General features: G+C 38.4%; 5 protein-coding genes, 1 long non-coding RNA gene and 1 pseudogene across 8 annotated transcripts in view; 3 read left to right on the top strand and 4 right to left on the bottom strand.

The window, feature by feature from the left end:
- Positions 1–4,935, bottom strand: part of LOC120296263 — a 5,084-nt gene extending 149 nt beyond the window's left edge. Inside the window, exons 1-8 of the long non-coding RNA XR_005553145.1 lie at positions 4,876–4,935; positions 3,527–3,574; positions 2,155–2,243; positions 1,866–2,080; positions 1,362–1,476; positions 1,153–1,240; positions 920–1,079; positions 1–160 (exon numbers count right to left, since the gene is read on the bottom strand). The exon at positions 1–160 is cut by the window's left edge and continues 149 nt beyond it. This is a non-coding gene — a long non-coding RNA (uncharacterized LOC120296263). The remainder of the gene's footprint in view (positions 161–919; positions 1,080–1,152; positions 1,241–1,361; positions 1,477–1,865; positions 2,081–2,154; positions 2,244–3,526; positions 3,575–4,875) is intronic.
- A 23,741-nt stretch (positions 4,936–28,676) lies between these two features.
- LOC108956260 lies at positions 28,677–31,908 on the top strand (annotated as a pseudogene).
- On the bottom strand, positions 31,783–36,376 carry LOC104431776 (hypersensitive-induced reaction 1 protein-like). 2 transcript variants are annotated; one of them, XM_010044336.3, is made up of 8 exons: positions 36,045–36,376; positions 34,358–34,405; positions 34,014–34,130; positions 32,903–33,137; positions 32,687–32,807; positions 32,529–32,614; positions 32,336–32,432; positions 31,783–32,221 (listed from the first exon to the last, which is right to left on the bottom strand). In XM_010044336.3, the coding sequence occupies exons 4-8, from the start codon at positions 33,092–33,094 to the stop codon at positions 32,064–32,066; spliced, it is 654 nt and encodes a 217-aa protein (XP_010042638.2). In that variant the 5' UTR covers positions 33,095–33,137; positions 34,014–34,130; positions 34,358–34,405; positions 36,045–36,376; the 3' UTR covers positions 31,783–32,063. The 2 variants fall into 2 exon arrangements, with proteins under 2 accessions (XP_010042638.2, XP_010042639.2); XM_010044337.3 differs by having other exon boundaries at positions 32,903–33,122.
- Positions 36,377–52,460: 16,084 nt separating this feature from the next.
- Positions 52,461–59,604, bottom strand: LOC120295363. Of its 2 annotated transcripts, XR_005552717.1 has the most exons (3): positions 58,666–59,604; positions 52,862–54,011; positions 52,461–52,769 (listed from the first exon to the last, which is right to left on the bottom strand). XR_005552717.1 is itself a non-coding variant. In XM_039316415.1 (2 exons), exons 1-2 carry the CDS (start codon positions 52,991–52,993, stop codon positions 52,539–52,541), a joined length of 363 nt encoding a protein of 120 aa, XP_039172349.1. In that variant the 5' UTR covers positions 52,994–54,107; the 3' UTR covers positions 52,461–52,538. The 2 variants fall into 2 exon arrangements, 1 of the variants encoding a protein (XP_039172349.1); XM_039316415.1 differs by lacking the exon at positions 58,666–59,604 and having other exon boundaries at positions 52,862–54,107.
- Positions 59,605–63,056: 3,452 nt separating this feature from the next.
- LOC104454698 (hypersensitive-induced reaction 1 protein) lies at positions 63,057–66,045 on the top strand. Its single transcript, XM_039316697.1, has 6 exons — positions 63,057–63,175; positions 64,216–64,422; positions 64,858–64,978; positions 65,136–65,227; positions 65,298–65,394; positions 65,636–66,045. Exons 2-6 carry the CDS (start codon positions 64,237–64,239, stop codon positions 65,911–65,913), a joined length of 774 nt encoding a protein of 257 aa, XP_039172631.1. The 5' UTR covers positions 63,057–63,175; positions 64,216–64,236; the 3' UTR covers positions 65,914–66,045.
- An 11,442-nt stretch (positions 66,046–77,487) lies between these two features.
- LOC120296260 lies at positions 77,488–84,729 on the bottom strand. The gene is made up of 5 exons (XM_039318005.1): positions 83,985–84,729; positions 82,972–83,543; positions 82,452–82,731; positions 78,823–78,878; positions 77,488–77,748 (listed from the first exon to the last, which is right to left on the bottom strand). The coding sequence occupies exons 1-5, from the start codon at positions 84,727–84,729 to the stop codon at positions 77,488–77,490; spliced, it is 1,914 nt and encodes a 637-aa protein (XP_039173939.1).
- Positions 84,730–93,470: 8,741 nt separating this feature from the next.
- Positions 93,471–103,753, top strand: LOC104454693 (citrate synthase, mitochondrial-like). The gene is made up of 13 exons (XM_039318004.1): positions 93,471–93,674; positions 97,180–97,245; positions 97,399–97,464; positions 97,617–97,730; positions 98,985–99,048; positions 99,623–99,800; positions 100,745–100,748; positions 101,457–101,564; positions 101,674–101,724; positions 102,955–103,028; positions 103,156–103,207; positions 103,288–103,333; positions 103,734–103,753. The coding sequence occupies exons 1-13, from the start codon at positions 93,471–93,473 to the stop codon at positions 103,751–103,753; spliced, it is 1,047 nt and encodes a 348-aa protein (XP_039173938.1).
- Positions 103,754–144,179: the final 40,426 nt, after the last annotated feature.

The following is a 144,179-nucleotide window of genomic DNA, read 5'->3' as shown; positions in this document are numbered from 1 at the left end:
TTCCAAACCTTAATAGCTCCATCCCTACTGCTTGAAATCAAGAGTCTCTGGTTCAACTTGACTGAGGCTAAAGAGATAATAGAGTCAGGATGACAACCAGCAGAATCGGTGGCCGCAGCAGCAAGGACAGCTTAGTTGTTAAAGGTCGTCTCCTACTCTCCTGTTCACCATGAACAAAGGCCGAAATATCAGCTTACTAACCAGTCTGACAGAGTAATAGTCCAATTTTTTCTTTGGAAGTCTTTCTACCAAAAGTTCCCCTTGGTTTCAGATAACTACAAACAAACCCTAGCATGCCCAGGAGAAAAAGAGCAGAATTGTTTAACAAATGTCATTTTTAGGATGTATAGTCCAAGAGAAAACTGAATGGGGGCAAGTCGCAGAGAAGTTTGGTTTCCCTAGATGAGGTGACAACAAAAAGGTAGTGACAAGTTCCAATGCCATAGAATATAAAGCTATAGAAAAGTGATATAACACAAGCTATGGAGTGCATTAGCCAATAGTTTCTGCTTCGAATAGTAGTTTCCAGCTAGAACTGATAGGTATGGTCAAATTGCCAGCATCGAGAGCAAACAAGTTTAAGGATAGGAAATTAATCTTCATTATCACCCGTAACTCAATCATGGTTCGAGTAAGCATAAAAGATTTTTAAATGCAGAAGAATAAATATCATGGTACATGAATTCTAAGTATCTTGAAAAAATTGTCAAAAGAAAAGAAAGTAAAGGCGATGGAAATCCATACTAAAGTTTTCTCTGATATATCAAGAGCAGTAATGCCAGTGAAGGCAAGAAAACTTTCTGTCGAAGTTTGTAATGTTAGGGTTCACAGAAGATTGCCTTGGGTTCAAGAAGTGCCCATATGCTCTACTTCTTTATATAAGAAAGAAGCATGTGGCCTAGTAAATCAGAACACCTACCTGAACATTTGCACCCCAAAAGATGATCTGCATTCATAGAAGTCGGTCATTTCCTATGCCTACCAGCATTGATTTCCATCATAGGATTCTCAAGAAGCGTATCCCATTTTATGTCCACAATTACGGCTTCCACAATAGCATATCCAGAGTCATCCAAAAGCTGCAAAGTTTAGAAATCTCCACTTGAGTCTATCATTCATAATAATATCAAGAATAAAGTTTGTGTAGACAACCTCTTTGACTCTCGTATGACACATGCGGAAATTTGTTCTAGGTCACTAAGTTCATCCAAGTTGCATCTTTCAATGTAACATCCAATCGCTGTGATGATTAAAACAACAAAAATCAGGGAATGCAATATTTGTTGCTTAACTTGCACATCTAAAAGTACAAATTTGTTCCAATACTATATTTGTACCGATATAATTTATTTGGCACATACCATGCTTCGTGCAATCCCGAATTAGCTCCCTCGGATTATCATAAGTGTAAAAGGCCTCATAGACCCTGTCAACTTTATATCGCACTGATGCAATAACATCTACATTTTCATTGTCCTGTGAAAAAAATCATGTGAGGTCATTACTTATTCAAGCATTTATATGCCAATTGGCAACAAGTGACAAGTTGTCACATCACAGAACTGAAACGAGAAAAGGAAATTGAGAAATTCATCAACATTCAACTCAAAATTCACAAATTATTTGAATATACATCGATAGACCCACACTAATACTTCTCGAAAAACTCACAAAAGCTAGGGTAATTGCAACATTTTACTTCTCATGACGATTTGAAAACAAAATATTCAAAGAGCAATGTTAATTTTGTTTCCCACTAAGATGATCACCAGCATTTGTGTACTATAATAAAATCCTCTAGGATGAAATCTAAATCGGAGTTTGCACAAAGAAAAAAAAGATAAAATCCACGTGATTAAACAAACCTTGGTCTTCGAACTGCATTTCACATCATCCAACTGCTGGATTCTGAGTGATAGCTCACCAACAACTTCATATCCGCAAATCCAAGGAGAACAATGGCGTCCAACATACAGATTTTTGTGATGCCTGCCAAATTTTTGCTGGATTGCTACTGTTGATTTAGGAACTTCAACACTGCAGCACAGGTTACCCATCTTCTCTCTATTTCAACTAGATTCTGCAGAAAGCATGCTAGCAGTGAACACCCAAATTGTACACAAATGAAGAATGAAAGAAAAAAAGAGAAAGTACCTTGACTAAGGAAGGCTGACTGCAAGAGGAGACGTACAGTCTGCTAAGCTGAGGGAACGAAGCGAGTGACTAGGGTTTTCTTCTTCTTTCTGCGTGAGGAAAGAGGAGATTACAAAAAGTGACATGCGAGTTCAACTACAGAAGGGCAAAGCAATGAAGGAAGTAGAGCAAAGTGAGCAAAGGTGTGAGCAAGAAGAGAAAACGCTGAGGGAACGAGCAGGCGACTAGGGTTCTTCTTTCTAAGAGGGGATATTATGAAAAGTGATAGGAGAGTTCAACAACAGAAGGGCAAAGCAATGAAGGAAGTAGAGCAAAGTGAGCAAAGGTGTGAGCAAGAAGAGAAAAACGCTGAGGAACGAGCAGGCGACTAGGTTCTTCTTCTTTCTAAGAGGGAAGATTATGAAAAGTGATAGGAGAGTTCAACAACAGAAGTGATTCCCACCTGGTACTTACACACGTATACCCTGCAACAAATAAACTCAACATCTGACATAACAGAAACTAGAGGGCATATTATAATAAAAGGAGAGACGTGTCTACGTAAACTACATTGCAGCTGAAGTAAAGAGGGCCACCGATTTTTCAATAAAAGGAGAGAAGTGTTTGTGATGGGAAAACAGCTCTGAGAATTCTTGTTTCCCACTAATACTCTATGAACTTAAATAAATAAACAAATAATAGTCCAACAGCCTTATAACAACCAACCAATGCCATATGCACTGGAAGATCATATTCTTGGTAAGTCCACTACCCAGCTTTGACTTTCGAATCAACAATCTTTTAGCATAAAAATCCAGTCAAAAGAACTAGTGAGAATGCTTTTGGCTCAAATCAGCTTTTAAGTTAACATCAAACTGCAGAGTCAATATTATTCCATAAAGTAAACTTTGGAAGCTTGACAACAAAGAGCAGGATTAGAAATAGGAATGCTATGCTCAGGATGAGTCATGAGCTTCGCCAGAACTTCTTTACATAATATATGAAGCCAAAAAGAAGATTCCGCAGGAATATTACATGCACTAATTTATCAGGAAGAAGCTGCTCGTTGGTACATATCATGCTCTCTCCAGAAATGATAAAGCACAATTTTTGGCAAAAGGAACATAATCACCAATTCCAATATTAGTATTTTCATGTGCTATTCAGAATCAAAATGAGCAGGCATTCTCCTATATGACAGAATGCCTATCCCCCTCCTTTACGAGACACTTTTTTTTTTAATCATAGCCTAACTATTTCCCATTTCATAGATGGATATCTAGGGACTCAAGTCTATATAAAATTGACTGTACACAATTGTAATTTGTACCAGACATATTTTACTCGACTAATTATCAAAATTGAATCCAACAAGAAGATAGTTGGTAAGTACCAGCTCGTTAGCAAAAATCAGGACAACGGCCCCTTTTAATTCTTCTTCCTGCCAAAACACTAGAACTGTTAGAAGAGATGGAAGAAGTTGGTAAGATCCTAAAGATCAGTACTTGAGGAGTCATCCATTTCAGCAATATGAACAAAAATAAAATGGCCTTCGATAACTAAGATTCACAGTTGTGATGTCTAGGTCTAAGCTAATAGCTTTCCATTGACTTAGAGGTAATGATTCTAAAACGTAGAAAACAACATGCAACCAAGTATAATCACAAAGAAAACACACAAGCAACCTAACATTGGTCTCTAAAAATGAAAAGATAATTCAAAACAAAGAACCCATCATAAAGCCCTAAGGGCTTGTCCAATTCTTTTTTTAAAATAAATCAATTTTTTTTCTGGCCTTTTATGGTTCTGTCCTGTAACATGACGAAAATAATATAACAAAAAGAAGAGGCTCGTTCTTAACATCAAAATCTTATGGGGAATTATCTTCAACTCATTATTATAATAATTAAAGTGTTTGCAATATTATTGTTTCCACAAGAAACCCATCTTCAATCTTGAATCTTGCAACTGTTTCCTATTTTACTAATCTTAACCTGACTCGAATTAGGAAAGAAACTCTTAACTTCTCACAAACTCTCACTCCTCAGCACGCTCTCAAAGCCATCTCATTTCCAACAGTGAACTATATATTTCCTCTGTCTTTCTATTCTCTCTCCAACGTTGTCTTTCTCCTGTCTTTCGCTCTCTCTGAATTTCTCCGCACCCTGTTGCCCTTTGTTGTTCTCGCGGGGTGTTTTTCTGATTCTTCAACCGAAAACCCATGAAGCTCATCAATTTCTTGGGCCCCAAATCGCCTCCCATCGGCAACATCCCGAGAGGTGAGGACTCTTTGTCGCCGTGCTCGTGCCTTTCTTATCTGTACGATCAAGAGAAGAAGGGCGGTGAAGGGGCCAGAGGTATTTCGTCTGCAGGAGAGGCAGTGGCTCGCAACTTCTTCCCCTCACGCCTGATCAGAACACGAAGGAAGTCGGCGGCCCTCATCAAGAAATTGTTCCGCCCCAACTTAAAGAGAAAATCCATGGCCTCACTCACGAATGCTGAATTCTTAATTGCGGAGAATAAGGCGAAGTACAACCGAGCGCAAAAAGGAAAGAAACAGGCCTCAGGATGTGATGCCGAGGAAGTTTCCACAGAGAAATTTTCACAATCAACATGCCAGCTTCACCCAAAACAAAGGTGCGGACATAAAACCCTAATAAATAAATAAATCGAACGATTGTCGTCGCAGATCTAGGGCTTCTCGGTAGAGACGGCTTTGAGCATAGCGGAGAGAGCGCGAACCTCGTCGGACGCGATTCGGGAAGAAAGAGGTCGGGAGGAAGAGGCCGTGGAGTACAGAGAGAGGCCGTTGTCAGGAGGGAGCGTCGCCGTTGTCGGAGAGCGAAGAGGCCGTCGTCGGGAGGAACGTCGCCGTCTCGGAGAGAGCACGGCCGTCGTCGGGAGGGAGCGTGGCCGTCGTCCGAGACCGAGCGTTATTTGGAGAGAGCAGTCGGGAAACAGGGGATAGAGTGAGAAGAAAGGAGAAAAGAAGAAGCGCTTAGTTGAGGAGTAGAAGTGAGGACTGAGGAGAGAAGAGAAAGCAGAAGTGGCGATTGGGATGGATTTTCGAGTGAATTTGTAATTACTTGAAAATTTTGCAGTGGATCAGCATATGGCTTTTCCTTCTTCTTTTTTTCGTCAGACAAAATATTGCAATACCCTAACAATTCAATTCTAGAAAATCCCAAATTTTAACTCTAGTTTCAATTCTAACCCAATTTTTTATTTTCCTTGAAAATCCTAAATTTAGTTATTGTCCCAATTCTATCTCGATTTTTTTTTTTTTTGTTAAGAAAAACCATAATATATTTTGTATTCACCAATAAAACCTATGAAAGAAGAAAGTATCTCGAGTTTTTTTTTTTTTTTGCCCTTTATTCGTCGAAGGGTGATCATCTTCTTCTTTTGGAGGGGTTGTACAAAGTTTACACAAGCAATCTATATCCCAATAACAGTGTCCTATAACTGGAACTTTAAAGTGATAGCAAGATTATCACTTGCATTAAATAAATAAATCGGAAAACCTATCTAGACTATAAGTATATGATCAAGTCTACCTTCTCCATCTTCTTGGAGGTTTCAAACAAATTGGACCATAAGAAGAATGGACATTTATCTAAGATTGACATGGTCATTTCATGTCTTTATTTGAAACTATGTTCGTTTTAGTTTATCTTTTGAAAAAAGTAAGACATTTCACATTTTTTTTAAAAATATTTCCCCTCAAAATCTCCACCGGCAATGAAGATTAAGGGGGAGAAAAGAGAGAAATAAAGATTAAAGCTGGACATGAAAATTGAAGGACCACATCGCAAATCTTAGTTAGACCCACATACTTGATGATCCTGGTTCCACATCTCAAATATTCTGTTGTCTAATTTTAAAGAAACGACACATACTTTTCTGAAAAAAGAATGAGGAATAAACCCACTTGTAATCTTTTATTCGAGCCATGTGACAACTGTGATCTTATGAGGATCTATGAATATTATGTAAACTAGACTCCAAGGGTTTAATTTTCAAAAAAAAAAATATATATATATAAAATATTTTCTTAAAAATGATCACATTAAAAATAAACGAATGAAAATTATTCTTATCATGCGTGATAATATTTAGACATAAATTGTTATTAATGAAACAATTTCCATTAACTAATTATTTTATGTGATATAAACAATAATTTTTAAGATAATATTTTTCAAATAATATATTTTTTTTCGTGAAACAAATAGAACTAAGTAAAATAAGTATATGTCATTGCGTAAAATTCATTTTCCTTAATAGTTGAAATCAATGTGTTAAAAGATAGATCACGCCCTTATTATTTACGACTAACGAGACATATAATTAATTAATTATTACTTTTAGCGGATGCGGTTACTCCGTGAATTCAGAACCGTTGATGGTTGATGCGCCTCTGCTTTGTTTCTGGACCATTTCGAAGACAAAAACAAAAACAAAAAAAATTTCCCCTTTCCACTCAGTTTCTCTCGCATTCCCACCTCCTCAACTTCAAGCACAAAAAGAGGGAAACCTCGCCCTCGCATCCCTCTCCCCCCGCCACCCCTCTCGCAGCCTCGCATGCAAATATTATTTTTATGTTTGATTAAGGCGAGAATTTGGTGCTACAAGTACAAGCCACTCCTTTTTACATCGCTGTCACCTTACCTTATTTACAGGACCAAGGCAAATGTAGGGGGTATTCTCATCTTCATAGCGGATGTGATCCATTACAGTACTTAAAGCAATCTGTCTCAGCTTAAAGAAAGGCCACTGTGCTAGAAGTGGGTTCCAACGCATCATGTAGACAACTTCAGAGCATTTCTTGAGTCCAGCCCCAGGGGTAAGGACAGTACAGATCTTCCTGAGGAAAATAGTAAGAAGTCACTGTTCTCCATTTTTTTCTTATGCTTGCACGCAATATAAATCAAAAGCTAGAGATTTTGCTGTGCCATCATGAAATAATACCTAAGCACATAGATCTCTAGTTCGGTCCCTTTCAATCTGATTGTAAGGTTGCACATACAGCTCCTTCCGAAGGGACAAAACAAGGGGACTCAATGGAGCCACAAATCTCTTGCTATACAAGTAAGACATAGGCAAATACACCATCCGACGGTGACACCACATGCCTCCTGTTGAAGAATACGTCATCCTTGATTTTACATATTTGAAGCACCTCCTTTTGGAGGATAAAGCTAGGTATTATTCGAAAATCTCGTTATATAAGATTCAATTCATGGAGCAGGAGACCGTCAAAATTTCACTAGCTTTGAAATCAATCTCATTAATGGAATAAGCATATTTGAATTGGCAATATGGAGAGCTCATCAGCGCAACCCCAACTGTGATGAATCTATCACGGGAACTAGGAACCGCTACTTATAAGCAATATGCTTACATACATAAGAAATTAAACTCAAACAGGACAGAAATCTGCAGTTTTTTTTTGGGGGGGTGGGTGTGCGATAGGTTGAATTTTCGTAGGGGCGTAAGCTAAAAGTCGCACCGATGGAGTGGATTGTGGGTGGAAAAAAAGCGGTTTGTTGGCAGTGGAAAATTACTTGGCGTCCTTTTTTATAGCTGCTACGGCACCCTAAAACGTAGTAAACAAATTCTTAAAAGCTAACAAACTAAATCTGAAAAAATAAAATCTGGAAAGTTTGAAAATCTAGAAGATTAGGAAGATCTGGAAAATCTGTAAACAAAATAACCAGAAAATCTGATTCTGATTTTCAACACTCTCCAATGTTTCTGCATACATATTGTAGCCCTTCGCAGAGAAATGAAGTCTTTTCTGGTCAAATATGTCTGGATTTGCCTCTGGATGAGTCTTGCAGCGTTAGCCAAAACTTCAGTTCTCCGTGCATCTAACTCGGCCATCTGTCCAGCCCTAAGAAACACCTTCGTTTTCCCAATCTGAATATAGCATTGAGGGGAAAGAGTAAATACATAAAGAAATTAAAAAAAAAAAAAAAACGCTTCATGTAAAACTGTGTGAAATGAAGGATGTAGACTTCATTCCATATATGGAGTCCCTAATAATCCTTTACGCACATCTTGTCACGAGATAGCTATACGCAGCTTTCGATGGATCGCGCACGGGAAGCATCATGGTTGTTAATGTGAGAATCAAGTGTTGCTGAGCATGCGGGCCGGTGAGCTAGTACATATATGATTTAAGCTGCTTGAAATCGTGCTTAACACATTGGGACTAGCTATGTTTTTGGATCTGGTATTTCAAGGATCAACATCAAGTAAGATAACAACAAATTCTTCACAATTACTTCTTTTCATGTAATGTGAGATGTGAGAAGCTTACCCGTCCGAAAGGTCGGGAAGAAGCAATCCGAAACGGTCCAGAAACTCATCGAATGTCTTTTTGTGGGATACCCTACACAACTTATCTAAATGGCCTTTAGAACGCCTTGAAAATTCATGTCAAAAGAAATATCTCCATCCTTAGGATAAACTGAGCTTGAATGACAAAGCCTATTTAGTGAGATACAGGCATACCATAACCTACCCCGCATCTCAATTGATTTAAGACATTGAGATTCTCAAAGATTCCTGGCTTCAAAACCGTATTTGGTTTTACACATCTAATATAATGAGGTTCTGTTGTATTCAAGGTCTCCATCAAAGCTTGTAATTGTTGCTGGAAGTAGTCCGAAAGTAAAGTTTGCAGAGTTGTTGAAGTCAGTAATATGCATCTATTATGTGGCCAGTCCATTTACCTTACCTTGAAACGAGTACCGATGGAGGAGAACTTGGAATGCTTCAATGCCTCCTCGTGCAAAGGAGGAAAGAGATTCAAAACAAACGAACACTTGGAAGCATTTAGTAAAGCTTGGTGTTCACCTGCCACATAGTCCTTGTTTTTATCAAGGAATTGATTTGCTTGATACGTAACCTATTGAAAACAAACATAAGTGAAAATTTTAGCTTTTAGAGAGAGAGAGAGAGAGAGTTGGAAGAAATAAAAATAAAAATAAAAATAAAAATAGGAGCTTGCTCACATCTCCAGCGTAATGATTTATATTGAAGTCTGTTCGAACAAGTTTAGGCTTGCTGAAACGCTTGTTGCCTTCATAAGTCTGATACATCTTCTCTGCAAATGTCTCGTGGGTCGATTTGGGAACATACTACAAAATGACTTGAAACTCAATTCCAGGTTATGCATAGACAGCATTTTTGTTGTATTCACATGGCATGGCCGGTAGCTGATGTGGACGAAATGATGATAATTACATTTTCTTTTTCCTTTTTCTTTATTTTTCCTATTCTACTTGGCAATGGTTGGCAGCACCAAGACACTCACTTGTCCTCAACTTCACAAAGGCCTCGACAACTTACGATGGAAGAAGATGATAGCAAAATAGGAAAAAAAATGAAAGAAAAAGAAATCAGAAAATTAAAAAATTAAAATTGCACAACATTGTTTAATCCATGCCAGCCACCAAGTGTGTTGCATAGGACACTCGATGTTGACTAAATTATCACGTCAGTGATCTCCGACCTAAAAATTGGCTAATCAGACTACATTAGCCATTATTAAAAGGTTTAGGACTATGTCGGCTAATTTTAAAGCATAGTATCGATAGCCTTATAATTGATATACACTTATACAATTCTTTAAATTAATATTAACAGCTTTGTAATAATAACCAAAAGACGTTCTTTTAAGCTTTAATATTAAAGGGTTAATGTTGCCACTTGACACACATAGCCTCCTTACTACAAAAAGAAGTCCCAACAATCAACTCAATATGGATTTGTTGTCACTATCATAAAACCAAGAATTCTCATGAATTGCCTCAAACTTAAATGGAGAAATTTCTTGACAATCAACTTGATATGGACAAATTTAAATAGTTGTTAGAATATTTAAAATTGATCCAGATTTTTAATAAGAGCTATTTTAGGTATGCATAAGCTAGAAATGAGAACCCGTTATTACATATATTGAATTTACCTTATTGTATTGTCATCCGATTCACAATTATGCACGTGGAAATTACCTAATTAATAGTTGATCTTGATTCGATAATTTCACAAGATTTTGAGCGGAAATGCAATTGATGTAATTTTGAAAATTGAATATAAAATATTGAAAGAGGAGTTCCTCAACGGTCAACCTTCCCCATGGGGAGAGCACAGAGAGCGGAAGACGACTGCACGTGGGCTTCTTTTCACCAACCACACCTTCTTTCTTTTCTTTTTTTCGGTCGTAGCAACTACACCTTCTTAATTTTGTCGTTATTCGCCTACTCGACATATACTCATTTTATTATGCTATCGCTTCTCTTTATCGAATATTTCCACACAATTTTTCTCTTCTTTATCTATTTAATACGTGATTTAGCATACTTATGACTAGATCAATCTTGATTACTTTTTTTTATACTTTAACGATTATTTTTTTATTAATCCTAAGTGATTTCTTACTTTTTATTGTTTTAATACATGCATAATATATAGAGTTACATGTTTCATGTCAATCCAACTCATTTGCAATTTAGTATAGATAGTTACCCTAATAATCTATAAATATGAGAAATGATTTTAGGAGATACATGAGATTGATGTATATTTCCATAATGTCATATTTTTATTGGTTATATATTTTTCTTATCTTTAATGCATATATTTTAAGCTTATTTGATTGCAAAATTCCTATGGGAAAATAAGTAGTGATGAAATATTCATGACTTTTGCATATGAACGGTATGGCACATCAATATGTACAATGTAAGCCTTAAGCACATTGCTATAACCATTATTTATAGGAACAATATCTCAATCTTTCAAAAATATATTTTGCAAAGGTCTTAAAGAATATACAGAACTTCACCGTTTCGATCTTTTGATGATCATTTCTCTTATCACTCATCTTAAAGGTGCATGGATATTCCAACTGATCAAGAATATTTTCGTCAAAAGACAATTTTGATTTTAAATTATTTTCTTTTTTTTTTTCCGTTTTTCCGACAAGCGTTGGCAAGGGCTTAGTGGATCTCAATCTAGCGAGGGCCAACCTCGCCTATGGTCAACAAGGGTGGCCCTCACCAAATGGGGCGAGGGTGACCCTCGCCCTATTTGGGCATCAACCCCCGCCACTAGCGAAGAAGAAAGAGAAAATTAGAATAAAAGGAAAAAAGAAAAAGAAAAGGAAAATAAGATAAATGATGAAAATGCCCTTAACCATCTAAAAAGTCAGGCCATTCTTTAAAAAAAATATAATCACTTTATGCTCTTATTTGGAATGAGACCCACTTTAAGTCCTTATCTGAGAGAATGCGAGCATTTTAGGTTATCATTTGGAATTTTCTCTTGATCTTTTTTATGATTATGAAAAACTTTTTTTCTCCCATTATTCATCTTAAAGGAGCGAGGATATTCCACTTTATATAAAATTCGAATAATTTTTTATCTTCTGATTTTTTTTTTAAATCTACATGAGTACTATACATATTAATTACGACATACAAATAATAAGGTAGATAGTTTTAACTTGGTTTCATGTAAATTTATACTAAGAGAAAAATAATTTTATTCTTATTTTTTTTTTGGTAAGGGTAATTAAATAAAAGGAAAGAGAAAGGACAGGTACAAAAGATCGGGTCCATAACCTACACTCTCAAAGAGCTAAGAGTGGAGGGGAACCGATGTAAAAGAAGAAACAACTGAAAGCCCAAAAGGCACAAAGATAAGAAAAACAACCAAATAGGCCAACGGCAACATCCGCTCTACCAACACTGGCTAAGAACGGAGTACCGGAAGAAATAGGAAAAGGCGGAGACTACAAGATCATCAAGCAAAGAAGACCGCTGGATCGAATCCCTAAGCCCTTTGAAGTCTATCATTTCTCGGAGAAGGGTGGACATTGGTGAAGGAATTGGCCTTGTCCCTAACCACCTTAAGGAGGTGATTTTTGAGAGCCGGAATCGCCACTGACTCACCATGGAAGATAATTGCATTCCTCTTCTTCCAAATCAAATGACACAAGGCTCCAAAAGAGAACCGAACAATCCTGTGATAGAAATCATTTCCCATAAGGAACTTCATAGCCCAGGCGATCATATCTTTCCAGCATCTATTCCTCCAAGGAATGTTACACCTGGCGGCCCAAAAACAGGCCAGAGGAGCCAGGATACGACACCCGAAGAATAGATGATCAATAGAGTCGGGAACATCACTGCAAAAGGCACAAACATTGAAATCTATTCTGCCGTAAGATAGAAGCAGCACCTGTGTAGAAATGCAATTCCTCGATATAAGCCACAAAATAAATTGATACCGAGGGGCCAGTGCATTGTCCCAAACCAGAGAAGCCCACTTGACAGGAGTTCTTTTAACTCTGATGGATTCCCAGGCCGAGGCAACCGAGAAGGAACCGGATGACTCGCAACACCAAATAAACTTCTCCTGCATCGAGGATAAAGATGGAAGAGTAATTACCCATCTCTCTAAGAAATTTATGAGCGTGTCTCCCAGCGGGGAAAACAGGTCGACCACCCTTGCACAATCAGGGAGGTGTACGCCTTCCCTGAATGAAAGAGGAACAAATCCATCTAAAGGGCCACAAGGAAGCCAAGAATCATGCCAAAGAGAGACAGAGAAACCATTGCCTATCACCCACCTGAAGGATGAACGAAAATAGGGTCTAATTTGAAGAATTTTCTTCCACGACCAGGAACAAGTCCTAGGCTGAGAGGAGATCCAGAAATTCCTTTTCTTTAGGAAAATTGAATGCACCCAACGGCACCACAAGGATTCTTTGTCCGAGAATAGGATACAGATGAATTTTACCATGGAGGCTCTATTACTATCCCTGAGATTTCGAATACCAAGACTCCCTTCAGCTTTCGGGAGACATACTTCGTCCCATGCAACTTTTGCACCACCACGACCTAAGGATGCACCTTTCCATAAGAATTGCCTCATTATCCTATCGATATCGGCCAAAACCGAAAAGGGAAAGGTGAATACACTCGTCCAAAACGCTTGGATAGAGTGGAGAACCGATTTTATGAGCTGTAGCCTACCTGCAAAAGATAGAAAACAATGTGTCCAGGATTGGATTCTAGCGGTAATCCGCTCAGTCAAAGCAACGCAGTCTGCCCTGGTTAATCTGGAAGAGATAATCGGAACACCTAAGTAGCGAATCGGGAGCTTCCCCTCCTGAAAGCCGAACGCCCATAAGATTCTGTTCCTAATGGACGTATCACCACCAGCCATGAAAATCTCACTTTTGTTCTTATTGGGAACTAAACCACTCCAAGAGGAGAAAATATCGAGCCCTCTTTTCAATATAACAACCGAATGCCAATCAGCTTGACAATACAGAAAAACATCATCAGCAAAAAACAAATGGGAGAGATGGACCGGCTTACATCTCCAATAGTACTTAAAGTCTGGATTTGCAGTGCGAGATAGCAAGATCCCCGAAAACACTTCAATTACCAATGTAAAAAGGTAATGAGACATCGGATCCCCTTGCCTAAGACCCCTCCCCCTCGGGAAAAAGCCATGAAGATCACCATTGATAGATATAGAATATCTAGGTGTCCAAACACATGCCATAATTAGATTAATGAAATCGCGAGGAAACCGGAAAGCTTCCAGAGTAAGCTCAAGAAACTCCCAATCAACGGTATCATAAGCCTTGTAGAAGTCGACTTTAATGGCACATTTCGGCAAATACGGTTGAAGATGAAACCCTGCAAATAATTCCTGGGCCAAAAGGATATTGTCTCTAATTCTTCTTCCCTTTACAAACGCATTTTGGGACCGGCTAATCAAATCACCAAGAACCGTTGCTATTCGATTAGCTAAAATTTTCGTGATCACCTTAAATAGTGTTGCAACATGCTATAGGTCTAAAATTAACAACCGCACTAGCATTAGGCACTTTAGGAATGAGAGTTAAGATGGTGGCGTTTACCTCTTTTAGAAGCCAGCATTTATGAAGAAATCATGTACCGATTGCAGCACTGAAGGGCCAACAATATCCCAACTGGATTTATAGAATTCCACCGAAAAACCATCCGGCCCGGGAGCTCTACCCTTAGCCAGCGAAAAGAGAGTGTTCTTAATTTCCGAATCCGTAACCGGCACACACAAGGAGCATATTTGATCCTGGGATAGAGGCTGGCGGACAAACCGATTCACCTCATCCAGGGACGGCTTGACCAGTCCCTGCTCCGGAGATAGGAGATCTGAGAAGAACCTGACGAACACTTGAGGAACCAAAACCGGATCAGTAATAATAGAACCCGTAGGATCTTTAACGGAGAGGATGTGATTAGATAACTGCCTTCTCTTCACCGATTGATGAAAAAATTTGGTATTTTTATCGCCTTCCTTTAACCATTTGATTCTAGACTTTTGACTAAAGAAGGATTCCTCTTGGTTTCTGAGCTCAACGAAGACTCGGCGCTGATCTCTTTCCGCTTGAATAAGAACAGAGCTTGTCAGGTCAGATTGGAGGTCTAGTTGGGTGATCCTCAGAGCCTCTCTAGCCTCGGCAACTCTGACTGAAATATCGGAGAAGGCCTCACGGTTAAGAGACCTTAGCCGAGCTTTCAACATCTTCAGCTTCGAGACTAATTGGAACATCGGTACGCCTATCACCGGACTAGTCCAAACCTGCTGAACAATGGCCTTGAAATCTGGGTGGTGAGTCCAGAGATCAAAAAACTTAAAGGGCTTCCCCTTATGAGCCAGCTGCGTAATCCTGACTATCATAGGTGAATGATCCGATATCCCCGGATTAAGAAACGATGCCTTAGAGTAGGAGAATTGGAGATTCCATTCTCCAATTACAAGGACACGGTCTATTTTCCTCATCTTCCTCGCTTCACCTGCTGAGGTAGACCAGGTAAAACGGCATCCAATGTACCTGAGATCCATCAGCTCAGCCTGAGCTAAGCACTGAGCAAACTCATCAAAGCAGGGAATCCAGTTGGTAGAACCACCCATACGATCAGAAGGCCCTTTTATTGCGTTAAAATCACCAGCAACCAACCAAGGAGAATTTTGAAAGATGTTACTGTAATGAATGAGATCCTCCCACAAAGGCCGACGTCGAGAGAATGAGTGTTCCCCATATACAGCCGAGACACAGCAATTCAGACCAGAAAGATTAAACTTAAGAGAACCATGCACAGCTTGATCACTGACAGAGATAGATGAATAGGAAACCAGATTTGGGTTCCATCCAACCCAGATCCTCCCCCGGGGTGAAAACTCATAGTTAGAAATCCAATTCCAACCCCTGATAAGGGTGGAAGAGATTGAAACAAAAAGATCCTCAGGCACTTTAGTTTCAAAAAGACCAATAAAACACAAAGCTTATTTACAGCGGCAAACCGCCTGACTTCAGCCCGCCTAAGAGGATTGAGCATGCCTCTGATATTCCAAAAACCAATACTCATAAAAAAACCAGAGCAAGGATCAGAATTACCTCTTCCTAAAGGTCATCTTTCCTGCTGCAGGCGTAGGAACCACAGAAGGAGGAGGTTCAGGACAAAGACGCAGTAGCTGGTCCTGAGGTATAGAAGGTTTTCCTTTCGGCACAGGTTTCCCGACCGATTGCACCTCATCCTCACTAGCGTCGTCATGGATACTCGAGTTAGAGATCTCATCAGAGCTTTCTGACAAGGCCAGAGGAACATCAGCTGAAGGGGCGATCGGGGCAGGCAAGTTCGATCTTTCACGGACAGGCTTAGAATTCTCGCAAGGCTCCTCCAAATCAATGTCCTTCCGTTTTAGGACGCCCTCATGAGTAGGAGGGAATAAGTCCAAAGAAACAGCAGCAGCTGCAGCTGCAGCAGCCTGCTTTGCCGCCTTCTTCTTCTGCCTCTTAATTCTTCGCTTAACCTGTTTCCATTCCATATCTCCCGAAGCAGATTCAGATTCAGCAAGGGTGGAACAGTTAGCAGGATGGAACGACAATTGTTCCTGAGCGTTGAGTGAGTTTCCTGCCGGCGAACTAGACTCTCCAAAATGGGTGGACCTGTTACGAGGCTGAGGATCCTCAGCAGCAACAGTAGAAATTTCCCTACCGTAAGCAGATGGAAAAGCCACCTCCAAAAGGCGTCGACTTCCGACCAAGAACCATCCCGTCCCACTTGAAATTCTAGGTCCATGCTTATGTGCACATTGGGATAAGTGTATTTGAAATCCATAATCTTATCACAAAAGTATAATTGGATCTTGAAACTTACATATTGTGCAATGAAGATGACCCAATTGTATTTTCATGATAAGTTACAAGAGTAAATTTTACTTTTTAAAAGTTTAGGACCCGATTAAACTTTTGTGAAAAGCCATGCAAGTAATACTCTTATCCCATGCGCATTTCCATTAACTTAAACCGTACATCAACATGAGCAAACTTGAAGATCAGATTCAAATATTACGTTATTGAGGAGCTTATTCACCATCTGGTGAAGCTGCTGAGGGCCAACGTCCTAAGGAAGGTACATGGAGGACCCAAGGTTGTTCTTTCAGCTGGGGCTATATTCACTCTTTTTAGTTTATTGTCGGCTGATTTGACTACTCTATTCTTGATATAAGCATTTCATAGTATTTCTCATGCTAGACGAATATGTTGGGGAAATACGTTATTTGATAAAATCAAGCGTGCCTTATTTTATTATTGAATGTATTTTGTCAATAAACTTTTCTTTAAAAGAAACTAATTTTGCAGTTTCTCTTCTGTGTCTAGGTGCATACCTTAATGAGGGACTCTTTCTCTGTATCTTGGGCTTTTTAGTTAGATTATGTTGTGTCAGCTGTGGAGTTTTGCTTTGAAGAGGGGAACCACTTGACGAATCTGTTGTCTTTTCAACAATTTCACTGGCATGCTGGATCCTTGTGTCGTTCATGGAAGACTATATCCAGTTTAGTCTGCATTAATAACTTTTCACCAGAGATGCATGTGGTATTCTGACCTCTATTATTTTTCACCACAGGGTATGGGGATGTGACAGACATCTATAACTGGTAATGTCTCACCTTTGGCTTTTACTCAACATTTACAACATGAAGTATCTCTATACGTTGAGAAAGTATATTTGTTTCCATTTCTAGTTGGGTAGGTACTTAACGAAGCAACTTGTCTTTCTTTCTTTTCCCTGTTGTGCCTTTTTTGGATGAGTCTAGGATACTTGTATAATGCTGAGCATGAAAAGTATCTTAGGCTTGTTGCACTGACTATGATGACAGGCTTTAGATTGACTTGTTAATTGCATAACATGCCGTCTGCTAGGTGCATTCTGGCGATGATTTTTTACTAGAACCTCAGATATTTACATCACAATGCTTGGGAAACACGCAGTCTGCGGATACCCTTTAGTTTCTATTGAAAATGTTCTGTTTTCTGGATGGTGTCTGGTGACATTGCATCATTCTTTATGTAGTGATACATTCAATGAGAACTCCTCGCCTCCAAATACTACAACATACATCTCAATGCTTGGTGCTGCAGTCTATAGAGCTATGTCACAGGGTGACAGAGATGCAGTGTGGTTAATGCAGGTATGGTCCTCAATCTCTCACCTGATCCATCCTTCGGTATTTCGACGTCCAATTGTATTTTCCCTCGAAAGTCATGTTAACATAGCTAAGCTATTATTGGCGTGACTGATAGTTCTCTCAGGACAACTTGTTAAGATGTTCATAAGTTTTTATCAGAACTCATAATGTACTTCTTCTCCTCTCCATAAACAAACGCTCGAGAAACCCAATTCGTGTTCCGTTCTTTAACTATGTCCCAGCCCAACATGGAGATTTCAGCGCTGATGCTGCTTCTTAGTGTGGTAACAATGACTTCGTCAGCATCGTCGCCGGATGTCATTGAGTCTCTGCTCACCCGACTGGAGTCCAAGGATGTCATTGAGTCTCTGCTCACCCGACTGGAGTCCAAGAGGGCATCTCCATCGGTTCATTGCAAATCAAGATCGTACCCGAGGTCTCCTTTTTCATTGCGCACGATGCTTGTCCATTTTATTGTCTCAAATCCTCAGGAATGAAGTAGAAGCTGAGCATGTGGCTCTCTCGAGTCACTGTGGAGCCACAGCTAATGAACTCAGGAAATGTGAAAAAGTCCAGTCTTTTGTGTGACCCTTATCGAATGACTGCACTTTTCTCATTTCCAATTTAGCGATGGTTAAACCTTTAAGAGAAATAGTAAATTAGCTGGACCCAGTTTACAGTGTCTTGACAATAGGATGTGGTTTTAGGTGTTGATGAAAGGAATTTGTTCCCTTCAGTGATGGCGTCAAAATTCTCATGTATCCCTTAGAGTACAACTCGCTCAAGTGTATTGATGGTCTCCGTAAAATTTACTCACTTAAGATATTGGCATTGAACTGTCTTTAGCTTTTTCAGTTTAAGGTTATATCTCTACCTTTCGTAGCCAAAAAAAAGTAGTTCGAGTAATTGCTTTGATAAGCTATCTATTAGCAGTAACAATTCGTTGAACAGTGAACATGCATGCTTTGTGCTCACCTGAAGGACATAGCATATGATCAGGTTAAGAAACTGTTCCTTGGCAAACTATTTTACTCAACGTCTTTCTGATACGCCGTGGTCATGAGGGTAACTATCAGTGGCTTGTGCTCACTTTCTTTCAGCTTTGCCTATCGGGATGTTTGTGGTGGAAAGTGAGAGAGCTAGTATGAACACCTAGAGGGGGTGAATAGGTGTTTAAGATAAATCTTGGCAAATATATGCGGAATAAAATAAACTTCAAACAAAGGAGTTAGGGAAGAGAATAAGAACACATAAATTATAGTGGTTCGGCTTAATCCAAGCCTACGTCCACTCTCCCACACTAACAGCCTTCTTGGTTGGATTCCACTATGCAATCAACAAGAGATTACAACTTTGAGTGCAAACACTTAGTAGATCACACTATCTCACTAAGTCACTCTTTTGGTATTTCTTTCACGATCACAAACGTTTAAGCTCTCAAGAGACAAGTGTATGATCAAAGGTCGCTCAGACTTTGGAATTATAAATTCTACGCTCTATCTCTTACTTGCTCATCGATCCTTCATCTCCTTAAATACTCCTCCACTTCCAAACTAGCCGTTGAACAGCATCCCGGAGAATCGTCTTCCAATATACCCATTGGACAGCTCTGTATCTAGAAGATCTGGTAGCCGTTGAGTGACAAAGGTGGAATCCTAAATTGATTCCGATCGCCCATACAAATGGAATCTTGGTTTCCATAAGTAAAGCTTCTTCGTATAGAAAGTTCTTGTCTTCAAGATCCAATCGTCAATCAATTAGATTGAATCAATCAAATCAATCTTGATGTGGAATCCAAACCAGATCACTAGCCGTTATATGATTGGGCTTGAGTTATGTTTCATCGAATCTGGATTTAAAGTCTGAGAGCAATAGACTTTACAATCTGAGTCTGTAGACTTTACAATCTGGGTCTGAACATATCTGCTTCTGAACAAATTTAGCTTTAAGGTCTGTACCCAGTTCAGCTTCAGCATATAATCTGTCTTCTGGTTCATCATTCACGTTCAGTCTGGAATTTGTCAGAGTGAGCAGACTTATGATGTAGAACAGACTTTGACACTAAAGTCTGGCAGTCTTCAGACTTTGACACGGCAGTCTTCAGACTTTGACACAGAAGTCTAGAAATCTTCATAATATACTTTGGACATATGTTACGTTCAGTCTTCTGGTCGTCTTCACACTTTGATAATATCATTTACATGTTCTATCATCTGCATGGTCTATTACTTAACCATTAAACATGTTAGTAACCTTTGATTTATTTTGTCATATTCAAAACATCATAAGGGATTTCCCTAACAATCTCCCCTTTTTTGATGATGACAAAACAATCTCTGAATATGCAGATTTGTAAACATACTTTTAAAGATATTTTTAAATCAAAGGATATAAAAAGATAGCAAATAGATTGAGCATAACAATATATAGAAAAATAATCATAACTCAATATTATGCCATAGATAATATCAATCAATCAACATATATGCATATTCATATCTTCTCCCCCCTTTTGTCATAATCAAAAAGCAATAATAATGGATTCACGTAGAGAATGATAACAAATATCTTGCATGAATCACAATTTCCAAAAATCAGCTTTTATCGAATATTAAAGATATGCAATATAGCTCACTTCGATTATATCAGCAAATATCCAATAAAAATCACGGATGCATCATAAAATTTACGTACCATTTTTGTCATAATAAAATGATAATATCAATAAGAGATTTGTTAATGACAAAATGTAATAAAAGATGCACTAACAGAATTTTGTAGATCTTAACAATTCTGACACATTTACCTTCCTTCTTTTCATAACAAGATCACGATCAATCAAAAAAGATTTTTCCATAATTGATCAAAGCTCCCCCTCAATTTGTTGCTTTTTTTAGATTATCACGATTCTTTTCCTTTTCTTTTGGATTTGCTTTCTCCCCCTGTGATCATGACAATATTTGCGAATAGAATTGTTGCTTGTGTACGTTGAACAGAATATATTTCCAGTATTTCCTTTGTAGCAACAACATCCGCAACGATCACTTGCATTTTGAAATTCGAGGCAAAAATTTTATTTTCTTCAATCAAGCTCATCTCGAATTCAACCTGCATCAACTTAACAAACTTTTTCCACAAATAATATCCACGTAATATATAATGCCCTTTCTTCAAATAAATAAATTGAATAGCATATATAAAATCATCAAATATTAAAATTCAGAACTATTCAACCTTTTGTACTAAGGGATTTCCTCAATAAGCAAAAATTTTGCACAAGGAATAGAATTTTTGAACTTCCAAAAGATAATATAGAATCTCCATGATTTTCTGATTGAGTTTTCCAAAAATTCATATGGAAGATTCTTTTGTGACCTGCAAATTCTTATATAACAGATAATAATCTTTGCAAAAATGTCACGTAATATCTTCCTTTGATTTGTGGATCAAACTTGCTAGATATAATATATCTTCTAAGAATATAGCAAGAATATCCATGAATATGTAGTAATATCTTTTGAGATCAAAGCGATTTCCTTGAGCATAAATTTCAGATATGCATTTTGCAAAAGGAAAATAGATATTTCTGTCACGTGCCAAAATTGCAATGCCTTATATTTATAACAAAAGATATTCGCAATATAATAAACAATCATCCAAAATCATCATAAATGCACGTAGAAATTTGCAAGGTAGGAAAAAAAATTTCCTCTTGCCAAGGTATATGTTTCAAATATACCATTGAAAAAATAAAATAAAATCATTACCAATCTTCGCCTGAGATTCTCTTCTTATTGCACCAAAATCTGCATAGATTTGCGATCATTCTTGCCTTATTGAATTTCTTGCAATCAACTCATTTCCTTTTTGGTATCCATTAATTTGGATCCTTCAATGACGTTAGAGCAAAATATATAATCTCCAAATATTATTTCTTAATTCATCATAACAGAGTACTCAAAGAAAGAATATTATGCATAATGATATTTTGAAAAATAAATTCTCACTTGGTCATAGTACGATAAAAACAGAGAGAATAAAATTCCTTGAGTATCTAAAAATATCTTGCATCATCACATAAAACAGATTTTCACTTTGCAAAATATGATTAAATTTGAAGTATAAAATTAGACAAAATAATTTGAATTATCTCAAATAATCACACGTATCAAATCTCAACTCACAAATCACAAAAACAAATCATACGATTCTTTCTTCCATAAAGCAAAATATGATCATTATAAAATCTCAATCAACCAAGGATATATCGAATATGAGAATTATTGCCCATATCAAATTGAGAATAAAAATATATACATTTCTTACCAAACTCTCTTTCTTCTTTCTTCTTTATATCTAGCAAAAAATGACTCATCTTTTCTTTGGTACCCATTTTTTCTTGGGTCCATGAGAGTTAAAAGAATATGTTGTTTTTACCCAATCTTTCTTGATAGGTCTCCAGACTTTAGGACAATCTTTCTCAAAGTGTTTTGAATCTCCACAATTTGAACATTTGACGTCATTTCCACCAACAGGTTTTACAAACACTTTTTGAAAATGATTTTTGTAAAATGCCTTTGAAGGTTTTTGTCTAAGTCTCTCTTTTACTTTAGGAAAATCAATTAAAGAATTATTTTCCTTATTGAAACCAAGTCCTGACTTATTACAAGTAAGGAACTTGTTTAGAAAGAATATGCTCTAATGTTTTTGATCCATTTGAAAATCTTGTCGAAATATTTGAAAATTCTTTCTTCAAAGAATCATTTTCTTTAACAAGCAAATCTCAATTTTCTTTTATTTGTAGAAAATCTTTTGCAAAATTTCAAAATTTTCTTTTTGAGAAAGATCTTGTTGCCTAAGTCGAGAATTCTCCTTTTTAAGTTCGAAAATCATTTTAAGAGAAGATTTGAGATTTGAACAAAGCTCATTTATATACTTTGAAACTTTGAAAGGAATTGCTGAATGACTTACCTTGATTTCCTCATCGGATTCTGAGTACGTATCGAGTTAGACTCGATTCCGAGTCCGTGTCGAGTCGACTCAAATTCTGAATGTGCCATCAAGCATAAATTTCCTTGCTCATCATCTTCTTTCATTGTTCTTTTCTGGCCATTCTGCTTGTATTGTCTTCTTTCACTAAACATCCTTCCTTTTCTACTCAACTTTTTGAATTTCTCGATCATAAAAGCAAGTTCTTCGTCGTCCATGTCATTTTCTGAGTCTGTTTCATCAAAAACAGCATTAGATATTAAAGTGATGGACTTCTTACCTTCGGGATCTTCATCGTTGAGTTGTTCCACTTCGTAGGATTGAAGAGTGCCAATCAATTCATCAACGAAGAGTGGCATAATCCTCTGAGTCTCCCGGATTGAGGTCTTGACATGGTTCCAATCTTTTGAGAGACCTCGCAAGAGTTTGTTGACCTTCATCGGGGTAGAAATTTGCTGACCTTGATATGCTAAACCATTTACAATTTCTGTAAAACGGCTAAACATATCTCCAATCGATAATCCTTGCTTCATCTTGAAGGATTCATATTTGCCAAGCAAGAAGTTTACTTTTGTCTCTCTTACACGATCGGCCCCTTCATATGTAACATGAAGTTTATCCCAAACTTCTTTTGCTGTTTCACATGAAGAGATTATGTTATATTCAACAGGAGACAAGGCGCAATATAAAGAATAAATAGCTTTTGCATCAAGCGCTTCTCTTTTGGACAACTCGTCCGAGACATAGGAGCGGGGAGTTTGGTTTCTTTGCCTTTGCCATTCTTATTTGATGTGGACACAGCAATGGGGTTGATTCCTCTTTCCACAACATCCCATTGCAAGGGATCTATGGATCTTAGGAATGCTTTCATTTTTTTCTTCCACACGTCGTATTCCTTTCCATCAAAATATGGTGGCCTTGTGTTGCTTTGTCCCTCCATAAGTCTTGGTGCCAAGATACTAGCCATGGATCTTTAACTAGAAGTAAAACACTTCAAACAAAGTGAGTACACAGGCTCTGATACCAATTGAGAGAGCTAGTATGAACACCTAGAGGGGGTGAATAGGTGTTTAAGATAAATCTTGGCAAATATATGCGGAATAAAATAAACTTCAAACAAAGGAGTTAGGAAAGAGAATAAGAACACATAAATTATAGTGGTTCGGCTTAATCCAAGCCTACGTCCACTCTCCCACGCTAACAGTCTTCTTGGCTGGATTCCACTATGCAATCAACAAGAGATTACAACTTTGAGTGCAAACACTTAGTAGATCACACTATCTCACTAAGTCACTCTTTTGGTATTTCTCTCACGATCACAAACGTTTAAGCTCTCAAGAGACAAGTGTATGATCGAAGGTCGCTCAGACTTTGGAATTATAAATTCTACGCTCTATCTCTTACTTGCTCATCGGTCCTTCATCTCCTTAAATACTCTTCCACTTCCAAACTAGCCGTTGGACAGCATCCCGGAAAATCGTCTTCCAATATGCCCATTGGACAGCTCTGTATCTAGAAGATTTGGTAGCCGTTGAGTGACAAAGGTGGAATCCTAAATTGATTCCGATCGCCCATACAAATGGAATCTTGGTTTCCATAAGTAAAGCTTCTTCGTATAGAAAGTTCTTGTCTTCAAGATCCAATCGTCAATCAATTAGATTGAATTAATCAAATCAATCTTGATGTGGAATCCAAACCAGATCACTAGCCGTTATATGATTGGGCTTAAGTTATGTTTCATCGAATCTGGATGTAAAGTCTGAGAGCACTAGACTTTACAATCTGAGTCTGTAGACTTTACAATCTGGGTCTAAACATATCTGCTTCTAAACAGATTTAGCTTTAAGGTCTGTACCCAGTTCAGCTACAACATAAAGTCTGTCTTCTGATTCATCATTCACGTTCAGTTTGGAATTTGTCAGAGTTTGACACGGCAGTCTTCATACTTTGACACAGAAGTCTGGAAATCTTCAGAATATACTTTGGACATATGTTACGTTCAGTCTTCTGGTCGTCTTCACACTTTGACAATATCATTTACATATTCTATCATCTGCATGGTCTATTACTTAACCATTAAACATGTTAGTAGCCTTTGATTTATTTTTTCATCTTCAAAACATCATAAGGGATTTCCTAAACAGAAAGAACTGCTTTTTGATCGAAAATTATGGGGAGAATGATGGGCCTGAAATAATGTATGTAGTTATTCTTCTTGTCAAGTGGAGCAGCGTGCTTTCATTTTTAATTTGGTGAAGGTGGATTCCCCAGTTTTAGTTTGTGAGTCGTGCATTATTGAAGCTCTTTCTTGTTGTCTATTTCCATGCAGGATTAGAGGTACCACAGTAGTTGAATTAGCATCTGGCTTGCATTGGTACTTGAAGTATTGGTGTGATGCTCATGTTTCCAAGAACAAGACTGGTGGCATACAGGTGGCTTTTGTTCCTAAGGCAGGATCCCTACCTAGGCTGAAGAGCAAGGGTGTGATGATTCAGCGATCTGTCCCATGGAACTATTACCAAAATGTCGTTACATCAAGACAGTGATAGTAACGTTTATGTTTCTCTCAAATTCTGTTCTTTTGTTTCCCGGAACAAAAAAAGAAAGAACATAAACCTGTTTGGTAAAACATTTGTTCCCAAGAACCATTTTTCTAATTTTTTGTTCTCGGGAACATTTTTTAGAAACAAAAAAAAAGTTGCTTCTTGTTCTCGGGAATAATTTCTAGAAATAAGCCATTTTCTTTTTCTTTTTTCTTTTGTTTATCTCTCTTGTTGCGGCAACCTCCAATCACCCGGAGCCACTGCTGACCACCATCGCTGCTGCCGTTGCCGCCTAACGCCGCTCATCGCCCGTCGCTACCCGCCGTTGCCACTGCACGACCGCCCACTGCCGACCGTCACCGACGACCGTCGCCGCAGAGCCCATCGGTCGCCGCCGACGGTCGACGACGGGCGGTCGTGCAGCGGCGACGATAGGCGGTCGTGCAGCGGCGGCGACAAGCGGCGATAGGCGGCGCGTGGTGTCGAGCAGCAGCAGCCGACGGTCGACGATCCGTTAGCAAGAATAAAAAATGAATAAATACAAAAAAGAAATTGTTGCGTTACCAAACGCATTTCTATTTTTATTCTATTCCAAGAGTAGAAATTTTGTGTAGTTACCAAACGGGTTCTTTTACTTAGAAATTGTTCCCCGGAACAGAAATATAAAAGAATTATTTCTGGAAAAAAAGCTCTTCCCCAGAACAGAAACTTTGTTATGCGCAACCCAAGTTGTAAGTTTTCTTCACCATAGGACATCGAGGCTATGACAATATTTCTAATAGCAAGTCCAGTAGCTAGCTTGTCATGCTTGAGATGAGTGAAGCAAAAGCAGCTAGTGTTCCTCTTGCATTTGGACATACTATCTTTTTGACAGTTTCGTGCTTCAAGGAGCTAATGACTTGATGTTGCATTGTTCAACGTAGATTCTTATGTCTGGTTGAATTAATTGTACATCGTAATTTATCGTTTTATTAGATAAATAGTTATCAACCCACGGGGAATTACACCCGTAGATGCAAAGTGATAAGTTTTATGGGAACTTTATCTTCATTTTCTATTTTTTCGCTTTAGCCTATTATAGAGTTTTGAAGTGACCTTTATTTGTCATAATAAAAAATAATCAATCTGCCACAAAGTCAAGTATTCAATGCTCGTCTATATCTTTTTTCTAGATGATGAGTACATGTGCGTTTACGATGTGAAAAATTAACGAATTGAAATATATTTTTCTAAATCATCGCTTGCAAAAGTAAATGAATAGAAAACATTTTTACGAAATATGCATTAGATATACTATGGTTGATGATAAAAATGCTTTCCATTAAGTAAGTTTTACAAACGGTATAAAAAATTATTTTCAACAATTTTTTTTAAATTTTTTATTTTTCATGAAATAAGCTGACCATGGATAATTTTTTTGGACAAGATAGAAATAGTATGATTTTTTTTTTCCCGAAAGAAATAGAACGAGTTCTTGGACAGATTGACCAAAATTGTCCAATTCTTTAATTGGGTAGGATCATTTTCGTTTGGGTGAGCCCATGGTCCTATAAATACCACACCGTAGAAAAGAACGAAACTCTATTTTTTTTTTTTGTCAAAAACATCGAAAATCTAGGTTTTTTCATGGAGTTCCACGAGAGAACAAAACCATGCTTTTATGTTGTCTTCAAAACTAGACAAATCGATATGATTCACTAAACGGAAGGACGATGTAAGTAGCATTCATAAGCTACTTGCCGAGGCCGCTTCCATGATAAGGCCACAACATCGCAATGGACCTAATATAGGTAGTCAATACCTAGTCTGGAAAGCAGAGAGAAATGTTCCTCCAACCGCAGCGTTGTTTCCTAATAGATAGGAAATGAACCAAAGAAAAATGTGTTGTGAATAGGGGTTGCGTTGGTGCCTTCTGTGGAACAACCTAGTAGTGTTGTGGCCCCAGAGGACCAATAGACTCTCATCTTTAGATGTCTGAAACCAATCTTGAATATATTTATTCGGAGAGAAAATTCAGGAAAATTCTGTACTGCGGCAATTTGAGTCATGGAGACTCACAAGTATTGACATCTTATGTACCCTCAAAATTTGGCACTTGTAAGTCAATTTTGTGTTTGCATATCAAAGAAAATCTGTATAACTTCACTCACGGAAAAGGGAAAACCTTTGCAATGCTTCCTCTGAGAAGCCACCGTCTGACCTCTGGACATAATAGAACCTTGGTCACTCACAAGTAGCTGATTCAACTCGAGTCACGGTGATTCTCGTGAATAGCTATGCGTACAGGATGGGACATCATCAACTGCCTTAGACAATCGTCTAAGCCTTTTGGAAAACTTTGAAGTTAGCTGAAATGGCGGCGGCAAAACCCATAGCACTCAAAACCAATTAAACGTTAAGATGAAGTGAACATGGTAGGTTGATCATCTCACAAATTGCACATGCAGCTGAATCCCAACTTCAGGAGATTGGACATAGAGGAGAGGACATCTATTTTACCTGAAGGGGAAAATCCCGCCCTTAGATGGAGAAAGAACTACGTCTCAATGTTGTGCAGAAACATAAACGAAAAACAGAAAGTAGGATGCCCCGTCAACGATAGTCCCCCCGCCCTCTCTCTCTCTCTCTCTCTCTCTATCACACAAACACACTGAGAAACACACATACCTGTTGATGACCAGTCATTCGCATTTTTGGGTTCTTGTTGACAGAAGGTTCCCTAAAAAATATGGTAAAATCATCAGATCCAGAGACCAATCTTTCAGGAGCATTGCCTTTCATTTTCTTGTACCTTTCTAATGCAACCTATGTTTATCAACAAAATACAGAAGTTCACTTAACAGTTACCAGAAATTAGAACTACAAATGTGCATAGACCCAAAGGGAGAGAATCACCACAAGGGGGGAGAACAAGCACAGAGCAAGAACACACAGGGACTGACTAACGCATACTAAATTGTACGCAAATAATATGCAGAGAGAAATAACTTATGTATACTAGGTTGTATAAGCAAATAAATGAGCAAAGAGAGATGAATGCGTAATTCATTGCTTCATGGTGAAGATGATTCGACATAATAACAGTTACCCACTTGCTTCATTTCTTCAGCAGATGAATACTGTTTTCCAGTGTGATCGAAAGCTCCAGTCCGAAGAACATATTCGGTGCTCAGAGCAAGGGAGTTAACCCAATGTCCATGACCCTACAGCAAAATTTTACATAGATATGGATGATCATGAAGAAAAGAAGAGAGGGATCTAGCAGCAACTTAGATTAAGAATGCAGACTTGGCAGTAGAAACCAAGAAAAGACATTACCACACCAGCCATGAAAACTAAACTCCAACCTAAATATGCAGATCATGTCTTAGTGACATCATAAAATTGTGGTATTTCCATTCTTAACGTCAAAACCTCCTGAGAACTAAACAATGAAAAAGTTCGAGGACATGATATCAATTAGTAATGGGTAGGTCGCTAGGTGCCAAACTGCCTCCTGGCACCAATGAATGCAGCTACTCCAAAGGCACAAATAAATCTAAAGCTCTTGTGGAGAAGAAGAAAACAGGCATGCGATGACCCTGCAATATGTATAATGAACTTTAAAAAAGACGTTGCCTTCAATTCCCTTATCAGCTTCCCCTGGGAAGTTTCCCAGACTTTGACTGTACAGTCCTGGGAGCTGCAAGAAATTTAAAACAATTACTTCATCAGGTAACAATACGGGAAACTTCTGCTCAGTTCTATGGTACTCCTTATGTCTGTTAATTAGCTCTCATATTTAATTACTCTTTATGTCTGCAAACTTCTGCTTGAGCATTCAAGACTGGATAGGAAACTGACTATTTATAACTTTTTCCTTCTCTTCCCAAAATTAACAATTCATCAATTCAGATCCTCAACCATTGATGTGTATCAGGTGTCTTTTGCATAATTTTGGTGGAAATATTGAAACGAATGGCGTTTTGGATGCCATATCATCAGGCCCAGTTGATGCTCGCATCAGTGATAATTCAACTATGGTATGCCGTACCGTTTTTGCCTCCTATGTAGTGTTTATATATATATATTCATTTATTTATTTATCAGCTACTTGAAATGTTATTGCTCTGATGAAAATTTCATTCTTCCTAAAGCAGACTTGCTCATCATCTAGTCCTTCCAGGTAGGCGTTGGCATGTGTATGGAGGGCATTGAACAAATCCCATTGTTTATGAGTTGATGTCGGAAATGGCATTTCGGAGTGAAAAAGTTCTTGTAGCGGTAACTGTGGCTTTCTATCTTTTGCTTCCTGGCTGTTTTCTGAAGTAGAATGACATATCGTCTATTACTTGAAAGAAGGAACATTTCCACATCTTCTACTTTCTACACTGGTGTCTATATTTGCTTAACTTATTACCTCAAGAAAGGAAGTCTTCTGCAAATGCCTTGTTTTTGGTTGCCTCCAACTTATGCTTTGCATGCTGACATGGCTGCTAGGAAATACTTATCTGACTTCATTTCTTGTTCAGGAGTGGCTGAAGGCTTACTCTCGGATATGCTATGGTAAGACAGTCCGTCAAGTTGAGGCAGCTTGGGATATACTTTATCACACCACCTACAATTGTACGGATGGAATTTCCATATGTCTCCTAAAACTTCCATCAATTGTCATTTTAAGTATATACCTTCTTCGGTTTTCCAGATTTTGCTCTTGAAATGCTTCATCACTCAGGCTGCATTGTTTTACTTCCTAGAAGAGGACAGTCAAAAAATTCAATTGACAATATTTCTCAATGTCAAATGTGATGTATCTGATGTATGTTAGCTATAAAGAAAGTCCTATGCTTTTCTGAATGTTCCTTACAATGCACAAGATGATCTTTGAGCGGGTACTCAGAGATGTATAAGATTGGTCACTTGGAAACTAAACTGGGTTGCAATAGCATCTTCCGATGTGAGCTTTTATCTGCCGGTGGGGCTTCCAATGTTTCCTACCATACGATTTTGACATGGCTTTGTGTACTGCCCAGCAGCCTTTTTTCCAGATCAATGAGCATTTCTGTTTCTAAGATTAATTTCTGGCAAAAAACATTGTTTCTTTCCTTCCAGACCATAATACAAATTTCATAGTCAAGTTTCCGGACTGAGACCCATCAACAATCTCGGCATCTAGCTTTGGAAAGCAAGAGAAAATGCTATTGCCCTTTCATCTGTTCCCCAGTAGAAGATTTTTTTTCTTGAGTGACAGGCTCTTCCTCAAGCACATTTGTGGCATCTACTCATTTCGTGGTTAATGCTTTGGAGCTTTTCCTTCATGCTGGGAATCATCTCAAGGAAAGTCTACCATTTTAGGTAGAATCTCGGACTTGTTAAGCTCTGCTCTTTAAAATTTTCTCACCTTTCTACATAAAAAGAGTGAATGACCCAGTAGAAGTGCCTAGGAAATCACGATTGCCTTTTGCAAAAATGTGTATGAACTTAAATAAGAAAGGCAAAGCTGATTGGATTTAATTTTTGCTTTTAGCAGGGTCATGTTAATCTAGAAAGTTCATTTATCTTATCCTCAATTGTTTGAATGGGAAAAGTTTGATTGAAGGGCAAGTCCAATATGAGTCTTCTAATCTAACGTGTCTACCTTTCTTCGTGTCCATTGTGGTTAATTAATCTTTAACACTCGATGATCTAATGCTTATCATGATTCAATTAATCACTGCTGAAACAATTATAGGTCATTCTTCTTCCATAAACTAGGTGGGAATGATTTTCTTATGGAGTGTACCATGTTAACAGGTATGACTTGGTCGACTTAACACGGCAAGTACTGTCAAAGCTAGCAAATAAGGTATATGCAAATGCTGTGACTGCTTTTCAGCAAAATGATGCTAAAGCTCTTCATTTTCATAGCGAAAAATTTCTTGAAATTATAAAGGATATCGATTTGCTGCTTACTTGTGATGATAATTTTCTTCTTGGGACAGGCCTTGAAAGTGCCAAAGCATTAGCAGCAACTTCTAGTGAGATGAGGCAGGATAGTCTCGGTAATTGTCCTCATTGGCTAAATCATCCAATAGAATTGAAGCGAATATGCACGGTGTGGATCTGTATTGACGTGGATAATGTGTGGACATCTGAAGTTCCCTTTGCTCAAAAACCGTGTTATCATTTGCCCTCTTCTCCCTTATGGATCTCTCAGCTTCTTTCGATTAACACCCATAAAGGGGCATGGTATCTAATTCCAAAAAAACATTTTCACATGACAAAGGAGATAGGTGTCTAATTGTTTCTTCGTTGATTTTTTGTCTCAGTATGAATGGAATGCGACGACCCAAGTCACTGTGGGGTTATACCAATTGAATAGTTTAGAGCAAGCTTCCGTATATCTGTATACATATTTACATATACTTGCATGCTTATACCCACATCTGGATTTGTGTGCCTTTGTTACTTGATATGAGATTCTCCTATCTTTGATCAGGATACAAGTTCTGGAGTGGTCTCCTGGAAGACTATTACCTGCCACGAGCATCGAGCTAGTTTTGCTATTTTACCAAAAGCTTTGACAGAGAATGAGAAATTCGAATGAGAGTAGTTGTGAAAAGACTGCATATCATACTCAAACAAAAGGCAATCAGAAACATAAATTTACGCAGTCAAGGCAAGAAGGAGATCCCTTGAAATTGCCAAAACATTGTACAAAAACTATTTTGATTAGCAATCAAGTGGTCCAGCCCCTCCTATCTTCCTAGATTGCTCATCCAATTTGCTCTGCATCAGCCTATGGCTCAGGATTGTGTCGATTATGTGGAACTTGGGCTTCATGGATAGGTCCTAGACCTTGTGAGCAAGTTCATAGATGACCTGACTTTGCTCCTATTTCCCTCCATGCATCAATGCATCAATGTATTGGAACTTCTGGATCATGTCTATATTATCTCCGTAGCCCATGTTCTTCCAACCCTCGACAATGCACTTATGCCTGTATCTAGCACTCTCTGCATAAAGTTGCTGGCGTGCAACCTCCCTCTGTCCTGCAACCCACAATCCAAAACAAGAACAAAACTTAGACTCATATAGTACAGATCAAAATATACTTTTACATGTGGCACCACTTAGCACCAAACACAATCTAAATTCATGGTTACCATCACTTGTTTCCATCAAAACATTCTTAAGATGCTTATCCGGTTTTATGCGCACAATCTTAACTTTCACAACTTCATATCCAGAGCCAAACAAATCCTGCAAAGTTTAGAAAACTCCACTTGAGTCTATCACTCATAATAATATCAAGAATTCACTCAGAATAATATCAAGAATTAAGTTTGTGTGAACAACCTCTTTGAATATCTGTACAACACCTGCAGAAAATTCTATCACAGAAAGTTCATCGAAGTTGTGTCTTTCAGCGTAAGCTGCAATCGCTGTAATGATTGAAACAACAAAATCAGGGAATGCAATAGTCGTTGCTTAAATATGTTTTATTTGACACATACCATGGATCATTAAATCCTGAATCATCTTCCTTGGATTGCTATAACTGTAAAAGACCTTAGTTGCATAGCTCCTGATGGCTTGATATTGCAGAAATGCAGTAACATGTACATTCTCATTCTCCTATACGAAAAATATGACATGAGGTTATTAGTTATTCAAGCATTTACATGCCATATCACAAAAATGAAATGAGAAATTCACGTGATTGAACAAACCTTAGTCTTCACTTTGCATTTTATATTATCCAATTGCTCGATTTTGAGTGAAACCTCGCCAGCAACTTGATATCCACAAATGCAAGGTACATAGTGGCGTCCAGCCTCCAGATTTTTGTGATGCTTGCCAAATTTTTCCACAACTGCTACAGTTGATTGCTTAACTTCAACACAGCCGCAAAGATTACGCATCTTCTGGATTTCAACTCGATCTTTCAACCTGTAGTCCAGCTTTCTGTTTAACGAAATCACAATGAAGAGACTATAAAAAGCAGAAACAACATAGCGATGACGAAACAATAGGGCATGAGCACAGTTCATCATATTGTGTTTAGGAACGTTCAGTTACTCATGCAAATTACATAGCACATACACATACAAATACACATACCCCAATTTCATACTCCACATAGAAATTTACAGCGAAGTGGCTCAAACACCAATTGCAATTTCACTAGCCTCGATTTTATCATGGTTTGAGCCTTTTATCAAGGGTCACCAATTTCGGAATTAGCATGCCAATGGCATCACAGTTCGGAATTAGCATGCCAATTTCACTTGCCTCGATTTTATTTCCTTTGCTCATTCCATTGTTTTTCCTGTACACTTAAACACTCCAAACCAAAACTCAACAAAACTCCACGCCAAAACTTAGCAATCAGGATCACAGAACACATATCATCTTGTATTCTGATACTAACCAAATACTTGTACGTATTTTGCTCATATACTAACCGCATCACTTTGTTCAAGAAGACTTGGAGGGCCTCCCTTAGAAGGCTTCCAAACCAAAGAACAAAATACTGATGAAGAAGATGTCATAAAGAAAGTTTCCTCTTGATGATGCATGAGAAAACTGAGAAAAGAAGGACAAGTTGGGCATCGCTGATTCAATTCACCCTAAAAATAGATACATATTCAAGACACGGGAGATGTGAGATCCGCTAGGAATTTGGTTGGACTGTGGTCGAGTGGTTGGTAGTACATTGTAACGCATTGATAGACCTCCTCGAAAAGCATTCAGCTTCCCCATGTATTTGAAACATATGTGAAAACATTAAGCTTAGATTTCTCGGCCAACCAAAATATCAATTTGGCTATAATGGCTTACCAGTCGATTCCCTCAAAAAGGCCCTCCCCTTTAATAGCAAAAGTTCTAAAGATAGCCCATTGGCAACTTTCAATCTTATGCAACTCCAATGCTTCAGTCAAGCACTCCAAGAAGATCCTACGAAGACCAAAGTGAATATCAGAAGAATCCCAAGGGCAAAAGAAAGAGGAAGACATGCAAAAAAAAATTAATTCAAGCAATGTGAAACAGAGTGATTCATTAAGTAAACTCCAGTTCATGAGTAATAAAAGGCTTCAGCTGTTGATGAGTACCGAAATCACATGGTTGCATATCAGTACAAATATTATTCACAATTGCAATTCGCTAGAAGATAGCCAAAGTACCTGCTCGTTAGCAAAAATCAGGACAATGGCCCCTTTTATTTCTTCTTCCTGCCAAAACACTAGAACTGTTAGAAGAGATGGAAGAAGTTGGTAGGATCCTAAAGATCAGCACTTGAGGAGTCATCCATTTCAGCAATATGAACAAAAATAAAATGGCCTTCGATAACTAAGATTCACAGTTGTGATGTCTAGGGTCTAAGCTAATAGCTTTCCATTGACTTAGAGGTAACGATTCTAAAACGTAGAAAACAACATGCAAATTATTAAAAGTCCAACCAAGTATAATCACAAAGAAAACACACAAGCAACCTAACATGGTCTTTAAAAATGAAAAGATAATTCAAAACAAAGAACCCCATCATAAAGCCCTAAGGGCTTGTCCAATTCTTTTTTTTTAAATAAATCAATTTTTTTTCTGGGCTTTTATGGTTCTGCCCTGTAACATGACGAAAATAATATAACAAAAAGAAGAGGCTCATTCTTAACATCAAAATCTTACGGGGAATTATCTTCAACTCATTATTATAATAATTAAAGTGTTTGCAATATTATTGTTTCCACAAGAAACCCATCTTCAATCTTGAATCTTGCAACTGTTTCCTATTTTACTAATCTTAACCTGACTCGAATTAGGAAAGAAACTCTTAACTTCTCACAAACTCTCACTCCTCAGCACGCTCTCAAAGCCATCTCATTTCCAACAGTGAACTATATATTTCCTCTGTCTTCCTATTCTCTCTCCACCGTTGTCTTTCTCCTGTCTTTTGCTCTCTCTGAATTTCTCCGCACCCTGTTGCCCTTTGTTGTTCTTGCGGAGTGTTTTTCTGTTTCTTCAACCAAAAACCCATGAAGCTCATCAATTTCTTGGGCCCCAAATCGCCTCCCATCGGCAACATCCCGAGAGGTCAGGTCCGATGGACTCTTTGTCGTCGTGCTTGTGCCTTTCTTATCTGTACGATCAAGAGAAGAAAGGCGGTGAAGGGGCCAGAGGTATTTCATCTGCAGGAGAGGCAGTGGCCAGAGGCATTGATCTATAACTGGAGAAACCGAAATACTCCTTTCATCCGAAGCAAAACCGAAGTACTCCATAACCCTTTGGATGGTCTATAATTGGAGAAAACCAGAAACCATACCATGTTGAATGGCCAGAGGCATTGATCTAGTTCACAACTTTATAGTCATTAACTTAATTTGCGTCGGTTAGAGTTAACTTCATTATTAAAGGAAGAAAAGTTGCAGCCAACCATGACTGTTCCCTTTTTCTTCTGTCCTGCAAGACTGTTTCAATTAAACGATAGCTAGGGTGTGCATAACATCATTCTTAAGGATCCCCTGCACGATCAAGAGAAGAAGGGCGGTGAAGGGGCCAGAGGTATTTCGTCTGCAGGAGAGGCAGTGGCTCGCAACTTCTTCCCCCTCAGGCCTGATCAGAACACGAAGGAAGTCGGCGGCCCTCATCAAGAAATCGTTCCGGCCCAACTTAAGAGAAAATCCATGGCCTCACTTACGAATGCCGAATCCTTAATTGTGGAGAAGGCGAAGTACAACAGAACGCAAAAAGGAAAGAAACCGAAACAGGCCTCAATGCCGAGGAAGTTTCCACAGAGAAATTTTCACAATCAACATGCCAGCTTCATCCAAAACAAAGGTGCGGACATAAAACCCTAGTAAAAAGAAAAAATTGAACCTGAAAAGCGGGGATTGTCGTCGCAGATCTAGGGCTTCTCGGCAGAGAAGGCTTTGAGCATAGCGGGGAGAGCACGGCCCTCGTCGGAGAAAGCCCAGCGTCAGGAGAGAGCGCGATTCGGGAAGAAAGAGGTCGGGAGGAAGAGGCCGTCGTCAGGAGGGAGCGTCACGGTCGTCGGGAGGGAGCGTCACCGTCGTCGGAGAGCGAAGAGGCCGTCGTCGGGAGAGGGAACGTCGCCGTCCTCGGAGAGAGCACGGCCCTCGTCGGGAGGGAGCGTGGCCGTCGTCCGAGACCGAGCGTTATTTGGGAGAGAGTCGTCGGGGAAACAGGGGATAGAGTGAGAAGAAAGAGAAGAGAGAAAGAAGCGCTGAGTTGAGGAGAGAAGAGAAAGCAGACGTGGCGGGCCCCGAGGACAGGTGTCACACTCTGAATAATTCAGAGCAAAAATTATGTAGCACTGTCAGGGTATGCAATACTGTATGCAATATTTTCTCTGACCAAAAATAGGAAAAAGCCATATGCTGATCCACTGCAAACAAGAAAAAAAGTATCGGCAAAATTTTCAAGTAATTACAAATTCCCTCGAAATGGAAAAGAAATTTTGAACGGTATTTTTTTTTTTTTTTTTTTGGTTCTTTTTTTTCTTATAACTTATGAAATTGGAATTTTAAAATAAATAGCACATTTGTAACTAGAAATGCACTCTCATCCTTCAAGAACATATTTGACACCATAAATAATCGGTAGCTGTTCACCAAATTCAATGATAAGCACACGTTGAGATCTCTCACTTCATTTGTAACGGTTTGTGGCACTCATCTAGATTCAACATTCTCATTACTATCACCGTATAGAGATATTGGCATCAAAATGTTGAAAAAACACAAATCAAATATCTGTAAGTAGTTCTCAAATCTATATTTAGATCTAGTTCGGGAGTGTAAAATCGTCAAAACTCGACCTAAATCTTAATCGGGAAAGGAGAGCGGCCTAATCTCGAGATAGATTGTGGAATTACGTTGTGAACATTCTCCTCATTGGTTGTGGACTGGACAAATGGCCGAACTGGTCTTCATGTTCATCCAAATTCAGCTGCAGAAATTCATCCACTCACAAACTCCCTGAACAAATAGAGAGAGAAAAGAAAGACAGACAGCTTCAAAAGAGAGAAGATGGAGATAGAGAGGGAGAGGGGAGCTCCTTTAGATACGGCACTATAGAGAGGGGGCAGCTTCAAAGGAAAAAGAAGGAAACCTAATCTTCTATTAGTTAAAGAAATTATCCTCCCTCAACAGTATTGGTGAATATATAACATCAAAACAAAAGCAAAAACCATCTTTCTCTCCCGTACAACCTATTTTCTCAAGTGACTCTCTCTTTCTTCTATTATCATATTGAAAACTCAGGATAATAAAGCAATTTGAAGGTATCGCCATTAAGTCGGTAACCCCTTAATGTTAGAAAGGAACCAAATTTGCAAAAACTCAGAGAAACATGGAAAGTCATCTCCTTGTTTTCTTTAAAATGGGTGAGGGAAAGGAAGGTTTCAGTCAAAACGGCATTAATAAAACCCTTCTCCGCACACACCTCTCCAACTACCCATACTGTTGAGGGACTAATGGCGTTCATATAGTGAGGGAACACTACAAACCCAAAGAATGCTAGTGAAAAGATCCTATTCACCCACCAATATCTTCAATTTATATAATGGTTGTTGTATTAGAGCATCGTAGGACGTTACATGGCCGACGCCCTATTGCCAGTGGGGGCAATGGCGATGGTCGGCACATCGAAGACCCCATCGGCCATTCTTTGCCCGCGCACTAGCGATGGGGCGGCCGACATAGGCAAGAGGGAGTCGTCCCTCTCATGTGTATTCTTTTTTTTTTTTTTCTTTTTGTCTTTTTAAGTTTTATTTTTCCTTATTTTTAGGCTCTTATTAGAAATAAAGTGCATTTTTAATTTCTTATTTGAAAAAAATGGAGATATTTCGAGCCTTTCTTTAAAATATTGTTCACTTTAAATTTTCATTTGAGAAAATGAGAGCATTTCAAGTCTTTATTTGGAATTTTTTTCTATAAAGAATTTGAACTATTATTTTAACATATATGTATTTTTCAGATCGTGGATTCTCACGAAACAAATCGACCATAATCGGGAAATGAATTCCACGAGAGATGGATCGAAGTGTTTCGTCTTTGCCTCTTGAGAGGTGGGGCCACCAAAGGAGCAAGCGAGAGAACCGCATGCAACACTCGCGCAAGGGGCACCGCGGAGTGGGCGCACCTCTTTGCTCTAGAGAGCTTCTTTCGATGTCCCTCTGCACACGTGTCGGTCGACACGGTTGAAGCTTACCGTTTCTGGTCGCGCAGATCAGACGTCTTCACTGCTCTCTCCTGCGGTCAATCGTCAGCCGGTGATCTCTAAAAGCAGCGCCTCTTGCCGACACGTGTAATTAGGAGAGAGAATTTGCCAAATCTCCTATAGTTCTGTCAAACTAATCCCTCGGCTCTTTTCGAACATCGTGAGCGTCTTATGCCTACTTCTATATTGTTCGAACGTGGCTACGATGATCCAAAAAAATACGAATTGCATCTACAATGACCCATAAATCGAATGTTAGATTCTTGAAGGATTAAATATAATTTGATAATTTCCCTTATTTTAGCTCGTGCCTTTGCCTCTATGTACCCATTCGACTAAAATCAATGTACAAATTTAATGAGTTTCAAAGATCCAAAACTGTTCAACTCAACTAACATAAGCTTGTGTTCAACCCCCCTCCCCACCAAAAAAAAAGTGAGCATGTGATGTAAGAATTATTGTGGCTCACGTGATTTTATTAATTATTGTTCAATGAATATTTAAGAGCTTTTACCATAAATAATAATAATATTTAAGAGCTAAAACATATTGCCTATGAGAAATTGTAATCCTTATGAAATAAAATGTGCAATCTTTATGAGTGTTGACACCTAAATTTTAACAATCCGGTCATTTATTTATTGCACAGAAAATTATGGGTTAATTTTATCCAAAAAAATCATTAATTGCATAACATATAATTTTAGGTGCATTCATTTTTCTATTTATTGCATTCACATTCGGTCGACAGTGGTGGATGGACTCGAACAAATGGTTTTAAGCTTAATAGATATGAAGGCATTCTATTCTTCGATGTGATATTTCTTTATTTCAAACAAGAAATAAATATCTTGGTCAAATATTTGGAGGAAAATTCACAATCGGAACAAGACCAAAAGAAATATCATGTCAATATCCGTTCAAGAGCATAAAAGGAAGATTTGACCAATGAAAATGAATAAAAAGAAAGGATGATATGGTAGTCGACGTTTTATATATTCATGCAATGTATCAGCTTAAAGGAGCGTACGCGGCGTGATATATTCTTCGTTTGAAAACATGAAAGTCGCAGATTTTGAGCGCGCCCCAGAGAGGAAAGAAAAACAAAAGCGAAGATTTTATAATATTTTATCACATTTTCTTTCCTTGGTGGGGGGCTTCGTGCACGCATATAAAAAGGGTCGGCCAGAATTCTTTAAAGGGGGCTTCTCTTCATCGAAAAAAAGAACACAAAAAGTAAAACAGTGAAAAAAAGAGAGTAAAGGAAGAGGGGTTTCGGTTCTTTGGGAAAAGAAAAGTCAGCAAGGAGCAGAGGGAAAAGAGACGTGAGAGTGACATGTGAGAGAGAGAGAGAGAGAGAAAAAAGGAAGGAAAAAAAAAGAAAAAGAAAAGGAGAGGAAAAGGGCTGCATCGTCGTCTTCTTCGCGAGGGCCCTCCGGCCGCGCCAGCCCGAGCCGCGCCGTCCACCGTCGCGCCACCGCGACACGAGCCGCCTCCGCGACTCACCACCTCGCCGCTCCGCTCGCGTCCGCCACTGCTGTTCCGCCGGTCTCCGCCGCTCGAGATCCGCCCGTGACGCTGCTGCTGCCCCTGCTCTGTCCGCGATCTGCTCAACCCGACGCCTGCTGCATTCCCCCGGCGTTTCCTCCTGCTCGCTCGTTGCTGTCCGAGCCGCCGGCAATCGAAACCCTCGCCGCACCATCGCGATTTCGCCCTCAGCCCTCTGCGACGCCCGCGAAGCCTCTGCTGCTCCCGACGACCCGACATCTCCACCTGCTGCTTCTGCCTCGCCGACGCCTGCTGCAGCCGCGCCCATTCATCTCCGCGCCTGCCGCCTATCACCGAGCGCCGCTCGCCTCCGTCGCTACCACCGTGTCTGCTCGACGCCGCTGCCTCCCGACGCCAGTAGGCCCCGAACCAGTCGCTGCTGTCTCCGCCTTTGCTCGACGCCGCTCCTCCTCCGCTCCTCCTCCGCCCCTGTTCGCGACCGGCAGCGACCCGTGAGTCCCCGCGCCGGAGCTCCGACGACCGCGACCGACGACCGACGGTGACCAACGCCCTTGCCAAGCCTTGCGTAAGAAAAAAGAAGAAAAGAACAAAGGAAAAAATCAAATTAGGTATATTTGCTTTAATTTATTAGGCAAGTTTATCTTATAGTTTATTTTATTTTATTTTATTTTATTTCTTGTTTACTTATTTGAAATATTGTCCCCATGCATAATTGGAAATTCCAACATATCACATGATTCGCAACCGCGCCTAGGTTTTTTTTTTATTTCATCTATAAGGTAATCAAGCGTGAGTAAAATTGATATTTTGGTTTTTAAGACTTAAGATCAATATATCGATTTTATTAGCGATATATTATCCATTGATCTGAACAATGTATGATACCTTTGGTGATTTTGAATGGTCCGTCTTTGACTTGATTGCTTTATTTATCTTGAAATATGTTTAGGTTAGAATATTGGATGCTTTAGGGTTATTTGCATATTTGGGTTAAGCATTTTATTTATCATGAATTGTCAAAAAAAAAAAAAGACATAAATTTAGGATGTTAGATTTTTGTTTCATTAGCTTAAACTGCATGTTTAATTATTTGACATTTTGAAATTAATAAAAAAACAACAAAAAATCATCATGCATATGTCATGTAAAATTAGGGCATCCTTGCACATTAGGATAAAATCACATATTTCATTTTAAGTTTAGATTGATTTAGATAGACCGTATCTTATGATAGAGATTGCTAAGTTAAGATAATATCTTGGTTTAAATTAAGGTTTAGCATGATCTAATCCTTAATATAACTAGGATATAATCTTAATTTAGCTAGATAATTTTCACATTTTTCCTAATTTCGAATTTCATAAAAAAATATCAAAAAATGACTTAGGATAAATTAGTTTCAATCCCTAGGTTAGATTGCATTCTTTTTTAAGAAAAAAATTAAAAAATATTATGTGCATGTCATATATAATTAGATTCATGAAATACATATCATTTAGTGATTGTTGCTAGGTCCATTTAATTAGAAATTGCCTGTCATTAAAATTAGGTCATTTAGTTATATTGCATTGTATAAAGCATGATTCTCATTAATTAAAAGAAAACAAAAATAAATTGCGTGTTAATTAGAAATCATACCTAGGATTGATGATCGAATTACGATCTAACAACGCAGATCTTTCGTTACTACGAGGTAAATCCTGCATTTTTTTATTTGCTTTCTTGAGTGTTAAATTGGTAAGTTGCGCACCCGCATGATCACCTCACATGTTAGGGAAATAAATTTAAAATCAATCCAAACTGCTTGCAAAAATATTTTTTTTTTTTGAAAATAAAAAGAAATGGTTCCAAAAGAGCATTAAAGAAGTCTAGTGTAACTAAATCCATGTACCCAAAGTCTTTGGCTCGTAGAAGTAAAATAATTCTCCAATTATTTTACTTAAATATCTAATCGACCTACTATAAACTGATTAGTAGCGATAAAATCCACTTACATGTTAAGAAATTTGAACTTAAGTTGCGAATTGGTATGGGTTTGGGAGAGCCCGAATTAACTCCAGACTTAACAATCTATTAGCCAAATCCTAGGTGGTGCACCTCGAAAATTTGGTCGCAACAATGAGCAAGTTATGGTTCTTATGAGAATGCATGAAGGTAGAATGTGTTTTGATGAAAAGCACCCATTGACAACCTTATATAAGTAAAATATGGTCCTCTCTTCACTTACGACGTGAGATGCGAAAAGAATATTTTATTTTATCATCTATCAAGTAGAATACGTTTATGAAAAGTGGGTTAAATGAGAGAAATTGGATTTCTTCATCTTTTCGGTTTTTTCATAACAAATACTTTGAAAATTTCATTATGGATAAATGTATGTCTTTATCCTTCTTATCGTGAAAATCATGAAGATTAAAAAAAAATTGTTTTGTATTTTCCGTGTTATAGAATTATGTTATATGCTTACAATTGGTATCAAAGCGTGGTTTAATATTTCATAATTTTTTTCGCTTATTGAAATTTTATGGTTTACAGATGAAGATTCATCGAATGACATTAGTCTTTTTCTTGTTATTTGCTGTCGTTGAATTGTTTTTGAAAGGGTTGTCGGAGGAAACCCGAATAATGAAAGGAAACAAGCGAAAACAAGGCGAAAGTGAGAAAATTGACGAAGAGGTGCGAAGAGGATGAAGGCGCGTGGAATCCACGTGCCCCCACGCGCCCCCACGCGCCCCTCGCTCGCACTGGACGGTCGAATGCGTGGAATCCACATGCCACGTGCCTAGCGTGCACACTGCAGTGTAGGTGTGCACAGGGGTGAGGCGTGTACATGCGCCTATGGAGCCCCATTATGTTTTTACCCGCTGACCTCCACCTATTATTCACCATTTTGCCCCTTAGCGGGTTTAATTACGATTTTACCCTCTAGACTAATTTAAGTTAATGCCAATCTCCGTGCTGCATAATTATGGTTCTGCTCTCCTTATGGTTATTTACTTTTTGCCCTTATTTGCTGGATAATTATGATTTTGTCCTAGCCAATTATTTGCCATTTTGCCCCTAGATGTTTGATTTACAATTTTGCCCCTCTGGAATTATTATTTTACAGCTTTGCCCTTATGGTCTAATTACAGTTTGCCCTTGGGTGCAATTTGATGAATGTTTATGCTTTACAACATTAAAAATTCAATTAAGAATCATTTGTTAGTTACCAAAGTGGTCAAACCTCTAGGTATTTTGAATTTTTTTATTTTGTGAATTATTTTATTCAATTACCCATAATTAATTAATGCTATGATTGAAATTGATACGTTAATATCATTATTGATGTCATGGGTATATTGAAGTTCATTTATTATAAGAATTTAGGAATTAACCCATATATTAATCAATATCTTATAATTCATGGACATAATAGTTAGTAATTAATATTTTTTGTTAAATTTGTTTGTATATTCAAAGATAGCAAATTAATTTTAATGAGATAAATTTGTAAGTACAAGATTAAAGTTATTCGCATCATTATGGTTTAATGTATGTAAGTATATCATAGGATTGCTCAAATGAGAACTATGATGTATGTGTATTGTTTAGTTTAAATCTGATCATGTGATATTCCCAAAGCATTAATATATGAGTATTTTCTTGCATATTTCTAATATCCGTACCCATTTCACTTCATTCGTACACTTCGTCTGTTCATTTGTTCAATGGAATGAATTTCTCTAATTTGAGTGAACAAATCTAGTTTCACTTAGGTGTCTTAGATCTTGATTTGGCAATTCAAGTTGAGAAACCAACTGCTATTACTCATGAGAGTGGCGATGATAAAAAGACTTTTCATAAAGTTTGGAAAAGATCGAACAGACTATGTTTAGTATTCATTCAAATGACAGTAGCAAATAACTTAAATACTACTATTTCCAAGACTAATGGTTTTAAGGAATTTATGAAATTTGTGGAAGATTATTTTCAAACCACTGATAAGTCACTTGCCAGTATATTAATGGATACTTTGGCCACCACAAAGTATAATGGTTCGCATACCATGCATGAACATGTTCTTGAGATGACGAATTTAGTAGCAAAGTTAAGGACCTTGGGAATGAACGTGGATGAGTACTTTTTAGTACAGTTCATACTTAATTCCTTGCCTCATGAACAATATGGGTCATTTTAGATGAATTACAACACTATAAAGGATTAGTGGAATGTAAATAAATTGGCCGGTATGCTTGTTCAAGACGAAATAAAGATAAAGAATTAAAAACTCATTCCGTTCATCTCCTAAGTTATCAAGAAACTTAAAAGAATTCCAAAAGGAAAGGTGGAAGGAGCAAGAATAAATGATTACACGTCATGAATAAATCTTCTAAGACTTTTCAAATTCATAAGAAGGAACACAATTTTATTACGTGTCACTTTTGTAATGATGTTAGCTACTTGAAAAAAGATTGTCTAAAGTGTGGTTCAAAAAGAAAAATAAGCCTTGTGACTTAGTATGTTTTGAATCAAGCTTTATTGAAGTTCCTCATAATACTTAATGGATTGATTTTGGTGCTTCTTTGTCAAAGTTACAAATTCAATAAAGGGGTTTGGCACGATTTGGAAATCTCCCATCGACTGGACTATGCCTTCCAACCGGACACGTGTTGACCGAGTATCCGAGAGTATCGGAAAATATTCAAGAGTGAATGGGTTTCAAGAATTCTTTCACCCGCACATGTACCGGGTTCTCACGCTTAATATTGTTGTCATAAGACTACATTCGGATGCCAATTGGGCTATAGGATGCCCGGAGGTGTGTGCTGGAGGTCTCGCCATGCCAAGTTGGGTGCGAGAGTCACAAAAGCCACCATTAGTGTGTCAAATACGATGCAATGATTTCTTACGATCTAAACCATAAAGTCAAATGAAAACTATGTGACCATAGGGAATAGAAACAAAGCTCAATGTCCCAACCTAACCTCGGGTGCAGCACTTAGGGTTTAGCTAATGGACTACTAAACCTATACTTAGCTTGGGCTCTTCTAAGCCCATATAAATTCATGACTTGGATTTAAGTTTTTAACATGCAAATGAATTTTATTTATGAGTCACTATTAATCAGTTTATAATAGGTTGATTAGATATACAACTAAAATAATATAAGAATTATTTTACTCTTACGAATTGGAGAATTTGGGTACGGGGACTTAATTATATTAGATTTCTCTAATACCCTTTTCGATATCATTTTTTTTTTCAAAATATCTTTGCAAGCAGTCTGGATTGGTTTTAGCCTAAATCACTATCATGCAATGGGGTTACCATGCGGGTGCACAACCATTATTAAACACTTAATGAATCGAATAAATTGCATCAAAAGAATTAAGCACACCAAAGCAATTTTTATTTTTTATTTTTTGGGTTCTCTTGTCTTGAAATTAAAACTTATATGACATGCATGAGTTGTTTTTGTATTTTTATTCTAAAATTTGAAATTAATAAAATCCCTAATTAAACTATCTAAAATGAATAGTTATCGATCTAGTTTAGGGATTAATTTGACCTAAATCCTATCATATTTTAGAAAAATATTTTTAAAAAGCAACATTTTCTAAACAGGCAAGCATTATCTAGTACCCTATTTATGAAAGAAAATGCTATCTAGAATCCATTCGAATCTATTCTAAAATGATCTAAACATGCAATCATATTCAAACTAGACAATGTTATCTAGAAATCCTATATATTCTAACATGCAATCCTAATTTAGGAAACTATCCTATCTAATACACAATTTGATTTTTTCGGGTGTTTTCCAAAACAAGCAATTTCCAAATATAAGCATTATATCAAATCTATTAAAGATATTCGTTGAGAATTCAAGTAAAGGGTTAAAATAATTGAAAAAAATAATCAATTGTCTTATGGATTAAATTAACAATTATTATAATCCTAAACAATACAACATGCAAGAACAAATCAATATAATTGAAAAATTGATCCGAAGTCTTACGGATCAAATTAATAATTATAAAAATTTTAAAATTAAAACATCATTGATGCACAAAAAAAATCAAAATAATTAAAAAAGTGATTTGAAGTCTTACGGATCAAATTAGTAATTATAGTGATTTTTTGCCAAAATTTCCTATTGGATAATGCTTAAAGTCTCAATGAAATCACTATTACCATCAAATATTCCAATTTAGGCAATAATATCGAGATGGAATTTGATTCAAGAAAATTACCTTGTTTGGATTATTTGATTCCAAAACGGGATGCGACGGCAAGGAGTGAGTTCAGTGGGGGCTCTTAGTACGATCAGCGGACAAGCCTTCAGGTAGCGTAACTTCTCAGCGAGGGGGACTACTGAAACTAGAATGCCACCAATATTGACGTGAACCCAACAATGCCGGAGGGATTGTCTGGACTCCACAAGGCTAAGCAAAGTCTAGCCAAGTAAGTTCTTGTGAGGTTGAGCACGCCAAGGAACCCGGGAATCGGTGTGGCTAGGTGCGGAGACTCGTGATTCAGCGGTAACGGTTAACAATGGAGGATGGTGCCACAACTTTGTTGTTGGATGGATCACGAGCTGAAATACACCAAATTGGATGCTTATTTGCTAAAAGAACCTGCAGCTCAATAGGGAGGTACGGCAGGTCGCGAGAACATTGTGGCGCAGCGTCAAGTTGGTTGGCACTAGCAGCGATGGCATGGGTGTAGGCTTGGTTGAGCAACATCGGCAATCAATAGAGGAACGGCAGATGCAGGCGGTGAACGTCAAGCGGAGGCATAGTGAGGGGCGGAGTTCGCCGGAAGAAGGGAGGCTGTAGCAGGTTGCAGGCGTCAGCAATGGGAGCAAGTGCGGTGACACTAGGGGCGGCAGCAAGGGTGACAGTCGGGATAATAGCAATGACGACAGTCGGGACAGTAGCAGGCGATAGTTGACAAAGGATTAGCAGCCGCGGACGGCGAAGTTACAAACATCGAGCTTGATGCTCAAAGACCCCCATTGGAAGAAGACAACTCCCCATTTTTTTTAACTTTTCTCTCTTTCACATTCTCTCTCTTTGTACACCTTGTCAGAGAAGACCTCACTTTTTGTTGACCTATTGACTCAGAAATAAAATGAGGTCTTTCTTTAGCCCTTCCCCCAAGTTCTTGTGTGAGGCTCTTCCTTGTAAATGCAACTTGCAAATAAAAGTTCGGAACCATCAAGTCAAATCAATCCGTCACTGGTCCAATATAAATGCAATAAGAAAAAAAAATGCTCTTAAAACCACATTTTATACAATTTAATTCTAATATTTTTGTTTATGGGTTAAAAATTACTCCCTAATTTTCTATGCAATAAATGAATGGCCAAGGTCGCCAAAATTTAGGTGTCAATACTCAAGTTGAAGGCATTGACACTTATCGTTTAGTCTTAAATACATGGAATTATTTACATTTGTTTGAACCCTTTATGTACCTACATTTTCTCACAATTTAGTTTCTTTGTCAAGACTTAATGTAACATGATTTTCTTGTAAGTTTGGTTATTGATCTTTTAGTTTGTTTAAGAATGATGATTTTATTGAAACTAGAACTTTATGTGATGGTATCTACAAATTTAAACTTGATAATGCTTTTATTGAGACCTTAATGACCTTACATCATCATGTTGGCACTAAACGAGGTTTAGTAGATGATAAATTTGCTTACTTGTGGCATAAACATTTAGGTCATATATCTAATGAAAGAATGTAAAGATTAGTGAAGAACGAAATTATTTCAAACTTGGATTTTACTGATCTTAGGGTGTATATTGATCATATTAAAAGCAAACAAACAAAACATACTAACAAAGTGCTACAAGGAGCACAGAGTTTCTTGAAATCATATATATTGATATTTGTGGTTTTTATTGATATTCTATTTTTGGTGGAGAAAGCTATTTTCTCACCATCATTGATGATTTTTCACAGTATGGTTGCATTTATCTATTACATGCTAAACCTCAATCAGTGAATGTATTTGAGATGTATATTAAAAGATTGAGAGGTAATTAGATAAAAAAAATGTGAAAATAGTAAGGTCGGATGGAAGTGGTAAATATTATGGATAATATGATGAATCGGGACAATATCTAGGTCAATTTGCTAAATTCCTTGAAAGACATAGCATTTGTACTCAATATATGATGCTAGGTACACCACAAGAAAATTGTGTAGCAAAACGGCGTAATCGTACTTTAATGTAAATGGTTATGATTATAATAATTTATTCATTTTTACTCTTATTTTTATAGGTGTATGCATTACAGACTTATATGCATTTATTAAATATGGTTCCTAGTAAGGCAATTTCAAAGACTCTCTTTGAATTGTGGAAAAGAAGGAAACCTAGTTTATGATATATGCATGTTTTGGGCTGTCTAGCAGAAGTAAGAATTTACAATCCACGTAAAAAGAAATTGGATTTAAGAGCGACCAATGGTTACTTCATTAGTTATGTAGAGAAATCTAAATGGTATAAATTTTATTATTTTAATCATAGTACGAGAATTGTTGAATTTAGAAATATTATGTTGCAACATAAGTGGTAGTGAAAGAATGCATGCTGCTTATATTGGAGAAGTAAGGGTGGAAGTTCAGATACACAAGACTTTTAATGCTGTTGTTCCTGATATTATAGTTCAACCCAACAATAATCAAGAAATGAATAATCAAACACTCCATAATAAAGATGTCGACATTAAACCTACAATAGTTGAACCGCAAGAAATAGGGTAGAAGAACGCTTCAAGTGCCATAACTTAGCACAAAGGGACACTTAAGTGCCATACCTTACGAAAGGTACACTTAAGTGCCATACCTTACGAAAGGTACACTTAAGTGCCACCTTTTAAGAAAAGTGAGACACCTGAGTGCCATCTCCGGCGAAGCTGGCCGGAAATCATACGCGGCATTAAAATATTAATATTTCTCGCCGATGTGTCTCGTCGGAGAGCTAAGTCAGCTTGAATTCACCCCAAACGACGTCGTTTCGAGCGTTGGCCCAAAATAGAGTCCTTAAATTAGCGAAAACGCCGTCGTCTTTCCCATTTGCTATAAATCTAAAACCCTAAATCGGGCAAAATGCTACTAGAGCCTTAATCCTGCACCTAATTCGATTTGCCCCAAATTCTACCACCGAATATTGGAAATGGAGAGCAAGACTTTCAGTAGCGGCTCAAATTTCTCTTGCCAAAATGAAGGAGAAGGCGAGCGTTTATGTTTTTGTGGGTTACCAAGTCTAAGAAGAATATCGTGGACTTGAACGAATCCCGGGAGAAGATTCTACGGATGTGCCCGATACAGAGAAGGCTCGAAGTGCAAATACTTCAAATGGGTCGATGTGAAATTCTCTCATCGAGCCACAGAGGTGATATTGGACCTACTTGATGGATGTCATCAACCTCCATCTACGATTGTGGACGACTTGGACGATATTGACTCAATGTAAGCTCAAGCTCAAGCATCTTCTATAATCCATTTGAAGAACGAAGTTTCAAAAATGAAAATTGAACGGAAGTGTTACCAAGCGTTTATTGTGTTACTGTTTTTTTTGTTTATCCCACTTTATGATGAAATGTAAAGTACTAGAAGATGAGAAGAAGTTTCTCCGACTACCATAGTTGTAAATGTGTGGAGAAATGTACTTGTTTTGAATGAATGATTTCGACAAATACTGTTTGTACAATGTTTTTGCTTATTCTCAAATATAAATCAATGATGATGGAATGTATATTAGGTCGATGTGTTGTAGTGACTATTTTACTTGAATTGAATGTAAACCAGCAACAGATAAATAAACCAACAACTTCTCTGTTTTGCTGCAAACCACCATATACATAGAACAGACACGAGTGATTACTCGAGTGCAATAAGTTGTATCTAGTGATCACTTAAGTGCCAGTCGTGATAAAAAAAAAAACAGTTATTTAAGTGTCAAGTTATTATTAAAAGGATCACTTAAGTGCCACTTGTTGTTAAAAGTGAACACTTAAGTGCTAAGTTTTTTAGAATGTGATCAATTAAGTGCCATTTTTTTGTATACATCGGCTACTACCAGCCGCCGCCACCGCCTACCATTGGCCACCATTGGCCTCCAGCCATCATCACCACCACACCAAGCATCCCAGGCATCCACTTGAGCCACCACTAGCCACCACTATGCTGGTGGTAAGTTGCTGCATAAGTTGCTAGTGTAAGGTGTCTTACACCAGCTTGCACTAGCAGCACTACTTGGTGCAAGCTGTGCATATTGCACACTTACATCTTGCACTAGGTGCAGCAAAAACCTCCAACCCAACCCACCATCACCGGGCTTCACTAGCCGCCGCCACCAGCCACACGAGCACCTAGTCACCACCACATATCCACCACCGAAGCAGCAATAAGTAAAAGTAAAAAAAAAAAAAAAAAATGAAAAAGGCATGCCGAAAATGACAAACAACAACCGTTCCATTGATTTTGAAATGAAGTCTCACAAACTCAATGACAAATGAAGTCTCACAAACTCAACTAACTCAATGACAAACTATTATAAAAAATAATATAAAAAAAAAAAAACATCCACATATGTTTACAACTGACTCCTTAGCCTCACAAACCATATCACATCCCATTTCATCAATCAATATGCACAATGCCTCTTATTTTGATGGACCTCGCACTTGATTTATAATCCTTGCATTTTTTCTAACTGGACGTGAGACTTCTTCTTCAACTGTCTTGGGATGCGTTGATTCTGATGGAGCTGCAATTGTCCTAGGCTGAACCGATTTAAAAGGAGCTGCAAGCTGTTGTAGGCTGAATTGATTCGAGATGGACACGCAACCGGGTTCTTCTTACTCTTCTTTCTTGTTGGTGTAGGCAATGTCTTTTTCTTTGTTGGCGCAGCCGTTGATTCTTGAGTTTGGCTTTGAGAGATAAGAACCTCTGAACTTCTCCTAGGCTTCAAAAAGAAAACTCAATTATCAACAAAAGTTTGCACTATAAATTAAATTAAATACAGCCTATAAAGCTTACATTAAGAATAACTGTTCCAGAACGCTCATCTGTATAACGGCCATAACCATATTATTTTAGCCTCTTCCCAAGAGCCCCTCTTGTTCGAAGGGGAGCGTCACTTTTAGGTACTTGTGATTGGTTGCCTCTTCTTCTCGCATGTGATTTCTTGGGCTCTTGTGGTTGTTCAACTACAGTAGGGGCTTCTTCAGCCAATTCTTCAGCTAGGCGTCTTGTAGATAGCCTTCTTGTAGGTGGCTCTTGATTTGGCTTTCTTCTAGTTGTTTTTCTAGTTAGGCCTTCAACTTCAGTGACACCTTTGGTTGACTTTGGTGGTGGCCCTTGTGATGACCCTTCTAGTGGCCTTTGTGATGACCTTGGTGGTGGATCTTGTGGTGGCCCTTCAGTTGGGCCCTCTATTGGCAGTTGAGCTCTAGCTTGCCTTCTTCGAACCTGAGAAAAAGGCAAATGACATCATAAATATAAAATCAGGCCATATTAAAACGTAAATGAAAAGTAAACTCAAATCATTGAATTGACCGGGTATTTTTTTCTCTGTTGCTGCCGAAGAACAGTCGACTTAATTGGCATTCCAGTTACTTTTGCCAATCCTGCAGCTGGCTGTCTTCTACCTTGCTTTCTTTGAACATGCCCTTCATTTTCAGGTATAGCAAGGGCTTCGACCAATTCTTCACGTGTCACGGTGACTTGACAAAGACAAAAACATTACATACATGTCACTTATATCTATGCACATATTCATAACAAACCATAAAGCAACATAAACATAATTGTCATGACTTACTGGGTTTATTGTCGTCGACGAAGAACAGTCGACTCACTTCGCCTTTTATGTTTCTCCTTCTCCAATTTGTCCCTTCACTAGGCCTTTGGCTGGCCTCAATTGTTCCTGCTACTTCTTTAATTGACAACCCTTAATATTGTGCCATGCTATGTGGCAAAAATAGCACTTTATCGGTACACTTGTCTTATTCATCCTACGGTGACATGAGTCCTCTCCCTCTGTCATTTTTCATTTTTTCTTTGGTCTTCCCATTCTCTTCTTTAGTGGCAAAGGTTGAGGTGCTTCGCGATCTATTGGCTCCCAGAACTTGCTACTTCTAATTGGTTGTAACATGAATTGATACGAAGCAAGATATTTCGGTTTCTTATACCAATCATCAAGGTAGTCTTCTGTATTGTGGCCCTTCAATTGAATTGCACATATGGCATATGCACAAGGAATTCCACTTAGTTGCCATGCTCTATATGAACACTTTATCGTACCTAAATAGACAACATACTTATCGGAACCCTTCATTATCTCATATCATTCATCCTCATTCCAAATGGGATGACAATACCTACTTGCAGCTAAGTTGTCATCCAATTTCTTAGCAATCCTAGAACCATATTGCTTAGTCCACTTTGCAGTCTCATCTCTTTGTCTGTGCAGCCAAGTCATGACCAAAACCCGTATGTCTTCAAGCATCGAGATAATTGGTTTGCATTTGGCATCTATTATCCTCCCATTGAATGATTCGCAGATGTTGTTATCAATGTTATCGCACTTGAATTCCTCGCTAAAGAACGCCCTACATCAATGCTTTGGGTCTGTTTGGGACAGTGCATCATAACCATCATTTGTCAATTGAAGCATCTCTTCTTTAGCCATCCTAAAGTCAGCCATATTCATGCTCTTTGCTAGCTGCCAAAATTGCGCTTGCAACTTGTCCCCTTTATAGGTCTTTATCCAATTTGCGTATATGTGCCGCGCACATATTCGATGTTCAACATAAGGCAACAACTCGGCTATTGCTAGAACCGGTCCCTGCAATAATTAAAAATATAAAAAATCAGCAAATGACATGTTGATATCAAAAAGCAAACAAGTGACCAAATTTTTTAAAAAGCAAACATTACCTTTTGTTGGTCGCTCATGAATGCCCACCCTGCCCCATTTGTTATCTCCAAATCATTCATCAAATTTTTGAGGAACCATGACCAATTGTCCTTGTTCTCTACCTTCACAACAACCCAAGCCAGGGGAAACATTTGGTTGTTTGCATCTCTTCCAATTGCGGCTAGCAATTCTCCCTTGCACAAGCCATTCAAAAAACACCAGTCCAATCCTATAATCCGTTTACAACTAGATAAAAATCCTCGTCTGCATGCATCGAAGTAAACATATAATTTATCGAACTTCGTCCCAATATCAGGAAGTGGTATTTCCACAACCTCTACATACACTCTACTTCCAAGATTTTGTAGTCTACACTCCCAAGCATAGTCCCACAACTATCCGTATTCACCGTTGTACTAACCAATGAGTATCTTCATCACCTTTTGCTTCGGTCTTTTACATTGATTCTTGAATATATTGATGCCTACTTGCTCCTTCACCAACATCCTGAATTGAGTAATATTCATCTGAGGCATCAGCTTAATCAATTCAAAGAAGTGCAACCCTCCATCAGTTGATTCAGCTCCTCGTCGTCGTCATCACTTATAAAATTTTCAGTAGGCAACCCTCCATCATCATCATCATCAGTTGATTCAGCTACTTCCCAATCTAATCCAGAGATTGTGACATCACCTATGTCATCATCACTTCGGTGAACTACATCTATGCTTCTCTCATGTCCATCATATCTATCCTGCCCTCCTTTGACCCTAATGTCAGTACTACCTTGAATACCATCTCCTTCTTGTCCTACTCCGGTGCTCTCTCCATCATCATCTTCATCCTCACTTTCACTATTGTACTCAACAAATATTTTTACCTCTTCACCATGAAGATAATGGTATAGAACATCCCTAAGACCATTATCATCTTCTAAGCATCTCAAACCATCACTTAAGTCTTTCCTAGTAATACAATATAGCAGCTTCTAAAATTTATAAGGCAAATAAATCTTTATATCCCTAAGAAATCCGATATAAGATGCCTTCTTTATATCCACAAATATGGTGCCCTCATTTCCACCCTTATACTCCCACTCATCCTCCCCAATCACAAATTCCCCATCGTAGCAAACTATGATAGCGACATAATCCTTGTCATGAGCCATTACTGCACCAAGAACAAGAAAAAGAATAATTACTTTTTGGGACCACTAGACAATTGCACATGGGAATCCCTCCACTCTCATGGACTTTAGTAAATAAAGGTCCCAACACCGACAATATGCCCTACATGACAGCCAAAAAGAGGTTGGCACTTTAATTATTTGTCTTCCATTCCCTTAAAATATTAACCAAAAACAGAGGTCCCTACAACAAGCACAGGTCCCCACAACAATCACAACCCAAGCAATTTTGTCTATTGCACTAAACTTGCGATGTGAGAGAATGTACATCAGCTTAAGCAAATCAAAGCATACGCTGACATCAACTTAATCAAATCACAGCCGCTGACTCCTACAAATTCCTTTAGAAGTTTAAACTAAAATTAGAACAACTAAACTTGGAAGCATTTTATGTCGCTAAAGCTAAAGAAAAACAAAGAGAAAATGAAGCACAGATAGATCACTCTAAAGTCTTAGACTATCCTAACCCATAACAAATTTGGACAAGCAGGCAACACCTTTCTCAAAGAAAACTGACACAAGCTGTAGAGCCAATTCCAGGAAATAGCTTCACCAAAACATGCTTTAATACCTTTTCAAGTTCTTATTCTTCCTACTTGAAACTTTTTCTTAGTTTGTAACTTTACCAATAAAATTCTAGCTACAGTTGTTATGTTTTCATTTAGGATTTTGGATTGATAAACATACCCTATACAGCCTTACAAGCAGGGTGGTTCAAGGACATACCCTATACAACCTCACAAGTAGAGTGGTTCAAGGACTTAATTTTCTTCTCGGAGATGCATTAGTCACTTGCTTTATTAGGATGCTCTTAAGGAGATGCATAGCCAGTGACTCAACAATCAAAGCATACTCTGACATTGGCTTGAAAGAAAAATTCATGAGAATAATGAGAAATTTGGTCTCTTTGTGCGATGTCAGCAAGTTTCAGTTGAAGTGTATCAACACAAATTCCATCGGAGCTGTAATAAATTAATCGAGCCCTAATAAAATAATCAAGCCCTAATTAAATAATCAAGCCTTAATTTCATCACAGGGGAGGGGGAGAAGGGGCCAAACCTGGACGAGCGACGATGGTGAGCGTTGACGATGACCAACGATGGTGAGCGATGAGCAGCGACAGCGACCAAAAACGACGACTGACAATGGCGACCGATGACCAGCTCTGGGCGTGAATGGTGACGGAGAGAAGGGTCTGAGATCTATTGTGAACGCGGACGAGAAGGAACGGCATTTAGGTCAACGCACAATGACCTAAATGACGTCATTTAGGTCAGCGCACTTAATGTGGATGGACGACGTCGTTTTTGTCGTCCACGTTGGTTTTTTTTTTTTATAAAAAAAAAAACATTTGCCACATCAGTAAAAGAAGTCGCCGAAAATTGCCGGAAAATGCCATGTATGCAATTTGGCCGGATTTTGGCCGGATTGGCACTCAAGTAATCCCTTGTGCTCCGATTTTGGCACTTAAGTGTACTTTTCATAAGTTATGACACTTAAGTGTCCCTTTGTGCAAAGTTGTGGCACTGCAGGGGTCCACACATAAAAAAAAAAGTACTAAGAAGATCTCAACAAGAAAGGAGGCAGGCTATTTCCAATGATTTTGTAGTTTATCCACAAGAGTCAGAAATTGACTTACAAGCACGCCTCCCCTTATAACTCTCACCTACAAGACAATTTAACACAAGATTAACGACTAACTTGATTTTCCATGCGACTTTGACATGCAGGCGATCCTACATAAGACATGTTAGTTAAAACACAACAACCATTTTTAAATGGCTTCAAGTCCTCTTAATCTAGTAACCAGTCCCCAGCGGAGTCGCCAAGCCTGTCGCGACCCGATCTCGCCGCCCTCGAAAAGTCCAAGGAGGGGAAAGGTCGGGTTTAGGGGTATTTTGATCACGATTTCCTCACGAGATCACGAGCTCTCCCAAGCTCGTACCTCGCGCTACAACGGATTTATTTATATGATCTAGGTATTTAACAACCTAAAAAATATACAAGAGTCGCCACTAGCCTCATTTTGGGGGTCGACTAGAAACCCAATCGAGGGTCAAGAGTGTTCCCTCGATTCCTACGTAACTAGATATCTAGATTCAGGGACTTGGGTTATGTTAATATTTCTATTAACGCCCTTTCGGTACCTAAACAGTATGTTGTGTTTTTCCTAACATGTCCATGCGTTTCTTTTTATATTTTCAGGATCGTTATTTCTAGACTAAGTGACCATGCGTGGTGGATTACTTTCATTCTATTCTATTCCTAAAAAAAAAAGAAAAGGAAAACAATCAATGCAAATTAAATTGGCGAAACATGAAGTAAACAATTAAGAAAAGCGGTAAACCTAATCATGCAATCCTAAAGAAAATAAAAGAGAAAACAATCGGGAAAGAAAGGAAACCCGCAACTCGTCGGGTTTTATATAATGTATGGAACCCGAGACAAATGTCGGGAAAACAAATAGTACATGACAATGGTCGGAATGGACATCCACCTCCACCATCTTCATGCTTTATTCATGTTCAGGATCCTAATCTAAACCTAATCTAAGACACATGAATTCCTTGCCTCATCTTATATGACTAAGATAACGCATAGAAATCATTATTAGAACGAGTGAATATAGACATCAAACATGAACATGAATCCAGCAAATTCAAGTCACAAACATCAATTATAACTTGGTGACAACATATTATGAATATACACAACATTCATAGCCAGGAAGATAGCATGTTATACATCATCAAGGTTAGTATGCATGATATTCTAAAAGAAAGTTTTAAGAATGCATGTGCATCCATCAACCAAATCATCCATCACAGAAACTAGGTATTCGATATAGGCTGGATAAAAGCACAATCAATAGCTATCTTATCCTAGAATTTCTATGACAGGTAATCAGCATATGAGGAACAATTTCATGAAAGAATCATCTCAGGATTTCTAATACGTGAATCTCAAATGAAAGCTTAATATGTGCACGTCGAACTTGTAGCTCATCACTTCACGAGACAACGACATTTAAGAGCTCAAAATAAGCCTAGAAACATGCTCAACAATCACAGCAGCTAGTAGATTTAAAATCAAATTTCCGACACAGTACACAAATTTAAGTGCAGATCAATTGTCCAGAACACGCCAACTCAAGATTTCGAAGTTTATGATCTCAAATTTACCATAGCAAAAACTAAGTACTGATGATCTACAAATTTCCAGAATCAAACATTGATGCGATAACATTCATTTGACTAGGTAGATGACAACCAAATCATGCACATAATACGTCATTAGAAAGCTTGAGAAGTCTCCTATGAATCCTTAGAAGGTCACGAACACAATTGAAATCATTTTCTAGCTCAAACGAAGACATTTAGTAAAGAGGTCAGATCAGTAACAGAAACAACCGCACAGACCAGAACAATTTTCTAGATTCTGGAGTAGACTTTTAAAGAAGATTTCATGTGGCTAATGATATTGGATCAGGGTGTATTATAGCTCGTTGGAAAGCTAGATGAACCATCTTCAGCTCTCATGAAGGCATCAAACACAGAAAACCACAGAAACCAGCTTGTATTAGGTCATTTGCACAAAGCGTCATCCGAAACAGAGAACCGATTAGAACAGCAAAATTTCAAACAAGGTCAGGGATATTCTAGACATACTCGACCTGGGTAAATGATATTCAATTATCACGAAATTTTTATTTGATATAGATTGGAACCTAATGAACAACTTTCATTTAGGCATCAACACAAAAAATCATATGAAAATGGCAAACAGCACAGGTCATTAAAGGCATGAAAACAGAACACTTAATCATTTACAAACTGTAGCTCTATTTTTAACAATTGTTGAATCTAGTAAATGCTGACCAAATCCAAGAACTCTCGGCATCTATTACGAAATATCAAGAAAGAAGCAAATTCTATCCAGACATACCCTTGCAACACATTTTCTGCACCCCGTGCCTTATGTTCCTATATTATGAACACTGTTACAATAGTTGAGAATGAATAGTTCTAGTCTAGATGGAATCCATGAAGTTAATATGACATGACAGATTAAACAGAATCCCATAGAACCATATCCCATTTAGAGTCCCACATATAGTCAAAGCAATTCAAACATCAAAGACATGATTAACTATAACATTGCAAATTCAAGAATGCAGCACGTACCAACGAGTAACAACACATTCAGTCATCAAATCCGTTTCAGATATGGTCTTAGCTAGCCTAAAGTCTCCAATTTTAAGGTCACAATTTGCATTCGAAACAAGTTGCTTGGCTTCGATCGACACAGGACTCACATCGACAATCTCGGATCATCACTCAAAGACAAAAAAAGAAACAACACATCCAGATTATATCAGTATCAAGTTTTAAACAAGCAAATATGAAGACGATGAAGTAATTGATCGAGACATAAGGATCATCAATGGTAAAACCTAATCGATGTAAAGCACCCACTGATCAATCACACCAGGACTTCATTGACAGAGGCTTCACACAAGCATCAATGACAACTGGAATCAGACGTATGAAAATAGTAATAGTAACATGATCAACTTCCAGTCCATAATGCTCAACAATAACTTCTAACAAAGTCTGCCAACCAGATTCAGAATGATACCTTGTTTGTGAAACTTTGATGCTTGATCGAGTGATCTAGTCTTCGTGAACACCAGCAGATCTACTCTTTGGTTCTGCCCTCGGAGCCGAGTTGAGACCTCCAAACTCGGCGCAGGTCCGAATCCCTGCACCTCGAGCTCCGGAAGGACGCGATCCGCGACGAGAGTGTCAGATTCAGCCGAGAGCAAGATCACCAGAGAGAGCGATTGAGAGGGAGAAGTCAGAATCCACAACCCAAACAGATTCAAAGAGAGAACAAAAATCGAAACCTTAACGGATCGAGAGAGAGAGCTCACGTGCGATCCTTGACCGCCAATCTTCGATTGATCAAGCGAGCGAGTGAGAGCCCAAACCAGAACAGAGAGATTGGAAAAACAAAATGAGAAGACGATCGGAAGCTTTTGCCGCCGCTGTCGAATCCGCTGTTGATCATCATCACTACCGTCAGCTTCGGATCTGAGCCCCACGCCTTGAGCTCCTCAGTTTGACAGTTGCTCTCCTTCTAAGGCTCGAAAAGGCAAGAGCGTCGGAACCGAGAGATCCAGCGAAAACTGGAGAGAATCTTAGCGAAAACAGAGCTCCCGATCTCCAAATCCCGAAAGCAATTGATTAAGAGATCATCAGAGATTCTTCGATCACACCAATGGAAGAAAACCCTAACTGATCGAGCCTCCTGTCACTACCGCTGTCATTGTCGTCGTCATCATCGCCGCCGACGATAGTCCCGATCGACTCAAATCGCGCGTGAGGCGGTTGAAGGAGTGATGGCGATCGATCGATCTTCTTCTCCTCGATTCCCCTTTCTCCTCGTGAGCTGTGGGCCGAGCAAGAGATGAAGACAGTCCATTTTTCTCCCCCCGAGAGAGAGCGTGAGAGAGCGAGAGAAAACCGTTCAGAGAGAGAGAAATCCTCTCCAGAGAGAGAATCCAAAAATGATCGTGAACGGCCCCCCTCCAGAGAGAGTCCCCTCGTGCGAGCTAAAACCCCCGTTTTTCTTTTTCGTTTTCCTTATTTCTAATAATTCTTTTTTCTCTTTTCATTTCATTTCATTTTTTTTTTTTTTTTGTTTTGTTTTTTTTTCTTTTTTTTTTTGTTTTTTTTTGCTCTTTATTTTTTTATATTTTTGCAAAATGGATTATTAAAATGTTGACGAAAATTTCGGGTGTCAACAGTTATCTGTTTCTTCTGGCCGGAGGGACAATATCATGGAAAAGTGCGAAATAGTCAAATATTGATGCATCCATTGTAAAGGTTGAGTTTGTGGCATGTTTTGAGGCCAATATTCATGGATTATGGCTGTGAAATTTTGTTTCAGGGCTTGTGATTGTCGACAATATTGTTAAACTGCTGAAAATTTATTGTGACAACTCAACAACAATTATTTTCCTGAAAGGACGACAAGTATTTTGAGGGTGCTAAGTATATGGAAACTAAATACTTGTTTGTTAAAAAAGAATTTCAGAAACAAAGAGCGTCAATTGAGAACATTAGTACCAACCTTATGATAGCAAATCCCTTAACAAAGAACTACTGCCCAAAACATTTAATGAACATGTTCAAAGGATTGGCATTATTGGACGTCATTAATGATTGTATTGTGATTGCATTAAGTATATGCATTTGACACTCAAGCTTATTTATGTGTTTCTAATTTTTTCTATTTTTTATTTAGTGTATATTATGGAAATAGATAATGTTAAACAAGATAGTCTCTAATTAAGACATTATGATTGGACCATTGATATACCTCTCATTTATGGATCATGTTAAGTAGAGGTCTATATTATGGTACATGGGAGGGATTATGTAGATTAATGACATACAATCGCTATGAATCGCATTAGTTTTTTTACTTAGTTGTGATTATTATGTGATAGCCAATTTAAGAAAAATTTTAGCATTATATTATTGTGCACATTATATTCTTTATTAAACCATGAAAATAATGTCATATGGGCCAAGTGGGAGAATGTAAGAATTATTGTGGGCCACGTGATTTTATTAATTATGGTTTAATAAGTCTTTAAGAGCTAAAACATATTGGCTAAGAGAAGTTGTAATTCTCATGAAATGAAAAGGTGCAATCCTTAAGAAGAAGTTACGATTCTTATGAAAAGGCATGTGCTTTGACAGAAGGCAACTATTGACAGCCTATAAAAATAGAATCTGGTCCTCTATCCATCCACGACACAAGATGTGAAAAGAACGTTGTATTTTATCCATCATCAAATATAATACGTTGAGGAAAAGTGATTTAAGAGAGAGAAATCGGATTTCATCTCTTCAATTTTTCTGTGACAACTACTTCGAAGGTTTTGCTATGGATAAAATGTATGTCTTCACCCCTCTTATCGTGAAAATCATGAAGATCAATGATCTTGTGTTTTGTTTTTTCCGTGTTATAAAATTACATTATATGCTTACGTGTGAAATCAACAAGTTCAAACTTAATGCAAAATAATAAAAAACCGAATTCCAAAAAAAAAAAAAAACCTAGAAAGACACTAATCTCTAGTTGCTGTCAAAAGTTTCATCACAATTCAATTTTCCATTATTGCATGTCAAAGAACACTAGTGTTACTCACGAAGTACTTGAAACAACTCATATCGAGTGATTGGACACTTAAGATACGTTTGTTTAGCATAAAATATTTCTCTTATTTTTTTATATTTGGTTCGCTTAGAAAAATAATTCAACAGAAAATATTTTCCTAAGAAAATTAAAATTCAAGAAAATGACTTCCTAACGCCTATAGTTTCAATGACATCTCGGGATTTGACTTGCCTAATTTCAAGTCAAGTTCGAGCTACTTCGATTACTCATCAAGTCGAGCTCAAGTTTGTTGATTCTCAATTCGACAAGCTCGTGAGTCTACCCTAACTTCTTTTCTGTTATTTTCAAAAGTATTTTGCGGTTGAACAAAAAAATCCCTTTTAAAATAATTGAGCTTATCGTGCTCCGGCTTAAGTTCATTTATAAGTCAATGATAGTCAAATGGAACTAGATTATTGAGTTGCCAGTCGAGCCACAATCGAAGCAGGAAAGTTGATATTGGATCGCGCTCGACTCGAATTTCCACTAATGAGTTAGCAAATTCACGATGTTTGAGTCGATTGAGCCCGAGCTTAATTTTATCATAAGTCCACTGTAGTTGAATTGAGCTTGTTCATCTCAAATCTTTTACTGTAATTTGATTTCAATTAACTTCGAAATCAAAGCAGGAAAGTTAATGATGGATCGAGCTTAAGTCGACTTTGTTATCGAGTCTGCAAGTAGAGTCAATCTCAAACTTGACAACTTATATGCTTATTACATTCGCATGCCTGAACGAGGTTTTTCTTGAGCTCGATTTTAGTCCCAAATCCACCCATTCATTTGTCATTTGACCATCCCATTAAGTGGGACTCAATTGTACTTTCGTGACAAGTTTTATATCTTTCCATAACTATTAACCAAAATGTTGAATTTTATGCAACGTGTTGATCAGATTTAGGTAGATATGGATAGGCCTACTCCCTTGATAATTACAACTCCTATGGGAAAAACAAATCGAAGGATCTTACCAAACTTAGTATCCAATTTTATTTTATTTTTCAAACTAACAGAGGTTAATATGGATTAAAAAAAAATGTGTCTAATTGAGACCAACCTATTATCAGTTAAACTATTTGAGCGGGTGTAGTCTAGTCTCTAGACTCCGTTTGCATGGATGAGCTCCTCCGCACCATCGTTGTTTTATTTATTTATTTATTTTGGATTTGGTTGGCCAAGTGTATTTCGGGTCACTGGAACTCCTCTACGAGGAGCTTGGCAGCCCCACTTGGGAAACCCCATAAACCCCACCTCCCCATTCTCGTGCGCGAATCGTGGCCACCCCAGTAATTCACTATAGTTGTCTTCATTTGATGCCTCATCTATCCAAACTATCAATTTGCAAAAAATGTTAATACTTTGGTAGTTACAAAATTTGATCCATAGAAATACCGTCTGTTATTGAAATTTATACATTAATTGTTGAGATTTGTCGAGGCGCTTAATAATGCTACATGGAGTCGGAGATCTCTATCCCTTTTCAATTTCATAAATATCTTATACCGCTTGTCATACGGTCATATAGATAAATTTTCAAGAATCTTAAATTTTCTAAATATAACATTATCACATGAATTTCCCATGATTCGAAATTGAGATTACAATTTTTTTCCTAATTTCAAAACAATTTCGTTGCGTCTTAATGTCCCTAAGATAATATATCAAAATCCCTTTTTAAATTTATTGATAAGTATCATTCAAATTAGTTCGTAGATGTGCAACCAATCTTGAATTTGTTCAAATTCATTTTCAATCCACAGAATCTCCCAGCCCGGTTGATCTACCGACACGCTTATATCTCCTTCGCCAGAGTAAAGTGAATCTGTCTCTGGGTCAACTACTTCCTGTCTCCCCACGCTCTGAACCTCCTTAGGGTTTGTACGGTCGCTGACACAGCCACGAAGGAAAGACGATTAAGGTAAATTTTCGGTCTTTGTTCTCTCGACGTTTCAGTCTCCATGTGGTTTTCTCGGAATCTTCAGAACCCCACTCGCCAGAGGAATTCCTGTTTTTTCCTCTTTTGGAATGGTGGGCACCAAGTGCTCGATTTCTTGATCGTTGTCCGTTGTTTTCTTGGTGTAATTTGATGTGGAGAAGTTGTTGGGTTTGCGATTCCGCGGTCTGCACCGAGTTAGTTCGCTGGTGCCTCTAATTTGTGACTTTAATCTCGTTAACGTGGAAAAGTATCGGGAACAATTCGAACTGAAGAAGTGAAGTTGCCCGGTAGTAGAGTTTCAAGGAAATACTCTGACGTGAATGTATGGTGGTCCGACCAAGAACAGTTTCTTCTTCGCATGGAATGCAATTTATTATCCTTGTTAAGAGGTTACAGCGAGGTTACAGCTTAGATGCTCAACTACGTTTTTAATATCTTCATCAACGAAAGTGTTTCGCGTTTCGATCTTAATACTGAACATTGTATTTGAAAGCATTTAACAACAGCATCTGCTCTGGTCTTAAAGAAGTCTCCCAATCCTATCTTACTCCAAGCCATTCCGTGCCAATTTGCTACTGAAAAATGTAATTCCTTGTCTCTCTGTGTGTGCGTGTGCATGTTTAAAATTTGCAATTCTTATTTCATCTTCCTCCAGTCATTTTTCCATCCATCTTCCGCATAGTTACTGTTTCTAACCCTCTCCCTCCCTCGTTTGTGTGCTTGGTGTGCTAGAGTCCTGTCGCTTACATCTCCTTCCTGTAGTGCAAACTTTTCTTGTATTGCTGAATTGTCCAATGGTTATGGCATTCTTTCTCTGTTCCTTTAATTTATTGATCTTCTTTCTCTGAATGATACGGAACTCTTTCTCTCGTTGTGATTTTATTTTGCTTGAGGTGTATGAAATTTGGAGCTTTTTCCTGTTTCAATTTTTTTTTATGTTCTGCTTGGCATTGGATATTTCACGTTCCTGCACTCATAGGAGTCAGGACATAGAAGTAATGTTGTGTTTTTCTTCTTCCAAGGATCCAATTGAAAGACATAAGATGGGTAACCTCTGTTGCATTCAAGTTGACGAGTCCACAGTAGCTATTAAGGAGAGATTCGGCAAGTTTGAAGAAGTACTGGAACCTGGGTGCCATTTTCTTCCTTGGATTCTCGGATATCAGCGAGCTGGCAATCTCTCACTCCGATCGCAGCAGTTGGATGTGAATTGCGAAGCCAAGACCAAGGTTTGTTCAATCATGTAGATTTGCCTTGTAAAGTTCATCTTTTTTCGTTGTGCAAACTCCTAGATTTCATTCTAGACGTTTTTGCAATAGTACACAAATGCGCCAGTGATCATCTTAGTGGAAAACAAAAAATGTTTAAACATCACTCTTTGAATGTCCTGTGCTCAAACCATCACGAGAACTACATTTTCGCAATTAAACTAGCTTTTGTGGGCTTGTCGAGAAATATTAGTGCGGGTCTATTGATGTATTTAGAATAATTTGCGAATTTAGAGTTTTTTTTTTCTTTTTGGGTGCATTTAAAGTTGAATGTTGATGAATTTGTCAATTTCCTTTTTTCGTTTCAGTCCTGTGATATGGTAGCTCATCACTTGTTACCAATTGACTTGTGAATGCTTGAATAGGTAATGGCCTGACGTGATATTTTTCTCATAGGACAATGCATTTGTCTATATTGTTGCATCTGTGCAATACCAAGCCCTTGCAGATAAAGCAGTTGATGTCTTCTACAAGCTCAGTGACACAAGGAGTCTGATCAAGACCTATGTGATCAGTGGTATTTGCCAATTGAATTTCATCACACCAGTGTAAATATAGTATCGGAACAATTTTGTACAATTTTATATGCAAGTAACATAGTTTAGTCCTTCCATTAACACGTTGGGTAATCAACAACTATTGTATCCCTGTTTTTGTTTTTTCAATCATTCCAGTGACCAGAGCTAGTGTTGCCAAGCTAAACTTGCAAGACACTTTTGAGCGGAGGAATGAAATTGCCAAAGCTGTTGATAAAGAGCTTGAAAAGGTTGTCCACTCCAGACTTCTTGATTTTAACATGAGAGATGATCTGAACCGGAGTTCTCTCAATTTTGCAGGCTATGTCTGACTATGGGTACGGGGTTGTGCAGACCCTCATCGTTGACATTATGCCGCATATGCTCATTAAGGAAGCTATGAAGGAAATTAATTCTGGTAACCTTGAAGTTTCAATTGCCAATTGATTCTAGATAATTGCTCAACATGGTAAAATTTTGGAATGGTTAGTGATACATGACATCGCGTCATTTGCAGCTCTAAGAGGCCATATGGTAAATTTAAACTTAGTGTGCTTTACTGTTAATACGGTTCATGGCCATTGCATAAAAGTATATTTAGATCTGCATCATGTGACTTTACTGCAAAGTTTGTTTACATTTTGGACTGTGGGTTGCAGCAAACATGAAGGCTGTAGCAGAAAAGATTCAGCAAATTAAGAGAGCTGAAGGCAAGGCTGTGTCCAAGAACCTTCCTGGGCTGAGTATTGCTCCCCAGCATCAGACCATTGTGGATGGCTTGAGATATAGTGAGCTTGGCTTCTCAGAGAATGTCCCACAAGAAACTGCAAATGACGTCATGGACATGGATATCGTGACCCAATACTTTGACACCATGAGAGAAATCAGCGCAGCACACGCAATGCTTTCGTCAGAAAATAATCTGAAATTAGGGTAGAAGTGGTCAAAATGGACTTCTTATGTCTGGTCGTGATTGTGTCCTGACTGCGTCCCATGTCAGTATGAAAAGATATGAATGACTCATTTTATCTTTGTAATTATTTTCTATGCCATGATTGTGCACTAGCTCCTATACCGTCGGAACCTCCTCCAGTGGTTGAGGGCATTTGCTTTTCTTCTGAAAATTTGGCTGGGAAAGATGAGACAGCTTGGAGTTGTTTTCGCCCTAATGCAACCTAAGATGTAGTTTGTCACTGAAAGTAACAATCAACTGGGCAACTAAACGTTGTTATTTTTGGTTCTTAAGGATGCGCTCGTTGTGACTAGATCTCAGACGTACATCATCTGGAGAGTAAATCATTTAAATGCTCTCTTATGACCACCCAAATTGACAGCCTGTCTGCTTGATCACACTTGTACTCGCAATCCCCCTCTCCCCAACCACACATTTAATGGGACGGTCGAATAAGGAACGATCTCGTTCAGGCGTGCAAATTATTAAAGAACATCGAATTTTTGTGCATCGTGTTGATCAGATTTAGATAGTGATAGGTCTGCTCTCTTGGCAATTACGACTCTTATGGGAAAACGAATCGAAAGATCTATCCGTTCAGAACTTGGTATCCAGTTTTTTTTTTCCAAGCTAATTGGGGTTAATTTGGTTTAATAAAATTTGTGTCCGATTGAGGCCAAACTGTAATTAGTTGAACCATTCGAGCGACTGTACTCTTGTCTCAGCACTACATTTGTAGGGATGCGATCCTCTGCACTATCGTTGTTTTCTGTGTTTTTTTTTTTTTTTAATGTTTTTTTGGTCGGACAGGTCTATTCCTCTGCACTATCGTTGTTTCCTGTGTTTTCTGTTTGCTAGGCTTCTTGTCGGAGCCCTTTTAACTCGATGTTGCTTTCTTTCATGATCCACCACAGAGATAAGATAGGATTCCTGACTTTCTATGCTTTGGCTTGTCAGGAGTTTCATAACCATATAAGGCTGTTGTATTGAAGACAGACCCAATTCCGATATAAACAGGGCTTTGTATGCCATCCAAACCTCTCAACTTGATTTAAATCATAAGATGGAATCATTACAATTTTCGTCTAATGAGTTATGTAAGGAAGCTGAAGAATGTTTTAAATCTTAGTCCATAACAAAAGTACATGCTGCCACGGAGGACGTGATTTTGATGTCAGTACAAGTAGCAATCTTGGACATAACATTAAAAAAAAAATTGTATTTTAATGACGAGAGAAAGAGCTTGCATCAAAGGATATAGTATTGCAATTGGCATAGTTGTCATTTCCATCAATACCATCAATAAGTTTCCAAAGATTAGGGTCTATCAAGAAACACACAACTTCTTATAATGAATAAGGTCGGACGCTGATTTGACACACATAAAAAAATCGTGAGAAACTAGATGACTCTTGATTATCCATTCCCCACCTTTCCTATTTAAAATCGGAGATATTAACGAAACAACTACAGCCGTTATGCAATATAATCAGCAAATATATTTTGCAAACTAGTAGAGACACACAGACACACGTATTGCATGTGTTCGCTAAGAATCCAATCCAATTACCTAGGCATAAACAATTTGGGCCTATTGACCCCAAAAGAAGAAGAAGAAACCAGCATGTAGGCTTGTTTCTCGATCCATCCCAATAATAAGCAGAAAAGCCCAATAATTTAAAAGGTTTGTTATTTATGAAATAAATATATTTTTTTGGTCACATATGAAATTGTTGTAAAATATTGTATTGCGACTATATAATAGAGAAGAGATTGAGAAAAGAAAGCAAGTGAACACTAGAGATAGTAGAGAAAGCTAGAGGAGAGAGTTTTATTTCCAGTATTGTTGTAAAATATTGTATTGCGAATATATAATAGAGAAGAGATCGAGAAGAGAAAGCAAATGAACACCAGAGATAGTATAGAAAGCCAAAGGAGAGAGTTTTATTCCCAGTGTATCACTGTATTTCACTGTGTGTCTATGTTGTACATCAAAAGTAAACTCTTATTTATAGGAGAACAAGAATGTACTTATCATTAATATTAATGTATCGAATGATACATGTACATGATAATGGAGATGTACTTAGAATGTATGATACGAATGTACCATAATAAGTACATTAGATAAGATGAATATAATGAATATTCATTCATGTATTTCATAACACTCCCCCTTGAATATTCATTGTATTCATTACGAATGTGCATCGAATGATATTGCCTTATTAAAAACCTTAAGCCGGAAAAACCCAGTGGGACAAAAACCGGACAAAAGGGAAAAAGAGTGCAGAGCACAAATGTTATGATCTCTCCATTTTATGGATGCATTAATTGTCTCGTTAAAAACTTTAAGCCGGAAAAACCCTGTGGAAAAAAACTAGACAAAAAGAAAAAAATAGTGCAATGCATATATAGCCATTGCTGGGGCTAATTATTCTTGCATCTTGTCAACTCGCCGCATATCAATGCCGCAATGCATAGTTCATAATATCTCCCTCTCAATTGAGCCATATAGCCACTTCTGGGGCTAATCAATCTTGCATCTTGTGAACTCGCTGTATACCAATGCCATATACTAATTTCTCAAAACTTGATGTTGGCAATGATTTGGTAAAAAGATCTGCCAGATTATTTATGGATTTAATCTATTTAACATCAATTTGTCGACTTTCTTGGAGTTCATGAGTATAGAAAAATTTCGGCGAGATATGCTTGGTCCTATCACCTTTGATATATCCTCCCCTAACTTGTGCAACATAAGCAGCATTATCTTCATAAATTATAGTGAGAGAATTTGTAACCAGTATTAAGCAACAAGAATTATGAATATGTGTTATAACGGATCTTAACCAAACACACTCTCTTCCAGCTTCATATAAAGTAATAATCTTAAAGTGGTTAGAAGATGTAGCTACTAGCGATTGCTTTGTAGAATGCCAAGAAATAGCAGTGTCATTATAACAAAATAAATACCCGGTTTGAGAGCGAGCCTTATGTGGATCGGATCTATATCCAGCATCAGCATATCCAACTAAACCAGAGTTAGTAGAATCTTTGGAATAATATAATCCCAAATCTATGGTTCATCGAAGATAATGGAAAATATGTTTAACTTCATTCAAATGTCTCCGAGTTGGCTCAGAACTAAAACGTGCCAATAAATTTACCGCAAAAGCGATATTTGGTCTCGTACATTGTGCCAAGTATATCAAAGTCCCAATTGCATTGAGATATGGTACTTCAGGACCAAGTATCTTTTCATTAGATTCTCTAGGATGAAATGGGTCCTTTTGGGGATCGAGAGACCTTACAACCATAGGGGTACTCAATGGGTGAGCTTTGTCCATGTTGAAACATTTAAGCAATCTTTCAACGTATGCTGATTGATGGACGATTATTTCATTTGCTTTATGCTCAAGCTCTAGACCAAGACAAAGTTTGGTTTTACCCAAATCTTTAACTTCAAACTCCATTTTCAAATATTTAGCAGTTTCAGCTAACTCTTCTAGAGTTCCAATTAAATTTATACCGTTGATATAAACTGCTACAATAACAAATCCAGTTTATGATTTCTTAATAAACACGCATGGGCAGATAGGATCATTCTTATACATTTCCTTAATTAGGTACTCACTTAGGTGTTGATACCACATGCGACCGAATTTTTTTAACCCGTACAAGGATCTTTGCAATTTTATTGAGAATAAATTGCGGGGAGTGCATGCTTCGGGCATTTTGAATCCCTCAGGAATTTTCATATAAATATCAGAGTCTAATGTGCATATAAATATGCCGTCACAATGTCCATAAGATGCATTTCCGATCTTTCAAAGATTGCTAGGCTAATAAGAAAACGAAATGTAATCATATCTATCATAGGTGAATATGTCTCATTATAATCAATCTCAGGTCTCTGGGAGAATTTTTGGGCAACGAGTCAGGCTTTATACCTGATATCCTCATTTTTCTCATTTTGTTTTCGGATAAATACCCATTTATATCCAACAGGCTTTACATTATTGAAGATACAAGTTACGGGTCCAAAAACCTCTCGTTTAGCTAGGAAAGCTAATTCAGCCTTAATTGCTTCCTCCCATTTAGGCTAATCTTGCCTTTGACGGTATTCAATAATAGATTGCGGCTCACAATCATCATCCATAATTTTATGAGCAATTGAGAATGCAAAAGTATCATTAATGATGATTTCATTTCGATCCCAAATTTCATTACAATATGTAATGTAATTCTCAGTATTCCCGGGATTGGTGTTCCTTTCATGGGTTTGCGCCTCTTCAGGGGCAATAAGCTTTTTAGGAGCAAGTACAACGCTAGGCTCTTCTGGAGCGGATTCCTAATTCTTTCCCCCTTCATTTTCGAGGAGCAGTATCTTTTGATTCTATTGGTCTACCACGCTTCAAGTGTGGGGGATTTTAATCCATGTTAGCCTGTTCTTCGGGAACAGCTATCCTAACTGGAGTATTTGCAGCTGGAATATGAGACTTCGTTATCTTAATAGCATCATTAAATGCGTCGGGAAGTCTATTGGCCATAACCTGTAAATGGATTATACGCTGCACTTCATTTTCACATTCAAGAGTCATTGGGTCTAATTGAGATAAATTTTTCTCATTCTAGAAGAAAACCTTAACTGGTTTTTGTTTTGCAGTCATTGAAGTTGTAGGTATCCCAATGATGGAAACCTAGTCTCATCAAAATGAAAATCTGCAAATCTGGCAGTAAAAAGATCACCGGTAGTTGGTTCCAAGAACCTAATGATGGATGGTGATTTAAACCCAACATAAATGCCTAAACAGCGTTGGGGACCCATTTTCGTTCTTTTTGGCGGTGCTACAGGCATCTGTACTGCACAACCAAAGGTGTGTAAATGTGAAATATCCGGTTCATAACCAAGAACCATTTGAATGGGAGATTGTAAAAGACTAGCAGTGGGGCGTAATTTTATTAGAGCTGCTGCATGCAAAACTACATGGCCCCATGCTGTATCGTTGAGATTTGTTCTCAATAATAGAGTCCGGGCAATGATTTGGATATGTTTAATCAATAATTCTACCAATCCATTTTGAGTATGAATATATGTAACTAACTGGGTGCTCAACCTCGATTCCGAGTGAATCACAATAGGTATCAAAACTCTTTGATGTAAATTCACCAGCATTATCCATTCTTATGCTCTTAATTGGATAATCAGGGAATTGTGCCCGAAGCTTTATAATTTGCGTAAGTAAATGTGCAAATGCGACATTACACGTAGATAATAGGCAAACATTGGACCATCTATAGGATGCGTCCATTAATGTCACAAAATATCGAAATGGTCCAATTGGTAGTTGTATTGGTCCACAAATATCACCATGAATTCTTTGCAAGAATAAAGGAAATTCAAGATTAACCTTTGTTATAGAAGGTTTGATAATGAGCTTTCCTTGTGAGCAAGCCTCACAATTATAATCTTTGGACAACAATACATTTATATCTTTTAAAGGGTGCCATTTTGTATTTTGAATTATCCTACGCATCATTGAAGCGCTAGGATGACCAAGGCGGTCATGCCACGGTCCAAACTGATCAGGGTTTACCAATCTTTAGGATGTGGTGGCATAGGTTTCAACAGCCTTAATCATGACACAATACAAACTCATAAAAAAAGCTTCTAGCTTCTCAAGGATGGTCTTCAGGCCTATCTTATAAGAGGAAATGCCAATATGTTTCTTATCTTGTTCATAAATAGTCTCAATATGGTATCCATTATGGCGTACATCTTTGAAACTAAGCAGATTCCTTTTTGATCTAATGCTTAGAAACGCATTCTCAATATGCAGGATTGTGCCATTTGGCAAAATAATTGTAGCATTCCCAAAACCATCAATAATCGGAACAGGACCTGATATTGTATGGATTTGTGCCTTACGCAATATCATACTCGAGAAAAAATGTATACTACGAAATATAGTATGTATTGTTGCACTATCAAGCAAACAAATATCTTCATTTTTCTCGATATTTTCCATTTGCATTTATGTTGACAACTTCAGGTGTCAAGTATCATAAAAGTTGCATATTAGTTATAGAGTCGAATAAAATTTCAAAATAAATATTATATAAGGTTCATAAGCATTTTATAACTATATTAAAGAACAATAAAAATGTAATACATTTAAAGCGAAATAACATAAAATTCGAAGTTCAAAGTAATCAGAGGTCCTCAAAGAAATCAAAGACATCCAAGGATGCATTTGCTACTTCAGGAGCAAGAGGAGTCCTACCAACGGAAATATTGTTGGCCTTAACAGTGGTTATGGTAGTAGGATTGATTTCAATGGCATAAGATTCACCACGCTTGCCTGTATTCTTTAAAGATGCCTGGTATAGATCAACAAAATGTTTTGGCGTACGACAGGTACGTGACCAGTGTCCAATCATGCTACATCGATAACAAATACTTTCATTAATCACATTCTTTGGCTTCTTTTCTTTGCCATGATTTAGGCCAAAGTTTGATTTCATAGGGCGGTTAAATTTCCTGCCATCCCTTCTAGGATTATGTTCTTGCCTGCACTTATAGCCCTTAAAATGGTCAATATTTTTCTCAAAATTAACATGTGCTTCAGGCAATGCTTTTGAGCCAGTAGCTCTAAGATCATGTTTTTTGAGCAGCAATTCATTAGTTTGCTCTGCAGTGAGGAGCACATAAATTAATTTAGAATATGTGGCAAACCGGTATTGTTGTTGCTATTGCTGTTGGAGGTTATGGGTTTGAGAGAGAAGAAGCAGTTGCTTGAAGTATTACACCAAGAGACGTCAAGTTTGGAACACTCAACAGTGTTACCTCCAGCGTAGGGGAACTCTAGAGTTTTTATATGTAGGTTATTGGGCTCCGGCCCATATGGACCGAAATAACCGTGCTTTCACCTATTGGGCTTGTATATGAACATATTATTTTGGATTATATTAACAATATATCCAACAATCTCCTCCTATGTTCACCATACAGCACAATCCAATAAGGCGGTCGGTGTAATGTTCAGACAAACATGAATCATCCACATTCAGTCCAAGACAATCAACTCAGATCGGTCAAAGAGTTTTCAGTAGTAAAGTATTAAACTCAATCATTATTTGCAATCTAAATAAGTGAATCATTTTTATTATGAATCTGTTCTGAGATCAACAAATCAAAAACAAGTATTAGGAGTTTTAGATTCAATCTAAACTGATTCAAATCCCCAAAATAAATCTCAGACTCAGTTCACAACTAATATATGCATAATAATGTTTACAAAATAGAAATAGCAAAATGCAAGTCTCAAGTAAATGGATTTCATCAAAATAGGCAATAGCAGGTAAACTGTCAAGTCCCCACACGCTCAAAATGATATATATTCATTTATCAAGTAGGTCATCTTGGTCAGGATCCCACTCAGTAAGCTCTCCTCCATCTCTGCCATCCCCTGTAGAATGTCAAATATGAATTTCATATTATCATGAATTCAATCATTTGAATTAAAAACTTAGTACCATTCTATCAGCCAGAGAATAATATATATTGATGTCATAAAGCATCATAATATCATGTTCATAAGCATCAAACCAGTTTCATAAATTATGAACAAGACCTAAATAATGTATTTTACAAAGAGCCATCAACTTAAGTTTATTTGGAAGAGAATAACTATTGTCTAGTTTCAAAGAACACGACCAATAGTCAAGTCACTTACAATAACCTAGTTATGTAATATCAAGTTTCAATTAAGAACAAGATCAGCAGGCTTCTTAAGTAAACAATTGTTTCTATGTTTCAATTTGGAATGTCACAGTTACTGATTCCTTAAAATCAAATAATCTAGCATCAAGTTTGGAATGAGATCATTTAACCAAAGGGATGGTCCAATCTAGTTGAATTGTATCATCAAGTTTGGAATGACACAAGTTTCCCCGATAGAACATTGAATTAGGTTAGAGTCATCTTCATCAAGTTTGAAATGAGACAACTCACCCTTTTCAAATTAGTCAGCAACTGTGAACATCGATGAAACATATAAACTGTGCTTATCATTGTGGCCAATAAAGGAAGATTCAATAATTTAAAACACACAATTAGAAGGTAAGTAAATGGTAGTTAAGACTTGTCTATATAGTATTTAACCCCAATTCCCCCACTGTTTTGAATAATCGATCTTTAGGCATACCTTTGGTGAGAGTATCGGCTATGTTATCCTTCGATCTCACATCGATCAAGGTGATAACCCTTTGTTCTCTCAGATAATTCAACAACGCATGTCTCAATCTCACATGTCTTCTCTTTGAATTAAAGAGAGCATTCTTGACGACTTGGACAGCTGCTCGATTATCACAGAATAGGCTCAAAGAATTAATATTTAGTCGAGTCAAAGGAATCTCCATTATGCCTCTTCGCTGGCTGAGGTTAAAGCAAAAGGTTTTGATTCCATAAACAACAATGCAATACAAGTCTGTCGTTTGGATTTCCAAGTAATAGCATTTCCATCCAAAGTGAATACATATCCACTAATAGACTTACTATTTCCAATATCTGAACACCATGAGGCATCAGAATATCCATCCACAGTTGGAGGATAACCAGAATAATAGAGAACATAATCTTTAGTACCTTTAAGGTATCTCATTAGCCTATCAAGGGCATCCCAATGCTCTTTACTAGGATTACTAGTAAAACGACCCCGCATACCAACTGTAAAGGCTATGTTGGGTCTAGTGCAACTCATAGCATACATGAGACTACCAAGCAGTTTCGAGTACTTTAACTGATCAACACTGGTCCCTTCATTAGGATTCAGTCTGTTATTATAATCACATGGTGTCTCACTCGGTTTACACTTATCGTATCCCCAAGTAGAAAGTAGCTGCTCAATATAACGAGTCTGGCTAAGGGAGATGACTTGCCGTTTAAAGCTTACTTTCATACTAAGAATGGTATTAACAATACCAAAATCTTTCATGTCAAATTCTTTAACTAAAGTAGCTTTCACGTCACTCACTACAGAATGATCGGAACCAAGAATTAACATGTCATCAACATACAAGCAAATGATGATTATCTTATTTGACATAGAACGATGGTAAATGCATTTATCTGAATAACTAGACTGAAAGCCATAACTCTTTACCACTTTGTCAAATTTAAGATGCCACATCTTAGGTGTTTGTTTAAGACCATACAAGGATTTATTCAATTTACAAACTTTGTCCTCAAGACCTTTCATAACATATCATTTCGGTTGTTCCATGTAAATTACCTCATTTAACTCCCCATTTAAGAAAGTTGTTTTTACATCCATTTGATACACTACAAAGTGTTCAATAGATGTCAAAGCAAGAAGAATTCTTATAGTTGATAGATGACACACAGGTAAATAAACATCAAAATAGTATATTCCACTATGTTTTTTATAGCCTTTAGCTACTAAACGTGCTTTGTATCTGGCTATTGATCCATCACTATTCAATTTCTTCTTCAACACCCATTTACAGCCTATAGCTTTAGCCCATTTTGGCAAATTTACTAGCTGTTAAGTGTGGTTCTGTAGCAGAGAACTCATTTCATCATGTATGACTTCTGCTCACAGTAGGGATTCCCTAGATCTCATTGCTTCATGATAGGAGAATGGATCACCCTCAAGATGGTAAGTAACAAAATCTTCACCAAAACTTTTGGGAACTCTCTCTCTTGTATATACTTTAATTGGAAATGGTTCAACAGCCACCTGTGTGGAATTAGTGTCAAAAGGGCTTGTTTTAGATTCTACAGGAGATTCTGAAATCATATTTGTAGATCCAGAAACATTCAAGCCTTGATCTCTGAGAAACTTCTTTTCGAAGAACACTGCATCTCTAGATTCTATCACTGTGTTAGTAGATAGATCTAAAAACCTATTTGTAACACTATCTTCTGCATTACCTAGATATACACAAGTAATGGTTCTAGATCCCACCTTAGGTTTCTTAGGATTTGGTATGCTTACATAAGCAATACAGCCCCAAGTCTTAAGAGTATCATATCTACAAGGGCACTTATGCCATATCCCATAAGGTGTCATAGACAACTTAAAGTGCTGCAATCTGTTCAAGATGTGATTAGCAGTTAAAACTATTTCTCCCCAGTAGGAGGAGGGCATGCCAACTGTAAGTAACATAGAGTTTAACATTTCAGTTAATGTTCTATTCTTACGCTCTGCAACACCATTTGATTGGAGTGAATAAGGAACAGTGGTTTCAAGTATTATACCTTCTGAAGTACAAAATTCCTTGAACCTTGACATAGTATATTCTCCTCCTCTATCACTCATAAACCTATTAATTTTCAAGTTGAGTTGATGTTTTACTCTAGTCTTGAAAATCTAAAATTTTTCAAAAGCCTCATCTTTCGATTTCAACAAATAGACATGACAATATCTAGAAAAATCATCTATAAATGTTATTAGATACTTCCAACCACCTTTAGTAATGTAATTTCGAAAATCACAAATGTCAAAATGTATTAACTCAAGAAGTTGTGTACTTTTAGAAACCAACTTAAAGGGTTTTCTAGAGATTTTAGCATGTGCACACACTTCACACTTGTCAAATCGAATAGAAATATCTCATGGACCGTTGTGAGTTTTAGCTAGATGTTGCATTTTCCTGTAATTCACATGTCCAAGTCTATTGTGTAGCAACTTTCAATCAATCAAAGTAGAATTCACATGGTTTATGCTATCAGTATTGAAACTCAACATATATATACCATTAACCATGAATGCACAACCGAAATAATATGAGTTAACAGATAAAGTTACTCTACCATTCATAGTTGAAAAAAGACATACCAGCTTTATCAAGTAAACTCATAGACATCAATTTTTTTTTTTTTTTAAAGTAAAGGTACTACTCTAACATGTTTTATAGTTAATAATTTACATGAAGAAAGCACCAAATTTGCAGTTCCAACATGAGTCACCTTTGCCTCACCACCATTGCAATTTTCCACAGTGTTTTTCACTTCTGTGACCTTAGTGAGTAAGTTATTGTCATTTGTAGCATGATAAGTAGTGCTACTGTCCAACCACCGCTTAGAAGAGACACTGGCCTTTCCATTATTCATCATTCTAATAAGGCTTGAGGCTCAGATCCTCTAATTAGCATATTTGTCACGCCCCGAAGCCCGAGACACATGAACAACCCGCCATGGTCATGAATATGCGACATTCCCAGGTAGTGTCGCCGACCCCATTTATATATTATTGCGCATGCGGGACGTGCTAAGAAACTCCTATCAAATTCATACGGGATAAGGTAGCAGGAAAGATCAATTCAAAATCAAACCAACATACTTTCATATATCATTATCCCAGAGTTTACATACACAAACATGATCCAGAGACTATATGCACCAAAAATGGGTCAGAGTTTATGTGCATCAAAAATGGGTCAGTCTACGCAACATGGATCGGTCCACCAAAAAGAGGAACAATCCTATAACTACTAATCGGACTCGTTCGTCGATCCTACATCCTCCACATCTTACAGCACTGGGTCCGGAGGTGATGGGTTATCCACTCTACCATCAGGAAGGTCAGCTACACCTTCACCCAGAATAACATCCATCACGGCCAGTGGAATATCAAAACTGTCAAGTGGACCAATTCTAAAGCCATTGGCCCCAAAACGGAACCAAGCCCTATACCTATGGGGTACCCTAACATCTTCGGTCTCCTGGATCCATACGGTAGTCCTGATCATCTCGTAGACCCAATGGCTCCCAGGATCAGGGAAGTTGTGCACCTGCTCGATAATCTACACTGGGATGCCATTCTTCTCCGAGGGTCCCGCCATCTACGGTCCTGTAATATTTTCCCCAAACAGGGATGAGACATTGTCTCAGCGAGTTCACCCCTCCTAAACCCCTATTAGAAAGAAAATACGCCCTAGAGTGGTCTAGCCACATAGCACAGAAGACTTACCTCGCCTTCTTGCCTTCCTGCAGATTAGTACAATTCATATCACTCAATCACAGGTAATAACAAGGGCTCAAATCATTGGAACACAATCAATTTCACGGAATTTGCAATCACAGCAAGCATTCCAATTTTTATTTACTGCCACACAAAGGCATAGCCTACTCGCAGTTCGGCTATCTACTGACATATAGTCAGGCATCGCCTCCCCACCTTGGAGCGCGGCTTCGTCAGTACATCGACAGTGTTCCCGAAGGAGCATGGGCCCACAATCAACTGCGACCCTCATCCATTGTATGGGGCATCTCATATAGGGGCAATTCCAGCTTAATAGCTCAAGACAATTCCTCATAATTATCATGCAACGACTCATAATCAACCCAAAGTACTTTGCACATCACTCACATACCCCAATTACAATATTAATCTTTAAAAAAAAAATCCAATTTCAATGTCAAACTCGACATTTGAGATTTTCTAAATAAAATCCATATTTTCCACCATCAACACACAATTTGCATTAACCATTCATAAATTTCAAATTCTAACTATACAGCAACGATCGGCACGAAATTCTGAGCAATTAGGATTAAAAATAATTTTTCCAGTTTTTTTAAAATAATATTTTAAATGATTTTCGGAATATGATATATTATTAAATAATCCAACAATTTCGAAATATTTATTTAAATCATAAATAAATTCCTTTAAGTCACATCAAGGCTTATTTTAAAATAAACCTACTTAACCCTTAAACTAAACATACTTTACTTTAATTAAACAACTTAATCTAATCCACATCTAAATAAACTAATCTAACAACCTAATCTTAATCAACCCAAGCTAAACACACTTAAGGCATGATTAACCCACTAATTGAGGTTTAGTGAGCTAAACTCACCGGAATCGCTTTCCGATGAGTCTCCGGCAAAGAGCACAACGACGCCGACGACAAACCTACACGGATCAACACCAAATGAGAACTAATAAGGGACCAAATCGAGCTTGGAAGGGGCTGGTCTTGCTGGATTTTCCAGCAACTAACCGAGCTTGGAGGGAGACGGCACAGCGGCTGAACGGGCGGAGGAATGGCGGAGGAAGACCGGCGGAGGCAGCTAGGGCTCGGGACGGCAGCTAACGGCGACGAACGGCGATGATGGAGGCTCTGGCGACGACTAGCAGCTGCTGGCGAGGAGAGACGACGACATGGGAGGCTCGGCGGACGGAGACGAGGCAGCTCGCACATGGGATGGCGACGTGCGAGCTCCGGCGAACGGCGAGCGACGAGGAACTCGGGCGAGACGGTGGCCGGCCGAGCGAGCAACCGAGCGGTGAAGAAGGGTGGACGAAGGAGACGGTTCCGTTCGTTTTTGCTTTAGCTTTTCCCTCTCACTCTCTCTCCTCCCAAGCTTGAAGGTGATGGAGACAATAGGGAAGTGACATCCCACCTTTCCAAAGGCTCATCCTCACCTTCCACTTGTCACCACCCTAGCCAATCTTGCCTCCCCCATGACATCACTTGTGATGTCACCATCCACTAACTCCAACCTTCCACAACCTTAGTCCAATAGGTTCAATTTCATTTTCCGCCGGGGTCCAAATTCTTGTACATCCAATTACTTCAATTCTCATCAATTCTTTTCCAATTGAGTCCAAATTAAAGTCCATAAGTTAATCCAATGATCCTAATAAGATTTGTGACACACCATGACTTCTAATTTCAGAATTCGATCTCAATTTCCCGGTTAACTTCACTTTGGCACAATTCTAGCTCATCCTAATCTACCGAGCAGCTTTTAGAAATTTTTGTGCATTTGACCTGTGGTTGATCAATTCAAGCCACAATGTACATCTTTGACACATTGGCAACTTTCGGTTGTCGGGGAAATCTCAAGGTTTCAGATACGGGCACAGGGTACCCAATCGATAGAAAAGTCAGTCTAGTGCCGATCGACAAGAATTGTGCGATTCGGTGGAATCACCCACACCTAATCACATGCCTATGTCGAGCCGACCTATCTCCGATTTCTAATCGATTTTTATTTGTGCCGTAATGACCCTTGTAGATTATCTCGATTGAAAGGTCGCTTCCTGCTCAAATTCTCGAGTCTTATGCATTAGAATTTCTTAACGGCTTCATCTGATAGACTAGTTTTCACATGAGTGGCCGACTCAGGGAAATGAACTATATGCGTGCCAACGAAATGCCCGTCTCAATTTATTGAAATTAGAATTGGAAAATTGGGATGTCACAACTCTTCCCCTCTTATAAAAATTTCGTCCTCGAAATTTAAATCATTACACATCTGAAGCAAAAAGGTGAGGGTACAATTCTCTCATCGAATCTTCAGTTTCCCAAGTTGCTCCTTCAGTGCCGTGGTGTTGCCAGACCACTTTGACCAACGGGATGGTCTTGGTGCGCAAAACCTGCTCTTTGCAGTCCATGATCTGAAACGGGCTTTCAACGTACGACACCCTGTCATCCACGTCTAATTCCTCGAAATTTAGGACGTGCGCCGGATCAGGTTCATACTTCCTTAACATCGACACGTGAAAGACGTCATGCACTTGTGCCAACCTCGGCGGTAGTGCAAGACGATACACCATAGTCCCTATTCTTTCCAAAATCTCAAAGGGACCTACGTACCTCGGACTTAGTTTCCCCTTTTTGCCAAAGCGGGAAGTACCTCTCATCGGTGACACTTTCAGAAAGACGTGCTCACCAACTTGGAACTCTAATGGCCTTCGACGCTTATCAGCATAACTTTTCCGACGGCTCTGAGTGGTTTTCAATCTGTTTCTGATAACTGCCACCGCCTCCACTGACTGCTGAACCAACTCTGGACCGGTGATCTTTCTTTCCCCGACTTCATCCCAACACATTGGCGTTCTGCACGCACTGCCATACAATGCTTCAAAATGAGCTATCTGAATACTCTGTTGATAACTATTGTTGTAAGCAAACTCTACCAGATGAAGCTGTTCCTCCCAGCTTCCTTTGAAGTCCAAGACACAAGCTCGCAGCATGTCCTCAAGAGTCTGAATTGTCCTCTCAGACTGGCCATCAGTCTGCGGGTGATAGGCCGTACTGTACTGCAGCTTCGTCCCTAAAGCGGATTGCAAGCTCTTCCAAAAAGCGGTGGTGAACCTTGGGTCTCTGTCTGAAGTAATTGTAACCGGCACTCCATGCATATGGACTATCTGACGTACATACAGATCTGCAAGTCTATCCAAACTCAAGTCCCTTCGGACTGCAATGAAGTGAGCCGACTTTGTCAATCTGTCGACTACTACCCAAATCGAGTCATTTCCTCTCTGGCTCCTCGGTAGTCCCGTCATGAACTCCATCGTGATATGCTCCCATTTCCATTATGGGATCTCGAGGGGTTGCAGAAGTCCTTCCGGTTTGCAATGCTGAGCTTTCACTTGTTGACACGTCAAACACTTGGCGACGTGCTTGGCGATGTCCGCCTTCATGCCACGCCACCAGAAGTGTTGACGCAAATTCTGATACATCTTAGTACTACCAGGATGAATGATGTAACTGCTATGATGCGCTTCTGATAGAATTTCTTCTCTAAGCTCCACATCGTCAGGTACAACCAATCGTCCTTGGAACCTTAATGTTCCATCCTCAGAAATCTGAAAGTCAACCTTCCTTTTCTCTGCATCCTCTTGCAGGATCTTTTGAACATCTGGATCCGTCTGCTGAAGCGTTCTGATTTTGACCTGCACTTCCGGCTTAATTCTAAGGGTGGCCACAAGATTCGAAAGGTGGCCTACCTCAAACTTGAAATCTGAATCTCGTGCTCTCTCAATTAGACCCCATTCCTTGAGTACCATTTGAGCAACTGAAGACTTCCTACTCAGTGCATCGGCGACCTTATTCGCCTTTCCCGAGTGATACAAAATCTCACAGTCATAGTTCTTTAAGAGCTCCATCCATCGACGTTGTCTCATATTCAACTCCTTCTGAGAGAATAAGTACTTGAGACTCTGATGGTCAGTGAAGATATGTAATCTTTCTCCGCACAAATAATGCCTCCAAATCTTCAGGGCAAAGATGATTGCTGCAAGCTCCAAGTCATGCGTCGGATAGTTCAACTCGTGAGGTCTCAACTGACGGGACGCATATGCAACAACCCTACCATGCTGCATCAATACGCAACCCAATCCTTTAAGCGACGCATCATTGTAGATCTCAAACCCTCCTGGACCGAATGTAATAGTAAGCACAGGTGCGGTAGTTAGCTTATGCTTAAGCTCTTGGAAACTACTCTCACACTTATCCGTCCACATAAATTTTTCTTCCTTCTTCAGTAGTCTCGTCATCGGCGATGCTAACCCTGAAGACCCTTCTATAAACTGTCTGTAATACCCTGCTAAACCTAGAAAACTTCTAATCTCTGTCACTGTCGTCGGTCGGCCAGTTGATCACTGCCTCAATCTTTGCTGGGTCCACTGAGATTCCTTCTCCGGAGATGACATGACCTAGGAAAGCCACTCGAGTTAGCCAAAACTCGCACTTACTAAACTTGGCGTACAGCTCGTGATCTCTCAAAGTCTGAAGCACTATCCTTAAGTGCCTTTCATGATCCTCAGTACTCCTTGAATACACCAGGATGTCGTCGATGAAAACAATTACGAACTGATCTAAGTACTCTCTGAACACTCGATTCATCAGATCGATGAAAGCAGCTGGGGCGTTTGTCAACCCAAACGGCATCACAGTAAACTCATAATGGCCGTATCGGGTGCGAAACGCCGACTTCGGTATGTCTTCCTTCTTGATCCTTTTCTTGATCCTTAACTGATGATACCATGTCCTCAAGTCGATCTTAGAAAATATCGACGCTCCCTGAAGCTGATCAAACAAGTCATAAATCCTCGGTAATGGATACTTGTTCTTAATTGTCACCTGATTGAGTTGGTGATAGTCGATGCACAAGCGCAATGAACCATACTTTTTCTTCACAAACAGAACTGGTGCTCCCCAAGGTGATGCACTAGGACAAATGAATCATTTATCCAACAACTCTTGCATCTGCACCTTTAGTTCCTTAAAATCTGATAAGGCCATCCGATAAGGAGCTTTAGAGATCAGCTCTGTCCCGGGGGCTAATTCGATCACAAACTCTATCTCTCTCTCTAGCGGCAAACCCAGTAACTCTTTCGGGAACACGTTTGGGAACTCTTGTACCACTACGATATCTTCAATCTTTAACTCCTCCACTGTCGTGTCTACGACAGTCGCTAGGTAACCTTGGCAACCCTTGCCTAGCAAGCGAGTTGCTTCGAGCGATGAGATTAAGGAAACCGAGGGTCCTCCTTGACTCCTAATAAATTCGAAGCTCTCACCCCCTAACTGGTTAAACTGAATCGCCTTGCGATAACAGTCCATTTTAGCTCGTTGTTTGGTAAGCCAGTCCATACCAATTATCATATCAAAATCAAACATGGCTAGGACTATCAAGTCTATCCTCCCTTCTCGCTCACCAATCACTAACTTGCAACCAAGACAACCCACTGTAGCTAACACCTTATCCTTCAACGGCGTAGATATGCTAATTACAGACTCTAACAACTCAGGAATTAATCCTACCATCTTAACATATCTTTCAGCTATAAATGAATGAGAAGCTCCAGGATCAAATAAAGCATAAGCAGGTTGGTCGTTCAGTAAGACCATACCTGTGATCACGTTAGGCGCATCCTCCGCCTATCCTCTGGTGATCGCATAAGTCCCTCCTTGAGCTGGAGGTCGGTTCAATCCACCCTGCGGCATGATCTGTGGTGCGACCCTTCTATTCTAACCCAACGGTGGTGGCGGCGGCAACTGACGATGTCCCATCTGATTCCTAGGGCAATTCCTAAATATATGACCTTGCTGGCCACACTCATAACAGGCACCTGTCCTAGCGGGACACGGGCCTGTACCATGTCATCTTCCACATGAATGACACACTCCCTGATGGTTCGGTGATGGTTTCCCTATCCCACCCTTCCTATTGAATGGAACAGGATATCTTCCTCTAGACATCGACCTCTTCCCAAACCGATTACCTTCTATGTTCGAATTAAACCGCGACCTAGATGCGGCAGCTCTGTCATTCTGGTCTTTCTCAATCAGCTGGGCCCACTTATAAAGGTCCTTGTACTCCTTCAAATCTAATGGTACTACAAAGCTCCTCACCTCTGACCGGAGCCCATCTCTAAACCTTTGAGCTCGGTCTGCCGGTTTCTGAACCAGCTCAGGGGCATACTGTGACAGCTCAGCGAACTTCGCTTCATACTGATCAACTGTCATCGTACCTTGACGAAGGCGCTGGAACTCCACCATCTTCAACTCTCTAGCACAATCAGAAAAGTACTTCTCATTGAAGACCTCAAGAAACGCATTCCACTCTGGAGCTACACCCTCAGGGAACACTATCCCTTTATTAGTCTTCCACCATGTGGATGCGGTCTCCCTCAACTGATAGGCTGCCAGCACGACCTTCTCTGCTTCAGTGCACATCAGCAGCTCAAAGGCATTCTCTAGTTCCTGAACACATAACGCTGTAGCTTCGGGATCTCCCGCTCCCGTGAACGTTGGCGGATTCAACCTTAGAAAGTGTTGAACTAGCTTTTGCCTAGGCCTCCCAGCAGCCACATCCTCAGGTGGGATTTCCTCAAGTTCCTCTTCTGGCTTGGCAACCGATGCGGCGGCATTAGCGGCGGCAGCAGCATTGGTGGCAGCGGCGATAGTGGCGGCTGAAGCGGCGATCTGCTGGTCTAGTCTGTCACCCATCATCTCAAGCATCTGCATGATTCCAACAAACCTCGGATCGTCGGGGGCTACTGCATCATCTGGGGGCGATGCTACACCACTCGCACTGGCCTAAGCCTGCGCTCTTCCCAGGGCACCTCAGGCACCGACTCTCATCAGCGACCCACCCCGAAACACGAGGCCTGCTGCTCTCTTCCTAGCAGCTCTCGGCACTCGATCACTTATGCTACATGCTCAATATATATGCCTATTTGCAAATTCCAATACCACATTAGAATCTGAGTGACCTCATAACAAGTTAACAACCAACTAACAATCACTTGCATCAATATAATAAAAGCCTTTCCTACAAACTATCCCATGACTCCCACGCACCTTATCACTCCATACATGAACCATGCTCTAATACCACTTAAACGAGGTTGTCACGCCCCGAACCCCGAGACACGTGAACAACCCGCCATGGTCATGAATATGCGACATTCCTAGGTAGTGTCGCCGACCCCATTTATATATTATTGCACATGCGGGATGTGCTAAGAAACTCCTATCAAATTCATACGGGATAAGGTAGCAGGAAAGATCAATTCAAAATCAAACCAACATACTTTCATATATCATTATCCCAGAGTTTACATACACAAACAGGATCCAGAGACTATATGCACCAAAAATGGGTCAGATTTTATGTGCATAAAAAATGGGTCAGTCTACGCAACATGGATCGGTCCACCAAAAAGAGGAACAGTCTTTTAACTACTAATCGGACTCGTCCATCGATCCTACATCCTCCACATCTGACAGCACTGGGTTCGGAGGCGATGGGTTATCCACTCTACAATCAGGAAGGTCAGCTACACCCCCACCCAGAATAGCATCCATCACGACCAGTGGAATATCAAAACTGTCAAGTGGACCAATTCTAAAGCCATTGGCCCCAAAACGGAACCAAGCCCTATACCTATGGGGTACCCTAACATCTTCGGTCTCCTGGATCCATACGGTAGTCTTGATTAGCTCGTAGACCCAATGGCTCCCAGGATCAGGGAAGTTGTGCACCTGCTCGATAATCTGCACTGGGATGCCATTCTTCTCCGGGGGTCCCGCCATCTACGGTCCTGTAATATTTTCCCCAAACCGGGATGAGACATTGTCTCAGCAAGTTCACCCCTCCTAAACCCATATTAGAAAGAAAATACACCCCAGAGTGGTCTAGCCACATAGCACATAAGACTTACCTCGCCTTCTTGCCTTCCTGCAAATTAATACAATTCATATCACTCAATCACAGGTAATAACAAGGTCTTAAATCATTGGAACACAATCAATTTCATGGAATTCGCAATCACAGCAAGCATTCCAATCATTATTTACTGCCACACAAGGGCATAGCCTACTCGCAGTTCGGCTATCTACTGACATATAGTCAGGCATCGCCTCCCCACCTTGGAGCGCGGCTTCGTCAGTACATCGACGGCATTCCCGAAGGAGCATGGGCCCACAATCAACTGCGACGCGCATCCGTTGTATGGGGCATCCCATATAGGGGCAATTCCAGCTTAATAGCTCAAGACAATTCCTCATAATTATCATGTAGCGACTCATAATCAACCCAAAGTACTTTGCACATCACTCACATACCCCAGTTACAATATTAATCTTTAAAAAAATCCAATTTCGATGTCAAACTTCGACATTTGAGATTTTCTAAATAAAATCCATATTTTTCACCATCAACACACAATTCGCATTAACCATTCATAAATTTCAAATCTAACTATACAGCGACGATCGGTATGAAATTCTGAGCAATTAGGATTAAAAATAATTTTTCCAGTTTTTTTATAAGTAATATTTTAAATGATTTTCGGAATATGATATATTATTAAATAGTCCAACAATTTCGAAATATTTATTTAAATCATAAATAAATTCCTTTAAGTCACATCAAGGCTTATTTTAAAATAAACCTACTTAACCCTTAAACTAAACATACTTTACTTTAATTAAACAACTTAATCTAATCCACATCTAAATAAACTAATCTAACAACCTAATCTTAATCAACCCAAGCTAAACACACTTAAGGCATGATTAACCCACTAATTGAGGTTTAGTGAGCTAAACTCACCGGAATCGCTTTCCGATGAGTCTCCGGCGAAGAGCACAACGACGCCGACAACAAACCTACACGGATCAACACCAAATGAGAACTAATAGGGGACCAAATCGAGCTTGGAAGGGGCTGGTCTTGCTGGATTTTCCAGCAACTAACCGAGCTTGGAGGGAGACGGCAGGGCGGCTGAACGGGCGGAGGAATGGCGGAGGAAGACCGGCGGAGGAAGACTGGCGGAGGCAGCTAAGGCTCGGGACGGCAGCTAACGGCGACGAACGGCGATGATGGAGGCTCCGGCGACGACGAGCAGCTGCTGGCGAGGAGAGACGACGACACGGGAGGCTCGGCGGACGGAGACGAGGCAGCTCGCACACGGGATGGCGACGTGCGAGCTCCAGCGAACGGCGAGCGACGAGGAACCCGGGCGAGACGGTGGCCGGCCGAGCGAGCAACCAAGTGGTGAAGAAGGGCGGACGAAGGAGACGGTTCCGATGGTTTTTGCTTCAGCTTTTCCCTCTCATTCTCTCTCCTCCCAAGCTTGAAGGTGATGGAGACAATAGGGAAGTGACATCTCACCTTTCCAAGGGCTCATCCTCACCTTCCACTTGTCACCACCCTAGCCCATCTTGCCTCCCCGATGACATCACTTGTGATGTCACCATCCACTAACTCCAACCTTCCACAACCTTAGTCCAATAGGTTCAATTTCATTTTCCACCGGGGTCCAAATTCTTGTACATCCAATTACTTCAATTCTCATCAATTCTTTTCCAATTGAGTCCAAATTAAAGTCCATAAGTTAATCCAATGATCCTAATAAGATTTGTGACACACCATGACTTCCAATTTCAGAATTCGATCTCAATTTCTCGGTTAACTTCACTTTGGCACAATACTAGCTCATCCTAATCTACTGAGCATCTTTTAGAAATTTTTGTGCATTTGACCTGTGGTTGATCAATTCAAGCCATAATGTACATCTTTGACACATTGGCAACTTTCGGTTGTCGGGGAAATCTCAAGGTTTCAGATACGGGCACAGGGTACCCAATCGATAGAAAAGTCGGTCTAGTGCCGATCGACAAGAATTGTGCGATTCGGTGGAATCACCCACACCTGATCACATGCCTATGTCGAGCCGACCTATCTCCGATTTCTAATCGATTTTTATTTGTGCCGTAATGACCCTTGTAGATTATCTCGGTTGAAAGGTCGCTTCCTGCTCAAATTCTCGAGTCTGATGCATTAGAATTTCTTAACGGCTTCACCTGATAGACTAGTTTTCACATGATTGGCCGACTCAAGGAAATGAACTATATGCGTGCCAACGAAATGCCCGTCTCAATTTATTGAAATTAGAATTGGAAAATCGAGATGTCACAATATTGGCCTCATTATGTGGTGTGTCATTCTTTGGCTTCTTTGATCACTTACACTATGTTGCCTAGTGACCCCACTTTCCACAGTTATGGCACTTGCCCTTCTTCTTCTTTTGGAAGATAGTCTTTTTGGCCTCTAACTGTAAAGAGGATTCACCTTTTGGTGACTTGAACTTTTTCTGAGGTTTATTGGAGTGTGAAACTAAGTTGGCAACTGACTTTTGTTGTCCTACCTATTCCAAACTCTTCCTAGTAATATTTTGATCATCAATGTGAATATACCTCTTTAATTCATCAAGTCCCATATGTACCTTCAGTCTGTGCATTTTAGTCTTGAAAGAACTCCATTCAGTTGATAGTTTGCTTAACACAAGACAAACAAAGAGATTATTGGACATATCAGAGTTATCATCTTTCAACTTGTTCCTCATGTTCTCAAATTCAACTAACTGAGAAGTGATGCTTGAATTCATAGTGAATTTAAAATCAAAGAATTTCTCCGCTAAGAGAGTTTTAGAGAGCCCCTCTTGTTTTTGGAACTGAGTGTTTAAGTGATCTCATATATCTTTCGCCGTCTTATACTCACTATAAGTCATAGCCAGATTAGGATTTAGAGAGTTTAACAAATAATCTCTACAAAAATCCTCATCTTTGTTCCATTGATATTCATTCACATCTTCAGTGATAGATGCAAAATCACTTAATACAGTATAGAATATGTCACGTTCTTTCATGCCAAATTGAACATGTGATTTCCAGCCATGAAATTCAGTAACATCAAATGATTGCAACTTTATAATATCATAGGAACTACGCTTTGCCATTTTAATCAGAGAAAAGTGTTAGAAAGAGTGCACCTTGGAGTCCTCAGAGCCACAAAGTCGAATAACTCCCTTAAACTTGATCAAACCGCTCTGTAGAGATGAAATTTGCCAAAACAAACCCCAAAAACAGATGTGGAGCACCCAAAAACCTTAGGATGGACTACCATTGTCGTTGAAACTCGCTGGAAATTTCCGCCGCCGAAATTCGCTAGAAATTCATATGGAAATTTCAGGGTGCCGTAACTTCTCCGTGCGACCTCCGATCGACATGAGTGACCACTCAAAACGTTCGTATCGACGAGTAGGACAAAGCCCAAGTGATTTCACCCTCTAAAATTGGCTATAATTTTTGGGTTTTTGAATCAAAGATTTCGGTCACCCGAATCTTCAAACTCATATCCCAGCCAATACCACCGTCGAAATCGAAAGTAAAATACACCCGTGAATTCATCTTGACGAAATCTTCAAGAAGACACCTTACTCGCTCAAATCCAACACACGAACATAATACTTCAAGATTGTTGGAGGTATGGGTTTGAGAGAGAAGAAGTGGTTGCTTGAAGTATGACACCAAGAGACGTCAAGTTTAGAACGCTCAATAGTGTTACCTCCAGCATAGGGGAATCCTAGAGTTTTTATATGTAGGTTATTGGGCTCCGGCCCATATGGACCCAAATAACCGTGCTTTCACCTATTGGGCTTGTATATGAACATGTTATTTTGGATTATATTAACAATATATCCAACAGTTGCAATACAATATTCGAAGCATGGAAGGTGGAGAAAGTTTTCTCTAACAATTCCGCATCGACGAGTTTGATATCGCATAATTCAAGCCGAGAAATAATATTAAATAAAGCGGAATTATAGTCAGACACTAATTTAAAATCTTGCAGTCTGAGATTTTGCCAATCATATTGTGCTTGAGGGAGGATAACAGTCTTGGTATGATCATACATTTCCTTCAACCTCATCCACAAGAAATGAAGGTCTCCAACGGATAAATTGTAGGCTCTCATGCAAATGACGGCGAATAAAAATCAACGCATTTGCTTTATCCTTTTCATTTGAGGTTTTATCCTCTGTAATTGTATTAGCGAGACCTTGCCCTTGGAGATGCATTTCCATGTCAATGCACCAGGATAGATAATTCTTTCCACTCACTTCCAGGATGTGGAATTTGGGCTTTTCAATATTTGCCATAATCCTTGCAAAAATGAATCATTAAATTAATTAAAAGGATTTCCAAATATCTACCGCTACTTCAAGAGCAGAAGGATACTTTCAGATTTGAAATTTGGCTTCGAGCCAAGAAAAATAAAAATGAAGAATTGATAGAAAAAGATGAAGTATAAGTTGATTAAATAAAGAATATCCACCTTGCAAAAATTACTTACTCAGTCGGTAGATTCTCGTGCTTGCAAAAATTACTTACTCAGTTGGTAGATCTTCGTACTGATAACGTGTTGTAAAATATTGTATTGCAAATATATAATAGAGAAGAGATTGAGAAGAGAAAGCAAGTGAACACTAGAGATAGTAGAGAAAGCCAGAGGAGAGAGTTTTATTTCCAGTGTTGTTGTAAAATATTGTATTGCGAATATATAATAGAGAAGAGATTGAGAAGAGAAAGCAAGTGAACACCAGAGATAGTAGAGAAAGCCAGAGGAGAGAGTTTTATTTCCAATGTATCACTGTATTTCACTGTGTGTCTATGTTGTACATCAAAACTAAACTCTTATTTATAGGAGAACAAGAATGTACTTATCATTAATATTAATGTATCGAATGATACATGTACAAGACAAAGGAGATGAACATTCATTGTATAGGGAGATGTACTTAGAATGTATAATACAAATGTACCATAATAAGTACATTAGATAAAATGAATATAATGAATATTCATTTATGTATTTCATAACAGAAATAACTTTTTGTTTTATTGTATACTATTGAAAGGATTTTAGGAGAAAATAATTGAGAGGTTCTTTTGCACCGATGCGGTAGGTTGTTGTTACGATGTATCAAAAAGAGAACCTATAGGCGGATGTCAATCTCAAACTTAAATAATATTAAATTCTAAAATTGATTTGAATTTTAGAAAGTGATTATAATGCAACTTTATAAATATTTTGAACTGCCCATCCTATGATCATATAAATGGATTTTCACAAATTTTAAATTTTATAAGTAAAATCTTATCCCATGAATCTATGTTGATTCGGAAGGATGAAATTTTTTTTCCTCATTTCAAAATAATATCATTGCATCTCAATCCCTAAGATAAAGGTATCAAAATCCCATTTAAATTTAATGATAAGTATTATTCAAATTAGTTCGTAGAGATGCATCCAATCTTGAATTTGTTCAACTTCATTATCAACCCACAAAATCTCTCCTTTCTGCGTTCCCACTTTTTTCCCCCTCTTTTGGTTTAAAAAACTTCATAACTTTCATCATGCGATAAAATATGAAAACAACATACTAGCTGTAGAACTTAAGAGCCTCGAAAGGGTTGAGTGGGAAAGTTATCAAAAAGGTTATAAAATTATCATGCTTTTACCAATTTAATCATAAATATTTTAATTTTGTTAATTTAATTTTAATCCTTTCCTCATTTTGTTAATTGACTCCATCCAACCAATCTTGGTCAAAATTTGCTGACATGAACACTCGTCGTCTTACTTTTGAGTGCACCACCTAGAGTTTAGGCTAATGGACTACTAAGTCTTAAACTTAGCTCAGGCTTCACTAGGCCCATATCAATTCGCGACTTAGGTTCAAGTTTTTAACATGTAAATGGATTTTATTTAGGAGTCGCCACTAATCAGTTAATGGTAGATCGATTAGACACCTAAGTAAGATAATTGAAGAATTATTTTACTCTTATGAATTAGAGACTTTGGGTACGGGGACTTGGTTACACTAGATTTCTCCAATGCCTTTTGGTACCATTCTTTTTATTTTCATTTTTTTTTTTGCCGACAGCTTGGATTCATTTTAACCTACATTACTATCATGCAATAGAATGATCACACATGTGCTTAATCATTATTAAACACTCAATGAATCAAAAAAAATTGCATCAAAAGAATTAAACACAAAAAACAAGCAATTATTTTATTTTTTTGGTTTTCTTTTATCTCGAAATTAAAACTTCACTATATAATTTGCACTTTAACTATATGATCTAATTTTACTAACAAGCTATTTCTAATTTAATGAACATAACATGCAAAATATTTGACATGCACCTAATATTTTTGTTATTTTTTTGTTAAATTCGTAATAAAAAGAAAACTAATTAAATTATCTAAAATGAATAGTTTTCTAACCAAGTTTAGTATCCTATCTTAGAAAATTATTTTTTAAGAAAAATGAAATTATTAAAATGTGCAAACATTATCTAAGACCTACCTATATAAAAAAATCAATTATAATATATTCCAAAAATTATCTAAAAGTGCAATCCTAAAAAATGCAATGCTAATTTACTAAACCAACACATTCCGATGCAAAATTTGATTTTTTATTATTTATTATTTTTTTGTGTTTTTCAAGAAAAACAGTTATACCACCGCCCGCGGTGGCCGCGCGGTTAAGGCTTGGTACCCTCCACGCCAAGGGGAAGAGTTCGAGACTTCGTGGACGCAGTGCTTCAATGCTCAACGCGCAACTTACCTGCGTACGGGGCCGGTGGTGGGGGCCCCCGAGCTCCGGGGTTTACTCTCCGCCGCGAAGCGGCAGAGCGAAGGTTCCCGGGTCACCAAAAAAAAAAAAAAAAACAGTTATCAGATAAATAATATATCTAAACTAATCAAGATATTCATCAAATAAATGACTAAAATAATCGAAAAAATAATCCGTTGTCTCACAAACTAAATTAATGATTATTTTGACCATAAATATCATAACATATAAGAAAATTCAAAATAATTAAAAAATTGATCCGAAATCTTACGGATCAAATTAATAATTATGATGATTTAATAAGTTAAAATACTATCAAAATGCTCAAAAATTAATATAATTAAAAAATGATCTAACATCTTACGGATCAAATTAATAATTATAATAATTTTGAGCAAAACTCTATGGATAATGCTTAGAATATTCATAAAATGCAAATCACCTTTCAATTTGTACAATACTAAAGAAACTTTTTTAAAAATTAAAAAACTACATTGACTTTCTTTTTTCTTTTTTCTGTTTTAAAAAGGACCACGGCAACTTACATTTGGCCGAGGTCGGGCTATGGTTGCTGGGACAGGAGGTGGTCGGCACCAGAGCTCTGACGAAGGCTGGCGGGTAGCAAGCAAGCCACGGCGTGCAACTCGCAGGTCACTGGGTCGCGAGTTGCAGAGGCGCAGCGGTGTCGGGCTTCGAGCGGAAGCGTAGGTGGAGGCCGAGGGGGTTCGGCAATTGTTGCGAGCGAGCAATGGTAGGAGGGAAGCAGCAATGGAGGCGTTGGGCTTTGGTGGCGCTGCTGTGGGAGGGCGGCGTCAGGTTGTTGCGGCATCGGCGGCGGCGGTGCTCGTGCAGGCACGCTGTAGTGGGCAACAGCAGATGCCAGCGAAGAAGCTCGGCTGGTGCTCGGGTAGAGGCGAGCAGTGGTGGTGCGGCATCCAGAAGTGGGCGGTTGCGGCTTCGAGCGTCGGCTGGGTCGCCCGAAGGAGGACATTGACGAGTGGGCTACTGTGGGGCGAGTTGTAGGTTGCGGGTGAGGCGCAGTGGTGAGCGGAGACGCGACAGGGGCTCGGCGAGGGGGGCTCGCGGGCTGCCATAGGTCACGGCAGCGGCGTCGCTAGATTACAGGCGGAGCGGCAGTGGCCGACAAAGGGAGACGCCGGCATTCGGAGGCGTGGCGGTGTCAACCAAGGGCTGCACAAGGAAGACGAACAGTAGCCCCCTTTTTCATTTCTTTTTTTTTTCCTTTAGGTTAATATCCTGAAAAACCCAAAACTGATACACCTGTGACAAATCTACCCCCAAACCATTTTTTTGACCACCAAAAACCCAAAACTGGTATACCTTTGACAAATTTACCCTAAACTGGTACACTTGTGATAAATTTACCATATGTTAGTTTTAGTTAAATTTTCTTGTTAAATTATAAAGTTAAATGACACGTGACAATTGACCGGTATATCAATTTGAGATTTTACACTCCGTTTGTAACAGTTTACAATTTTTTTGATTTTTTTGTGGTATTAATCTAATTTAGTGAAGGGTATATTAGTAACAAATTTACCAGTTTGGGGTTTTTTGTGGTCGAATAAATTAGTTTTTGGTAAATTGGTCATAAATGTACCAGTTTATGGTTTTTTTATAGTTAGTTAGGGTAAATTTGTCACAAGTGTACCAGTTTTGGGTTTTTCATTGTCAAAAAAATAGTTTTGGGTAAATTTGTCACAAGTGTACAAGTTTTGGGGTTTTTCAAGGTATTAATCATTTTTTTCTTTTTCTCTCTCCTCATGTCTCCCTCACATCACTTCCCACGTCCTCTCCTTGTTCTTTTCTCTGCTGCCCTCTTATGCAGACTTTTTACTTTCCCTCAGCAGGTTTTTCTCTTCCCTTTTTGTGTTGAACAAAGGAAAAAGCCCCCCACTTTTCTTCACGAAATTTTTTGCACGAATTCTCTCGAATTTTTTTTCTCTCCTTCTCATGAAACTTTTTCTCTCGATTCTTTCAATTTTTCTCCCCCCGGTGTCCGTACACAAACGACCCTTATAGGCCAGGAATTTGATATCTATGAAATATTTTATTTCCAATTTTGCTTGTGCATAATCCCTTGAATATATCGTTGAAATATATGCATCTTGCGCAATATTTTCTTTTGTATTTTTTCAAATATTCCATCCAAAACCTTCATTTCTGCTAAAAAATATGTCCATCAGTATATATTATCTGAATATGTGAAAAATCTCACGTCGTATCAACGCTCACTGTCGGTCCAATGCAAAAATGGAATAAAATAAAATAAATGTTTCTAAACTATATATTATGCAATTTTAATTTTTTTGGGTAAAAATTAACACATTTTTTATGTAAAAATTTAGGTGTCAACAGTTACCCCTCTTTGAATGTGAGCTCGTAAAGGTTGCCTTCAAAAATAAATTAAGACCTAAATTTTGATCAAGCACATGCATTGAATGATTTTTGCTAGAAAATGAATTCCTTTTTTTTTTTCTTTAAGACAATTTATGTGATGCATGGAAATGCTAATGCAAATGGTAAAAGGAACTTACTTGAAATAACTTACCTTCAAGGAGGGTAGAGTAATTCAAGATAGTGGGTGTTACATGTCCAGGACCCGTACCTTTCTATGGTTGCCCATAATAGTAATGAGGCTTTGTAAAGAGATTGCTTTCCTAGAACCTGTACATTTCTATGGTCGCCCAGTACGGCAGTGTTTGGTTGTTTAGGACCCGTACCTTTCTATGATCGCCTGAATAAGAAACTGCTTTTCCAAGACCCATACCTTTCTACGGTCGCCTAAACGGGGATTCACTTTCTATGACCCGTATCTTTCTACGGTCACCTGAATAGGAAATTGCTTTTCATGACCTGTATCTTTCTACAGTCGCCCGAATGGGGAAACTGCTTTTCCAAAACCCGTACATTTCTATGGTCGCCTGCTAAAGCAACAAATATTGGCTAGGACCCGTACCTTTCTACGGTCGCTTAGCGTGAGGTTTTGCTTAGCTAGGACCCGAACTTTTCTTCGGTCACCTAGCATTGCAACATAGATCACCTGACCAGGACCCGAACATTCCTTCGGCCGCCTTAATCAGACTAAATCTAGAGAAAAATCTTTGGGGGATAGCTCGATCGAGTCGACTGTTGGTGTACTCAAGAGGGAATACCTGTGCAAGGACAAGTATTTAAGGTATGAATAGAGATATACCTAGTAACATCTCTGATTCTTGGTGATATGTCTCCTGTAAAACATAGTCGTGGGAGAAATAACATGTATTTATGGTCACAGACATGCATTAATTTAAGGGAAGTTCATGCGTAATGATTTCTATCAATCTTGCATCACCTAATTTCCATTGGCAAGAATTTCAAAATGAGTGTCATGGATGTGTCAAATAAGGGGTCTTTTGGTCTGAAAGGATTTTTCACTCATCCTCATTAAAAAAAATGGCCATTTTATCCTAACATTTGATGCCGGATTTGACAATCACTCTATTTTACTATTATCATGCCGAACGAGGGTTTGAGCAATCTCGCAAGTGATACGACCTTACCAATTTGAGAGGGACTACAATGTGGGCTTAGTCAACGGATTAACAAAAGGGACTCTTTGAGTCAAGGTTATTGACAAATGAGTGATATTCCGCAATCCTTTGCTTCTGCGTGTCGTGCAGCATTTGCGCGTATTTCAATCTCAGAATTTTGGGACATTTCATAAAGGAACTCATGATCACTAAATTAATTGATTTTCGAGACCTTCATGCTTACTTGAGATTTCATTAGGAAGTTGCACAACTAATCTGAGTTTGCTTGGTTGGATGGATTAGAGAAACGAAGTTTAACCAAATGCTATGATACTATGCAGCAACTCTGATACCTTCTAATGCCCTAGACCTACCCCTTGCGCATTATCGAACCACCAGACCACAATACGTATGCCTTGGTCCACCAATGTCGTATTTACAATCATATCAGTTGATTCATTGTGATACATATCACCACATAGAGTCATAAATTAGGACTAGAATATAGCATGGACTCATGGTATCGTCAACAAGTACTTTCCCTTTTACTGTAGTACCGCATGATTTGCTTATACGATATCTTTTTCCTTCAGGATCTTCGCAGTCAGTTGAAGGAGATGATTCCCGAACAACAGGTTTTGTTCTACTTTTGACTTTGCGGCAATACCTTTGACATTATTTCTTTTCTCTTTCCATAGGGATTAATAAATAAATAGTACACTAATCCTAGCGTTGAAATTTGGAGTATTGGCAATCAAACTTAACGGTGTATCGGTTTGCATTAGAAATTGATAAACACCTTAGAGCGGTCTCTGTTCAATTCCAATATTCTCCATCATGGGCTCTCGAGCAATTTTTGAGTCTCTTATGTGACCGCAGCATGGCGACATGCTAAAACTCAGAAAATTAATTTTTGACATTTTGAAATTTTCCTTTGCTCACAGGAGCGACTGAAGAAACTGAAATCAGAACATGGAAAGGTTCAGTTGCGAAATATCACAACTGATATGGTTTGGTATATACATTAATATTTCATTTCAGCTCTTGTTACAGTAGTGCAAGTGCCCTCCCCTTTTTGTTTGTGGAGGAACCTGTTTTCGTGCAAAAGGTGGTTCCTTTTTTCTTGATTCTTACTTGACATATCTTATGTGAAAATTGCTAAGGTGCTTGGTGGCATGAGAGGAATGATGGGGTTACTGTGGGAGACCTCATTGCTTGACCCAGATGAGGTATGTTGTCATTAAGCGTTGTTTATGCCCTAGATTCTATTGGTATGATGATTTTTGAAGTAGTTCCGGTCTGTCATTTACGACTCTTATTATGGTTGGCTTTCCTTTATGTGATGTTATTTAATTTGTAATGGTGGCTCATTGATTTCCAAGGCATTCGCTTCAGGGGTCTTTCGATTCCTGAATGCCAAAAGGTTTTACCAGCTGCAAAACCTGGGGGAGAGCCGCTTCCGGAGGGCCTTCTCTGGCGTCGTTTGACTGGAAAGGTCGTTTATGTTTATGTTTGATATTTTAATTTTCCTAAAATGTTTAACAGTACAGTGGCATATGATGTCTAGGGCTATTTAGCTATGTATGATAGTTTTGCAAAGATGTCGAGAGTTAAATTGATTTGATGCCAAGATACTCAAGATCTAATTGTTCCCACAGCACAGAAATTTGTGATTGAAAGGAAGGGGTGTGCCAATGTGGGTGGACGGAGGAACTACTAATGAGAAATATTTTTGTCCGATCCCCATCATCTTCTAAGGGAGCATTTTAATATGAACTTGAGTTTTTCATAAGAAGTGATGCATAAAAGTTCACGGATAAAGTAAGGTTTCGTAGACGGTGGATATTTTTATTAGGTGCAACAAATATAAGAATGAGGAAGAAGATATCTTATTCAGTTTCACTTATGACTATGACAAATACATCAAAGTGGTGGTCAATGGACAGGTTCGAATGGGCTCGGGGGTAGCCTAGTCATATTGTCTTTGATGGGCTGGTTGGGAGATCAGGCCTAAATGTCCATGCTCAAGCCCTTCCACATTTATAAGTTTAACAAAATATTGGCAGTGCTGCAGTAGTCAGGCTGCTTCTCTTAGAGGAATTGATTGGGCTATACGACCCATGTCAAAAAAATCTTTGTGATTGGGCAAGCCAGATTCTGATGAGCGGAAAACTATGTCCAGTTCCACATGAGTGGTTTTGTTTTTTGGGTTGGGGGGGTGGGGAGCGGAGTTCGCTGGGTTGCCAAGCCCATTTAATTTCTTACCATAAATTCCAATATTGTGGATGCTAAGATAAAAGAGCTATGTTCCATGCTTGTTTGTATCAAAGAAATATCATATTTTAAGAATGTCTCCTGAAGCTATATAGAACCATTAAGAATGTTAGTTTTAGTTTTCCTGATGTGCTAGGTAGTTTTAGTTTTCTCGATGTGCTGGGGAATTATGAGAGAACATGCATTTTCCAAGTTTTGGATCATTATGAACTTTCGGGTAATTAAGAAGAAAGTATTTATTGGTTGCTTCCTGTCATTTAGCATCTGATTTGAATCTGTGTCGTGGTTTGAGTTTCAGAACAACAGTATTTAAGCTACGAACTTCTTAACAGCTATTTCTTTTGAAAATCCTCAAATTTCAGTTCTTAAGGTGGAGGAAAGTATCTCCTAGGCTTTAATTTACTGGAAAATGTAAAGTTGCTTGTAATTCTTTTGGGAAAACTTATAGCTCGTTTCTTCTCCCATTCTGGTTCAGGTTCCCAACAAGGCCCAGGTAGATGGACTATCTGCCGAATTGCAAGACCGTGCTCAAGTTCCAGGTCTCTCTCTCTCTCTCTCTCTCCCTCCGGACCAACAAATTTGTGGGTATGTTTATAGCACGTGCTTCTGCTTTGACAGTTTTGATTGAAAGATAAAATGAACATCAAAGCTCATGAATCCTCAGTTGGAAAAGAGGATGAGGAACAGACTCTAGTTGGGTAGTTCATGTGGATTCTATTAGTGTACTGCTCTCTTTCTGGTGCTATTTGGTGACTTGTCTATATCTTACGCTAAAGGGTAATTTGACTCTGATTTTTTAGCTTAGTATTTTAGGAAAATTTGAAGGTTTTTAAATGTTAGGCTTAAGAACCTTTCAAGCTAGGGTCATTGGCTAATTATTTAGAATTCTGATGACTGTAAAAAGGGCTAAATCTATCTAAATATTCAATGGCTGCACATAGTGCTCTGATGTCCATCTTAACTTTACTGAAGTAATCCGTCCTTAACAAGATACTGTGATTCTTTGGTGTTGATGCCATGGTCTATAGTGCTCATGATGTTTTTCTTTCTATATACTGATAACCTTGATATTTTGGCTTTCGACGATCACCGCCTTTCTAAAATTGCTTGCAGATAAGTTGTACAAGTTCATTGATGGTCTGGATGTAACCGCTCACCCAATGACCCAATTATCAGCCGGGGTTATGTTCCTTCAGGTTCATATATGGACCATTCTATTTACAAATTATGCTTTTCTAGTAAGACAACTCTTGAGCTTTACACTCATCGCTGCAACTTTAACCATCAACTAGTCTCTTGTTCTTCTGAGGTTTCCTCATATGGGAATTAAAGACTAGTAATACCTTTTCAGTGCCATTGGAGGTAGTTAGTTCCCAACTTGAAGTACATCTTAGTGTCAATGGATTGCTGTAAGGTCTCGTTTTAGTGAATTTCAAATTGGATGAGCTGTTTAGATGGGTGGTTAGTTTGCTTCTCTCTATGGGAATTGATGGGTTTGTAAGTAGAAAAGAATTGCCTTAGTGTGAACACTGCTGATGCATGAAGTGACAAAGAAAGGTGCCCTTTAGCTTTTATTTTTGTAGGTAAACTTTAATGGTGTTAGAGAAAATCGACTAAAAAAGTAATGCGAACAAATCAGCTAGTAAGAGGGAGAGGCGATTGCTGGAACAAAAGACAGAAGATGAGTTCTAATTATGTTGATCCTAGAAGCTTCCCACGAGAAAATATTTGAAGCATCATCATTGAGCAGAAAAATACTGTTTGATGAATAGTGGCAAGCTGCATTCATCTATCTCATATATTATGTTTTTGGTAAAGTTACTGTTACTCACCATTTGAAAGACAGTCCTTGAGGTTTAATCTTGGTGATTTCAGGCAAGAAAAGTACTGTTTCATGAAACTCTTTGTCTGCGTCTCACATATTGTCAATTTTTTTTTTTTTTTGGTATGCTTTGGTGTTGCCTTTATATGGTGTTTACATATCAAACCATGCAGGGATAAACGAAATGCAGAACCTTAGATTAGGGGCTGAAATGAAAATTTTGCAAGATCCTAAGGGGAGACGTGAAATAAAAAGTATTACAAAAAATATCTCTGGTTATTGGAAAAAATATACCACGGCACCTTATGGCCAAGGAGACAATGGCCGTTGCCAGTCCCCCTTGGCGTGCTGCTGATCCTAAGAGCTCGAGCCTGAATGTGAATATGTATTACATCTTATTTATGTAATTTCAGTCTTGTATAGAGTACTTCTCTCCTTTGAGACATTAGATTAACCAGCCAATGTGAGGTGTTTATTGACACGGTCTCAGTAAATTCCTGAATACTGTTAAAAATTGAGTGTCGGACAATTTGTTGCTCCCTATTTCTGTTACTTTCTTGGATTACTGCCTTAAACCGGGTGGTTGCATTATGCCCCTTCAAGCAATATGTTGGTTCCATCATGGAATCATAGAGTGGCACTCACCATCATTGGTTTAGTTCAAAGTCCAACATATCCATTTTTGGGACCTCCCCTCTTTACATTGCTATCTAATCGAGAGAAAATGTTAAAAGGTGGTCTGTGCAGCTTGTGTCTGTTAGGGTATTTTGAGAAATCTGTAAACTCTCGATGATGCTAATGCTTCACTCGGTTGAATTTGGTTTTCCATACATTAACGTGTCAATTTCGGAAATGCTGATTCACTCTTTGTTCAATGTTGTAATAATAAGTTGCTTCTTTTTACATTCACTAGATTCTTATCATGTGCTTCATTGGGATTAGATGTCGCCACGTAGGAGAGGCCGTTGAAGTGATATTATAATTGTTATCTTCCGGCACTTTGTAAATTTTGCGTGTCTCAATGTATTGTCCTCAAACTTAGCAGGCTCATGCCCAACTGAAATTCTAAGTGGAATTTTGCCGATCGTTTGTCCATTCTTTTCTTTTCTCCTTTTGAGTATGCAGGTTGTTCCTGGGTATGGTCATGGAGTGCTCCGGCAAACGGATCCCAGATATACATGTCAGAGGGAGTTTGCTCTGACGCATTTGCCTGATGATCCACTTTTCCAACTGGTTAGTATTTCAGCCCTCATTGTGTACAAAAATTAGCTTGGTGTGACTAATTATGTTATTTAATAAACTTACTGTTTGACTAACCATCTACCATAATTTGAATGACTAGGTTTCGAAGCTTTATGAAGTGGTACCTCCTATACTGACTGAGTTGGAAAAGGTATTGTGTTAATTAAAAACTCTTCACCGTTGACTTTTAGTGAATGTCAAATTCATGCTTTACCGTCATACTATTATGCTTTTGCTGAGTGAAATGCAATTATGTTTTTAGATTATACTTTGGTTTTTTTTTAATTAAAATTCTGTATTCTTAGTACATTCATCATTATGTCAAATTCACCTTCACAAAGAAGAAGAAAATCATGAAATTTGTCGAGATTTTATAGTGACTAAAAGTCAATATGCTGTCTGATGGGCTTTTTTCTTGTGATTCTTCGTGATAGTCAGAGGACAGTGAAAACTGAATTTTGCCCCTTCGGGTGATGGCCTTTTAGAATTCGGTAGTTTTTTCTCCATCTTATTTGATTGTGTGAAACAAGATAATTTGATGGTCAAACTCTAGAAGAGTACGGACTTACACAAAAAAAGTAACTAGTCACAGCCCCTTAAGTCTTGATGTAATTTATGGGGAAAAAAGAGAGAAGTAAATCTTGAATTTGATGGATTGTTCTTTCGTCCTATCATTTTCCTTTTTCGGTCTTTTCTTTTTGGTCGTGGGGATATGCTAGAAATCAGGTGTTCTATTTTTGCCCTTTCATTTCTCCTCTCAAATAACTGTGGTTTTCCCCCTTTCTTTTTCTGTCTCTTCCTTTGCCTTTTGACTTATATCTTTTTCTTCAATAGTTTTAGTTACATGCTGTTCTTAGTTATCATCTCTGTCAACCCTTTTTCTTCAATACACTAGTGTCTTTCTCTTCCTTGATCCTTTCATTGGTTTATTTATCACTTTATTTATCTATCTAGATGGGCACTTTCTATCAATGCGATACGTTGCTCCAAAACAGTCACAATTATCTAAGTCAAGCTCAATTCATAGAGAAGGGAATACTATGAGAGAGAATGATCAGACTTGCATGGTGATAAAACATTTCCAATTTTTCAGTCTATGGGTCCAAATTACCATGCAATGATAAAGTTTTGTATGAGAAAGATTGATTTAATATACATTTTATTTCTTTCAAAGTAATGTAGGTTTTCTAAATCATCTGGTTGTTTATTAATTGGCTAATATACTTTCCTAGAATCACCAGAAAAAGAACTAAGTATGGATAGCACGTGTGTACACAAATTAAGGTACACTTCCTGCAGCATTTGTGGGTCTATGTTCTAGTGTTGTACCTGATGGGATTTTTGTGATACTGTATCCGCGCGTGGTTGGGGATTCTTGTAGGTCAAAATCCCATGGCCTAATGTGGATGCTCACAGTGGAGTCTTGCTGAATCATTTTGGTTTGACGGAAGCAAGGTGACGTTTCTTATTGTTGCTTACAGTCTGTTTTTACTGTGTGCGCGTGCTTCTTTTTTTTTTTTTTTTTTTGGGGGGGGATGGGAGATTTAGATGGAGTTTAATTTCTTTTGAAACTATGCAATAGATACTTTACCGTTCTTTTTGGCGTATCAAGGAGCATTGAAATATGCTCACAGGTACTCCTCTATTGTTCATTTACTGTTGAGTATTGATTTTTCAGTCTTAAGAGTTAATGGAGGGGTTTTTGCACTTTCAGTTGATATGGGACAGGGCACTTGGTTTGCCTTTAGAGAGGCCCAAAAGTAGGCTGCCTCTCTCTCTCTCTCTCTCTCTCTCTCTCTCTCTCTCTCTCTCTCTAAATAAATAAAAGAAAAAAATTACATTTCTCGTTTTGTTAATAAAAAACTTTCTTTTCGTCCTTGTATGTCCATCACTTTTCCAATTATTATTCTTAAACTTTCAATTTTTCTAATAAATACTCCCGACGTAAGATTCAGCCAAATCCAGCTATCAAAAGACGCCGTAGTGTGGTGTGGATTAAATATAACTTATGTAAAAACTCACTGTGGATAGTGAATTAGTCAGAGCATAAAATTTAAAATAAAAAAGAATTAAATTCATTCACTATCTACAATGCCTTGGTGAGTGTCCACGTAATTAATAATTAATTCACGTTACTTTTTGGCTTCTTTTTACGGCCAGGTCAGTTGGATTTGCTGTAGTTTGTACTCGAAGGACCTGACTAGATGTTTTGTGTAAGGATAAGAAGGATTTAACTAGGAAAACTGAAATTACAGGGACTTAGCCACACAAGTAGATCACTGTCTCCCCCAATTCTTTTGAGACGGAACGATTTCCAATCCCATGAATAACGATGCTAGCTTTAATAGCTTAGACCGATTCAAGGACATCCTTTATATTTCCTCAAACTGATTGGAGGTGTCCAGAATCGTCAAGCGTTGCCCACATAGTTGGGAATACAAATACATGCATTAAAACTATGATTGGGGAAGAAAGAATAATTGCAGATCCAATCACTTTAGGATGACTTTCATATCTCCATCGCAGGTTGAATAAAGTAAAAGTTGCAATAACAAAATGTAGAGATTCATCATTAACATATATATATATAAGGTGGGCCTCTATCCACAATTCTAGTGGCTATTCCACTTCGAGATCTGGATGATAATATATAGACTTGCCATTTCACTTTAAAGAACCGACCGATTCCGACCCTATTGAAACTTGGGTGTCACAGGGTCGGTCCCCCATTTGTGCTCCCATTCCGTGGCTTATTGATCCCAACCATTGATCTATTTAAAAAGTTATTCTAGAATTTATTACTCAATGCATCAATGATTGATGATGATTAAGGCACCATATGGCAAAAAAATGGGTTAGTATATCTCCCTCGTGGCGCACCAGCAGCACCTTCGACCCCTCTTCTTCCTCCTCCTTCACCCTAGCCTCCTATTTTTCCTACCACTTCTTGCTTGAGCAACAATCTCAGTCTCTCCTTGCTCACTTGGTTGAGCAACTACAATGGTGGCTGAGCGATCCTTCAAGCAATCATCCAGGTTTCACATAAGCAATGAAAACTACAGCATCAGAAGAGTCATCACAAAAAGGATTGAAATCCAATCCAGGTTTTCTCCATAAATTCTCTCTTCCACAAACGTCAGGAGACAGTGAGAAATTATTCAGAATAGCTCCAAAAAGAAAGCTTTGAAACGTTATTTCAAAATCCCCAGCTCCAATTTTGCATCTTAAGAAGACAATCCTGAAGTCCTTTCTTTCACCTCATCGCTGTTTCCTTTGAGCACCGATGGCCACCAACACCGAGGACGCGGCAATGATCATCGTGTTCACCCAAAACACAAAGCGCCTCCTTGAAGGCTTGAAGGCCACGTTATAGAAAATCATGGGCAATATGAAGTCCAGGGGGACTACTCCGAACACTCCGATCAGCGCCATGATGTCCCCGAAGAAGGGCAGCATCGCGGCGATCGTGGTCGCCACCACCATGCTGGAGGACCTTTGTTTGACATGTTGTAATTAATTTGCGCTTAATAAGCAATATGTCTATATTATTCCTAATAGTCTGATATATACAGATAAAATCCCCTTTTAAAGGTTCATTTCTCTGCCATTGCAGGTCACTCAGAAGCTGTTCTATTTGTGGCCTTTAGACCTGACGGGAAGCAACTGGCTAGTGGTTCAGGAGATATCACAGTCCGATTGTGGGACCTAAATACTCGGACCCGATGTTTGCATGCAAAGGTTGAATATTTGAATCTCTTAGTTCCTTATGTCCTTCAAGTTTCTAATTGTATGCTCCCTTCCCCATCATGGGGGCATCTAAATATACGCATGCACTTTTCATTTCAGGCGAATTCCATCAGATTTGGCAGAGAATTATCAAAACCCCATAGGAATAATTTTTTTATGTAATGCGTGTTAAAGAAATCCTCATGAAGAGTTTTGAAGTTGACAAAACGTATCCATCAGTCTAGTCTGAAAGTCTGCAGACTCTGTCAGTTAAAGTCTGAAGACATCCGGACAGCCAGACTCAAGACTCAAAGTCTATCCTCATTGACAATCTCTAATCCGTTGAAGAAAGGTTATCAGTAACTGGATGCTTTGTTCAGATTTAACCTTATCATCTGGAGAAGATCTCGTGGCTGGAGAAGACGTATCAGAATCCTTTAATTGATCAAGTTTGATTCAATGACTTAAGATTCGATGATTGTCTAAATATTATTGAAAGGTTCTACTTATGGAAACCGAGATCCTGATTGTATGGGCGAACAGGATTGATGGGCTATCAACACGTTCCTTTAATAGCTCGAACAATCTTCCTAATTGATTCCGTCCAACGGGTAGATTGGAGGAATTCCTTTGGTAAGTGCCAACGGGTATGATGGCATAAAGGAGTATATAAGGAAGTCGTTCTTAGTTGTTCGAGGTGTGCGCGATAGAAGAATTCCAAAGTCTGAAGCTCCTATTTGTTTAGATAAATCCCTTGAGCGAATACTTGTATACAAAAGAGAGTTTATATTTGTGAGAGACCTTGAGGAGGTGTGGTAGAACATCTACACTGTGGAATCAAGGCAAAGCTGTGCTGTAACTTCTCTTTTGATCATAGTGAAATCCAGCCGGTGGGCTGTCAGTGCGGAAGAATGGACGTAAGCTTGGAATAAGCCGAACCACTATAAATCCCGTGTTCAATTTTCTCTTCCTTACTCTCTCTACCTCGATCATATTTCATTTTGTTAATTAAAGAGAGAATTTACTTTCTATCATATGTTAAGAATCGCTTCCGTATATCGATAAACTGTTTAGGCACCTATTCACCCCCTCTAGGTACTCATACTAGCAATATCAATTGGTATCGAGCCTCGTGTACTTACTTTATTTGAAGTGTTTTACTTCATAGTAAAAGATCTATGGCTAGTATGCTAGCACCGGGGCTGATGGAAGGGCAAAGCAATACCTGAGACCACCCTACTTTGATGGAAAGGATTACAACATCCGGAAGAACAAGATGAAAGCTTTCCTACGATCAAAGGATCCTCCTCGGAATGGGACGTTGTAGAAAAAGGAATTACTCCTACCCTTTGCATCAGTCTCGAAAGAGGAAAAGATCTTGAAGAAACCAACGGAATGTCTCGGGAAGAAATAACCAAGAGACAAACACTCGATGCAAAAGCAATTTACTCCTTATATTGTGCTTTATCACCAACCGAGTATAATAGAATATCTTCTTGTGGTACAGCAAAAGAAGTTTGGGACAGATTGCATATCACCTATGAAGGAACAGATCGAGTGAAGGAAACAAGAATCAACATTCTTCTTGGTCAATATGAAGCCTTCAGAATGAAACCAGGAGAATCAATATCTGACATGTTTAGTCGTTTTATAGATATTGTGAATGGTCTTGAAAATCAAGGTCAACCAACTTCGATCCCATGAAGGTAAACAAGCTACTGCGTGGACTCTCCAGGATTGGAATCACATAAAGACTTCGATAAGAGAGACGCAGAGAATTATGCCACTATCTGTTGACGAGCTGATTGGAACTCTTCAATCCTATGAAGTGGAAAGGATCAATGAAGATGAAGATCCAAAAGGTAAGAAATCCATTGCATTAAAATCAAATGATGATTCGATGATACAGATTCTCGAAGATGATATGGACGATGAGGAGCTTGCTCTCATGATAAGAAGATTCAGAAAACTAAATAGAAAAGGAAGAAGGTTCAACTCAAAGAAACAAAGCTTTCAAAGACAAAGACCAAGTCTCGTTGATGATGAGGAACCAAATAAAGATGTAGTCTGCTTTGAATGCAAGAAAAAGGGACACATCAGACCCAACTGTCCTCTTCTGAAGAAGAAGAAAGGAAAAGCTGAAAAATTTTGAAAAGCTCTCAAAGTTGAAACCTGGAGTGATACTGAGTGTGAAGAAAGTGATAATGAATATGCCAATCTATGTCGATGGCACAATGGACTCGGACTCTGGATCAGACTCGGATCGACTCAGACAGTGAATTTGAGGCAAGTAATTTAAAAATTCCTGTCAAAGTTTCTAAATATATTGATGAACTATGCTTTAGTCTTAAGACTTCTCTCAAAAGTATTTCCAAACTGAAAAAAGAAAACTCAGCTCTAAAACAAAAGGAAAATGTTTTAGTAGAAAGAGTTAAAAGTCTAGACTTGTCGGTTTCCAATCTTAAAGAAAATGAAGAAAATCTTTTAAAAGAAAATGTTTTTTAAAAACAGACTTATCAAATATATCAAAGAAATTTTCTATAGGGTCTGAAAAACTTGAGAAAATTCTTTCAAAGACAAAGACCTTACTTCAATAAGTCCGGTCTAGGTATGACAGAAGAAACAATTCCCTTGATTGATTTTCCTAAAGTAAAAGAAAGAATTAAGAAAAGGCTTTCGAGTGAGGTTTACAAAAATCACTTCAAGAAAGTCTTTGTAAAAGCTGTAGGTAGAAATGCTATCAGATGTTCTAAGTGCAACAGTCCGGATCACTTTGAAAAAGAGTGTCCTATGGTATGGAAACCTATTAAGAAAGTATGGGCTAATACTGTTTATCTTACTAACACCAAAGGACCCAAGAAAATTTGGGTACCAAAGAAAGCTTGAGACTTTATGTTAAATGCAGGTCTCCATCAAGAAACAGGTAAAGTGGTATCTTGACAGCGGATGCTCAAGACACATGACAGGAGACTCAAATTGCTTTATAAAGCTTGCTCAAGTAAATGGTGGAAAAGTTTCATTTGGAGGAAACATCAAAGGAAGTATTGTGGGATTTGGAACCGTGAAAATTGGAACTCTCACAATAAGTAATGTTTCCTTAGTGGAAGGACTCAATTACAATCTTCTCAGCATTAGTCAATTGTGTGATACTGGTTTCAAGATCTTCTTTCAAGAAGGAACATGTTCTGGAATCAGTAAAGACTCTACTCAGTCTTTCCCCGGGTCGAAGACATGGAAATATCTATCTTCCGGATGTGAAACCAAATGAATCGCAATGTCTTATCTCAATTCAAGACGAAGCAAGCTTATGGCACAAAAGCTTGGTCATGTCAACATGAAGCAATTAGCCAAAATCTCATCAAAGCAGCTTGTTCGAGGTCTACCCAAATTGCCATACCAAAAGACTGATTCATGCACTCCATGTATTCTGGGAAAGCAGGTAAGAAATTCTTTTAAGCCAATAAATTATGTCTCTACTAATCATTTACTACAGTTGCTGCATATGGATCTCTTCGGACCAACCAGAACTCAGAGTATTGGGGGTAAGAAGTATTGCCTAGTAATTGTTGATGATTACTCCCATTTTACTTGGGTATATTTCCTTGCAAGTAAGTCCGAAACCTTTTCGTATTTTGAAAAATTTGCTAAAAAGGTTCAAAATGAAAAAGGATGTGTTATCTCTAGTATAAAAACAGATCATGGAGGTGAATTTGAAAATCAAGATTTTACAAAATTCGTGATGAATGGCTGTAAGCATGTGTTTTCCTCTCCATATACTCCTCAAGCAAAATGGAGTTGTGGAAAGAAAGAACAGATCTCTTCAAGAAATGGCTAGAACTCTTTTAATTGAAAGTAAAATTTCTTCTCGATTTTTTTGGGCTGAAGCTGTTTCAACAGCTTGCTATATCATCAATAGAGTCTTCTTAAGATCTATTATTCAGAAAACCCCTTATGAGTTATTCAAAGAAAAGAAGCCTATTGTTTCATACTTTCATGTATTTGGTTGTAAATGTTTTATATTGAAAAATGCAAAAGATCGAGTTGGTAAGTTTGAAGAAAGATCAGATGAAGGTATCTTCCTTGGATATTCTACATCAAGCAAAGCCTTCAGAGTCTATAACAAGAAGAGTCAGTCTGTAGAGGAGTCAATGAATGTCAAATTTCAAGACTTAATGCAAGATGAATCAAGTCAGACTCATCAAGAAGAGTCTGAACCTACTTCAGACCCTCCAAAGTCTACAACTCAAGAAGCATCTCAGACTCTGGAAAACCAGCATCAGATTGTAAGTGAAGATCCAAATAAAGAAAGAGATCATCAACCAAAGACAAATCAACAAGTGCTTGGAAGCATAAGTCCGGTCATCCCAAAGATCTTATAATTGGCGAAATTAATGAAGGAATTCGCACAGATCCAAAAGGCGAGAAGAGTCTAGTGCTGTGGCACTCGTTTCGAAATTGAACCAAAGAGCATAGAAGAAGCTTTATCGATGAAAGCTGGATTGAAGCTATGCAAGAAGAGCTCGACAGTTCAAAGCATAAATGATGTCCGGGAATTGACATCCAAACCAAAAGGTAAAAGCTGTTATTGGAGCCAAATGGGTGTTCAGGAACAAGATGAACGAGAAAGGGAAAGTCGTACGAAATAAAGCAAGACTCGTGGCCAAGGGATATACGCAAGAAGAAGGAATAGACTATGATGAGACTTACGCTCCAGTGGCAAGGTTAGAAGCTATTCGACTATTACTTGCGTTTGCTTGTTATAAGAATTTCAGGTTATTCCAAATGGACGTCAAAAGCGTCTTCCTAAATGGATTTATCCATGAGGAATTTTATGTGGAACAACCGCCAGGGTTTGAAGACCCAAAGAAGCCAGACTCAGTCTTCAGACTGAAAAAGGCTTTGTATGGTTTAAAGCAAGCACCTCGGGCTTGGCACGACAAGTTAAGTAAGTTCCTAATACAAAATGGTTTTGTCAAAGGTAAAGTAGATACGACTTTATTTATCAAGAAGGAAAACAAAAGTTTCTTACTTGTTCAAATATATGTGGATGATATTATTTTTGGATCCACTAAAGAAAGTCTGTGCAAGAAATTTTCAAAGTCTATGCAGGATGAGTTTGAAATGAGTATGATGGGAGAGTTAACATTCTTTCTTGGTCTTCAAGTAAAACAATTGAAGGAAGGAAATTTTATTTATCAAGAAAAATATGTTAATGATCTTGTCAAAAGGTTTGACTGGAAAAGTGCAAAAAGACCGACATACCAATGTCAAGTTCTTTAAAGATAGTCAAAGATGAAGAAGGGAAGAAAGTTGATCCAAATATGTACAGGAGCATTATTGGATCACTTCTTTATCTTACTGCTTCTAGACCTGATATTTTGTTGAGTGTTTGCATCTGTGCTAGGTTTCAATCAGATCCTAGAGAATCTCATCTCAGTGCTGCGAAACGCATCATTAAATACGTCGCTTCATCATCAAGCATCGGTCTTTGGTATCCTAAGAAGGGAGACTTTAAACTTCTGGGATATTCAGACGCAGATCTGGCCGGTTGCAGAGTTGATAGAAAGAGCACTTCAGGAACTTGCCAGTTGCTTGGAAGCAGAACAGTGTCTTGGTTTTCAAGGAAACAAAGTACTGTGTCTCTTTCAACAACAGAAGCAGAGTATGTAGCTCTTGGAAGCTGCTATTCGCAAATTCTATTGATAAAACAACAGCTAAGAGATTTTGAAATTGAAGACTCATGCACGAAGATTAATTGCGACAACACCAGCGCTATCAACCTCACCAAAAATCCAATTCTCCACTCAAGAGCAAAGCATATAGAGATTCGACATCACTTTATTAGAGATCATGTTCAAAATGGAGATGTTTCATTTCAATTTGTTGACTCAAAGAATCAACTGGCTGATATACTCACAAAGCCTTTGGAGAAAAATCAATTTGAGTCTATACGGACCGGACTCAACATTTTGAGGTATGAGGATATCAAAGTCTAAAGACTTTCGACTCGAGCTTACAAGACTTTATCTACGTCTTGGCTCAACCTTCAGACTGTAAGTCTTTCTCTCTCCAATCTTATCTTGAAAAGGTACGATCATCAGACTGTGTTTAAATTGTTGCTATATTTAATTATCGTAAATATTGCATCGATTCATTTTCAAAAGGGAAGTTATTTTTGAAATAGTTATTTTTACGGATAAAGACAGTTATTTTGAAAAGGCATATTTTTATTTCCTTTGTGACGATTCGTTTACTCTTCTTTTTAACCGAACAAGCACTGTCGATTTCTCTTCACTTTTCTATTCACTTTTCTCTCAAAAACCCTAGAAAGCATCGATCCTCCATTCCCGTTTGTCTTCTTCGCTCAATCTTCAAAAAGTTGTCATCTTTTCTGGGAAAGTCAAGCAAGGAATCTTCCAAACACTGAGAAAGATGTCATCTTCGCGAAAGTCCTCAAGAATCGCAAGCAAGGGACCACAGAGAATGAGTGAGGGGCCTACGCACTTCGATCTTACTGAAGATGAAGTTACTCCAGATCAGCAACCGAGCCCACAACATTCTCAGCAGTGTCATTCTCCACCATCTAGTCCTCAAGGCGTTGTTCATCGCATCGGGAAGAAATCATCGAGGAAGTAGACCAGTAAGAGTTCAAAAGCCTGCTTTTATTTACAAGCTATATCGTGCTTTAAAAGGAATTCGTACTCCTTTGAACTATGTTGATGATTTTGTTAAAGAAAAAGGATATAGGAATGAATATATCTTTCTACGAAAAATGGAAAGTTTGAGAATCGCTCGTAAAGGGGTGGCTGAGGAAACCCTTGCGAATATCCCAAGTGATCCTCGTGATCGGGGCCGAATCTCGTAGATGGGAATGACGATGAAAATCTGTTCAGTCTATTTCAACCGAAAATGGGTATTGCGGCTGAAATTCAAGGAAAAAGGGGAGATTTGTTCAGATCAAAGGAACAAAAGGATCTGTACTCGAAATTACTGAAGCGTGGGGTAATAAACCCTAGGAGTGTGGACTTTGATTTTCGGATCTTTGTGAAAGTGAACTTGAGGGAAAAATTCAGTTATCTTCAACTTGAAAAGTTCATTCGACTCAACTGAGGCTTATGCTGAATTGACTGCATATATCTATTCAAATCTTAGCTTTTTAGATGCGAATAGATTCTCCTTCAGCGTTAAAGATCAAGACTATGTTGTGGATATGAATATGCTGGCAGATGTGTTAGAAGTTGAGAGAGGCAGATATCAACCAATCAAAGTTTCCATTGCTCGGGCCACACTTGAACCGGTGAAGGACAGGAGAACGTAAGAGAAGATCACCTACTCAAGGATGAATGCATTCAACATCTTGCTTCACAAAATTGTGATTAATTGCCTTCGGCCGAAATCAACTGCCAAAACTGATGTTTCAAGCTCTGAGGCAAAGTTGATGTATGCCATCCTATGTGGAAAGAAGTTTTCTCTCCCTCATACTGTTATGTTTCACATGTATAGAGCAGTGGTGAAGGACAGAGGTCAACTCCCTTACCCAAGCCTTGTTACGAAGTTATTCAGACATCTGAATATTCAGCCTCCGCAAATCTTTTGTGTTCGATCATGCGATCATATGATGGTAGGACTGAAAATGGTGACCAAAATGCGTCTGAAGGAACTGAGCAAGGAATTGGAGAAATGTAAGGAGAAGACTCCTGCCAAGTCTCATCAACTCTCTTCTGCTGCTAAGAGAAAAGGGAAGGAGCCCATGGCTACTCCATCAAAGAGAAGAAAAGCTCTCCTCGTTGAGGATGAAGATGATGACGAAGACATCACCATCTCTCGCAATGGCTTTGAAGAATTTAAGTCGTCTGTTCCACGAAAGAATCGGAACAAAAGACAAAAGAAGAGAGGAGAAGGAAGAAGAAGAAAGAGAAGCGAGAGGAGAAGGAAGAAGAAGAAAGAGAAACAGAGCAAGAAGCGAGAGGAAGAAAGACTTGAAGAAGAAAGAAGAGAAGAAGAAGAACCCGAGGAAATCTCTTCTCCACCCGTAGGCATGGAAACAGGGGAGATCGGGAGAAAGGAGTGACGTCTTCATATCCCGATGCAAGTGAAGGAGTCGCCGCTCGCCCGAGACCCGGAAGATGTTTATGCATCTCAATTTCCAGAGGAAGGTCATGAAGCTTCATCGCCAAACCGCGAGATTATGCTGATCCACCATCGTCCGCTTTTACTCCATCGATAGAGCCGAAGAAGCAAGTACTCGGGACCGATAATGGAGCAGATTTTCGCAGAATCATGGATATTCTCTTGGAGATGAAAGGTCAGATTTATGCCTTGGGATGCGAAGTTCAAAGCTTGAAGAATGAAAGTCAAGCTTCTTCATGTTCATTGAATGATAAGATGCAAGCCCTCTCTATTCAGAATCAGGCCAATGCCAAGAGTGAGGAGGTTGTACAGCTGAAGGAAGACTTTAAGAGGCTAGAAGGCATCGTTCAGTCTATGGAAGATATCCAGCTTGTCCGCGTTCCCAAGCAATCTTAACTTCATCTCATCCTTTTTAATGATGACAAAAAGGGGGAGAGATGCAAGATTTGATCAAAAACTTTCAATCATTTTTAACTGTTTGTTAGATTGAGTTGTTGTTTAACTGTTTTTTTGACAGACTTTGACTTTGTTTTGTGTCTGGATAAGAACTGCCTAGACTTGGACTTGACTTGACTGCTTCTATTAATCAATATTGATATCTTATGAATGGCTTAATCATATATTGGACTAACCTATTTTTTGTGGTTGCAGATTCTAGTGTTATTCTATTAGCCATTTATTTCTATAAGATATGCATATGTGTTTGAGAAATGTTTTGCAGGTCAAAGTTATCCAAATCTGCAGGAAGGTTTTGTCACCATCAAAAAGGGGGAGATTGTTGGAGAAATCCTCATGAAGAGTTTTGAAGTTGACAAAACGTATCCATCAGTCTAGTCTGAAAGTCTGCAGACTCTGTCAGTTAAAGTCTGAAGACTTCCGGACAACTAGACTCAATACTCAAAGTCTATCCTCATTGACAGTCTTTAATCCGTTGAAGAAAGGTTATCCAGAACTGGATGTTTTATTCAGGATTTAACCTTATCATCTGGAGAAGATCTCGTGGCTGGTGAAGACGTATCAGAATCCTTTAATTGATCAAGTTTGATTCAATGACTTAAGATTCGATGATTGTCTAAATATTATTGAAAGGTTCTACTTATGGAAACCGAGATCCCGATTGTATGGGCAAACATGATTGATGGGCTATCAACACGTTCCTTTAATAGCTCGAACAATCTTCCTAATTGATTCCGTCCAACGGGTAGATTGGAGGAATTCCTTTGGTAAGTGCCAACGGGTATGATGGCATAAAGGAGTATATAAGGAAGTCGTTCTTAGTTGTTCGAGGTGTGCGCGATAGAAGAATTCCAAAGTCTGAAGCTCCTATTTGTTTAGATAAATCCCTTGAGCGAATACTTGTATACAAAAGAGAGTCTATATTTGTGAGAGACCTTGAGGAGGTGTGGTAGAACATCTACACTTTGTGGAATCAAGGCAAAGCTGTGCTGTAACTTTTCTTTTGATCATAGTGAAATCCAGCCGGTGGGCTGTCAGTGCGGAAGAGTGGACGTAGGCTTGGAATAAGCCGAACCACTATAAATCCTGTGTTCAATTTTCTCTTCCTTACTCTCTCTACCTCGATCGTATTTCATTTTGTTAATTAAAGAGAGAATTTACTTTCTATCATATGTTAAGAATCGCTTCCGTATATCGATAAATTGTTTAGGCACCTATTCACCCCCCTCTAGGTACTCATACTAGCAATATCAATGCGTCCCAAAAGATCATCTTAAAAGGTGCCATTAGCCTTTTCTCATATGCTTCTAGAGAGCCAATTAATTCACTTATTGATAGGGTCATCAAGTCTTTAGTTCCTTCTATAGTTGTAACTATGGAGTTGTATTTTTTGGTAAGTGACACCAATATTTTATCAACAACCCTTTGATCAGTTATCCCATCTCCATAGGCTCTCATTTGATTAACAAGTTCCTTTAATTTTCCACAATATTCTTGTACGGTCTCATAATTTTTCATTTTAGAATTCTCAAAATCTCTTCTTAGAGTTTGAAGGCGAATAGTGCGTACCTTTTCCGATCCTTGAAATTCTTCTCGTAGTATATCCCAAGCCTCTTTTGCAGTCCTTGCTCCAATAATTCTTGGAAATACGGTTTCCGAGAGTGCTTGTTGGATAAAATATAGCGCCCTTGCATCCTTTTGTAGTTGATCCTTTGAAACACTTGCACCTTATGGCGGAGCCTCGCAACCTTTTTCCACGATGTCCCATAAGTCTTGGGCCATCAAGAATGTAGTCATTTTTATGTTCCAAAAATCATAGTTGTTCCCATCAAAAATGGGAATGGGAAATGAGGATGAGGTAGAATTGGCCATGGTTTAGTTAGTGGGTATTTGGAAAGGGTAGTTTTAGGAGTGGGTAGGTAGGACAAATGCCCAATACCAACCAAAGATGTGGCTTTGATACCACTGTTGGTATTTGTGGAAGCGTGTGATTAATGTGTGTGCAAGTATGTTTTATGTGTGAATTATCAAGAGAGCAAATGAACTAAGAACAAAGTGGCAAGGACAAAGTAAAAGAGAGTGGAAGAGAAGTACAAGGAAAAAAGGAACTTTTATTTATTGTTTATTGTAGTACAAAGGGAAGGGGAGGAGCTTACCTTTTTTTTCTTTACCCTTCTACACTCCCCCCTCCTTCCCTATTTATAGGGACACTCCACCGACTTAGCCCTTCTTCTAGGAGTTTCTTTTACAATTTTTTTTCTAGAAAAATAGGCTTTTTTAAGGCAAATATCTCTGCCATTTTCAGAGATAATTCCACGTCCGCCGAGATGGAGTGATTCGGGGGATGTTGCCACCACCACCACCCAACGCGCCAGGATGGGTGTGATAGCCGCGTGAGGGGTAGAGAGCTTACGTTTTTTGAAAGTAGCCGACACTTGTAGATGGGGGATGACACATGCTGACTTCACATCCAATTGGAAGATAGGCCATGAATTTTGCGCGGCTCTGCGGAGACACACGTATTCATGCTTGACTTCGACAGGGAGGTGGAGAGAGTTTACAGCGACGAGTTCTTGTGCAGGCACAACTTGCTGGAGGTTGTTGATAAGCTTGGGCATTTTGTTGTGGAGAGAGTGAGCGATGGGAGATCGATGACTGAGTTTTGTAGGGTTTCGGCTTCGGCCAATTCATCTTCGTCGTCAACATTAATGGCGTAATTGAGGGATAATTGAGGAATTCACAGGGTGTTGAAGACGAAGATGATGATTGAGCTGAGTTTTGTAGATGCCCAATACTGATCATAAGAATTGAACAGCGAGATACAAGGCTAGAAACTTATTTTAAATTTTAAAAACAAGTTCTACTCATTTTGAGTCTTTTGAATCCATATTGCCATCCGAATTCAGCAATTAGCTTTTTACTTTTCAAAACTAGTCGCTTGTTTTTCACAGTGTTAGAAAATTATTTCACGTCCCATGGTTACACGTTCAAGGCTGGGATCTTTAAGCCAAATCCTAGATATGCCAATATAGCAGTTTCATCTATCCCTCTGGAGTTATGAACTGTCCATTCAGCCTTAAAACACACTAATTGGACAGCCACTATGCTTGGAAGTTTTATGCTCTTGCAATCGACAAAACATGGAATTTTCTCTCCATCGGCCCTCAATGAATTTGTTTGAATGTAAAGTAGTGTACAAAGCAAAGCTACACGTCTGTCTAAAAGTCCATGAAATATTGATTCTACACTCCTCACATAAAGAAAAACCATTGTGAGCTTTCTTATCTGCACCAGAATCTTATCTATTTGTTTGCCATCCATAGTTCTAGCTGGGATAATGATTCTTGTTTGACGCAGGGTTATTCTTTGGAAATATAAGCATATGTAGAGGTTGTCCGGTCCGATCACCATTCGCTTTCACAAATTGTTTCTACTGTGCCTATTTTCTTCTTTTGTACACACCACCTCAACTGCCGCATTCTGTGGAATTTGGTAGAAAGTCAAAGCCACAGATTCAAAGTCAATTTAATCAATGACACTTAGAGCTAAAATAGCCTCTGGCATAGTACTCAAAACTTAGATTTCCCAATGTTTCCAAGTTGACCAATATTTATCAGAAAAATGAAGAGCTCACACTTTGCAAGTTGATTTCCTTTTGGATGGTGCTCAACTAACCAATTATGATCTTAATCCTCACAATCAAATAAGTGGAACCCAATCTCAAATTGGTTAGATGCCTGGCTCCCCAAGCATCCTTCATTTCAATATATATATATGATACCATAAAGGGGTTAGGATCGGAGTACTATATGAGAGAACAAGGAAGTATAGATGATTAACAGATCTATATGAAAGCAGGAAATGATTATGAAAGCAGGAAATGATGTATAATAACAAGAAAGTAAATAACTCAAATAAAATCGCGAGAATTGAAAATAATGTAAAGAGCAAAGGCAATATATAAAATATAAAGTAAGAGTATGCATAAACAAAAACCAACCATGAAGGTGTTATGAACTTGTATTATAAAGCTGAAAAGCTAAAATTACATGTATTGAAGGATGCAGAAACTAAAGCATCAAGCCATCCACTAGGGCGGTAATCCGAACTCTAGAGAGTATTGATGTTTGTATTACAAGAAATGGTTAACCAACTATCATGTAAGTTGGTAACCCTGTATGAAACTATGTATATGAAAAACTAACTTACTTTGAAACCAAGGGATACAAGGTAAGAGAGCTTAGAGATGGAAGAGATGAGGATGGAGATGGAAGATATGATGGGTTACAAGTGAGAGAGGGAGAAGAAGAAGAGAGAAATCCGGAAAATTTCGAGGTCCTTATTCTATGTCGAGAGGGTATATTTATAAGGGTGCTACAGTGAAAGTGCTACAGTGCTGAACAGTGTAAAGTGAACAGTGTAAAGTAAACAGTGAACAGTGAATAGTGTATGCTACGATGTATAGCCTTTGCGCCGCTCGTAACAGTGTCGGCATGTGATGTCTTGAATTTAATCTCTGTCTAGGTTGATCCCGTAGCAGTCGTCTTCATTGGTGTTTCCACTGTGATGTGACTGTGAGGATTCGTCTGTATTGTCTTGAGGTTTGGAAGATCCACATTGTGATTCTTCCGCTTCCGATAGTATTGTCCTTAGGATGTTACAGTATTCCTCTCTGCTCTGGACTGCAGCAAATACTACACTTGCCATGGATTTCTCCTGTAAAAAGGATGTATTTGATGGGACTGTGGTTATCATGTTTTTCTGGCTGTTTAGCCATGTTCTAACCGCAGCTTCGGATCCTTGTTCATGGTGTTTGAATCCATCCCACCATTTTGTTTTGTATTTTCGGACAATGACTGGTACCCCAGGTTTTGTGGATGTATTGTATTCAAATTCCCAGGCTGTTACCCAAGAGATTCTGAATATTATAAAGAAATGCATAAGGCATGGGAACCTTATATCATGTGGTGTTGGTACGAAGTATTCACTGAAAACCTTATAACCTTGTTTGACTGTGGGGTGTAGAATTATGTCTAAAGGACCAAAGAGATCCCACCAAGAGTCAAACCAATTTGGTAGGCTTTGTCTTGGGAAGTTATTTTTGAAGAATAACAACCAGGTGTGTTGGAAATTTGTATTTTTTCTGAAGAAAACGTTCTACCAAGCTTGTTGGTAGTCCCAGTAGGTGTATGAGGAAGAATATGATAGGCTTTGGGTAAGTTTGGTTTGGAATTTTCTGGGTGTATGAGGTGAAGCTCCCTCGTGTGAGGGGTGTATGACTTTACTGATGGAAATAGTGGAGTATATAATGTTTTATGTATTGTTTTTGTCAGCAAAATGGGTAAATCTTGCCGATTCCGTCTCCACTAGAATTTGCTCATAATAAGCAAGGGTTTTGTTTGTATTGTGTGGTTTGAATAACCAGTTTTTTGGAAAGATGTTTTTTGCAAATTTGATTGGATCTTCATCGAAGAATCCATCCTCTACAGTCAATATTTTTTTAAATGATGTTTTGGGGAAAATTTTTGATTTTTGAGCTTGAGGGGTTGCCTGTGGCCTAATAACTACCTCATTCGAAATTCTTTTGTATTCTGCTAGTTTTTGTGTAACCAGCGGGGAAGGATTATTGCTTACCTCGATGGCATTGGATGGCTCTTCCTTTGTCTTGTTTTGTATAGACTGTGCAAGTAATAAAATGGTTTCTTTTGGTATCATGTCGGCTAGCTGATTAAAGGCTAACATGGGATCGGTGATATGTGTTCTATTTTCAAAGGTGTTTGGTGTAGGAATGTCTGGTTGTTTTCTCGCCATTTCAAGCCATGTCTTGACAGATGTTAAGCCTTTCGGCTTTGGTGGTGTATTGGAGGGTTCGGCAGTGGCTTTGCCTTTGCCTTTGTCTTTGTCTTTTTTGGATCTTGGCATATTGGTATCCCCTGTAAAAATTCTCTTGTAAGAAAATTAGGCAATGAATTTGAAGAACTATTTATAAATTCAATGTCAAAATCGAATACTGAAAGTATGGCTTGCCATCTAGCAAAAATTTGTTTTGATGCAACATTTAAAACGTTTTTTTGTAAAATGTCTTTGGCTGATTTGCAATCAATTCTCAAGAGAAATTTTTGATTTAATAAATCTCCTTGGAATTTTGATATAGATAAAACTATAGCAAGTATTTCTTTTTTGATTTAATAAGTCTCTTGTCATAAAAGGAAAAACAAAACTTGATGACCAAAATGAAATCACTAGTACCCCGCAGACACCTCGATCCAGCCTTTCTTATGTTGTTAATAGAAATAACATCTAGAAAATGGATAATAAATATTAAGATAAAAATCAATAACGAGTATATTATTGAAAGAACATCACTCTTTGATACAAGGGCCGACCTCAATTGTATCAAGGAAGGCCTTGTTCCAACAAGATACTTTGACAAAACTTCCGAATCCTTAAAATCAGCCTCGGAGACAAACTGAATATACAATACAAGTTACCCGAAGCCCTAATAATAAAAGACTAAATGTCTTACAAAACATCTTTTCTTTTAGTTAAAAACATGAGGCAACAGGTTATCCTTGGAACACCTTTTATACAATTAATCCAACCCTTTACTGTTACTAATGAAGGTATCGAAACTCATGCTTTAAACAAAAAAATCACCTTCAGTTTCATAACAAAACCACATAAAAGAAGTCTTAATATTTTACAAGAACATTCCATTTCAGAAATAAATTGCCTTATAAAAGACAAAGAAAACCAGCTTGAATTTTTAAAAGAAGATTTAGAATTCAAAAGGATAGAAGAAAATCTTTTGAAACCTAAAATTGTAGAAAAGATTGCTTCCTTACAAAAATACATAGAGAAAACCATATGCTCTACCTTACCCAATGCCTTTTGGGAAAAAAAAGCATATTGTAGACCTACCTTATGAACATGATTTTTCTGAAAACAAAATTCCTACCAAAGCCCGCCCAACACAAATGAACCAATAAGTTTTAAAATTTTGTCAAGCAGAAATACAAGATCTTTTAGATAAAAAAAACTCATAAGAAAAAGTCAATCACCTTGGAGTTGTTCTGCTTTCTATGTCAATAAAAATGCTGAACTAGAAAGAGGAGTTCCTAGGTTAGTTATTAATTATAAACCTCTTAATACAGCCCTTAGATGGATAAGATACCATTTACCTAATAAAAAAGATTTACTAAACATACTTTGTAGATCAAAAATATTTTCTAAATTTGACATGAAATCAGGATTTTAGCAAATACAAGTCAGTGAAAAAGATAAATACAAGACAGCATTTACTGTACCTTTTGGCCAATATGAATGGAATGTTATGCCATTCGGCCTAAAAAATGCCCCTTCAGAATTCCAAAGAATTATGAACGAGATTTTCAATCCCTATTCAGAATACATCATAATTTATATAGATGATGTTCTAGTATTCTCTTCCAATATAGAACATCATTTCAAACATTTATCTACTTTCATAAAAATAATCATACAAAACGGTCTTGTAGTCTCTCCTACTAAAATTGCACTCTTCAAGACCAAGGTTAGATTTTTAGGTCATTACATCCATTTAAGCACCATCACTCCCATAGAAAGATCAATCTCTTTTACTGATAAATTCCTAGATGAGATTAAAGACAAAACTCAATTACAAAGGTTTTTGGGTAGTCTCAATTATATTTTAGATTTCTTTCACAATATAAATATCATTTGTAAACCTTTACATCAAAGGTTACGAAAGGATCCTCCACCATGAACCTCTATCCATACAGACATTGTCAAACAAATAAAAATGCATGTGAAGGATATACCATGCTTACATCTTGCTGACCCTTCCACTTTCAAAATAGTAGAAAAGACGCGTCAGAATTAGGATTTTGCATTCTCAAACAAGTCAATAACAACAAAGAACAAGTTATTCAATTTATATCAAAACATTGGAATTCCACTCAACAAAATTATTCGACAATCAAAAAGAAATACTTGCTATAGTTTTATCTATATCAAAATTCCAAGGAGATTTATTAAATCAAAATTTTCTCTTGAGAATTGATTGCAAATCAGCCAAAGACATTTTACAAAAAGACGTTTTAAATGTTGCATCAAAACAAATTTTTGCCAGATGGCAAGTCATACTTTCAGTATTCGATTTTGACATTGAATTTATAAATGGTTCTTCAAATTCATTGCCTGATTTTCTCACAAGAGAATTTTTACAGGGGATACCAATATGCCAAGATCCAAAAAAGACAAAGACAAAGGCAAAGGCAAAGCCACCTGCCGAACCCTCCAATACACCACCAAAGCCGAAAGGCTTAACATCTGTCAAGACATGGCTTGAAATGGCAGAAAACAACCAAACATTCCTACACCAAACACCTTTGAAAATAGAACACATATCACCTGATCCCATGTTAGCCTTTAATCAGCTAGCCGACATGATACCAAAAGAAACCATTTTATTACTTGCACAGTCTATACAAAACAAGACAAAGAAAGAGCCATCCAATGCCATCGAGGTAAGCAACAATCCTTCCCCGCTGGTTACACAAAAACCAGCATAATACAAAAGAATTTCGAATGAGGTGGTTATTAGGCCACAGGCAACCCCTGAATCTCAAAAATCAAATTTTTTCCCCAAAACATCATTTCAAAAAATATTGACTGTAGAAGATGGATTCTTCGATGAAGATCAAATCAAATTTGCAAAAAACATCTTTCCAAAAAAACTGGTTATTCAAACTACACAATACAAACAAAACCCTTACTTATTATGAGCAAATTCTAGTGGAGACGGAATCGGCAAGATTTACCCATTTTGCTGACAAAAACAATACGAAAAACATTCTATACTCCACTATTTCCATCAGTAAAGTCATACACCCCTCACACGAGGGAGCTTCACCTCATACACCCAGAAAATTCCAAACCAGACTTACCCAAAGCCTACCATATTCGTCCTCATACACCTACTGGGACTACCAACAAGCTTGGTGGAACGTTTTCTTCAGAAAAAAAATACAAATTTCCAACACACCTGGTTGTTATTCTTCAAAAATAACTTCCCAAGACAAAGCCTACCAAATTGGTTTGACTCTTGGTGGGATCTCTTTGGTCCTTTAGACATAATTCTACACCCCACAGTCAAACAAGGTTATAAGGTTTTCAGTGAATACTTCGTACCAACACCACATGATATAAGGTTCCCATGCCTTATGCATTTCTTTATAATATTCAGAATCTCTTGGGTAACAGCCTGGGAATTTGAATACAATACATCCACAAAACCCGGGGAACCAGTCCTTGTCCGAAAATACAAAACAAAATGGTGGGATGGATTCAAACACCATGAACAAGGATCCGAAGCTGCGGTTAGAACATGGCTAAACAGCCAGAAAAACATGATAACCACAGTCCCATCAAATACATCCTTTTTACATGAGAAATCCATGGCAAGTGTAGCACTTGCTGCAGTCCAGAGCATAGAGGAATACTGTAACATCCTAAGGACAATGCTATCGGAAGCGGAAGAATCACAATGTGGATCTTCCAAATCTCAAGACAATACAGACGAATCCTCACAGTCACATCACAGTGGAAACACCAATGAAGACGACTGCTACGGGATCAACCTAGACAGAGATTAAATTCAAGACATCACATGCCGACACTGTTATGAGCGGCGCAAAGGCTATACATCGTAGCATACACTATTCACTGTTCACTTTACACCGTTCACTCAATATTATTCACTTTACACTGTTCAGCACTGTAACACTTTCACTGTAGCACCCTTATAAATACACCCTCTCGACATAGAATAAGGACCTCGAAATTTTCCAGATTTCTCTCTTCCTCTTCTTCTCTCTCTCTTTCACTTGTAACCCATCATCCCTTCCATCTCCATCCTCATCTCTTCCATCTCCAAGCTCACTTACCTTGTATTCCCTGGTTTCAAAGTAAGTTAGTTTTCATATACATAGTTTCATACAGGGTTACCAACTTACATGATAGTTGGTTAACCATTTCTTGTAATACAAACATCAATACTCACTGGAGTGCAGATTACCGCCCTAGTGGATGACTTGATGATCTAGTTTCTGCATCCTTCAATACATGTAATTTCAGCTTTTCAGCTTTATATAATACAAGTTCATATCACCTTCATGGTTGGTTTTTGTTTATGCATACTCTTACTTTATATTTTATATATTTCCTTTGCTCTCTACATTATTTTTAATTCTCGCGATTTTATTTAAGTCATTTACTTTCTTGTTCTTATACTTCATTTCCTTTTAGATACATCATTCCCTACTTTCATATAGATCTGTTAATCTCATATACTTCCTTGTTGACCCAGGGAACCTCCGTGCGCCGCTTCACAGCGGAGAGTAAACCCTGGAGTGGACTGGGCCACCACCACAGACCCAGTCATAGGTGAATCGCGCATTTTGCATTGAAGCAACGCGGAGACGGAGTCTCGAACCCTTCCCCCTGCGGATGGGGTACCAAGCCTTAACCATCGCGGCCACCGCGAGTAGTGGTATAAAGATGATATATTTTATACATGATTCTCCGAATGCGTTATTCGTGCATTTTAATCAAAAATATGAATATATAAAAAGGGAGTTAAACGAATTACCTCTTGAAGCGTGCTTTATACAAATTGGTTCGAATGTTCTACAGTTCGAGCCCCACAAATGTCGGACCTCTAGTTCAAACACACCAACAATGGACATCGAATGAAAGAGAGAATTTTCGAATATCCACTACTATGATCGTGCTAGCAATCTTGTGGAGACAATCTGCCGTATCCTTGATGTATTATAGTCACAGCCCGAACGAGAGAACACTCTTCTTTCTCGCGTCTCTCGAAGAACACAAGAACATGCACCTTTTACTCTATTTTCAGCAACCCTTTTTCTGTCCTCTAAAAACAGAATTTAAATTAAAAATATATATAACCACTCGTGCACGACCATCGTGCATGAGCAGTTGCTCGGTCATGCATGAGCGGTTTGCTCATGCACATCGTGCATGAGCAAGGTCAGCAATTGCTAACCATTCATGCACAATGCACCCTCTTTATTTATTATTATTTTTCTTTTTTTTATTAAAAAACGCATATTGATTAATTAAATAAAATACTTAATCAATCCATTTATAAAGATGACATAATATTTATGTGTGCATTTGGAATACATTAAACACATTTTCACTTTTGAGTATGCGTGTGCATCATATGCACGTAGACTCATGACTATAATACAAATTGAATTAAATCTCATTTAATTTAATTTCAAATCAACTCAATTCAATTGTAGTAATTGCAAACACATTTACAACAATATTTCTCTCTTGTTCCACGTTATTCTAATTGTTTATGGTATGTGACATCCCTAGGTTCATCACTAAACTGATAGTGAGACTTGTACTAACACATTAGTACTCCCAAAAGAATTAATCGTCCCGATTAATCTTTAGATCTTACAAGTCATGATTGATATCTAGCAATATGTCATGACTACCCAGATAGTGTGAATGCTTTAAGAACATAATGAACCTGCCAATTTTGGTTACAGTGTAATTCAATCCATCTATCTTACTATGTCCCAATCAAATAAAGAGCATGGAATATTTGTCAAGTCACCAATTCGATCATATACACAAATCTAATTGACATGCATTTTATTCGAGACATAAACAATTTATTCTCGGTTACAACCCAAGCCGAGGATTTCAATACAGTGTCATAATTAGATCACATAGGATATCATTATTATACCTTACATGTAACAAGGAGACAGATTCCTTATTATGCACACGTGCAACTTCGTATATGAACAAACTATAACCATCAGGTATAAAGACGGATCAACGACTCGGCATTACGTGCACCTGTGAACCATAGTTATTCGACACACAAGTTAACACTATGCCTCAAGTCTAAGGATTATTTATACAAGACCAAAACATGAATAATTAGACATTGACCACGCTAAAAGCTTCCATGTCGCTAACCGTTTCATATGCGTCACATTCAGTGAACTTGTCTAAGACAAACACTTGTGTTCTTAACTCAGGCATCACAATACCCAATGACTTGTGACTCATCATTCCTTTAAGTATCAAATACTTAATGGTGAAGTTATGAACACACCGATCTCAACGGGATTATTGATATCTACTCAATAATCCATCAACCGGGAACGATTTAAAGATTCAGTCTAACTATGAACCTATCACATATATCATTGACGTCTCAAGAATAGGTCTAGTTGCAACTGATCTTATGGAATCATTCATAAATATAAAATAATTGGACAAATGAATTAATACGTCATTGCCATTAATTAAATAATAATGATAGTACAACTGAAATCCCTAACATGTAACTATTACATAGTAGCTTTAGGGCATACTTCCAACAGATACTCACATACATAAGGGATTAATTTAGAGTATTTTATTCCGCGAATTATCCACCTATGAAGTTGACTTGTATGCAAGTTGAACATAAAATAGATTGACCTTATGAAGGCCAAGGTAGCCAGCACCATGGGCATGGATCCTCATTCTGAGAGATGCGTTTCCGTAACGCATGGCGCCTTAACAGTTGCTCTCTCTCGATAAAGCCCTCATTCCTCTGCATGATTTCATATGCTTGTGCATTTTCTCAGGCTTAAATGGCTTTCCACATTGCCTGCATTCGCCAAGTCATGAATTAAGTATTCGATTCTAAGTTCCTCATCCAATACTTAGCACATCTGACTATAAAAAAAAAGTTGGATGAGTACAAACTTCCGCGAGTCCCTTCCATTTCACCGACATCAATGTTTGTATCGGAGGTTGAATGATCACCGTTGCCCTTATCTCAATATTTCTTGTGCACCATTCAAAGTTTTCCAGTTCAATATCTGTTGGCTTTATCGGCCATCCAGAATGCTGGATATTTGCACCAAGGGAAAGTCAGATGATCAGGTTGACCTCCATGACCTATGAATAGGTTGAGGTGTAGCCTTTTGTGGGCACAAGTGTGAGTGACCATTTTTAGTCTGTGTGGGTATGTAGCATGAATGCAAGAGTCCCTCAGTTGTGTCTCAATGAATGAACGCCTGATGAGTTGGAATAAGGGCGAACTGTCCGGGCGAGTGAATGACTCAATTAAAAGTGAATCGGAGCTAGAATTAGAAATACAAATTTGAATAATTGTTCAGTGACCACCGTCCTGATTTGACATTGATTTTTATTAATGATGCTCTGAACTTCTTCACGAAAATTAAAGTAGGAGAAAATCAGCATGTAAAACTCGCCTATTTGCTCCATTTAGGGATGCAATGCACTGACTAACTGTTGATTTCAGAACCGCAATCCCTCTTTGGCACTTCGTCCAAACTGGATAGGAGAAAAAGGTGACAGGAGAGAAGCTTGTTCAAAGAATGAAGTGCAGGGTTTCTCTTTATGAGTTTTGATGCAGAGTAAAATTGGACGCTACCCTTTAATCAGCCATAAGACCAAATGCTAATCAAAGGATGAGCACTCGTTAATCTTAGACAGAAGTAAATTTGGGTTTCTGCTCCTTAAGAAACATTATAATTAGAACCAAAAAAGGAACCCGACTCTATCTCGGTAAAAAGCCAGGGTTATCTGGTATTATATAACAAGGGATGATGAAATAAACTGAGTCACTTACGAGCAATTAGGCATTGAAATGGGCTTATAAGCATCCTTCTGCTTCTTGCTTCTGTTCCAGCCATTGACCCGATCATAGCTTTTCCTGCAGCAGAGCAGCTATTTCTGATTTCTTTTATATGAACAAACGGACTTATGCAAGCAAAGACGCGCATAAATGCATGTCATACAGTCAGGCAGAGAGAGTTGATAAGTCGACATTACCATGGATGGCAACGTGGTTCCTGTTGCCCTTTCCCAGAACCCCAATAAGTATTTGAGGTCCTGCGAGACCCTCCTAATCCATCTGCCCTCCATATCTGAGATGACCTTTCAATGTTAAAATCCTGCCTTAAGCTAGTATTCTTTTCAACCTAATCAATCATCACCAAGACTGCATCGTTTGTATCTGTGGCACCACATGTAATTAGATTCCTGAACTTTTGGGATGCTCCCTTATAACGCGTCTTGCTCTCTGTTAATGGAGCTTGAGCAGATGACAAGGTTGAAACGGAAGAAACAGGTGTTCTAGCCATCCCTCCGGTGATTCTCTCACATTTCTCCGTGTTTTTCTTACGTAGCAAGCCAAATTTGAAAGAAATATTACAGTGACTATGGTTGTCGGGTTCACTCACACCAGAATGCTTCTCATCATCCTCGAGATGCACTGATTTGATGATGGTCAACGTTGATGTGTCTGAGCTGGGGAGAGGGAATTGTTGTAGTAATGTGGGTGATTCTGTCTGCGAGGAATGGGGGTACTTGTCTCTGATTTCTTCTCTGGAACTGGATACATTATTACCAGCGGATGCTTCATCATTGCATAAACAAGACTCTTTTAAGAAATATGTTTAGGGCATATAACAGAATAAACATCGGAATAGAATGTTTAGAGAGAGAAATGGAAGGAGAAACTGAACATGATCTAAAAATTGCACTTTTTCATTATGTCTACAGGTCACTTGGTATTACCGATCCAGGAATGATAAACTGATACTGGAAAGAACATGAAAGTGAGTAGGGTAACTATACTTTTTCATTATAGTCAGCAGTCTTGATTCTTCAGATGGGCCATCCCCCAAATTTTTCGCAATGAAAACCAATAGTCGGTCTGGGCAGTAGGTGTAAATTGACCTTTATAGGACCAAGAGAAGGCCCAGGTCAAGTGGCTTCCTCTCAAATCCGCAAGCCACCTCTTAATATCTATATTGAGGAGAAAAAAGAGGGAAGAAGGTTAATGCAAGTACGTGTAAGCTAAATACGTAGTACAATTTCTAGTGGTAGCAGACGACCCCAAAAAAGGGATTGGAAGCGATGATGAACCTTTCAAAAGGTCATTGCTGCTGCTATGCTAGGCACAGAATAGGTGGGGCTGCTCAACCCCGCCCCCAGTCCCGCGGCCATGCCTGTGGAAGTAACGGACTTTAATTCTTCTCACTTCTCCAGTAATGGTCTCCATTTCTCTCTGCATCTCTGCAGCTGCGAAAATAGCACATTTAGTCTCTCCTTTTTTCATGCTAACTCTACTGTGAACGCACTCAGGTGAGCGAAAGTCTTGAGTTAACTCAAGTCCATCAAAGAACTTATAGTTTCTCTCCAAAAGTATATTCTAGTTGGCAGAATGCAGATCATGGTGGATATAGAGGGACTAGATCGACTATTTGTCACATTCTTCAGATCACATCGTGTAAAATTATGCAGAATCATACACCTTTTGCTTCAATAGAATGCAAATAAGAAGGTATTTATTCATCGGAAATGATCATAGCATGACCTTTTTTAGGTCATGTTAGACAAGGCTGTCCTACAATAATCAAATTGAGTATTCTTGTTTCTTTTATGCATTAAACAGTAATACATCTACATGGCTTAAGAAAAACGAGCACCTTTAAGTTGAATGCAATTGTTCTTAGTGGCGTCACAGTGAGTGTAATTGTGTCGCCCTTTACCAAGATAAATGTGGAAATAGCCATGTTAACGACCAACAAGTGTTTAAAAAAAAAAACTTGTTACTGCTTTCTTTTAGTGAAAAAGAAGCCCACTGAGGTAGATATATTGTGAGCTAGGGGTGAGCATCAGTCTAAGGTCAACCCGGGATCGATCTTGGACCGACCCAATCCTAGTCCTGGTCCCATTCATAGGGAAAACGGGTCGGTCCTTAATTCTAGGATTCCTATACCAGCACTGTGCAAGTTGGTTCTTGATTATAAGAGTTAAAAGTCAGTCCAATCCGGACCAACCCTGACTCTATATATATTATATATCTAAGATATTATTTAAATATATATATATATATATATATATATAGAGAGAGAGAGAGAGAGAGAGAGAGAGAGAGAGAGAGAGAGAGAGAGCCCTAAAATAAAAAGCGTTAACAACATTAAGTAGCTCATTAGTGAGAAATTCAAGTAATTTTACACTGTTATTTAATAACTTAGATTTTTAATGTCTTTTATGGCGTCAACAATAATTTATAAATAAGGAAAATATTTTTGTGAGGAGTCTTCATAGTGTCCAAAAGAACATATGTGACATCCCAGATTTTCAATCATGTTTTCCATTTGATAAATTGGGCATTTCATCGACGCGCCTATAAGGTTATTCTAAGAGATGATCACTCTCGAGATAACTAGACTATTTGGGAAAACCATTAAGGAATTTTAATGCAATAAACTTGAGAATTCGACTAGGAATTGGCTATTCGACTGTGTTCATCTTTAGATGCCATTACAACACAGATATAAATTGATTTGAGATCAGAGATAGATCAGTTCGACTGAGATGTATGGCTAATCGTGGGTGACACCACTAAATTGGAAAATTCTCGTTAGCCAACATTAGATTGAATTTTCTATCGTTTCGGTACCCCGTGTCCGTATTTAAAGCCTCAAGATTTTCACGATAATCGAGAGTCGCCATTGTGTCGAGTGGGTTCATTGTGGCTCGAAGAAAATTGACCACGAGTCATTTGCACTAAAAATTTCTGAAAACTACCCGGTAGCCTAAGTCACACTAAAAACGCACCGAATGGAAATTAATCATGAATTCGAACCCAATTTCAGAAATTGAAAGTTCTGTCATGTCTTGACTTATTTTAGGAATGTCGACTCACCCTCCGAAGAATTTTTTAAGATTCCGAGATTTTTACGAAAAATCAATTCGGATATCGCAGAAAATTAACGAAAATTTGGATGAGCCAAATTAAATGAAATTTGGACTTCCAAGCCAAGCCTTTGAGTGTTGGGGACTTGCAGAAAATTGTGTGGGATTTTTCTTGGCGAAATTGGACATCGATTTGGGAAATTTCATGAAGAAATTGAAGCCAAAATTTAAGAAATTCGGAACTAAGGAGGAGGGCTGGAATTTTGGCACCAATTTGATTTATTTATGGAATTTTAGGCTAGAAAGAATTATGGAGGACCAAAGATGATATGCATAAAGATCTAGGGGACAAGTTTTTAATGTAATGGCTAGCACTCCGACTTTCTCGAGCACACCATCACCTGCCGATCTCCATCTTCGTTTTCCGCTCTCCCTCTCTCTCGATCACTGCCCGCCTTTTCTTTTGTGCGAGCAACTCATCCCCACGTTTCCTTCATTTCTGGTTTTACTTTCTTTTTCCCTCTGCTTCTGCCATCCACCGAAAACTCTCCCCCACTCACACACGCCCACACCCCTTCTGAACTCTCCTCTGCAGGCCACGCTTTCCCGTGGTCAACCAAAGGAACACCCCCCCAAAGCAAGGTTGACTCCTCCTGCCAAAAGCCCACGCGTCTTCATCAAGCAGCCCATTTTCCCCCACCGAACAGCCGTTGTTTCTCCTTTGTCCCACGCGTGGAGGTCAGTTCGTCGGTTCCTTCAGCCGGTCAATTGATAGTCCACTTTCAACGCCAGCGAAGCAGTCCAAGCCCCAGCTTCTTCGGTCAGTTTCCCTTGCCATGAAGCCCGCGAGATCCACCGAAACAGCAGCGTTGTCCACACGCCTGCAGCAGCTCCAGCCGCGTGTCTTCCATCTTCACCGATACCCCCACTGAAGCTGCTCCATCTGCACGCGTCTTCAACTCCAGTTCAACGCCAGCAAGCTGCCGAAATTGCTGCTCCATTTTCGATCGACTAGCGGGCCTCCATCCAACGTCTTCGGCCAGGCCCAGCATCTCACCAATCAGTCCCTTATTTTAGCCCAGTCCAGTGTTCTTTGCTTCAGCAGCCCAAGCCCAGCTTTCGGCCCATCTTCAGCCTGCAAGATCCAGCCCTCAAGTCCATTCAAAGTCCACCAGCCTGGCCCGTCTTTGGCCCAGCCCAATTCAGCAACTAATCTCAGCTTGGGCTGAGATTTGTTGGGCCAAGTTTAGGCCCGGTCCAAGCCCGTTGGTGTCGTCATGAGCCTAAGTTTCGACCACCGTCGCGCTATCGTCACGGTGATTCGGTCTTCGTATTTAATCAAGTGAGTTTTACTCACTAATCCTCTAATAATCGGTTAATAACGTTTATGGGTTGATTATATTTAATTAAGTGCAATTAGGTGGATAGATTATAGTAGAGTAATTAGATTAGTGCCTTATCGATGCATGTTAGACAAATGGTTAGTGTAATTAGCAAGGAAATAAGTTCTAGTATTTATTGAACGAACTTAAAAATTTTCCAAGTCCATTTTGGCATCAATTACGGGCCTAAATCGGATTTATTGCATTTATTTAATATTTTACGTAATTATTTAATTATTTATTTATTTTCCGGAAATTAGGTCAGGATAGCCGACGACCGAAATTTTATGTTGATTATTGTGGTGCAGTCTGTTTATTTATTTGAGCTCTAAATTGTGCTGAAAATAGTGGGATGTTCAAAAGTGAAAACCTTGTATTTTGGCTAAGGCCAATCGTATACCCACAAACATGTATTTTTATTGGATATGATAAATTTGAGAATTCATTGGTTGATTAGAATGGTATATTGTATCAACCTGCGGGCTTGATACTTCAGCTCTGAATGGCACTATATTATAAGTTTCGCAGAGCTTCGAAGAGCATTAAGCTTCTTCTTTTTCTAACTCAGGGAACCCTGTAAGCTAACAACCGGCGAGCAAACCCTGGGAGAGCGATGCAGGACCCACCACTACAGTACTCTAGGTAAGAACCCCTAACGACGCCTCTGAGATTTGTCGAAGAGCATTAAGTTCGCACAGCTTCGGAGAGCAAATAAAGTTTGCACAGCTTCAGTGAGCAAATAAGAATCGCACAGCTTTGATGAGCACCATTAATATACTAGATCAGCTCGATAACTCTATATGTCATCTTATCGATATGTCATCTTAGAAAATGAATAGTATACTACTTATTAGCCTTTGAGGCAAGCTACTATCTATCTTCAGCTTAGAGTAAGCTATTTGCAAGGTGGTCGAACTTATATATATAGTATTGATTGAGATGACCAATAAATGATCTTGTTGATATGTAATCGACTGAGTCGATTGATCGATGATTCGATCTGGCTAGATAAATTGATTATGAAGTGATTGGTTGAGATATGAATCGTACTGACTTGCAGGAAGGAATTGGGGCCAAGGTAAGCTATCTGATGCGTGATTGTGCTTAAGCAGCCATTTTGGCGTGTTTTTTTCCTAATCGAGTCTTAGAAAGTCGAACTTGCTGAGACGTCATCTCAACCCATTGTGGGATAATATTTTTAGGTCCCTAGATGGTGGTTGTGGAGAACCAAAAGTCCCGGAGTTAGGAAGGCAAAGGGAAGCAGAATCGGTAAACTTGTCAGACTAGTTAGTCCTTTTTGTAGGCCGATATTTTTGGAAAACTGCCTGGACTTGTATATATATAAACCCGTTTGTTTATAAAAGGGTTTGTTTTGATTTGAAAAAATTGAGACTCTACTTTCTTATCATATTGTTCTATTGTCTTGGGATTTATATCTACTTCCGCATGCTTATATTAAAATGAATGGGTCGGCGATGCGTCTTGAGACATACTATTAATCGACCAAGGAGTGATGGGCACATACTCGGAGGATCGGGGCATGACAACATAAATAACTCATCACAGCATCATCCTCTAGTACTCCTTCTCTTCTATCTTATTTGTCATCTTAGTCTTTAATTTGCCAAATCTAAAGAAACAATTTATGCACTTGTCATTTGACACTCACCTCACTCGCTTTGCATCACTTGTGCTATCTGCCGCTCGATGCTCGCCCTGCTTGTTGCTCCTCACTTGACACTTGACATTCATCCTACTTGACGCTCAACGCTCGCTACTCGCATCTTTTAGTTGACCTTGCTCGTCACTAAACTCATTGGGTCAGTCCAATCCTTGATCGCCTTTTCAAAGAATACAAAAAATGAAATAAATATATATATATATATATCAGTTGATCCTGGGTTAACTCTAGAATCAAACAGAACCCATTGGGTCGGTTTGGTTTTTGATCACCTTTTTAGGAAGTACAAAAAATTTTAAAAAAAAATTGTTGATTAGTCCCGAGTTGACCCTACAACCAAATCAAACCCATTAGGTCGGTTCAGTCTTCAGTCTTAAACTCAATAGGGTTAGTCCTCAGTCCCAAACTCAATAGGGTTGGTCCTAGGGTTAGTGAGTGGATCGGCCCAATTTAGACCATGCTCACCCCTATTGCGAGCACACAAATACTGCACTCAATTCATGCACCAAGTACAAGGTGAGCTAAAACTCGGATAGTTAGCACTTGGCGGCGGGGGAAATGAGCCATGTGTTTTGAGCCTAATTCACTGTAAAACTCTGCTCCTTAACCACAACCATAACATACTTTGCAAAGAAAGTTTTAATCAACAAAAACATTGGAACATATAAATTACTGAGATTTGTTTGTAGAAAATTTATTCACATAAACAACTAATCAATGCTGAAACAAATGGATCCATATATGATTGTAAAACACAGATATCAATAAATATAGCGGAATTAAAGCGTACATGTTTGAGCCATTGCTTTACTTGAAGAAAAGTAGATCACTCTGATAATAGGGATCTATTGGAATGTCAGATCTTCCTCTCTATAAACTATTTCGATATAGCAGCTTTCAATGGGATTAAAGCAACTGATAGATATAACCTATCCTTTTATAGGTTAGATAGGGGACCTAGCAAACCCTAATCAACAGCGTGTCAATTGGGCCATTCTCATTACAGGCTTCAGTTAAACACAATTGCATACACTCTGTTGTTCAACCAGGCCAGTTATCAATAAATGCCAATACCCAATTTAATCATATTAGGGTCCAACAAATAATGGAATATCCATTAACCTAATTATTTAAAATAGAAAACTAATTAATTAATGTAAGCCTATATTATAGAAAATTTCCAACATTCTCCCACTTGGGCTACATTAATTAACTTATTTTATTTTGAAAAAGATTTTATATTAAAAACGACATTATTGGGTTAATAACTGAAAATTTTGTTTTATGTTGCCACAACTTTAAAAAATAATATTCCAATAACGATATCTCAATACCAATATAATCCTAAATAACCTCAGTATAGGACTATGGGGACCAATGTGTTAAGAAAATACCACAACACATGACCTTTCATAATCACATATAATAAGTATTATGTTTTCATGGATCATGGGCCTAGTAATGTAGTAAGAAATAGTGCCAACATGTGATCAAAATATTCACTATTTCTTATCGATCCTCAATGCAATTTCTCAACGACATGAAACTGCATTGATGCAATTTCTAAACAACATAAAATTGCATAAATATGTCGCAATCCAACATGAGATCTCATAATCAGTGACATCTAATCATCTTTAAACTAAAATTTGTTTAAAGATACCGTTTTATACTTCCATTTCTCAGTCAACAGGAGAAAGAATAACAATATAATCAATAACAACAGTTATTAAAACAAATGCTTTAATAAACATCATAAAAGCATTATCAGTCTACATATAACTATAATATCTAGAAATACAATTTGTATAACTCTCACTAATAAAAGAAATCAAAAGAATCTAAAACACCCATATTCTTTACATGTTCTTTAAACAAAATGGGTCGTAGGCCTTTTGTTAGAGGATCAGCCAACATAGACTCAATTTTGATACTTTCAATCACAATGTCTCCCTTTTTGACCAAGTCCTTAACGGTATGATATTTAATCCAATTAACATTTCAACCGTAGCATTGTTGTTATTTATAGCAAAAGTAACTGTTTGTCACACATAATGCAATAAAATCAATAATGAGCAATGGGCAATTCAACAAAATAATTAGCACATCACAAACTCCCCTTTGGGTAGAGTGTATATACACCATTATTTTCCACAACATGAAGATTATGAAACGATAACAAGGAGAATTACACATAATTGTCAATGATCCATCCCCTTTGGGCAGACAAATCATTTAAATTATACATCTCCATGATATCAATATATAGAGACGATAAAGGAGAATTACATATAATCTTCAAGGATCAATCCCCTTTAGGCAGACAAATCATTTAAATTATATATCTCCATTATCTCAACATAGAGGGGAATTACACATAACTCTAAAAAATTTATCCATTTTAGGCAGATAAACCTTTTGAGTCACACATCCCCATCATTCATCTCTAATATATCAATATAAAGGGGAATTACACATAACTTTCAAAAAAATTATCCCATTTGGGCAAATAAATCTTTTTGAGTCATACATCACCATCTTTTAATTTTGCAATTTATCTTCATGCAATTTTCAAATTAATATACACAATAATCCCCTTTGGGCAGGTAATTGTATATACTATTTTATTTTATTTTTGGTAAAAGGTAAGAATAAATATATACTAATTTTTATCAATAGAGAACTCTAATCATTTATGCCCAAAATTCATCAAACAATATGAAGCACTTTACAACATGTGCTTCCAAAGATCATATTGCATTTTCAAGCAACAATTTTTGCCATAATTTTTTTAAGTTTTTTTTTTTTTTTAATATTTCGGACTCATGGCAAATCAAGAATGGATACGAATGGTTACTAGAATTATAGGGAGCCAAAAATTTCGTAACTATCAGTAATCATTACATCAAAAAGTCATGAGGACAATCTTTATCTCACGCTTCCTCACTATCAACCCTTGGTTGGCATGTTTAAATTTGGCATCTTCTAAATTTGGGAAATTTCGTAGTCATGCAATAACTCAATCTCCACCTATTTGACACAATCATATCATCTGAATTTAGAAGTATCCTCCATGCATGTTAGCATGAAACCCACAAGAGATCAAGTACAATCTCTGTAAAGAGGACTTCCAAACCTCAATCATGTTAAGCCAGTCCACTCCGATGACTCGTGGTAAAACCACACAAGAAGACATGAAGGGTCTGTTTGGTTTGCCAAAATTTTCAGTAATGTTGATTAATTCGATTTTGACGCTATAGTCTTCCGTTAGTCACCGGTCCAAAACTAAAAAAGACTGTAACCTTGAACAAAGCCAACATTCAAATTTCCTATGGTCTTTTTGCTCTTCTACGTCATAAAAATTCTATAAAAGTGTTATGAGATTCACCAACCCTATTAATCAAACCACATCTCCTTCTTTTTTTTTGTGTAAATCATTTCTTTGCTTAATTGTACCCATCAAGTTAAAAGGGAGACAAAACTTCAAAATTCCTGAAATTATTATTAGAAGGATAGCATCTATCTGAAAACCCAAAAATTTCATAGCCTCCAATTGACAATTCACAGCTTGTCCTATGGGATTATGGGCTGGCAGACAAGCAGAAAAAGAGGTCAAAACCAGTGTGTCGCAATCCAGCGACATGACAAAAAACAAGCTCATCTCTCAAAGATGCTAAAGAGTTCCCAAAGATCAAACCGTTTCAATACCATGTTATCAATTCCCGAAGCACTCCACATTCAAAAATCTCGAAGATCAAACCTTTTAAGAAGGAAATTCTCGAAAATCGAAGCATACATACAATTAGCAACATCAAGATCACAAGGTCATGACACGACGAGCATCAAGCATTTCTAATTTGCATGATCCCGACCAGGAACGACCTCAAACCACACGAATTACAGCGAAGCAAGAAAAGAAAAGAAAAAAAAAAAACAAGATTCTTTTTCCTTCACACAAACTTCACGAGTCCGCAATTCATCCTACGGACCCTCTTCCATGTATGCATCGAAACGAGATGGACGATCGAGCAACAACCACGGAAAGAACTACACGCAATGCGTGTAGACTAATCTACTAACATGAATCGTATCGAAACCCCAGAAATCAAGTTAGCAAAATCGGCCAAAACCCTAATCGCTCATCCAAAAGGGAAACAAACAATCTCCAAACCAATCGTTGCTACCGTCGAATTGAAGAGAAAAACGAAGGCAATGCTAGAATGTAACTTAAAATTCTAGGACCTTTTCTATATATAAACCCTAGAATTTCAACTTTAAAATTCTCACTCAATTCTCAACGAAACCATACAAATTATATATGGTTGGAAAGATCTCGACATTTAGAACAAAAGCCCTAAGGTTTCAAGATTAATCAAGCAAAAAATCCACATGAAAAATAACACCCATATTCGGCTCAAAGAGGAAAATTTCAAATTTTGTTAATAAAAAAATAAAATTTGGGATCTACAATCATATATGATTAACTCTGATATCACATGTAGAAAATTTATTCACATAAACAACTAATCAATGCTGAAACAAACGGATCCATATATGATTCTAAAACACCGAGATCAATAAATATAGCAGAATTAAAGTGTACATGTTTGAGCCATTACTTTACTTGAAGAAAAATAAATCACTCTGATAATCAATGATCTATTGGAATGTCAGATCTTCCTCTCTATGACATATTTCGATATAGGAGCTTTCAATGGGATTAAAGCAACTGATAGATATAACATATCATTTTATAGGTTAGAGAGGGGACCTAACAAACCCTAATCAACAGCGTGTCAACTAAACCATTCCCATTACGGGTTTCAGTTAAACACAATTGCCTACACTTTGCTGCTCAACCAGGCCCGTTATCAATGCCAATACCCAATTTAATCAGATCACTGTAGTGTTCAACAAATATCGGAATATCCATTAATTCGATTATTTAAAATAGAAAAATAATTAATTAACGTAAGCCCATATTATAGAAAATTTCCAACATTGTTATCTTCTCTTAAGCAAAGACTTGAAGGGGCTCTCTCCTTGAAAATTCTCTACAGTAAACATATTGGGTATTAGTGGTGGACACTCACGTATTCACTTTTCTCCTCTTCTTCAGACCTTGACGTGTCCCTTTTGATCAAGAGAGATTGCGTAGAGAGGAAGAGAGGCTGTTGGGAGGAGGCTCAACGGAGGAGTTCGTTTAATAGCAGGGAAGCATACCTTGTCACTTCAGGAGCTAGGAATTCTAATCAGAATGAGTCGGTCGAAGCTTAGTTCGTCGTTTAGATTCCGAGTTGATAATAGGAATTCAGGGTCTAGAAAATTTGTCATTGACGAAGCATGCTCATTTAATAACATAACATCCTAAGGGAACCAAGAAAAGAATATTCTCATCATCGTTTCCATCTAACTAAGAAAGTCAGACTCAGGAATCGTAGAATGCGGTTTTAAGGATTTCTGGACAGACATATGGCACTCTTGGAAGAGTCCCAGGCAACGCCTAGCCGGCAGCTTTCCTTCTCAGGCAAATATATCGAAGAGAGCACGCCCTACCAAGACATCTTCTACAGGAATTTAAAGGACTAGTCAAATTTTTAAAACTCATTAAAATAGATTAAAGTGCGTGTGGTCGCAAAATTTAAGAGAAATAAATATTACATTTAAAATCACTTCTAACGAATTCCTTTTCCGTAAGAAAAACTTATCAATATGACTTTTTTGACTTGTTCGGCTGTATATAATATACTTCTTGTGATAGCCTGAATTTCAGATTTCGTTTTTAATTAAATAAATCGAGCATTTCATCAACGCGCCTATAGTTCTATTCTCTAAGCAATTAGACTATCAAAGGAAGCCATTAAGGGATTTTAACATAATGAATTGAGAATTCGATCAAGAATCGACTACTCGACCATGTTGATCTGCAAGGGTCATTACGGCACCGTAAAAAAAAAAAAAAATCAATCAAAGATCAGAGATAAGTCAATTCGACTGAGATATGTGATTAGTGCTAATTGCAAAATTCTCGTCGAACGGCACCAGACCAATCTTTCTGTCGTTTTGATACCCGGTGTCCATATTTGAAATCTCGAGATTTTCATGACAACCGAGAGTCGCTAAGGTGTCGAAGATGTACATTGTGACTCGAAATAAATCGAACACAGGTCAATTGCACTAAAAATTCCTTAAAAACTACTCGGTAAACTAGGTCACGCTAAAGTCGCGTCAGATTGAAATTAACCGCGAATTTGAACCCGATTTCATAAATTGAAAGTTCTGTCATGTCACGATCTATTTTAGGAACGTTGTCTCATCTTTCGAAGAATTTTCGAAGATTCCAAGGTTTTTACGGAAAATCGATTCGGACATTTCGGAAATTCGGATCGGCCAAATTGAAGGGATTTTTGACTTGCCAACCGAGCTACTTGGCGAAAGGAAATTATAGAAATTATGTAGGCTCTTTCTACATAAAAATTTGACGTCAATTTGGGGATTTTGTTGAAGAAATTGAAGACCAAAATTGGAAATTCTGAGCTTTTCAAGGGGCAGGAATTTTGGCCTTCAAATTTTGATTATTTGAGTATTTATTTTTGCTAGAAAGATTTAGGGGACCAAGCCTTAAATGTGTAGATATTTTACGTTGACTTTTAGGACTTTGGTTCCCCCCCCTCTCTTATCCATTCCTTTCTTCTTCCCCCACGGTTTCTCTCGCCAGCTTCGCCGACTTCTCCCTTCGTGGCTCCTTTTTCATTTTCTTTCTTTGCTGTTCAAGCATCTTTTCTCATCCCTCACCATTCGCAATACCACTGCCTACCAGCTTGCCCATCCTCTTTGTGCAGCTGCCACCAAAGCTCCCCACCAAATTCATCTCTTCTTGCCACGTCCTCCAAGCTTCAATCAAACCGCCTGTCAACTCCAGCAATTTTCTCCAAGATAGTTGACCCAGCAGCTCCCTTTGTGCGCTACCTGCCTCCTCTGGCTGTCCACGACCGAAGCTGCTTCTTGCAGTTGCCGTCCAAGCCGCACGTCCCACCGAAGCCACTTCGCCAAGCCAACATCAGCAGCAACGTCCGCATCTTCCTTTCATTGACTTCTCCTCGACCAGCCGTGAACAGAACCGATTTTTCAGCCCTTGGCCGTGTGTTGCGGGCCATTTTTGGGCATGATTCATGCTCCTTTGACGTCATTGCTTTGGAGAGTATCGCTCGCCGTCGCGTTCCCGTCGTTTTGATCCAAGCGGATCGCAAATCAAGTAAGTTATCTCACTAAACTTTGATTAGTAAGTTAATTACGCTTATAGGGTAATTAGATTAAGTTAATTAAGGTTTAAGTGGTTAGTTAGATTAGATTAGTTATTTAAATATCCAATTTTGCATGTTAGGTTATTATGTTGGATCAATTCAGGCCTAGATAGATTGTATTGATTATATAGATTGGTTTGGAAATTTTCCGGTCCCGTCTTGGTATTTAATTTAGTAATTTTGGCCTAGGTTGGTATTTTTAGTATTTAAATTGAATTATTTAATTAATTTTAATAATTATTTAATTATTAAATATTTTCCGAAAATTAGACTGGGATAGCTGGTGACTAGAATTTCGTGTCGATTGCTATGGTGTGTTCAGTTTATGCAATTGGATGTTAAATTGTGCAAATTGAGTGCTGATTAGATTTTTGGTAATTTATTTCAAAAATTGTGAATTTCAATATTTATTCAAAAATCTCGGGTGTCGATTTTAATACCGAAAATAGTTTTATATATTATATAAAACAGTGGGATTTTAAATTGGAGGATATGAATTTTTCGAGTTCGATCTAACCATGTACCCACACACAACTATTTTTTTTTTGGTAACCCAAGGAACCCCGTAAGCCAACAGCCGGCAAGCAAACTCTGGGGGAGCGACTGCAGGACCCACCACCACAGTACTCCAGCTAAGAATCCCTAACAACGCCTCTGGGATTCGAACTCCTCTCTTTCGTGAGGGGGAGAGAGCCCAAGCCAGCTGCGTCGCTAAGGGCGGTGGTCACACACAACTATTTTCACATAATTTTAATATGAAGAAAATAGGCCATCATCACTATTTTAATGGAGGCATTTGGGTGCAATGCACAGTGTCTTGGGCCGAGATTGTTTGATCGTGTGCTAGTTAATGAGAACCTGTCTTGAGCTTTTAAGTCAAACACTGTCCTATATGGGATATCCATTCTTTGGATTGGGGGTCGCAGTAGATTCTGGACTTACGCCCCTTCGAGGAAGCCGTTTATTAAGATATGGACGTCGCCGTGCTCAATGGAGGTGAGACGAAACCTGGCTAGGCCAGAAAACACCGGACTTATGAGTAGGTTGTACTTGGGTCGCAGTAGATTTTGGACCTATGCCCCTTTGGGGAAGCCGTCTATTAAGATATAAACGTAGTCGTGCACAATAGCAGTGAGACGATACTTGGCTGTGCCAGTAGACACCGAACTTAGGAGTATGTGGTACCTTTGAAGGGCAAATTTAACAATTTGAACGCATGGCTAATTGAGTTAGATGTCCTTGATTATGAGACAAAACTATGTGACATGGGATGGGACATGTCATAACGGTTTGGCCTTATAATCGGGACTCTTGTGATTGGTTGAATTAATGAGACGTTTCAATTGTTGTGTGCAATAATGATATGCAATTGGGATATGAACTGTGCTAATGTGCAGGAAGGAACTAAGGCGAGATAAGTTCCCTGTTCTAATTGTGTCATTGTGTGACTAAGCTACCCTTGGCGTATTTCCTTCCTAATAGGGGTTTAGAGGGTGGACTTACTGAGACATTGTCTCACTAGTTATTGTATAACCAGTTCCCAGACCGACCCACCCGGAAAATAGAGTCGCGAATCAGTTCTCGTTGAAATTGGTCCGGGAACCAGTTCCCAAAATTCAAAACCCGTTTAAACCGGTTCGGGAACAAGTTGCGAGTGATTACCCACCCGAAAACAAGTTCCGGGACCAGTTTTGGAACCGGTTCCTGGACCTATTTTGTAAGTAGAGGTCTAAAACCATTTTTTTCCCTGATTTCTATTTTTACTTCCGTAATCACACGACGTTTTTCCTCGTGGCTCTTTCAAACACGCATGACACTCTTCCTTTGTCATTTTTCTTCGTCACTTGCTTCCCTCCCTCACCAGCTCCCTCTCGCACCGTCCGATGGACAGACGATGTTCGTCGCTGCCAAATTCTTGTGTATCACATGGATAGGCTCGCCTAATTTCTCTTTTGTAGGAGAAGTTATGCTTGCATAAATGAGTAACTTCATGTAGTAGTTGTGGGAATAAGACTAATATTAGACTCATGTTTGTTGCTAATTCTTTGCCTTATGATTTTATTTATTATAATTAGCCTTGTGGATCCTTAATTTTTCGTTTAATCAAAAAGTTCATGTATTTATTTATTACAAGTGCTTAATGTTTCAATACAAATTAGGAGGATTGCGTTATTTTCTCACATATTAATATAAAATTCGAAGTCGTATAGGATATCGGGATACTACAAAACAGGTTCTAGTGGAAACAGGGCTGACCCTAGAACCGGATTGGAAAAACAGGGTGGATCGGGTATAGGGTCAAATACAAACAAGGTTGGGTATAGGGTCCAGAAAAGAGGAACCGGTTATAACAGGGTCGGGTGCAAGATCCAGGTCTAGACCCTACCCACCCTGGACCTGATCACCCCTAATAAAAATGTGCTTTGTGAAATGTTACCCTACTTTCCTATCCTATTTGTTGTCAAGGGTTATTTTCGCTTCTGCATGTGCATATAAAAAAAATGAAAGGGTTGACGACTAGTCTTGAAAAGTCGCAATTTTATCGACCAAAGCGGGATGGGCACACGCTCGAGAGTCGGGGCGTGACACTTCTTATGCATGAGCTTGTCTCATCTGGCACCTTCAGATGTTGACGTGGGCTACGTCGTCCGGCACTCTTGCTGGGGACTGGGCGGAATAAACAAGCCCTCATCCTAGGAACAGTCCACCATGGGTGGTTGGGCCGACTCCAATAGGCGGAGCAGTTAAGGCCATCGGGAGGACGTGACAGAGCCATTCTAGGAGTGCATCTCAACCGATGGGCCCTCAGAGTGAAACCCCATATTATATTATTTCCTCACTGGCCTGTCTGATGATGATGCATGGCCTCAAGGATTCCCATTCCTTCCCTTCACTTTGTTCGGTAACCTCTAATGATGAGGCTTGCACCGAGGAAGCGTGTGATATGAACGTGAAATTTAACTACAATTTCACCATCTAAGGAAAATGGGTGATCAACCTAATTAGTTTAGAGCAATATCGAGTATTTTAAGATTGGTACATGAAATCGATTTGTTCAACTATAAGAAAATATTTTAATAAATCAATAGTGTGTGCACTAAATAAATTATGTCATCGTTTTTGTGCATCAATTTGCCAAGTGAAT

Source organism: Eucalyptus grandis, chromosome 7, assembly GCF_016545825.1.
Source record: "Eucalyptus grandis isolate ANBG69807.140 chromosome 7, ASM1654582v1, whole genome shotgun sequence".
NCBI classification, from domain to species: Eukaryota; Viridiplantae; Streptophyta; class Magnoliopsida; order Myrtales; family Myrtaceae; genus Eucalyptus; species Eucalyptus grandis.
The sequence above is the reverse complement of the archived record's forward strand: the minus strand, read 5'-3'. Positions and strand labels throughout refer to the sequence as shown.

What these genes read in the sequence shown, in the direction of transcription:
- LOC104431776 (XM_010044336.3), bottom strand. Translation starts at nt 33,094, where the DNA reads ATGCGTAATCTTTGCGGCTGTGTTGAAGTTAAGCAATCAACTGTAGCA. An exon ending in TCAGGATTTAATGATCCATG is followed by an intron (nt 32,615 to 32,686) that starts GTATGTGTCAAA and finishes CAATCATTACAG; the next exon opens with CGATTGCAGCTTACGCTGAA. An exon ending in TTGTACAGATATTCAAAGAG is followed by an intron (nt 32,433 to 32,528) that starts GTTGTTCACACA and finishes TAAACTTTGCAG; the next exon opens with GATTTGTTTGGCTCTGGATA.
- LOC120295363 (XM_039316415.1), bottom strand. Translation starts at nt 52,993, where the DNA reads ATGTTTCCCCTGGCTTGGGTTGTTGTGAAGGTAGAGAACAAGGACAAT. An exon ending in TCATGAGCGACCAACAAAAG is followed by an intron (nt 52,770 to 52,861) that starts GTAATGTTTGCT and finishes TAATTATTGCAG; the next exon opens with GGACCGGTTCTAGCAATAGC.
- LOC104454698 (XM_039316697.1), top strand. Translation starts at nt 64,237, where the DNA reads ATGGGTAACCTCTGTTGCATTCAAGTTGACGAGTCCACAGTAGCTATT. An exon ending in ATTGCGAAGCCAAGACCAAG is followed by an intron (nt 64,423 to 64,857) that starts GTTTGTTCAATC and finishes TTTTTCTCATAG; the next exon opens with GACAATGCATTTGTCTATAT. An exon ending in CAAGACCTATGTGATCAGTG is followed by an intron (nt 64,979 to 65,135) that starts GTATTTGCCAAT and finishes CAATCATTCCAG; the next exon opens with TGACCAGAGCTAGTGTTGCC.
- LOC120296260 (XM_039318005.1), bottom strand. Translation starts at nt 84,729, where the DNA reads ATGCAGATGCTTGAGATGATGGGTGACAGACTAGACCAGCAGATCGCC. An exon ending in GTTTAATTCGAACATAGAAG is followed by an intron (nt 83,544 to 83,984) that starts GTAATCGGTTTG and finishes ATTCATTTATAG; the next exon opens with CTGAAAGATATGTTAAGATG. An exon ending in CTCATCGGAAAGCGATTCCG is followed by an intron (nt 77,749 to 78,822) that starts GTGAGTTTAGCT and finishes ATTATCGAGCAG; the next exon opens with GTGCACAACTTCCCTGATCC.
- LOC104454693 (XM_039318004.1), top strand. Translation starts at nt 93,471, where the DNA reads ATGGAGGCGTTGGGCTTTGGTGGCGCTGCTGTGGGAGGGCGGCGTCAG. An exon ending in CGGCTTCGAGCGTCGGCTGG is followed by an intron (nt 93,675 to 97,179) that starts GTCGCCCGAAGG and finishes CTTTGCTCACAG; the next exon opens with GAGCGACTGAAGAAACTGAA. An exon ending in CATTGCTTGACCCAGATGAG is followed by an intron (nt 97,465 to 97,616) that starts GTATGTTGTCAT and finishes ATTGATTTCCAA; the next exon opens with GGCATTCGCTTCAGGGGTCT.